Source organism: Panicum virgatum, chromosome 1N (genome assembly GCF_016808335.1).
Source record: "Panicum virgatum strain AP13 chromosome 1N, P.virgatum_v5, whole genome shotgun sequence".
Classification (NCBI taxonomy): Eukaryota; Viridiplantae; Streptophyta; class Magnoliopsida; order Poales; family Poaceae; genus Panicum; species Panicum virgatum.
In genome coordinates, this window is record NC_053145.1 from 66,406,946 (window position 1) to 66,534,911 (window position 127,966).

Here is a 127,966-nt window from a genome sequence, read left to right on the forward strand (position 1 = left end):
AGGCGCTCGAAGCTAGGCCGGTCGGTGGCGTGTGTTTATGCCCTTCCCCGCGGCTACTGTCGCGCGGAGCTCGGCTCTATCGGTGACTGGTGCCAGACGTGAGGAGGCAGGCGGCGCCGCGTCTTGGTCTCCACCGCGCTCCCTGCCACCACACCACGCTCAGTCGTAGCCATGTACGTACTACGTCTCCTACTGCCCAGCTTTGTGTATTAAGAGCACATATGCACAACAAGTGTTCGATATTTTGCTTCTATGAGATGATTGCTCAATTTGAACCTGAAACATATGTGGGGATGACTGCTATTATGTTCGTCACCAACTATTGGATATGGACCATTTGCCGCCATGGCACTTGATTGCCATCTTCGACCTTGACCAGGGAAAAATTACATTCCCAGATGACTCTTGGGAATCATGTAGGATATAGTTACCATTATCTTAAATGATAGATACAGTGTGTTCATTGTTTTGTCGACTTATAAATACTTCTAACCTCCAACTCTGGTCTCCACAACTTCGGATTGTTTATTATCTGGGTTGATCATTTTACTTTTAGAAGCATTGAGGATATGACATAGCTGAAAATTATTAACTGAACAATCATTAGTTTGATATTTTGATCTCAACTGAAAAAAGACTAATTCGATGTCCAGATTGCTTGCATCGTCGTCGAATCCGCCAAGGCAAGCTACATTAGTCTCTTCTCTGCGGGCGCTGCTGACCTGCTGCTCGCATTTGAGGTCTCTAGGAGACCGACTACCCCTCTACAGAGCTTCATGCAATCATGCTGGACGACGCTTACAACAACAAAGGTGTTTCTGGACACCCTCAACCTGCTCGGTAAAATGATAGTAAGGATAACTGCATGCAAATGGCATCCTTAAATATAAAATTGGAAAAGTATCAAGCTACTCACATCTTCTATCACGGAAGATTACATAATGTTATTACACACAAACCTGATCTTGTTTGGTTCCTCCAATATGATAATTTTAGCGGGTTATATTTGCGAGATTATTCTTCTTCTAATTCTTATCTGGTCATATCCTACCCTATTCTTAAGATAATTTATTAAAGAAGATGAACACATCAGTGCTAATCATTAAAGATATGGTTACCACAAAAGAGAAACCCCCAAGCCTTTATAGTTATGAAATTTAACTCTTGTGGTTTGAACAATGTTACACATTCACTATATCGCAAAAAAAAAAAGAAGAAGGGATCTGCATTGGCCAATGAAGTATATCAAGTAACTATGCTGTACAAAGTCTGGCGCTGCCAAGGAAGAATTTTAATGCTATTGCCTTTGCGCAAGACCCTTACGGATACATGTTTGAACTCATTCAGAGTACATTTTCTTTCCTTTTATAAGGGATGGGCAAGCTCAGAGTACAGTTTCTTAGTATCTTCAGAGAAGCAAGCTCTTATTAGTATGAAGTTCCTCAGGAAGAAGGATGTACCTGATTATCTTTGTATATGCATTTTATGAGACATGAAAAATGTTGTTACATTTCATACAAAAATGCCATGCAACTTTTATTCAATTCTTCAAGATAGATTTATGCACATCGACTTTTGTTTGCATGGCATATGATAGAGGAATATAGAAAGGAAGCCATGTAAGAAAATGTGAAATTTCTCTGCTAACAAAGTGCCCCTACATTAGGATCTAATTCTTCGAGATAGATTTATGAACATCATCTTTTGGTTGCATGGCATATGGTAGAGGAATATAGAAAGGAAACCATGTAAGGAAATGTGAAATTTCTCTGCTAACAAAGTGCCCCCATAGAGGAATATATAAAGGAAGCCATGTAAGAAAATGTGATTTTTTTCTGCTAACAAAGTGCCCCCATATTTTAGTGCTTGCAAAGCTAACCGAAGAGATAAGAGCATAAGCCCAAGGAGAGGCTTGGTAGCTGCTGCTCTGCCTCGGCTCCCTAGACCGTGATTTTGAGAACACAGCTGCCAACTTAGCAACATTATGATTCTACTCCTACGGTCCTACCTCATTTTATTTTAATTTACAAATTGTTTCTTCTTCTATCATTATTTCTCTTTTCACCGTTATTTTGAATTGCTATTTTGTTAGCATCTTCTATCTACTATTACTCTTTTGATCAATTCAGACAGCGACATCATTATTCAATAGGCTGGCCCGCTCCATGGAGGACGCGGCATGGCTGCGTCAGTGTTTCTAGTGTACTACGAGACAGCGAGCGGGAGGAGGAAGAAACAAAAGGCCGTCCTGCCGCGGCGAGGCAACCACCACCACGCCGATCTGTCGAGACTTCAATTGGCGAGGATGAAAGTGTGAGAGCAGGAGGACATATCTTTGCAGGGCCGTGCGCTCCTGCCCGCGCCGCCGCCGGGATCGGTGGCCGGAGGAGCAGAAGAGAAGCTGCCACGGCAGCGGGCGCCGGCGGCGGCAGGAACAGCGGCAAGGAGGAGGAGAGGCGCCTCAAGGATCGCGGGCAATGCCCCTGTCGCGGCACACGGTCGGTAACGAGTACGCGCTCGGCAGCCGCGACCTCTACCGCGCGGCCGACCAGCACGACCCGGAGGCCGTCCTCGATGGCGTCGCCATGGCCGGCCTCGTTTTAACTAGCTTGAGAGCAGGATGAGACTTGCATTGCCAGGGAAACCAAAGATTGGATTGGATTGGATTGGATTGGATTGGATTGGATAGATTGCCAAAAGCAGGCAGTAATAACAATCAGCTTAAGCTGATTACTATATGTATATGTGTGTGTGTAAAAAAGAACTGAAGAAGCAAGACATATATGCATAGGAGGCAAACTGACGAATTAATAATAGTATAAGTCATATGTTAACCTCCTAATTTATTTATTTCTTCGCCTAGCTAGTTCCTAATTGTGTTGCGTTGCGTTACGCTGCTACCTCAGATTCTTTGCTTTGCTTTGCTTCAGATTACATCCATCCATTAGTAGCCTCCAGGAAGGATAAGGAGAATGGTGTTTAATTTGCAGGCCGTCTGTGCGCCAGCAGCAGCAGCAGCAGCAGCGAGAAGCCCTGCAACCAATTCCGGCCCAATGCAAAATCTCTTTTCCTTTTCAGTGATGGGGAGGAGAAAAATCTCTACACGCAGGTAGCAGCCGTGGGTGGGAGCTAGCAAAAGGACAGTCAGTCCCAGTCACTCACACGCACAAGCAGACATCTATCTTTCTTTTTTCTTTCTTTTTTTTCTTTCTTGTGAGTTCATCCAGGGGCGATAGCTAAAGTTGCTGCACATATAATAATAAGTCCGCTAAAGTTGCTGCACATATAATAATAAGTCCGATTTATTTAGGTTATGTTTAGTTGGTGAAATTTTTTGGGTTTGACTACCGTGGCACATTTTGTTGTTATTTGACAATTAATGTTCAATCATGGATTAATTAGCATCATTAGATTACAACTGCATTTAATACTCCATGCGTGTGTCCAAAAAATTGATGTGATGGGTACTGCACAAATTTTTTTGGAACTAAACGCAGCCTTGTATAATAAGATAAGACGACTGATAATAATAAGTTTGTAAAAGTGGGAAGCAAATTCCAGTCCGATGGAATTAGATCGTAATCGTATCGGTGGAGACCAAAAAATATCTGCCAACTCTAGTGATTGATTCATCACTACTACTACTACTAGTGTAGTCTCCAACTTGGCAACAACCACCACTCCACTCCACTCGGTGGGTGATCCATCCATCTCACGCAACCAAGGCGATGCCGCCGCCGCCGCCGCGTTCCCTGGACGACGCCCTGGCCGCGGCGCGCCCGTTCCTGCGCGGCGAGGAGGCGCAGGTGGACCCGGCGCTGCCGGAGCTCGCCGCCGTCCTGCGCGCCGCGGGCGCCGGCGAGTGCTGGCACAAGCACGGCACCTTCCTCGCCCACCTCCTGGACGTGTACCGCATCCTCCGGCTGTGGGGCGCGCCCAACGCCGTGGCGCGCTGCGGCCTTTACCACTCCGCCTACTCCAACTCGTACGTCAACCTCGCCATCTTCCAGCCCGACACGGGCCGCGCCCACGTCGCCGCCGTCGTCGGGGCCCCCGCCGAGCGCCTCGTCCACCTCTTCTGCGTCGTCCCGCGCCAGCAGCTCATCCACGACCACCTCCTCTTCCACTACACGGACCGCGACCTCGTCGCCGACCTCCAGCGCTCGGAGGCGTCGCTCCAGGACGCGCGCCGCGGGGTGTTCCTCCACGACGAGCCCTGGCGCCGGAAGATCCAACGCCTCCTCCCGCCCGCCGGCATCACCGTCAAGCACATCAGGTGACCAATTCATTGTTAGAAAATTGCTCGCTTGCTTGCTTAATCTGATGGATGTTGCGGTGCAGGACAGGGGAGGATGTGGCCCTGTCCAGGCGCATCGCCGCATCGTTCCTCCTGATGACCATGGCAGACTTCAGCGACCAGCTCTTCGACTGGCAGGACCGGCTCTTCGACAACGCCGACGGCCGCCTTGAGTTCCGTGGCAACACCTGGACCTCCCTCTGGCCTGGCACCGGCAAGCCAGGCCTCTGGGTCACCTCCATCTCCCGCATGGGCGCTCTCTACGCCCTCATTGTCCGCGAGGAGGAGATACACATTGCTCACCGGGGGGCGCATGCCGCCACAGCCCAAGAACAAGGCAGTGACCGCGACGAGGACATCCACCTGGTGCTCCCGCCGGTGTTGGACGGCTGCACCAAGCTGCTCGACGCCCAAGACCAGAAGGTGGCGCGAGACCTCTACTGGGAGGCAGTGTGCGGCGGCGACGATGACTGGCGCAAAGTGGAGCAGCTCCTCCAGCAGAGCATTGCCAAGAACCCATTCGTAGGAGAACCACACCTGGTGCTTGCGCAGGTATACCTTAACATGGACAGGTACGGTGACGCGCAGATCCAGGCGGAAGAAGGTCTCAAGCTGTTGCTCGAGTGGGGCAGCTGCTGGGACAAGAGAATGCCATGGGAGGGCTGGGTGTCCTGGGGGAGGGCCATGCTCACCAAAGCCAGGGACAAGGATTGGCCCCATACCTCATTCGGCATCCTCAGCCTAGGCCTTGTCAAGTGATCAGCATATGGGCAGTGCAGCACCAACTGTATGAAATAATAAACCCACGTAAGGTCAGTCAAAATAAATGGATATACAGATGTTAATAATGTGCAGGTCCAAATATGTATGTATGCAGTTTACGAATCCAAGTGGTCCAAATAATGGGAACATATGCCAAGTATGATTGAAGCTACACGACAAGAAATCATTTAATCTATGACGAATTTCTAGTGACGTTTATGTAAACTGTCATAAACAGATATGATCTATGACGATTTATAAATTTTTGTCACAGATTTGCAAATAGCCCATATGGGCTCTAATTTTGGCCCAGTTTTTGTGACAAACCTCTGAAAACGTCATAAAATAGAAATAGAAATCGTCACGGATTTAATATCGTGAAACCACAATGATGATACAGAAAAATATGTTGTAGTCCACGCATCATCGTAAGATACCGAGTTCACATATACATCCAAATTGCTACATAATATTTTTCTTACAAGAATATTCTTATTGTGCGATCAAGAATAAAATACTAAAGTAATCGTGAAGTAAAAAAAAACATGTGCAAACCGGGATTTGAAATCCCCTCCTGATGCTTGGGTTGCTTGCTGCGTCACCGAGCTGAGCCAGCCGCTCTGCATGCAGGCCGCAAGCCCAAGATCTGTAGTTATAAAAAAGAAAGCCCAAGAGCTGTGAGCAAAACGTGCTGCCTCCTTGGGCCACGTGCTCTACCTTCAGCTGGGCTGGGAGCCCTCTGCAGGTGCCCTCGTGGGCCGAGCCGAGTCAAGCAAAACGAGCAGGCGCCCATGTTTTGGTCACCGGCCGCCAGCTCGTCCACAAAAACCACCAAAATATTCGTGCAGAGGGGGGGGTTCGAGTCCCGACGGTGAGAGTCAAAGCAAGCACGCCTACCACCAGGCCACCACTACATTTGCATCAAGATTCTTTAGTTAAATTTAATTACCTTGTGGGAGCGAAGACATTGCGACCAATGTATAATCATATTTTACATAGTCATTTTTTGCGTCCAGAAAAACACGTTTTTGAAGAACAATTGGTAATGTAAATTCTATTTTCTAATATTATACTAAAACATAAGGTCAATTTATGAGAAACTATATAAGAGATGTATCAATTTGTGAACAATGTATAGTGTCACTTTATTAGAATCATATGATTTTTTTTGAGATCAGGGATTTCATTCATTGATCAAGAGCAATATTACAATCAAACTCAATGTAACGCTGTACGCATGACGGGGCCTGGTGCCACTCACCCATCACACACACACTAGAAACCTGCTTGGCTAGCTCATGTGCTACCAAGTTACACTCTCTACTAGCAAAACAGAAAGAGAAACTAACTAGAGAGTTACAAAGCTCTTGAATTTCCCTGAGAATCGTCATTACTGTTGGAGCTCCCCATACGGCAGGGTGGGGCAGCTGCCCCACCTACCGCCGGAGGAGCGAGCCATGGAGGAGCGCAGAACTGGAGCCTAGAGGAGCGGCGCTGCGGCGGCGGCCGTCGTGGCGTCGTCGCGTGCAGAGTGAAAAACGGGGAGGGAGCTAGCAAAGAAGAAAAGGCCTAGTAAGCCCATTGAGCTGGCCCAAGTGCCCCATCCCCAAACCTTGCTCACGGGATCCCCCTTCAGCCCTGCTCACTGCCTCCCCCCAATCCGCGCCGCCGCCGCTTCCAGACTGCCGTGCGCCGCCGCCCGCCGCCTCTAGGCTCCGGTCCTCGCCTAGTACCGCGCCGCCGCCGCCGCCCATTGCCTCCGTGCTCCGGTAGCCGAGTCCGGCCCTCCTCTCCGCTAGGCGCTAGGCACTAGCGTGCTGCCTGCAGCCACCCCGCCTGCTGCCTCCCCTGCCGGCGGCCGCAGCCAGGCGGCCAGACTGAGACCGCCTAGCGGCAGAGCCGCAGAGGCGCCCCGAGCAAGCAGCCCCGAGGCTTGAGCTGCGCGGCCCCATGCGAGCAGACCCAAGCGCCGGCGGGCGCTGCTCAGCTCTCTTCATAATTGTTTTATTATATTACAATTCATAATTTCATATATTACACACCAAGTCACTAACTAATTTGTTGTTCAAAATTTACAGATTTCTTAGCTCTGAAATATTAGATTTTGGTCTTTAAATTGGATATTTTTTCTTGTTTGATTGGTCTTTGTTGAATTAATGGATAATTATTTTCAAATGAAATAATTATTGTTTAAATTTGATATAGATTAGCTAAATATCATTAAAAAACTATGTTTGCGGCTACGCCCCACCTAAATTTTTATCCGAGCTCCGCTCCACTGATTACTGACGAACGCTGCTCATCTTTCATCGACCACAGACGCACAAGCTCTTGACAGTCTGTTTCCAGTAGCACACTTGTGGCACCACTTTTCACCGCTAAACTCAGACCGTCCCTGCAAGCTAGCGCCTCCATAGTTAGCGCATCCATGCAAGTATCGTACCATCTGGCCGACCCTCCCTTAAAGCGGCCATGGTGGTCACGTAGAACAGCTCCTGTTGCACCGCTTCCTGCTTCCATCCGAGTAAAAGGCTCCATCAGAATTACATTTAATCCAACCTTCATCTGGTGGTTTCCATTTAGGCAGCACCCTTGGTGATTGCTCCTTTTGTGGGTGAAGCATTTGCCAAAGATCAAACGCTGTATCACACACCCACAAAACTGCTTGGCGAATCGGCAAGCCAACTTCACCATGGCGACGTTTGTTCCTCAGCGTCCACAGTGACCACATCCCACAAATGATCACAGCTCTGTCTTTCCTTGAGCACACATTGTCTTGCAGCAAATCTGTCGCCCAAGAATCTGGCCGGAGGCAAGGTAACTTCACTCCAGTGATCTTCTTTGCCTCTTCCCAGAACATCCTTGCCACAGTACAATGTAACAGGGCATGCCCAATTGATTCCTCATTTGCCCCACATGTTTCACAATGGGCAGTGGGTTCGATGTGCCTCCGATGTAATTCTTTTCTTACCGGGAGATAATCATGTAGGACACGCCACCAAAATACCTTGATTTTTGGTGGGACATCCAGTTTCCAAACCAGCTTCCACTGCCTTTCTTCTGAAACCCGTGGTTCAGACCAATCTCCTTGTTGTTCAAGCACGTCTTCCTGTAGCCGGTATGCCGACTTGACAGAGTAATTGCCGTGCCTCTCTTTCTCCCAAGCCCAGAGACCCTCTCCTCTAGCCATAATTGGTAACTTGAGGATTGCATTTGCATCAACAGAGAAAAAAATATCCGTGATAAGGCCCTCATTCCAGGCTCCACTTTCAGTGATTAGATCGGATACCTTCTCAACAATTTGACCTTGTGCCGGCGTTAGCGGTTGGCCGTTGAAGTGACCTGGTAGCCATCTATCCTGCCAGATTCTTGTTGCCGATCCATCACAAACTCTCTTGATCAGGCCTTTTCTCAATACATCACGACCTGCTAGGATGGCCCGCCAGGTGTAGCTAGCATGCTTGCGCCGAGAGTGTTGACAGCCAAAATTGGCACCAACCGGTCTGACCGAGCGGTCTGACCGGTCGAGGCACTGTGGCCTGTCCGGCAGGGACCGACCGGTCTGACCGGTCCAGGTAGAGTCCGAGTACAACTAGGGTTTTTTTTATAAATTTAGATATGTAAACAGGATTTTTTGCGGGATAAGTCTACCCCACCCTATAAATATAAAGGGTCACGGCCGATTAGGGATCCAATCGAACAAAATCAATACAAACTCTACTTTTTATCCTCTCCTCCAAACTCTAGCTTTTCCAACCCCCTCTGTTGTTCTTCCTTCGTCTCCGCGACGTTTGAAGACGTTCTAGGTGGCCTGCCGATCCTAGAACAACCTTACGTGCGCCTACCCTGACGGGGTCCCTCCCGGGTTTGCGTTCGTCGGCCGTCACCGATTCTTACCGGCGACCGGTCTGACCGCTCCACGCAGAAAGAGCTACATCGAGCTCTTTTTTGCGCCGCACGATCTAGTGTGTTTGTGTGTTGACCGAGATTTGCGTCAACAGAGAGCAAGACAGGAAGTCCCCATCATGGAAATACCTCTCCCTTTAAGAACCGTGGCACATAAGCTCTCTGGCCTTGTCATCAGCCTCCAACCTTGCTTGCCGAGCAAAGCAAGATTAAACATTTTAAGGTCGCGAAAACCCATACCTCCTTTAGCTTTAGTCTTTGTCAATCTATCCCACCGTTGCCAGTGAATATGTCGATTGTCCGCAGAGCTGCCCCACCAATAATTGGTAATGACTGATCGCATCTTCTTGCATGTTTCAACTGGCAACAAGAAGCAACTCATGGTGTACGTAGGAACTGCCTGAGCAACTGATTTAAGAAGTACCTCCCGCCCAGCACAACTAGCTTCTCGTCCACTCCATGTTCCAATTAAGCCTCTAATTCTCGCAGGCATATATTCAAAGGCTTCAGTTGAGGATCGACCCACCGCAGTAGGCAATCCTAGATACCTCTCGGCCAGTGCTTCTTTTTCAATATATAGCCCCTGGCGTATCGCTGCTTTCATCTCATCTTTGCAGTTTGAACTAAAGAAAACTGCAGACTTATCTCGGTTTATCAGCTGACCTGAACCCCTGTAGTACACATCAAGTATCTCCTGAAGGCGAGTGGCCCCTCTCTGCGACGCTTCCGAAAAAATAATGCAATCATCCGCAAAGAGAAGGTGCGATATCCATGGCGAATGGACGCCAACGCGGACGCCCCTAGATAGATGCACTGGACCAATATGTTGTTGTGTCAATTTCCAGAATTTTTTTAATCAAATTTAGTTATTATAGAAATTATTATGATGTAATTTGGAGATAGAGATTTGGATTGTCCATAGAAGACAATTGAATATTTCATCTATCTCCAACCTATGATATAGAATGGAACATTTGAGTCCAGATATAATTTTTGTGAAACTTTTTTATTATTATTGGAAGTACACGTCGTTCGACTTGGAATTACTTTCGATAAGCACACAGAAACCTCATAGATTGTGTTAATCTGTGACGTTTCGGTAATGTATGACGTATTAAGCCAAACGAGCTAATTAATCGTCCTAAGCTATGTTTGATCTGGTTTCGGAGTGCATCAGAATCAGCAGCAAACCGATGAATGTGCGTGAAACATGGATCTAATCTGTCACACTCTGAAAGATTCCTTGAGGTCGCCGGCGGTTCCGGTTCCCAACCCCCCCTGCTGCTGCTGCTCCACCTCCTCCTCGCTCCCGCCGCCCCACGCGATGATCCGTTCCTTCGCCTGCGCGGCCTGCCATGGCCATGGTGATAGATTGCTTCATCGTCGGCAATGCAAGACGGAAAGCCAGTCAGCCACTGCTTATTGGCAGCCATGGATAGAACGAATACTGAATAACCTCCATCTACATTACTGCATACCTCTGCTTCCCAATCCGTGTTCCAGATGACGGCGAGCAGGACGAGCGTCTGCAGCGCCGTGCCGCAGAGCATCCCCGCCCAGATCCCCTGCGCGCCCAGCCGGAGGAGGTACCCCAGGCAGAACCCCAGCGCGTAGTAGCACCCCAGGTTGATGTACGCCACCAGCGCCTGCCACCCGCCGCCGATCGCCACCCCGGAGATCACCGGCTGCACGCTGTTGAGCACCATCGTCACCGCCAGCCGGTAGGCCACCTTCCCCACCGCGGCCTGCATGCCCCGGTCGCAGCGCCGCGAAGCTGTTGCAGTAGGCCAGGACCACGACCATGGCCACCAGCCCCATCGCCAGCGACTGCGCCACCACCGCCTGCTTGGCGGCACGCGGACGCCCGGACCCGAGCTCGTTCGACACGCGCACGCTGATGGCGGCGTTCAGGCCGATGAACACCATGGCTTCCCACCCATTTAGGTTCATGCTGGAATCGATGATCGTATCTATCATTACAACCACCATACGGAAGAAGAAGAAGGATGACCGATCATGCATACACACCATATGGAGACGGATCCCACGGCCATCTCCGCGTCGTCCAGGCGTCCGGTGAGCACGACGAGCACCATCATGTACCACACCCAGTGGCAGGCCCAGGACCTGAAGGTTGGGTATTCAAAAATTCATAAAGCAAAACAAAATGGCTGTTTTATACCTGTTATTACTCTATTACTATATATATACACATTTGATTATACCTTTAACTACTATAGATTAGCAAAAATAATGGGTATTCAAAGAATACCCTTGCATACCAAGTGTGCCCGCCCCTGACCACACCTCGAGGCAGAGCATGACGGCGGACGCCAGCAAGAGCTTGGCGAAGGCCCAGAGCCCCCGGAGGTGGACCGCCTCCCACGACAGGCCATCCCAGCCGTGGCCCCTGCAGCGGCGCGTCACGTACAGCAGCTGCCCGACGGCGATGCCCCAGGATGTGACGTCGTACGCCGCGGCGGCCCGCGCAGCCCCAGCCGAGGACGCCGACCAAGAGCGCCAGTATGGCGATGTGCGCGGCAAGGCTGATCCAGGCCAGCGCCGCCACCCTGCCCTATGCCTGCAAGAACTTCTGCGTGGGGAAGGCGATGGCGAGCGAGAACATCTGCGGTATAGTTGGCCATTGGGCCCGAGGCCCGTGGGCCGGTTCGAGACACGATATTTTGGCCCGATACAAGGCCCGGCCCGGCACAAACTTAAATGGGACCGGGTCGGCCCGGCACAGGCGTTACCCGTGCCTAGGCCGACGGCTTGGCACGTGGGCTGGCCCGGCCCGGCCCGGCACTAATAAGGCCTACTAATCTGGCCCATTAAACAAATTTCTACCACCAGAAAGCATATATATATATATATATATACCACCAACCCTAACTCCCCACCTCTCAAATCTCCTCACCCCTCTCCCCGACTCTTGCGGCGGTGGCCGCCCGGCAGCGCCGCCCGCCCTTCCCCCAAGCGTCGCCGGCCTGCCGCCATCCCTCCCCTGCGCAGCCCCTCCAACGCGGCCGCTGGTCCCCTCTCCTCTCCAACGCCAGCCGCTGGTGCTGCCGCTGCGGTGGCGTCGACGCCGCCGCCGCCTCCACCACGGGCGACGCGGGCGCCTCGGCGCAGGGCGTGGCCGAGCCGCCGCTCCCCGCCAGTAAGTCCACCGTCGCAGTACCGCCCCTCCTCCCTCTCCCAGCAGCGGCGACTGGCGAGATCTGCGGTGGTGCAGTGGCCCCCAACTGCGGCGGCAACCGGCGACGATGAGATCTCCGGCCACAGGCCTAACGGGCCGGTCAGGCCGGACCGGCACGCCAAATTGGCCTCTGGCCGTGCTCGTGCACAGTGCCTCGGCATGTGGGCCTGCCTGGCCCGGCACGGATAAATAGTCAGGCCAATCGGGCCAGGCCTTATCGTGCCGGGCCGAGTCGTGCCCGGGCCGGGCCAGCCCATTGTCCAACTATAGCTGTCGGTGCCCTGACCCGGGGGTCCGGATCCCAACTAGTAAATGCTGCGTGTTTCCTCGTCCCAGATGTTGATGCAAGAGGCAATGCAGTAACGCACAGGTTTATCCTGGTTCCGGCCGCGGGGCCGTACGTCCAGCAAAGGGGGTGTGCGAGGGCACTGTATTATCTTGCACCCGGAGTGCTTGTAGTAGGGGGTACAAGCAAGGCAAGAGAGGGAGGGAGCCTCCCAAGTCTCTGCTAGAAAGGGAGTTGTGCGTAGCGAGTAGCGATGTCGGAGCCAGAAGCGAGTGAGCGTGCTCTGTGTACGGCGTAAGGCCTAGAGAACCGACCGACCCACCGACCCCCTTAAGGGAAGCCCGCCTCCTCCATTTATAGACACAAGGAGGGACGGGTACATGTACAGGGGATCGCGGATGTTGTCGTTTCTCCCCCAAGTAGCGGGGATAGAATAGTCTAGTATTGTGGGAAGTACACTGTGGGGTATGGCGTCGGGCATGGTGGTCGTCCTGGGCGTCGTCCTTGACCTCGCGGAGATCGCGCCGGCGTCCTGCCTACCCCAGCAAGCGGCGTGGTCGTCGCTGTAGGGTGCACAGTCCTCCAGATGTGGCGTTCCGTGGGCCCTGCAGGTCAGGGTCCTGCGTGCTCCAGCGGTGGCGGGGCACGCGGCGGTCCCAGACCCCCTGGGTAAAGTGCCGGTGTGCGCACTAGGAGGTCCGAGCGTTGCGTGGAGGTCCCGGACCCCTCGAGGGGGCAGGTCCGGGCCTCCGGCTGCTTGGCGCTGGGCTTCCCTCTTGGAGGGGCAAGTGACGTCGCCGGACCCCTTCCCGAGCAGGAGGCGGGTCCGGGGCCATACATGTGATGAGGTGGAGTCCGGACGGCCGGAGTTGGCAGAATAGTACGGGGAGCAGTGCCGAGCACGCTGTGTCCCGCGTCGTAGGTCCCACAGTGCTGCCACAGCGTCCAAGATGGCGGAGCAGTGACCGGAGTTGGCGGATGCGACTCCGGTCACAGCCACTGTGGGGAATGGCGGCCTGACGCCGTCTGTCCTGAGCACTGTTGTAACACCCCAGGTGTTTAATTAGTTTAACCAGGGTCATTAGCACCAAATCATGTACCTTAACCAAGAAACATCAAAACAAATAAATGTGTGCATATGTGTATTTGTGCATAGTTTGGAAACCTTAAATAATTTTTAATCCAATGCTAGTATGCATATGAATTTGAGTTGGCATGTCTTTAACATCACGATAAATCAAAGTCTAGTTGAAATCAAAATGAGAAAGTGAAGTTTCGCGCATGAAATGATGAATCATTTGAATCAAGGTTTTAGAGATTTAAATTGTATTCTTTTCAAGTTTTGAACAAATATTCTTAGAGAATAATTTCAAAAACATAGTTCAAACAAAATTTTGCCAAAACCAAAGTTGTAGCATTGTTGATGTGAAACAACTTTCAAGTGCAAATATTTTCGAGTTTCGATACAAAAGTCGAAGAAAATTTGAATTTAAATCGAATCGGGATTTAACGTACATTCGTCGGGTTTTCAAATTAACTTTTGATTTGAGTCTCAAACGATTTGGTGCCTGAAACAAAAAGTGTAGCATTTGAAATTCTTTACAATTTTCATATTCAAAGTTTCTCATGTTTCAAAAAGAATCTTTGAGAAAAATTCGAATTTTGGATCAAACCTCTAATTCTCTCTCTCTTCTCTCTGCTCTCTCCCCTCCCCTGTCCAGCGCCGGCCGTGTGCGAGGCCGCCGGCCACGCGCCGCCCGCCCGGCCAGGCCACCTCCCCGGCACTGGGTTCGCCCAACCCGGCCCCCTCCAACCCGTTCGACCTCGCCACGCGGCACTGCCCCTTGCGCGCACGTCGAGAATGAACGCCGATGCGCCACGGCGACGCCGTGCCGAGCCAGCCGACCGCCCTCGCTTCTTCTCGCGCCTTGACCCGCCTGGAACCATCCCGCGAGCTCCACGACGCCCTCACCCCTCTCTCCTTCCTCCCTGAGCACGAGCGCCGCGTCCCGTTTGCCCCTCTGCCCGAAAACGGCCGCCGCCGCTGCCATTAGCGCCGCCGCGCCCTAGGCTCCCGCGGAGCCCCCTCCTCCGCCCTCCCTCGTGCCCAACATCACCCGCAGCTAGCTTCCTTGCCTCTCCCCGGTGCTCCCCGACCTGCTCGACGCCGCCCCGGGCCACCGGACCGCCGCCGCCGCCGCCAACAGCCGCCGCCGCCGCCCCTGTTCCGCGGAGGAGCCTCCTCAGGCCGCCACGCGCCCAACCAAGGCCACCAATAGGTTCCTCTCGCCGCCCTTATGCTTTTCCCCATGTTCCCCATCGCCGCCGGCCGCCCCGGGCGCCGAAATCCGGCCGCCTGCCGCTCCCCTGCTTCAAACTCCGGCCAGGGGCCTATCCGCGAGAAGAAAAAGTCTTCCAGGGGCCTCTGCGCAAAAAGTTCTTTCTTTTTCTTTTTGTTTTCCAAACCAGCAAACTTGTAAATTCGATATAAATTCGTAGAAAAATCAGAAAAATGCAAATCCAAATGTTTTGGAATCCTTGCAACAATATCTACAACTTTCATTACATGAACATATTTATTTTCTGTCTGTATTTTAATCTAGGAAAAAGATTAGATTTCAAAAGCTATAATTGTTCTAGGAGTTCTACTTAGAATCTATAGGTGATTTTTGTCTGGTAGGTAATACATGGCATGCTTAGTGTTGTGTAAAAGTTTGAGCACCATTTGACCTTTGTAACTAGATGAAACCCTAGTCTTGGCTAGATCTAGTAAAACACTTTGTTTTTTATTTCTGGATGTTCTGACTGGGATATATGTATGAAACTTTTTCTGTGTATTTACAATACTAGATGAACACTACTGTCCAAATTTCATTATTTATAGAGTTGTGTAGCTATTTCTTTGTTTTAATGCTTGTTTAGTAGACTTTAATTATGATAAATAGTTTATGTTGATAATAAATCATGAAAATATTTATAAGTGTTCTTTTAGCATAGTATAGCTTGTCCATGGAGTTTGAGTCCCAGTTCATGATTAGAACAGGATCTAAAAATTCATCTTGTTAAGCTGATGTATGTTTTGTTTATTTTCTCCTATTTATTTCTGTGCGTAATAAATCCTGAAAAATTCACAGTAGCTAATTAATCCCTTTTTAGACCTACTTTTAAAGTTTGAGATTGTTTTTTTTTCTCTGGTCTAATCTGTATAATTCAATATTGTTCTAGGAGTTGTCTGATTACATGATTTGTCTGGTTAATTGGCTACAAGATTTAGGATGAGTTTTGCAGGATAGCTAGTACTGTTTACCTTCTGTTTGAAGTAACTTTTGTTGAGTTTATTACTGTATGTGTATTGAGTTACTACTCTATAAACGATTGCCCAGTAAAATATGAATGAAAGTGTTTCACTTAACTTCGGGTTTTGTTTGCATTACACCGTTATTGTGAAATAATTCATACCATCACAGCAACTCACCGATGTGCATCTCATATAGATACTACTACTCTCGCTGACGGAACTTACGAGCTGGTGCCCGAGTCCGAGAGTGAGCAGCGCGAAGCTCAAGTTAATCTAACTGAAGCTGCACAAGACCCGAACCCGATTTCGGAAGAGCCCAGATCCAGCTACGCCCAGGAAGGCAAGCCCCGGAGCATGTCCTACTATTTTAAATTTATGCACTTATTATTGTTCCTATCTACTTGTGCATTTAAGTTTACAGGAGTTGACTGGAACCTTAGTTGCATGATTCTAGGTACCTATGCTTGAACACTAGTATGTGTAGGTCGCTAGTTGGCTATGCTAAGTGTTCGGTAGAAGTCGAGTGATTTCCTGTCACTCGCGAGAATTATAGGAGTTGGTTGTTTAATACCCGCTGCAACTATAAGGCTTACGGGCGGGGCTGTGGTACTTGTGATGCCCCGTCTGTTTAGTGAAATTTGATAAGGCCGCAGTGTGTGGTAGTGGTGGTTAAGCGTTTGAACGTACTAGACACATGCCGAGAATATGGTAATCGGTAAGCTTAAGTACCTGATTGGACCGGCAAGTGGACTTTACTTTCACCTTCTTTGAACGTCGTTTCTCATGCGCGCACATGCGGGTGCAGAGTCGTCGTGCTCTGTAGTCGAGGACGGTGACCCTGATCCACAACCCGGAAAGAAAGGGGAAATGTTGCACGTGTGACTCTGGGAGTAACCACGTGACGTGTGTTTAGGTCTGCCTTGCAAGGTTAACAAATTCGATTCGAATCGTCCGCTTCTCACGGTTTGGGACTGCTTAACCCTTTTGCCACATAGAGTAAGAAGTGAAAGATGAGGATGATGAACATGGTTGATTGGAAAATAAAAGATAATTGTTTTCACCATGCATGCCTTTGGATAGATGCTCACCTAGAATGGTTAATTGAACTAGAATCTGAAAAACTATAGCCTGCAAATAAGGATCTACTCTTTATTGCTTTTCGGCAAAACAAACCCCTCAAGCCAAAAGCCTTGCATGTCTAGATAAAGGGCTAAGTATACCCTCAGACGGGTAAGCCTTGCTGAGTATTAGAATACTCAGCCTTGCTTGTGGCTATATTTTATTTCAGGTGAAACCTTTGAGGATATGATTGCCAGTTTGACCTGGCCTTGCACTCTTCCGCCTGGTTGGTCCGTGGAATGGGATGCGTCCCCGGCCAATGATGACAAGAACGAGTGATGTCTTGTATCGGGCTTTCTCGAGACATCCGTATCGTCGTTAGTTCTCGTGTTTACTTTCCGCTAAAATAAAGAACTCTGGTAAACTTCTATTACGTTGGTTTGAAAAGTACTTTGTAAATTTGGAACTTGGTTTGTAATTCTGTTTTTATGTTAAACTCTGTGGTGTAATATATTGTGAGGAGTTGTAATCTCTGGACTCGCCTTCGTGTGAGTTATGCTGCTTTGTTCGATCCAGGTGCAAGTGGTTTTATCGGGATTTTACCCGACAGCACCGCCGGATTGCTCCGTTTTAAGTGTGTGTTAACCCTGATTGTCGTTTTGATGATGGTTAGCGCACTTAAGCCGGATTATGTCGGGCGGGGCTGCCACAACTGTGGAGGAGTGGTTGGCACTTAATGCCTCCGTACGATGGGCGGGTGAGCGGCAGGGCCGTTTGTCCCTTATGCCGAGGGGTGGCCTCGAGCGAAGCGGAGATGATTTGCCCGCTCGAGGGTACGTCCGCTACCCTCGAGCGAGGCGGAGATGCGGGGCGAGGTCGAGGGGTTTCGACGGGAGCCCTCGAGCGAGGCGGAAACCGCCCCGCGGTCCGAGGGGAGCGTGGATGGGCCGCACCGTGTGCGTGGGCCGCGTGTTGGGTTTCTTTGAGTTCTTTCCTTTCTTCTAGATTGGAAAGAGGCCGTGGGCCTTCGTGGGCCCAATTGCCTTAACACATGTTTGCGTTTTTTAGAGTGATCTTAGTACCCCGATTAGGGTGTCCCTAATCGTGGTACCCGACAATAGCCATCAGGCTCAGGCAGGTACCAAACAACACTCTTTGATTCAGCAAGATACCATGATTCAGCAACAAAACTTTTCTCGTCAAAAGGAGAAAGAAATCAAAATGTACCTCTTTGATTGCCCAATGCTCTCGTCAAGGAGATATCTTTTCGTTGTAAACTTCCAAGATGCTTAAAGAAAATGCATATGCAACACACCCACTTCTCTCCTCTGACAATATGAAATTCTTTGAAAGCTCTATAATTTACACCACTGTTTTCTGGAACCCCTTACACTGTGAAAGTTTCCCCAGCTCCTGTCTGTCCATAAGCAAAGATACATATGTTGAAGCCATCCATCACCGATCTAACAACAGGCAGTCTCTGAAAATACAGCACTTACTTTCTGTCAGACCTTATTTTGTGCTCAATCAACCCTTAAATTTTGTAACGACGCACCTACGCTAAGGTAAGAAGGTAAGAATCCTCAGTCAGCTGAGGGAGTCTGACCTTCCCGTCGGTGATGCGAGCCGAACGTTGCCCTCAAGCAATGGCTTACTTGAGGTACTGCCAATATATCAACTATCGGTTGACTATATTGGGAGTAAAGTATACTCAGTCAGCTGAGGGAGACTGACCTTCCCGTCGGTGATGCGAACCGAACGCTGTGCTCAAGCAGTGGCCTACTTGAGCTGCTACCAATATACCGACCTCGGTCGATTATATTGGGAGTAAAGGAATTTGTGAATACGCCACTGAGTAGCGTATGTTAACGTTGGCCATACGGCGGAAATTGTATGGCTGCCGTTTCTATAGTGAACGGTAATGTATGGGTGAATATGTGGGCAACTGCATATGCGTTACCCATGTGGCGTAGGACACATGGGGGCCGTTCGTGAGTGCTGGCACGAAGGGTCCAGTCGTGGATATTCATATATATATGCATGCTATGCATCTGTTGCAGGTACACTAACCGCGATTACGTTAAGTTAAGAACGGTTAGAATTCGACTAGACATATATAGGGAGAGACGTAATTTTGTGCTATGCTACCGGCGCTAACCCCGTAAGTCCAAAGCTATTTGGCAGTTGTTTGTTTTGTGAGGACGAATAGGTCGTGCATGCATCATGATCTTAATCTGGAAATCAATAAAAGTACATGTGGTAATAGGAAAATACTGATGTTTACACCTGAGCACATGTTATTTTTCACGATTAAGGTCTATCTAGACTCTGCTCTGTCTGCCGTGTTTGAATATAGGAAGTTACCGAACTCAGCAAATGACTTTATTTGTCGAAGCGCTTGAGTAGAATACAAAGGTGTAGAGTGTTAAAATACCCCTCTGCTGTCAGGCGTTGTTCTTGAAATGAACAACCTCTTGTCCATGTTGTTATATAATTCATACAAGTTTCATTTATCTGCACCTATTCTTTTGTACTTTTGGGCTTTGCATCCCACTTGCTTACGAAGGAATTTTTCTTATTCCAGATGGTGGGATCAACGCGTGGTAATCCGGAGGGTTTCACGAATGCGAGTGGTAGCGGATCGCAGCAGCCGCCACCCCCACCACCAGGTATTGCGGAAGTCCTGGCCGCCCAGACTGAGTTGCTTCGCCAACTTGTCCAAGGGCAGCAGCGAGGTGGACACCACGCCCATCAACCTCAAGCTGCTGGTTATCAGGATTTCTTTGCAACCCAGCCTCCTCTGTTCCACAAGACAGAAGAACCACTGGATACGGATGCTTGGATTCGCACAATCGAGTCCAAGTTTGCACTACTTCCGGTGCCATGTTCGGAGGAAAATAAGACTCTCTTTGCCGCACAACAGCTTCGCGGTTCTGCTCGTCTTTGGTGGGACAACTACCATGGCATGCTTCCGGCCGATCACGTGGTTACTTGGAATGAATTCAAGAATGCATTTAGGGACCATCACATTCCAGAGGGTCTTATGGAAAGAAAACTGAATGAGTTCCTGGCTCTCACTCAAGGGACTCGTACGGTTATCCAATATGCCCAAGCTTTTAATGGTCTCTGTCAGTACGCGGGCTATCATGCTGACACAGATGTTAAGAAGCGTGATCGCTTTCGCAGAGGACTCAATACCAAGCTCAAGGAACGATTGAATCCCATTAGGGTCGACACATATAATGAGCTGGTTAATCTCGCAATTACACAGGAAGATTGTATTGTGGCTCATCGTGCTGAGAAGAAGCGGAAGGCTCCACCCGGACCCTCGAGTGCTCAGTCACCGAGGTATCGTTTCGTGTAGAATGTTTCTCCTACAATCCCTCAGAAGGTCCCTCAGCCAGGGCGATGGGTTGTTAGGCCGCCACAGCAACAGGGTGTGATGCGACCCCCTGTTCCTCAGCTAACTGGTCCCAGACCATTTGCCTCACCACCAGCCCGTCCAGGCGATAAAAATCGTTGCTTCAACTGTGGGAGTTCATCTCATTTCGCCCGAGAGTGTCCGCAGCCTAAGAAACAAAACCAGGGTCAAGGTTCTACTCAGAACAACCAGAACAAGGGAAGAAGGCAGACTGTTCAGGTCAGGCAAGGGCGAGTCAACTTCACCTCTCTTGCAGAACTTCCTGTGGGTGCACCAGTGATGACGGGTACCTTTTCTATCCACAACAAGCCTGCAGTTATACTATTTGATTCCGGTGCATCCCATAGTTTCATTAATGCAAAATTTGGTGCAAAAGTGGGTTTGGATTTCTGTCACACAAAAGGGTCCTATATGATATCCACACCGGGTGGGAAGATTGCTTCAAACCAAATCATTAGAAACGTTCCAATCAAACTGGGTAGTAAAGTCATCAAAACTGATCTGATCTTGTTGGCACTAGAAGGACTAGATATAATATTGGGAATGGATTGGATGACTCGGCATGGAGTGGCTTTGGACATTCTCTCCAGGGCCGTTGAAATAAATTCCCCGATCCAAGGAGCCACTACTCTTTATTTGCCCTCCCAAGAGTGCACCAATTCTTGCGCATATGCCAAGAGCGAATCCAGATTAGAAGAAATCCCAGTGGTATGCGAGTTTGCCGATGTTTTTCCGGATGACTTGCCAGGAATGCCACCGGATAGGGACATCGAGTTTATTATTGAGTTGCAGCCAGGCACTGCACCTATCTCAAAGAGGTCCTATAGAATGCCACCTAAGGAATTGGCCGAATTAAAAATTCAACTGCAAGAACTTCTTGACAAAGGTTTTATTCGTCCTAGTGCATCACCTTGGGGTTGTCCGGCCTTATTTGTGAAGAAAAAGGATGATAGTTTGAGATTGTGTGTGGACTACAGGCCCCTCAATGCGGTGACAATCAAAAATAAATATTCCCTTCCCCGCATTGATGTTTTATTTGATCAGTTGGCTGGAGCTAGGGTGTTTTCAAAGTTGGATCTTCGTTCTGGATATCATCAGATCAAAATCCGACCCTGTGATATTCCTAAAACAGCCTTCTCTACGAGATATGGACTATATGAATATTTAGTCATGTCCTTTGGCCTCACAAATGCACCTGCCTATTTCATGTACCTTATGAATTCGGTGTTCATGCCTGATCTTGACAAGTTTGTCGTGGTTTTCATTGACGACATCCTTGTTTATTCCAAGAATGAAGAGGACCATGCCCAACATTTGCGCATTGTTCTTCAACGTCTCAGAGATCATAAATTATATGCTAAGTTTTCCAAATGTGAATTCTGGTTAGACAGGGTGAAATTTTTGGGTCACACCATATCCAGTGAAGGCATAGCCGTTGATCCTAGTAAAGTACAAGAAGTGATGGACTGGAAATCTCCTGCTTCCGTTCATCAAATTCGCAGTTTTCTTGGCCTAGCTTGATATTATCGTCGTTTCATTCCGGACTTCTCAAAAATTGCTAAGCCTATGACCGAACTGTTGAAGAAAGGAATCAAATTTGTCTGGGATGAAAGATGTGAGAAAGCTTTTCACACTCTAAGGGAGTTGCTGACTAAGGCCCCAGTCCTAGCTCAACCTGATAATGCCAAGCCCTTTGACGTGTATTGTGACGCGTCGGGTACGGGTCTTGGTTGTGTGCTCATGCAAGACAATAGAGTCATTGCCTATGCTTCACGATCTCTTCGGCCACATGAGCAGAACTATCCTACTCATGACCTCGAGTTAGCAGCTGTCATTCATGCTCTGAAGATTTGGAGACACTATCTTATGGGCACTCATTGTAATATCTACACAGACCATAAGAGTCTCAAATATATCTTCACCCAAGCCGATCTGAACATGAGACAAAGAAGATGGTTGGAATTAATCAAAGACTACGATCTCGAGGTGCACTACCATCCGGGCAAGGCCAATGTAGTCGCGGATGCACTAAGCCGCAAGAGTCATTGTAATTGCCTAACTGTGGAATCTTATGACCAGACATTGTGTTCAGAAATGAGAAGACTAAATTTGGAAATGATTCCCCAAGGTACTTTAAACCATATTTCCATTGAACCAACCCTCCACGATCAAATTATCATGGCACAACTACATGATGAAGGTATTAATATCATCAAGCAGAAGCTCTCCCAAAGGGAAGAGAAATATAAATGTTTCCGCCAAGATCACAATGGAATTCTATGGTTCGAAAGCCGCATAGTCGTTCCAAAGAATCATGAGCTCCGAAAGAAAATCCTCGATGAGGCACACCTTTCCAAGTTCTCCATTCATCCAGGCAGTAACAAGATGTATCAAGATCTTAAACAAAACTTCTGGTGGACTAGGATGAAAAGGGAAATTGCTAAGTATGTTTCGGAATGTGATACCTGTCGGCGGGTAAAAGCCAGCCACTTGAAGGTAGCCGGCCCTCTTCAACCTTTGTCTATTCCATCATGGAAATGGGAAGACATAAGTATGGATTTCATTGTTGGATTGCCAAACACATCCCAGAAGCATGACTCTATTTGGGTTATCGTGGATAGGCTCACAAAGACGGCGCATTTTATTCCAGTGCACACTACCTACACTGCCAAGAAATATGCCGAGATTTATCTCGATCGCATTGTTTGCCTACATGGCGTACCCAAAACGATCATTTCTGATCGTGGTACTCAATTCACAGCACGCTTTTGGGAACAATTGCAAGCTTCTCTTGGTACCAAACTGATTCGAAGCTCTGCTTATCATCCTCAAACCGATGGACAAACAGAGAGAGTAAACCAAATCCTAGAAGACATGTTGAGGGCTTGTGTCATTCACTTTGACAAGAGTTGGGATAAGTGCCTATCTCTAGCGGAGTTCTCATACAACAATAGCTATCAAGAAAGTTTGAAAATGGCACCCTTTGAGGCCTTGTATGGTCGAAGATGTCGTACTCCTTTAAACTGGTCGCAAGTTGGAGAACGAGTGGTATTCGGACCTGATCTTGTAACCGAGGCAGAAGAAAAAGTGAAGGTAATCCAAGCAAATATTAAAGCGGCACAATCTAGGCAAAAGAGCTATTTCGACAAAAGAAGAGATCCTTTGCAATTCGAAGTTGGAAATCATGTATACCTTCGGGTTTCTCCAACCAGGGGTGTACAAAGATTTGGAGTGAAAGGAAAACTAGCTCCCCGGTATGTAGGCCCCTATGAAATCATCGAAACTTGTGGACCCGTGGCCTATAGAGTGAAACTTCCTCCGCAACTATCCACCATACACGACATCTTCCATGTTTCTCAGCTTAAGAAATGTGTCCGAGTTCCCACGGAGATTGTCGAACAAGAGGATATACGGGTAGAACCGGACCTTTCCTATGTGGAATATCCTATCAAAGTTCTAGATCGGAAAGAAAGGGTGACAAGAAGAAAAGTAGTTAAAATGTACAAAATCCAGTGGAGTCATCACACTGAAGAAGAAGCCACTTGGGAGACTGAGACCTATCTAAATGAACATTACCGTGGTTTTCTAATTTCTCTCCAAGGTACACACACCTTTCACACTTAGCCTAATTACTCGAATCTCGGGTCGAGATTCTTTTTAAGGGGGGTAGGCTGTAACACCCCAGGTGTTTAATTAGTTTAACCAGGGTCGTTAGCACCAAATCATGTACCTTAACCAAGAAACATCAAAACAAATAAATGTGTGCATATGTGTATTTGTGCATAGTTTGGAAACCTTAAATAATTTTTAATCCAATGCTAGTATGCATATGAATTTGAGTTGGCATGTCTTTAACATCACGATAAATCAAAGTCTAGTTGAAATCAAAATGAGAAAGTGAAGTTTCGCGCATGAAATGATGAATCATTTGAATCAAGGTTTTAGAGATTTAAATTGTATTCTTTTCAAGTTTTGAACAAATATTCTTAGAGAATAATTTCAAAAACATAGTTCAAACAAAATTTTGCCAAAACCAAAGTTGTAGCATTGTTGATGTGAAACAACTTTCAAGTGCAAATATTTTCGAGTTTCGATACAAAAGTCGAAGAAAATTTGAATTTAAATCGAATCGGGATTTAACGTACATTCGTCGGGTTTTCAAATTAACTTTTGATTTGAGTCTCAAACGATTTGGTGCCTGAAACAAAAAGTGTAGCATTTGAAATTCTTTACAATTTTCATATTCAAAGTTTCTCATGTTTCAAAAAGAATCTTTGAGAAAAATTCGAATTTTGGATCAAACCTCTAATTCTCTCTCTCTTCTCTCTGCTCTCTCCCCTCCCCTGTCCAGCGCCGGCCGTGTGCGAGGCCGCCGGCCACGCGCCGCCCGCCCGGCCAGGCCACCTCCCCGGCACTGGGTTCGCCCAACCCGGCCCCCTCCAACCCGTTCGACCTCGCCACGCGGCACTGCCCCTTGCGCGCACGTCGAGAATGAACGCCGATGCACCACGGCGACGCCGTGCCGAGCCAGCCGACCGCCCTCGCTTCTTCTCGCGCCTTGACCCGCCTGGAACCATCCCGCGAGCTCCACGACGCCCTCACCCCTCTCTCCTTCCTCCCTGAGCACGAGCGCCGCGTCCCGTTTGCCCCTCTGCCCGAAAACGGCCGCCGCCGCTGCCATTAGCGCCGCCGCGCCCTAGGCTCCCGCGGAGTCCCCTCCTCCGCCCTCCCTCGTGCCCAACATCACCCGCAGCTAGCTTCCTTGCCTCTCCCCGGTGCTCCCCGACCTGCTCGACGCCGCCCCGGGCCACCGGACCGCCGCCGCCGCCGCCAACAGCCGCCGCCGCCGCCCCTGTTCCGCGGAGGAGCCTCCTCAGGCCGCCACGCGCCCAACCAAGGCCACCAATAGGTTCCTCTCGCCGCCCTTATGCTTTTCCCCATGTTCCCCATCGCCGCCGGCCGCCCCGGGCGCCGAAATCCGGCCGCCTGCCGCTCCCCTGCTTCAAACTCCGGCCAGGGGCCTATCCGCGAGAAGAAAAAGTCTTCCAGGGGCCTCTGCGCAAAAAGTTCTTTCTTTTTCTTTTTGTTTTCCAAACCAGCAAACTTGTAAATTCGATATAAATTCGTAGAAAAATCAGAAAAATGCAAATCCAAATGTTTTGGAATCCTTGCAACAATATCTACAACTTTCATTACATGAACATATTTATTTTCTGTCTGTATTTTAATCTAGGAAAAAGATTAGATTTCAAAAGCTATAATTGTTCTAGGAGTTCTACTTAGAATCTATAGGTGATTTTTGTCTGGTAGGTAATACATGGCATGCTTAGTGTTGTGTAAAAGTTTGAGCACCATTTGACCTTTGTAACTAGATGAAACCCTAGTCTTGGCTAGATCTAGTAAAACACTTTGTTTTTTATTTCTGGATGTTCTGACTGGGATATATGTATGAAACTTTTTCTGTGTATTTACAATACTAGATGAACACTACTGTCCAAATTTCATTATTTATAGAGTTGTGTAGCTATTTCTTTGTTTTAATGCTTGTTTAGTAGACTTTAATTATGATAAATAGTTTATGTTGATAATAAATCATGAAAATATTTATAAGTGTTCTTTTAGCATAGTATAGCTTGTCCATGGAGTTTGAGTCCCAGTTCATGATTAGAACAGGATCTAAAAATTCATCTTGTTAAGCTGATGTATGTTTTGTTTATTTTCTCCTATTTATTTCTGTGCGTAATAAATCCTGAAAAATTCACAGTAGCTAATTAATCCCTTTTTAGACCTACTTTTAAAGTTTGAGATTGTTTTTTTTTCTCTGGTCTAATCTGTATAATTCAATATTGTTCTAGGAGTTGTCTGATTACATGATTTGTCTGGTTAATTGGCTACAAGATTTAGGATGAGTTTTGCAGGATAGCTAGTACTGTTTACCTTCTGTTTGAAGTAACTTTTGTTGAGTTTATTACTGTATGTGTATTGAGTTACTACTCTATAAACGATTGCCCAGTAAAATATGAATGAAAGTGTTTCACTTAACTTCGGGTTTTGTTTGCATTACACCGTTATTGTGAAATAATTCATACCATCACAGCAACTCACCGATGTGCATCTCATATAGATACTACTACTCTCGCTGACGGAACTTACGAGCTGGTGCCCGAGTCCGAGAGTGAGCAGCGCGAAGCTCAAGTTAATCTAACTGAAGCTGCACAAGACCCGAACCCGATTTCGGAAGAGCCCAGATCCAGCTACGCCCAGGAAGGCAAGCCCCGGAGCATGTCCTACTATTTTAAATTTATGCACTTATTATTGTTCCTATCTACTTGTGCATTTAAGTTTACAGGAGTTGACTGGAACCTTAGTTGCATGATTCTAGGTACCTATGCTTGAACACTAGTATGTGTAGGTCGCTAGTTGGCTATGCTAAGTGTTCGGTAGAAGTCGAGTGATTTCCTGTCACTCGCGAGAATTATAGGAGTTGGTTGTTTAATACCCGCTGCAACTATAAGGCTTACGGGCGGGGCTGTGGTACTTGTGATGCCCCGTCTGTTTAGTGAAATTTGATAAGGCCGCAGTGTGTGGTAGTGGTGGTTAAGCGTTTGAACGTACTAGACACATGCCGAGAATATGGTAATCGGTAAGCTTAAGTACCTGATTGGACCGGCAAGTGGACTTTACTTTCACCTTCTTTGAACGTCGTTTCTCATGCGCGCACATGCGGGTGCAGAGTCGTCGTGCTCTGTAGTCGAGGACGGTGACCCTGATCCACAACCCGGAAAGAAAGGGGAAATGTTGCACGTGTGACTCTGGGAGTAACCACGTGACGTGTGTTTAGGTCTGCCTTGCAAGGTTAACAAATTCGATTCGAATCGTCCGCTTCTCACGGTTTGGGACTGCTTAACCCTTTTGCCACATAGAGTAAGAAGTGAAAGATGAGGATGATGAACATGGTTGATTGGAAAATAAAAGATAATTGTTTTCACCATGCATGCCTTTGGATAGATGCTCACCTAGAATGGTTAATTGAACTAGAATCTGAAAAACTATAGCCTGCAAATAAGGATCTACTCTTTATTGCTTTTCGGCAAAACAAACCCCTCAAGCCAAAAGCCTTGCATGTCTAGATAAAGGGCTAAGTATACCCTCAGACGGGTAAGCCTTGCTGAGTATTAGAATACTCAGCCTTGCTTGTGGCTATATTTTATTTCAGGTGAAACCTTTGAGGATATGATTGCCAGTTTGACCTGGCCTTGCACTCTTCCGCCTGGTTGGTCCGTGGAATGGGATGCGTCCCCGGCCAATGATGACAAGAACGAGTGATGTCTTGTATCGGGCTTTCTCGAGACATCCGTATCGTCGTTAGTTCTCGTGTTTACTTTCCGCTAAAATAAAGAACTCTGGTAAACTTCTATTACGTTGGTTTGAAAAGTACTTTGTAAATTTGGAACTTGGTTTGTAATTCTGTTTTTATGTTAAACTCTGTGGTGTAATATATTGTGAGGAGTTGTAATCTCTGGACTCGCCTTCGTGTGAGTTATGCTGCTTTGTTCGATCCAGGTGCAAGTGGTTTTATCGGGATTTTACCCGACAGCACCGCCGGATTGCTCCGTTTTAAGTGTGTGTTAACCCTGATTGTCGTTTTGATGATGGTTAGCGCACTTAAGCCGGATTATGTCGGGCGGGGCTGCCACAACTGTGGAGGAGTGGTTGGCACTTAATGCCTCCGTACGATGGGCGGGTGAGCGGCAGGGCCGTTTGTCCCTTATGCCGAGGGGTGGCCTCGAGCGAAGCGGAGATGATTTGCCCGCTCGAGGGTACGTCCGCTACCCTCGAGCGAGGCGGAGATGCGGGGCGAGGTCGAGGGGTTTCGACGGGAGCCCTCGAGCGAGGCGGAAACCGCCCCGCGGTCCGAGGGGAGCGTGGATGGGCCGCACCGTGTGCGTGGGCCGCGTGTTGGGTTTCTTTGAGTTCTTTCCTTTCTTCTAGATTGGAAAGAGGCCGTGGGCCTTCGTGGGCCCAATTGCCTTAACACATGTTTGCGTTTTTTAGAGTGATCTTAGTACCCCGATTAGGGTGTCCCTAATCGTGGTACCCGACAATAGCCATCAGGCTCAGGCAGGTACCAAACAACACTCTTTGATTCAGCAAGATACCATGATTCAGCAACAAAACTTTTCTCGTCAAAAGGAGAAAGAAATCAAAATGTACCTCTTTGATTGCCCAATGCTCTCGTCAAGGAGATATCTTTTCGTTGTAAACTTCCAAGATGCTTAAAGAAAATGCATATGCAACACACCCACTTCTCTCCTCTGACAATATGAAATTCTTTGAAAGCTCTATAATTTACACCACTGTTTTCTGGAACCCCTTACACTGTGAAAGTTTCCCCAGCTCCTGTCTGTCCATAAGCAAAGATACATATGTTGAAGCCATCCATCACCGATCTAACAACAGGCAGTCTCTGAAAATACAGCACTTACTTTCTGTCAGACCTTATTTTGTGCTCAATCAACCCTTAAATTTTGTAACGACGCACCTACGCTAAGGTAAGAAGGTAAGAATCCTCAGTCAGCTGAGGGAGTCTGACCTTCCCGTCGGTGATGCGAGCCGAACGTTGCCCTCAAGCAATGGCTTACTTGAGGTACTGCCAATATATCAACTATCGGTTGACTATATTGGGAGTAAAGTATACTCAGTCAGCTGAGGGAGACTGACCTTCCCGTCGGTGATGCGAACCGAACGCTGTGCTCAAGCAGTGGCCTACTTGAGCTGCTACCAATATACCGACCTCGGTCGATTATATTGGGAGTAAAGGAATTTGTGAATACGCCACTGAGTAGCGTATGTTAACGTTGGCCATACGGCGGAAATTGTATGGCTGCCGTTTCTATAGTGAACGGTAATGTATGGGTGAATATGTGGGCAACTGCATATGCGTTACCCATGTGGCGTAGGACACATGGGGGCCGTTCGTGAGTGCTGGCACGAAGGGTCCAGTCGTGGATATTCATATATATATGCATGCTATGCATCTGTTGCAGGTACACTAACCGCGATTACGTTAAGTTAAGAACGGTTAGAATTCGACTAGACATATATAGGGAGAGACGTAATTTTGTGCTATGCTACCGGCGCTAACCCCGTAAGTCCAAAGCTATTTGGCAGTTGTTTGTTTTGTGAGGACGAATAGGTCGTGCATGCATCATGATCTTAATCTGGAAATCAATAAAAGTACATGTGGTAATAGGAAAATACTGATGTTTACACCTGAGCACATGTTATTTTTCACGATTAAGGTCTATCTAGACTCTGCTCTGTCTGCCGTGTTTGAATATAGGAAGTTACCGAACTCAGCAAATGACTTTATTTGTCGAAGCGCTTGAGTAGAATACAAAGGTGTAGAGTGTTAAAATACCCCTCTGCTGTCAGGCGTTGTTCTTGAAATGAACAACCTCTTGTCCATGTTGTTATATAATTCATACAAGTTTCATTTATCTGCACCTATTCTTTTGTACTTTTGGGCTTTGCATCCCACTTGCTTACGAAGGAATTTTTCTTATTCCAGATGGTGGGATCAACGCGTGGTAATCCGGAGGGTTTCACGAATGCGAGTGGTAGCGGATCGCAGCAGCCGCCACCCCCACCACCAGGTATTGCGGAAGTCCTGGCCGCCCAGACTGAGTTGCTTCGCCAACTTGTCCAAGGGCAGCAGCGAGGTGGACACCACGCCCATCAACCTCAAGCTGCTGGTTATCAGGATTTCTTTGCAACCCAGCCTCCTCTGTTCCACAAGACAGAAGAACCACTGGATACGGATGCTTGGATTCGCACAATCGAGTCCAAGTTTGCACTACTTCCGGTGCCATGTTCGGAGGAAAATAAGACTCTCTTTGCCGCACAACAGCTTCGCGGTTCTGCTCGTCTTTGGTGGGACAACTACCATGGCATGCTTCCGGCCGATCACGTGGTTACTTGGAATGAATTCAAGAATGCATTTAGGGACCATCACATTCCAGAGGGTCTTATGGAAAGAAAACTGAATGAGTTCCTGGCTCTCACTCAAGGGACTCGTACGGTTATCCAATATGCCCAAGCTTTTAATGGTCTCTGTCAGTACGCGGGCTATCATGCTGACACAGATGTTAAGAAGCGTGATCGCTTTCGCAGAGGACTCAATACCAAGCTCAAGGAACGATTGAATCCCATTAGGGTCGACACATATAATGAGCTGGTTAATCTCGCAATTACACAGGAAGATTGTATTGTGGCTCATCGTGCTGAGAAGAAGCGGAAGGCTCCACCCGGACCCTCGAGTGCTCAGTCACCGAGGTATCGTTTCGTGCAGAATGTTTCTCCTACAATCCCTCAGAAGGTCCCTCAGCCAGGGCGATGGGTTGTTAGGCCGCCACAGCAACAGGGTGTGATGCGACCCCCTGTTCCTCAGCTAACTGGTCCCAGACCATTTGCCTCACCACCAGCCCGTCCAGGCGATAAAAATCGTTGCTTCAACTGTGGGAGTTCATCTCATTTCGCCCGAGAGTGTCCGCAGCCTAAGAAACAAAACCAGGGTCAAGGTTCTACTCAGAACAACCAGAACAAGGGAAGAAGGCAGACTGTTCAGGTCAGGCAAGGGCGAGTCAACTTCACCTCTCTTGCAGAACTTCCTGTGGGTGCACCAGTGATGACGGGTACCTTTTCTATCCACAACAAGCCTGCAGTTATACTATTTGATTCCGGTGCATCCCATAGTTTCATTAATGCAAAATTTGGTGCAAAAGTGGGTTTGGATTTCTGTCACACAAAAGGGTCCTATATGATATCCACACCGGGTGGGAAGATTGCTTCAAACCAAATCATTAGAAACGTTCCAATCAAACTGGGTAGTAAAGTCATCAAAACTGATCTGATCTTGTTGGCACTAGAAGGACTAGATATAATATTGGGAATGGATTGGATGACTCGGCATGGAGTGGCTTTGGACATTCTCTCCAGGGCCGTTGAAATAAATTCCCCGATCCAAGGAGCCACTACTCTTTATTTGCCCTCCCAAGAGTGCACCAATTCTTGCGCATATGCCAAGAGCGAATCCAGATTAGAAGAAATCCCAGTGGTATGCGAGTTTGCCGATGTTTTTCCGGATGACTTGCCAGGAATGCCACCGGATAGGGACATCGAGTTTATTATTGAGTTGCAGCCAGGCACTGCACCTATCTCAAAGAGGTCCTATAGAATGCCACCTAAGGAATTGGCCGAATTAAAAATTCAACTGCAAGAACTTCTTGACAAAGGTTTTATTCGTCCTAGTGCATCACCTTGGGGTTGTCCGGCCTTATTTGTGAAGAAAAAGGATGATAGTTTGAGATTGTGTGTGGACTACAGGCCCCTCAATGCGGTGACAATCAAAAATAAATATTCCCTTCCCCGCATTGATGTTTTATTTGATCAGTTGGCTGGAGCTAGGGTGTTTTCAAAGTTGGATCTTCGTTCTGGATATCATCAGATCAAAATCCGACCCTGTGATATTCCTAAAACAGCCTTCTCTACGAGATATGGACTATATGAATATTTAGTCATGTCCTTTGGCCTCACAAATGCACCTGCCTATTTCATGTACCTTATGAATTCGGTGTTCATGCCTGATCTTGACAAGTTTGTCGTGGTTTTCATTGACGACATCCTTGTTTATTCCAAGAATGAAGAGGACCATGCCCAACATTTGCGCATTGTTCTTCAACGTCTCAGAGATCATAAATTATATGCTAAGTTTTCCAAATGTGAATTCTGGTTAGACAGGGTGAAATTTTTGGGTCACACCATATCCAGTGAAGGCATAGCCGTTGATCCTAGTAAAGTACAAGAAGTGATGGACTGGAAATCTCCTGCTTCCGTTCATCAAATTCGCAGTTTTCTTGGCCTAGCTGGATATTATCGTCGTTTCATTCCGGACTTCTCAAAAATTGCTAAGCCTATGACCGAACTGTTGAAGAAAGGAATCAAATTTGTCTGGGATGAAAGATGTGAGAAAGCTTTTCACACTCTAAGGGAGTTGCTGACTAAGGCCCCAGTCCTAGCTCAACCTGATAATGCCAAGCCCTTTGACGTGTATTGTGACGCGTCGGGTACGGGTCTTGGTTGTGTGCTCATGCAAGACAATAGAGTCATTGCCTATGCTTCACGATCTCTTCGGCCACATGAGCAGAACTATCCTACTCATGACCTCGAGTTAGCAGCTGTCATTCATGCTCTGAAGATTTGGAGACACTATCTTATGGGCACTCATTGTAATATCTACACAGACCATAAGAGTCTCAAATATATCTTCACCCAAGCCGATCTGAACATGAGACAAAGAAGATGGTTGGAATTAATCAAAGACTACGATCTCGAGGTGCACTACCATCCGGGCAAGGCCAATGTAGTCGCGGATGCACTAAGCCGCAAGAGTCATTGTAATTGCCTAACTGTGGAATCTTATGACCAGACATTGTGTTCAGAAATGAGAAGACTAAATTTGGAAATGATTCCCCAAGGTACTTTAAACCATATTTCCATTGAACCAACCCTCCACGATCAAATTATCATGGCACAACTACATGATGAAGGTATTAATATCATCAAGCAGAAGCTCTCCCAAAGGGAAGAGAAATATAAATGTTTCCGCCAAGATCACAATGGAATTCTATGGTTCGAAAGCCGCATAGTCGTTCCAAAGAATCATGAGCTCCGAAAGAAAATCCTCGATGAGGCACACCTTTCCAAGTTCTCCATTCATCCAGGCAGTAACAAGATGTATCAAGATCTTAAACAAAACTTCTGGTGGACTAGGATGAAAAGGGAAATTGCTAAGTATGTTTCGGAATGTGATACCTGTCGGCGGGTAAAAGCCAGCCACTTGAAGGTAGCCGGCCCTCTTCAACCTTTGTCTATTCCATCATGGAAATGGGAAGACATAAGTATGGATTTCATTGTTGGATTGCCAAACACATCCCAGAAGCATGACTCTATTTGGGTTATCGTGGATAGGCTCACAAAGACGGCGCATTTTATTCCAGTGCACACTACCTACACTGCCAAGAAATATGCCGAGATTTATCTCGATCGCATTGTTTGCGTTTTTTAGAGTGATCTTAGTACCCCGATTAGGGTGTCCCTAATCGTGGTACCCGACAATAGCCATCAGGCTCAGGCAGGTACCAAACAACACTCTTTGATTCAGCAAGATACCATGATTCAGCAACAAAACTTTTCTCGTCAAAAGGAGAAAGAAATCAAAATGTACCTCTTTGATTGCCCAATGCTCTCGTCAAGGAGATATCTTTTCGTTGTAAACTTCCAAGATGCTTAAAGAAAATGCATATGCAACACACCCACTTCTCTCCTCTGACAATATGAAATTCTTTGAAAGCTCTATAATTTACACCACTGTTTTCTGGAACCCCTTACACTGTGAAAGTTTCCCCAGCTCCTGTCTGTCCATAAGCAAAGATACATATGTTGAAGCCATCCATCACCGATCTAACAACAGGCAGTCTCTGAAAATACAGCCTCTGAAGAAAAAGATTGGAATGCGAGCAGTTAAGTTCATCATCCTTCAACATGTGTATACTACTAAGAATACTAGATAAATCAGCTAGGTACAGTTTTTTTAGCTATTCAGAAATCTACCTTGGTCATCCTGTAGGCCAAAAACATGATCAAACTCCTTTCTTTTTTAGTGGACACGAACTGCAGCTGAGTCTCTTGTGCTGGGTTAATCTCAACCACAGATGGGCATCCACATGCGATCAAATATGAGCCCATAGGCCTGCACCTACAAAACACCCTAATGTTCCCCCTCAGCTCAATGAGCTCATTGTACAGGCTCCGCCTCTCTGCGCGATCATCGTTGTACTTCTTCAGGCGCCCACCAGGTGATGGATCTAGGGTTCCAAGTGAGGGAGGGAGGATAGAGGAAGAGCTCGGGATTTTTTTTGAGAGGAGACTGATGAAGGCATTTGGGGGTATTTTGGTCTTTTCACGGTGGATCAACGTCCAGACTTACAGTAGAGACTGATGGAAGTGCTAGATAGGGAATAGAATTTTTAGAGCGAGGTGCATTCACAGGAAAGTTTTCAAGTTTGAGTGCTATAGAAGGAAGAGCAAATTTTTTGGACGCTAGAAAGGGAATTTTCTCTTAAAAATGAAGTGAAATGCGGTGCAGATGTAGAAATAGAAATAGAGCCTAGGGTGAGGGAATCAGCTGCTCCCGTTGGTGGCTCCGCGTCTTGTGCGGCGGCCGGGGGCGGCGTCTCGGTCGAGACCTGTGATTTGGCCCATCTTCTTATTAAGTGTAGACCTAGCTCTGACTGATGATTGATGACGAAAAAGACAAGAGAAGGAGAAGGCCCGCCCAAGGATGAAAGGAAACTTTGGATCCGTCGGCAAGCAGCGGATATCATCCATCTTGGCAGCATGCATGCATGCTGCTCTGCTCTCACTCTCATGTTAGCTAGGGTGGTAGTGTTACGTACATACTAGTAGCTAGTGTACTACGGTGACAATCTATTCATTCATCGCTGTTGGGTGGCTGGCACGGCCATCAGGCTCAGGCAGGCAGGTACCAAACAACACTCCAACCACCGAAGGAGATCAGCATGCACGCAACAGGTTGACACACTCACATGGACGCTAGCTTGCATTGCATCGATCAGATCACCAACTGAACGTACGTACTAGCTAGGTAGCTACTAGCTAGGATGGATGATCGATCACCAACGCTCAACTACGCACCATTACCATGCATTTACCATCATCACCAACCAAACCTGGAGGCCCGGCTCTCCGATCCCGCCCGCGCCTCGGCCTAGCTATATATACGTACGTACACACCATGAGCTCTAGTCATCGATCATGGCGGCCATCACCACCACCAACAACGACGACGAGGTGCTGCTGGCCTCCGCCCGGCCGTTCCTCCGCGGCGAGCTCGAGGCGGTTGACCCGGCGCTGCCGGGGCTCGCCGCCGTGCTGCGCGCGGCGGGCGCCGGCGAGTGCTACCACAAGCACGGCACGTTCCTGGCGCACCTCCTGGACGTGTACCGCATCCTCCGGCTGTGGGGCGCGCCCGACGCCGTGGCGCGCTGCGGCCTCTTCCACTCCTCCTACTCCAACTCGTACGTCAACCTCGCCATCTTCCACCCCGACACGGGCCGCGCCCACGTCCGCGCCATCATCGGCGCCCCCGCCGAGCGCCTCGTCCACCTCTTCTGCGTCGTCCCGCGCCACCGCATCATCCACGACGACCTGCTCTTCCACTACACGGACCAGGAGCTCAGGGACCACCTCAGGGAATCATCGTCTTCCTTGGATCCCAGCTCAGCAGAGCCGGATGATGAGCTGCCGGCATGGCGGCGCAAGCTGCGGTCCCTTGTCCCGGCGGAGGGCGTGGTGGCGAGGCACATCCGCACGGGGGAGCCGGTGGCGCTGCCGCGGCGGGTGCTGGCGGCCTTCCTCCTCATGACCGTGGCGGACTTCAGCGACCAGTACACGGACTACCAGGACGACCTGTTCGGGAATGAGGACGGCCGCCTCGAGTTCGCCGGCGACAACTGGGGAGCGCTGTGGCCCGGCACCGGCAAGCCGGGGCTCTGGGTCAGCGCCATGTCGAGGATGGCGGCGCTCTACAACCTCATCGCCAGGGACGACAAGCTGCTGCGTCGTCGTCGTCGTACTGCTGGTGGTGCCGGTGCCGGTGCCGGTGCCGGTGCGGGTAATAATAATGATAATAATAATAATAATAAACACCACCACCACGACGACGACGAGCTGGTGATCCCACCGGTGTTCGAGGGGTGCACCCGCGTGCTGGACCCGGAGGAGCAGAAGGCGGCGAGGGACCTCTACTGGGAGGCCATCACTGCTGGGAAGCAGCAGCAGAGATCAGCGGCAGCAGAAGGGTTGCTGCGGGAGAGCATCCGGAAGAACCCCTTCGTGGGGGAGCCGCACCTGGTGCTGGCGCAGGTGCTCCTCAACGGCGGCCGGTACGAGGCGGCGGCGGCGGCGGCGGCGCGCGGGGTGCGGCTGCTGCTCGAGTGGGGGAGCAGCTGGGACAAGCGCATGTCCTGGGAGGGATGGGTGTCGTGGGGAAGGCTGATGAGGGACAAGGCACGCCGCAGGGAGTGGCCGCGCACCGCTTGGGGAATCATCAACCTCGGCCTCGTCGAGGGAGTCGCCGCAAATGCCAACTAGCTAGTAGCTCATCATCCATCTCATGCAGCAGGATCATCATCAAGGATCCATCCATCTATAGCTACTGCTACTACTACTATTTAAAACAAACTATCCATCCAGAATTAATTAAATAAAATAATAATCCCATCAAATGAAATCCTAGTATGTATGTATGTATGCATGCATGTACTTTGAGTACTAGTAGTAATCGTCAACAAATTCAAGGGAATAATGAATAATGAATTTGAATAGCAGCACCAGCAGCAGCACCAATGTATGGTACTCTGTGTCGTCGTTAATATAATGGACGTTGATATGGCAGATTAGATTATATTTGGGGCTTTTTTTGGTTCCTCCATGACGATCCTGTTGCTAGTATTTTTTTTTGAGAAAATCCTGTTGCTAGTAGAAACCACCAGAAAGGCAGAAACCACCAAGCAACTAGCAGGCCACAATATACAACATGGGCCGCCTCTCTTCTTAGTTCCTACCCACCCCAAATATTAGTCTCCACATGACTTGCTGTACTTGTCCAAATAATAATGCGAAACTATTACTAACTTTTATTTTCGAGCAATAAACTGTTACTAACTCAGAAAAGAAATAAGTGTTTTTAACATGACAAGAGCAAGTGCAGCACTAGAACACCCACAGCTGTTTACAGTATTATACTGTTACATAAGCAAGAGGGGATTATATACAGTTTGTTTTCGAGGGTGTCATTGTAGCATCTGTCAGTTATTTAGTAGGAGTGCTACCTCATCTCATGCAAATGAGTGGATAACAAAGAAGAAACGAGAGCCAAGGCAGCAGCACTTCCCAGGACAAAGGGAGCACATGGGATGGGCGTACAAATACTGCCAGTCACTGCAAGAGACAAAGGACTGGTAGTCTGACTGAGAAGAAGAGAGTTGACCATCGTCACCCCCGTGTGATTAGATTAGTGAAATTCTTTTCTTATCCAAAAGACAAGAAGATGTCCTTAAGAAAAGGAGGAGCAGCAGAAGCCTTTTACAAAAGGGGTGCAGATAAGAAAGGACGGAGAGATCCCCCACTCAAACGCGCGCGCCATCACAGCAAACAGCAGAGGAGCAGGAAGAAAATGAAGGAAAAGATGATGATGATGATTAAAGGAAAGGAGGTGACACCAACCAAACCAAAGCAAGAAACAATCCTCCTCATCACAAGTTGGTTTGCCACCCAGGGCAGATGCATGACCCACAATGCAATGCAAGATTATTATTATTCGAATTCCAGCACAGCGCACATGCACACCAGAATTCCAATTGCAGTTGCATATCTGATCGAGATCGATCGATCCATGACAAATCCAGTCCAATCCAATAGGTACGGCAACTGAGCCCTCCTCCTGCCTCTCCCTCCTCAAAAGGGCTAAAGGTGGTGATGCCAAGGTGTATCATCATACTTAGTATAGTACTTGCGACCAAGACAGCGACGCAGCAACCAACAACAAACCATTTTATTAGACCATAATGAACAGAAAATATGCCATGGGACGAGGAACGAAGACGGATGCATTCATGATTTTTCTTCATCTTCCGTCCTTATTTTCATCCATTAATTCTTGACCTGATCAACAAGCAATCCGTACATATATAGATACAGATACATACATAAGAGCTGAACTGAGCTACCAACAATTGAGGACTAGCACACTAGTTATTGCTCTCAATCTCCCTCAACATTCAGGTGCAGAAGCAGTATGACTAATGGAATCAAGATAAGAGCACAGAAGGCAACAATCAAAATGACAGCAAGCAGACAGAGCGGATGAGCAGACCAAGTGGACAACTTACAGCCAGGCCCAGCATCCTTTGTTTGTTTGTTTGTTTGTGGTAAGAAAAGGTCTTTTTCCTTCCTTCCTCTTCTTCCCCCTCTCTGCTTGGGAGGGAGGGAGCTGAGCTGAACTGATGCACCAGCTGCCTGCTGCAGAGATGGACGACAATTTGACGCCATTTCCCTTGCTTGTCCAACAAAGAGGAAGTTTTCTTCTCTTCTTCTTGGAACAGCCCACCCCGGAGAGGAGGAGATTAGTAGTACATTTGAGTTTTGACAGCAACAGCACACACGCGCACACCTCCCAATCTCTATGACTACCAGGACAACATTTGCTGCTTGCTAAGCAACCAGGGGTGTAGTGACACAAAACAAACAAGAGATCTACTACTACTGACGAGGAATGGGGTAACTCATGGGGCGGGTGAGCTGAGCAGTGGACACGAGTGAGTGGAGCAATTTTGCAGGTGCGAGCAATTTTTTACCCAATTCGATCGGCAACCAAGCTAGCCTGTTAGAGACTAGAGAGGAAGGAAACCAGAAGCGAGTTGAGCTGAGCTGAGCTGAGTAGAGAGTAGAGACACGCAGGCAGAGTTGAGCAGCAAGGAAAGCAAACCGAGCAACAAGTCTCAAGCTAAGGATTCAAGGAAGAAAACCTAGAGTAATAAATAAATAAATAAAACCCTAGATGTGGAGATGCATAAAACGCCGATGGGGGTATGAATGTTCAGCGTGCGCTCTCCTCCTCGGCCCGTCCGGCTGTGGCCGTTGGAGCTGACCCGCCGGAGAAGGAGGCGAGCAGGTTGAGGTTGCCCTGCGCCATGGGCAGGTAGTTTCCGACCCGGGCTGCGGACGCCTCCCCTGCCATGGCGGGAGCCGCGGCGGCGGCGGCGGCCACCATCATCTCCGGCGCTGCCGCGAAGCTCCAGAGCTGGCCGAAGTCTGCCCGCGCCGGCAGCGCCCAGAATCCAGGGGCGGGGGCGGCGACTGTGGGCTCGGCGTCGGCGTCGTTGCGGACGCGCTTGCCGAGGACGAAGGGCGTGGTCTGCGAGGAGGTGGAGCGGAGGGAGGATGGCGAGGAGGTGGAGAAGGAGGCCGGGGTGGTGCCGGTGCCGGTGGCGGCGATGATGGAGGGCTCGGCCTGGCGGAGCAGCCACTCGATGGTCTGGCCGTCGGACTTGTGGCCGAGCTCGCGGGTGAGCTGGAAGACGCGGGCGGCGCAGATGATGGGCATGCGGATGCGGCGGCCCCGGCCGTCAACCTTGCTGTGGCGGTCCTTGGAGGGGGCCTTGCGGACGGCGAGAGCGTTGCCGTTGGAGGCGGGGACGAGCTGCTTGTCGGCAGCGGCGGCGGCGGCGGCGGCGCCCCCGTCTGCAGGCCTGGTGGTCATCCGGCCCCTAATTTGGTGCTGGGTGGGGGGTGGGTGCCAGTGGTGTGGCGGGACTGGCTGGCTGGCTGGTGGTGGTAGAGGTGGAAGAAGAGCTCCCTCCGCTTCCGTGTTCTCTCTCTGGGCAATGATTGAGGAGGAGGGAGAGGAGAGGAGGCCCCAGCCCAGGCCAGCGTTTGTGCATGACGGATGGGCCCCGCGGAAAGGATGGCCCGGATGTCAGGTAGATGGTTTCACTCGTGTTGGTATGTATTTTCGAGGTAGGAAATGGATTGGATTGGAAGACGGAGGGAGGAATACCGAATTCAGGGAGGCAGAATTTACCTACCGAATAAATATAAATAAATAAATAAATAGTACTACCTGGTGTTGTTTTTCCTGGTGACGTGTAAAGAAAGAAAGCTTCTCCTCCTGATTTCAATTCAATTCGATTCAGTTCAAACGACGCTGCCGCTGATGTTTTCCCGTTTTCCATAGGATATTTGCACACGGCATGGGAAATTGCCAATTCAGCGGTCAAATTAACATCAACTACCAATTACTAGTCAGCCAAATATATTTTTCTCACAACAAATTAGCACCAACCACCAACTACTACCAGACCGTTGACTCTATTCACTATTCCCTGCCTGCCAAGTCGCTCTGTTCGTTTGGCTTGTCAGACAACCAGCCACCAGTACTGTTCTCTCATACTAAATCAGACAATCAGCACTAGCCACTAGCTACCAGCTAGTCAGCAATATTGTTCTCTCATAATAAATTAGCACCAGCCACCAACTACAGCCAAACGAATACAACGATAATCCTGCTGCTGCTCTGGATGAGCTTGCTTTGAAGGGCGACTCCAGCCTTTCCAGGATTCAGTGCTGCTGTCTTCTCTAGCTTGGTTTGGTTTGCTTTTCTAAGGCATAAATAAATTAATAAACTAGACCACAAAAGGAAAAAAACAACTGGTTGGTTGGTGATACTAGCTGCCAAGCAGAGAAACTGGAAAGTTTCCCCTGCCTTGCTAGCAGGAGAGAGATGGATAATTGAGGTGCTTTCATTTCCTTTCCTTTGCTCCAGCTAGCTGACCTCGGTTCGTTGGGCTGGAGCTGGAGTTGGTGGCTAAAGTGGTGTGAGAGAAAAATACTATTGACTGGCTGGTGGCTGGAAGCTGATGCTGGAGCGGTGTGAGAGAAAAACACTGTTGGCCTGGAGGCTGCTGGAGCTGCCGAACAGAGTGATTGTTGAGAGGGAGGCAAGGTCGCATTGCCACGTCGGCTTGAAGCGAGGAGCGGGTGGGACACGTGGCGATCGCTGATTGCACCAGCACTAGGAGGCAGCGAGTCGCTCCTTCTCAAACCACCCGCACCGCGAATTGGATGGATCATGACTGCCATAAGTTTTCCTTCCTTCCTTCCTTCCGTGAGGAAAAAAAGAAGAAACGATCTGCTGTGTGTGTGTGTATAACCAACCAATGCAGACACACAACACAGCAACGAGAAACTGGACTTACAATGGGATTATTAGAGGAGATGGAGGAAGGTTTTACGATTTGATTGATCCTCTTGAAGAGAACCATCTCCTTCCTTCCTCCCTCCTGGAGGGATAGCAGCTAGCTGGCCCCAACTCGATGCGAAGGTGGGTGAGGCATCTCCATCCAGCCCGTACGATGTGTCCCTCGCAGCGCACAGTGGCAGCAAGCCAGCAAGGCAGTGCAGGCCTCCCAAGCAAGCCACACCCACAAGCACCAACCAAGCAACTGCATGCGTTTTACCGCCCTTCCTATCCGTCATTCGAGCCGTTATCCTCTCTCACTCACACAAACACATACACGTGACCCCGTCGATCTCTGTTGATATCCGCATAGCAGTGGCAGTAGCAGCTTCACCTTTTCACAAAAAAAAAAAGTAGCAGCTTCACCTCCCCTAAAACCACTGGCTCCGTTTGGTTTTCTACAATTATAGAAAATCAACGCTTTGACAGATAATTACGATGTTAAAACTAAATCAGTTTGCACTAGGAAAACTAAAGAATCTAATGAAGCATTTGATAACATAATTAGAGAATGGTTACTGTAGCATCACTGTAGCCAATTATCGATAAATTACAGTTATTAGATTTGTCGCGAAAAGTTATGCTCATCCCTAAACATGTTTTGCAAATAGACTTCATATATTACTCTATGCATGCGAAATTCTCTTCTCGGGAGACGTGTTCTAAAAATTTAGAACGGAACCAAACAAGCCCAGCAGCGTCAATCAATACATGATCATGATCATGGCGCCGATAAGTCAACAAAGCTCCCTAGACACGACATCAAGGAACATGATCATCAATTGGGTTGGGCCCCATTCCAGATTCACATACAGATTTTTACATATAATATATATGCAACCTAATTCATCTACGGGCTGCTAATCCTTAATCCAGCCTACTAGCATATATTGCTTGCTGGAATTGAGATTGGATTTTATCAAGTATTCTTGCACATTCAAAAGGACTATGGACTATGGAAGGCAAGGAACAGCTAAAAATATCAACAGTTTTTTTTTCTTAAAAAAGAGAACTGCACAAATCATCAGACGTGAACCATTAGATTATCTGTCAATATTGTACTATACTACCAGTTGCGACTGCCCTGCCGGAGACAGATTGAGATGTCAGTGGGCCAAGGAAAACAAAATGCCAAGGATAATATATAGGATTTCTATCTATCGCTCACCTGTTCTGTGCCTGGAGACAACGATTAAGATCCTCCAGAACTTGGTTCAAATATTTAAATTTCATTTCTCTACAGGCCAGGGAGAATAATCAGAGCCTAATCTACGAATGTCGCACACGAGCTGTTGGTGAGTTAATGGTAACGACAGATGAAAAGCAGACCATCAGTGCGGAATCTGGAAAAAGGATGACAAGTCGCGGGCGCTAGGGGGGCTTGGTGGGCGGCGGATCCTGTCGCTGTTGGTGGTCTGACTCTGCTCCGAGCTTGCGGCGGATGAAGGCCTCGAGGACGCGGCGCTGCGGTTCGATGAGGGCGGCGCCGGTGAGGAAGAGGCAGGCGGTTCTTCTCTCCGCTGCGGGTCGGGCAATGGGCCCACCCACCCTTGACCCAGGCGCCCAACTGACGTGTGGGGCCACTGAGGCACAGAGAAGTAGGCCGGCGGCGCAAAACCCCTCAAGCTACTTGCGATATCCTCCTCCTCTAAAAACGTCGGCGGGGTGGCGGCGGGCCCTAGGGTGCTCAGGGACAGAAGGCCGGCGGCCAACGCATTCTACGAGCGCGACACCGATACCGAGGTGTGCAGATTCTCTTCCCCTTTTTTCACTTGGGGCTGCATCGCCTTGAGCGATTCTCCCACTCCATTTCCGTCTCTTATATAGTATATGTATCGGACTAGTGCCTTCTCTTGCGGCTTTGCTCATTTGTTTTGCGATCTAGTTCGCCCGTCTCCATTGCCGCACGGCCAACTTCAAGGGGTAAACACAAGCTTTACACTATCATCCTGTGCGATTTCATTATTATATTTCACTATAATTTCACAATGCCGATGAGGAACGATGCAGTTTTCTGGGGCGGCCAGTCTATCACTTAAGGTATTTCTATTTTTGTTCTCTCTCTTTCTGATGTACTATGGGGGTGTTTAGTTCATTTTGCAAAATTGTGTAAAGATGTAAAGAGGGCATTTGAAGTACTAAATGAAGTCTATTTGCAAAACTTTTTGCATAGATGGGTTGTAAATCGCGAGACGAATCTAATGATGCTAGTTAATCCATGTTTAATCAATAATTAGCGGATGGTTACTGTAGCATCACTGTTGCAAATCATGGATTAAGTAGGCTCATTAGAATCGTCTCGCGATTTACAGCCCATCCATGCAAAAAGTTTTGTAAATAGACTTCATTTAATACTTCAAATTAGCAAGATTCCGTTTCACTTTAATGCGTTTATGGCTTTTTTGCAAAAACCTGTAAAGATCTAAACAGGGCCTATGATGGAAGAAGAAGCTTAAGTTTTCGACATACTGTCGTCCTTCCCCATTGCCATTTCGCGGATTCTTTACCAGAAGCCTCGATTTACTACAGATATATGCAACTTTTATTAGCCCCATTTTGGGCCACATTCTCTGAAAATTCCCCGCACATTTTTGTTGGATTGGTTCGTTCTGGGGCTGAACTTGAATTGATTAATTGCAATTTTGCCAGCAGGATGAGGAAACTGCGAATGATCAAGTCATCCACGAGAGGCCTAAAAGCAATGATTCTGGGAAGAAGAGAGGAAGACCAAGAAAGACAAAAGTGGGCGAACTGGACAGCGAGGCCCAGTCCTCAAATGGCAAAAACAACGGCCAAATTAATGGGGTATATTTACATAACATCCTCAGCAATAGTTGATATCTGAATGATTTTTTATCCACGTATAAAGGAAGGAAAACCTTACTTTTTGACGCAACTCCTCCTTTGTCCTCTGCAACAGTTAATTAACCCTAAGTTTCTACTATAATTTATTGTTTTTAACTCATAAATTATGTACCTAGCTACAAGATGAAACCTTTAAGTTTCCTACCCACAAAATGGTGAAATTTGTCCTGAAAAAAGTTGGAATGTGCAGTGTGCATTGGTAAGTCCTCAAAGGTTGTATTGTGCTATGTGCACCTATTATACTTATCATTGTGCCTGCAGACATTTAAGAGAACTCTGGTATGACCTAGCGACCCTGAAAGATGTGCAGTTTATTATCTAATCTTTGGGGATGCTAGTGCTTGTCATGTGTGTTAAGATGTCAGCAAATTCAGTCTGACCTTCTCTTACATATTTGAATGTTGTCAAGCTTACCATTTGTTTTACTTAGCAGGGTGATGCTGGGGCAGCAAGGGGCAAGGAGTCAAGGACTGGCGAGTTTTCGCAGATTGCAAAGAAGCGGAAAAGAAGAGATGTTGGGAAAGAGTCTATCACAAAAAAGTTGAAAAATATGGATAGACAGGAAAAGAAGCTCCCATCTGCCAAGGATAAAAAATACGATGCAAATGTTATGGTGAGCTACTCATTTTGTGATGTTAAGTTGTTTGTCGACTCGTTTCACATCTATTTTTACGAATGCAAATCTGTTTAAATTATCTAGGTAGGGAGGACGATTTTGACAGGGGAAAATGCCCTCATGTGCCACCAATGCCAGAGGAAAGACAAAGGAAGGGTGGTCTGGTGTCAGTCATGCAAGAAAAAGAGATTCTGTGTGCCATGCATAGAACTATGGTGTGTCATCTCAACCATGTTTCCCACTGATTGCATTGCTCACCATATACTTTTTTTTTCTTGCAATATGACAGTTACATATATAACTTGCACACAATAATGTCATAATTGACCGATGTTTTCTATGGGCATTAACTTTTTGTGCTTTACTGGCCTCCTTTAGTTTAACATGCTACCTTTATTGGAAGCACTTTGTTTCTAATACTTTGGTTTCACCAGCTATTGATAAATGACATGCCATGTTGCTTCATCTTGTATGTTGCACAGCATTCACTGACTCAAAACTGTTCTTGTAAATAGGTATCCTAATTTGCCAGAAGAGGAATTTGCTGTGAAATGCCCATATTGTCGCAAGAACTGTAATTGCAAGGCATGCCTACGGATGAGGGGAGTTGAAGAGGTACATGCTTAGCATCTCATTGCCAAATTAAAATATTTGCATTTCTTCTGCTATGGATTCAAATTATCTTCCGTTGTTAATGATTTATCCCATTCCATGTGACTAGCCTCCTAAAAAGGAGATTTCTCAAGAAAATCAAATTCGTTATGCATATCATATTGTAAGCTTGCTGCTTCCTTGGATGAGAGAATTGCGACAGGAGCAGATGGAGGAGAAGGAAGTAGAGGCTCAAATACAAGGTATGGTACTGTGGTTTTATGGGACACAGACTGATGGTTGTGGTTGCCTAAATGCCCATCTGGTTTTGTGGGCAGGAGTTTCAGTGAATGAAATCAAGGTGGAACAAGCTGAGTGCGACCTAGATGACCGTGTCTATTGGTTGGTCTATTTTCCTGTTTATTTATACTTTGTGTGATAAATCTAATGGCTGGCATCTAATCTGTCCTTTGCTCTACTGCAGCAATAAGTGTAGAACTTCTATAGTCGATTTTCATAGAAGTTGCAAGCATTGTTTCTATGATCTTTGCCTTAACTGCAAGGAGCTTCGCAAAGGTGAGATCCCAGGAGGAGAAGAGGTGGAGGCTTTGTATTGTGAAAGTAGAGATAGGAGTTATGCTTTTGGCAAGATTCTTCAGTCAAAGGATGCTAATAAAAGCGTCCCTTCGAGGAGGCATAACAACTCCTCGAATGGCGAGCCTCACAATGGAATGGCTGCTGTTGAGAAGCTCAATAACCATCTGCACCTATGGAAAGCAAAGATTGATGGTAGCATACCTTGTCCACCAAAGGAAATAGGAGGATGTGGCGGTACACTAATGGACCTCAAGTGTTTGTTTCCAGAGAAGATGCTTGCTGAGCTTGACAATAGAGCTGACAAAGTTCTCAGAAGTGAAATGTTTGCTAAAGCAATTGTCAGGAGAAGTGATCGGTGCCCTTGCTATGATCATTCAGGCAAGATAAGAACTGACTGCAAGTCAGTACGAGAGGCTGCTAACAGGAAGGACTCAAGTGATAACTTCCTATATTGTCCGGTTGCTACTGATATCCAGGATGATGATCTAGTGCACTTTCAGATGCATTGGGCAAAGGGTGAGCCAGTTGTTGTATCTGATGTTCTTCAGTTAACTTCTGGTCTGAGTTGGGAACCAATGGTAATGTGGCGGGCATTGCGGGAAAGAACCGAAGGCAAAGCAGAAGCTGAGCAATTTGTTGTTGTCGCATTAGATTGCCTTGATTGGTGTGAGGTGTGGTAACTCTATTCCTGAATGCTTTTAAGTTGAGGAAACCTTTTTTGGGCAATATATTCATTTTTCTAATATCATGCTGGTCATATTTATCTGGCTTGGATATAATAGCTTCAAATTTTGAAAGAAATATTTAAGATGGTACTGAGTAATGATCATTCTACCTAAAGGTGTGAGTGGGTTTCTGTCCCGAAGAAGAGAACATGTATTATAGTAGTATTTGCAAACTTCATTGCTTAAATTGAAGTTCTCTTTTTAAATAGGGATATTATGAGTCTCTGCTTGAATTTAGATGTGCCTTGTTTCCTTCTTTTGCAGCTTTATATGCAGGTGCTTACTATGCATACATGTTGCAGGTGGAAATTAATATACATATGTTCTTTTTGGGATATACAACTGGCAGAGCTCATACTAGGACTCACTGGCCTGAGATGCTTAAGCTAAAAGACTGGCCTCCTAGTTCCTTTGACCAGCGATTGCCTCGTCATGGTGCTGAATTTATTAGCGCATTACCGTTTCCTGAGTATACTGATCCACGATATGGTCCACTTAATCTCGCAGTTAAGCTTCCTACCGGTGTCTTGAAGCCAGATCTTGGACCCAAAACTTACATTGCTTATGGGTTCCACAAAGAGCTAGGCAGGGGTGATTCTGTGACCAAGCTTCACTGTGACATATCTGATGCGGTATGTTATGTTTATTTGTGATTATGTTCTTCTCGTTTTGTTCTACATGAGGTTTTAGTGCTGAGCGAAATTGACTTCAGCCAGGTCCCTGGGTACTGTCCACTTACTAGATCTTGCTCTCCCAGCAGATGTTTTCCGTTGCTGGGTACCTAGCTCATTTGTTGACCTTTTAATGGTTTTTATTTCTTATCTATCAGTTTATTGGATCTTGTTAGCTAACAAGGTCAATATTGATTGTGGAAGTTGTGTGATTTAACCAGGTAAATATCTTAACACACACAGCTGAAGCGACTTGTCAGACTAGTCTTTGCCAAATTGAAAAAATCCAACAAGACATGCGGGCGCAAGATCTTCAGGAATTATATGGGGGTCTAGAATTCAGCACTGATCTCAGGTCACAATCTCCAATTAAAAAGAGGGATAAAGCTGATTATGAAGCACCAAATACCTCATATAGTAGGGAAGACAATCATGCCAATAAATCCAGTTTTAATGGTTTGTAACACAAATTTACTTTTGGTAATGATTGGGCTATTCTGTTTGTTTTAATGCCTTGTGGCATTTCTTGCATGCCTCATGCAGGTTTGGACATCAATGCTTTACCACCTGACGATTCTGAAAGCCATACGGTGGATAAAGAGTCATCTCATGAATCTGTTTCACGAAGTGAACTAGGGCAGTGCCCAGATCAAAGTAATGAGGTCAATGCATCTCATAAGATGCATAATGGATCTCATTGCATTTCAGATGGTATTGACATGGGACAGAATGGAAAGAGATCTAGAGGTGGAACTCTCAAGGAAGATGGCACCGAATCTCAAGAAGAGAAACCTACAAAGGTTGATTGCAATGGCACTGATGCAAAACTAATTTCCAAAGACATTCAGGAAAAGCCTGCTGCGGGGGAAGGCTCAGAGAACACAGGCGGTGCTTTATGGGATATCTTCCGTAGAGAGGATTCCGAGAAATTACAAGATGTAGAATAATAGGATTGGTGTAATTGATGGATGTATTGCATTGAGGTCTCGGTCGGTATATATTGGGGTACATGACTTGGAGGGCAAGCCTCCTACTGTATGGTAGAGTCCGGATACAATTTTAACTACCTATTATAGAGATATCCCAAATATACTCTAATATCCCTCCGCAGTCACAGCGGGAGCACCGCAGACGGTGATACTGGAGAAGAAGCCGAAAGCAAGAGCCAATGAACTAACATCCCCCCGCAGTCATAACGTCGGTGTGGTGCGGATGCTGCGACTGGAGAGAAAACCGGCGAGTAACTCATGCGGATGGTAGCCCTTTGTGCCGATGTCGAGATAGCCGAGCTGAAGGAGCCATGGTTGAAGATGCCGTGCGTAGAGTAGTCGTGGTCGACGTAGAGCTGTTGAAGGCGCCGAAGACGAGGTAGCCGTACATGAAGCCGCGGGCGCACGAGGAGGCGCCATGGTGGTGGCGTAATGGAGAAGACGCCGGAGACGAAGACGGCGACGCGTCGAGGCAGTCGAAGAGAGAGTCGATGCCGCAATCGACGCAGACACGCCATCGAGCGACACATCCCCGGGTTTGCCAGACCCGTGAATGCATCGGGGACGATGGCACGCACTGGTGTTGCCAAGACTGGACGTGCGAGGGAGAGTGCACCACCAAGACGCCGTTGTCTGAGGGACCAGCAGAGAAGGCCTCCACGACGGTCGCAGGCGCAGAAGAACGGCGAGGAAGATGCCGATGCAGCCCGCAGTTGCTGGAGTAGACGAAGGGGTAGAAGTGGACGGCGACGAGGTGGTGCTGGACGAAGCGACGAGGTAACCCTGGACGATCTGGCGCAAGGCCTGATGAACCGGAGGACGGGGCGGCGGAGCTCGAAGAAGGCGACGAAGAACTCGAACAGCTCGGTGAAGACCATGTGCGCGCAAGGCGCGCATTGACGTAGTCGTAGACGATGTCGAATATGCGGTCGAAGTGGCCGGCGTGGACGAAGTCAAGGACGTAGTCGGTGGCGGTGAAGATGCAACGACGAGGAACACCACGGACGGTACCGCTACTGCCCGAAGAGGCGAAGCAGCAACCACCCTCCATACTCGGGGAAGAGGCATGCAATACGATGACGGAGTCACAGGAGCCAGGTGGATCGCGCACGTCGGCTGATCAGACCGAGTATGTGCGAGGCGAGACGACGATGGGCGAAGTCGGTGGAGGCGTCCCGATCGGTGGAGGCGATGACGAGCCGACGAAGATCGACGTGCGGACGAGGCGACGAGGTGGGCGGCACAGATGGGCGTCCCCTAGGGCACTGTTCATGTCGCTATGCCGCACAGTCGAAGACGAAGAAGAGGCCGGTGAAGGCGATGCTGATGTTGAAGTAGAGGCGTACGGTCGACGGGCAGTGGGCGACTCAATCTCGAGCAGTGATCGAGTAAAAAATCAGAGAAACTAACCAAAAAATCAGCAGCAATATCTCGTGTGAACCTCCAGGGTGCGCGTAGCACAAGCCCTCATCCTCATCTTATCTCTTCACTCTCACCAGACGCGGTCAAACCAGCGAGTGAGGGAGAAACAGAGAGGCTCGAGCGGCCTAGGTGACGGCGATGAAGAAGTGACGAGGGATCCTGCTCGGTCGGCGGCGGCGGAGGGGTCCCGCCGGCGGATCTCGCCGGGCAACAGGTGATGCCTAGAGTACGGAGAAGATCCCGCCAGGGAAGGGGGTGACGGCTCCGGCGGGATGGCCCGTCGGCTTGTAGGAGCGGCGGCGGATCCCACCGGGGTGTACGGATTGCCGTCGGGAGCGGCGCCGGCGGATCCCGCAGGGATGGCGGCTCCCCGCCAGGGCGGCGGCAAGTCCCGCAGGGGCGGCGACAAGTCCCGCAGGAGGAACGGCGGATCCCGCAGGAGGAACGTTGGATCCAGGGGCGCCGGCGGATCCCGTCGGTGCGGGTGGAAGCGGAGGTGCTGCCGTGGAGTCCGTCGGCGATGAGATGGACACGCCGCGCAAGGACCCCTGTTGCCACCACGGCAGCAAGGGGATGAGCATGGGCATCGTGGGTAGGCCGCGGTTGCCACCACGGCAGCACGGGGTGGCGATGTCGTCGACGGCTCCCATGACAGATGACGAGGTACATCGGGATCTGCTGCTGCTAGACGCAAGGACGCCGGCGGATTAACTCGATCCGCCGCGACGGAGGGCGTTGCCCCCGGCGGAGGTCATGAGCGACCTCCCCGGGGGCGCGCTGGCTGCGCGCCGTGGGGAACAGGTGGGGCGGCGGCGGCGCGAGAGGAGGGGCACCGGCAGCCCTAGGGTTAGGGCAGCGGAAAAAAAAATCGAGTTTTGGCTCTATACCATGTAGGAGAATAGAGATGCGTATAATGTTGTGGATTATTGCATTGAGGCCTCAGCCGGTATATATTGGGGTACATGACTTGGAGGGCAAGCCTCCTACTGTATGGTAGAGTCCGGATACAATTCTAACTAACTATTATAGAGATATCCCAAATATACTCTAATACAAGATTATCTTAGGAAACATTCCTCAGAATTCAGGCATATTCACTGCAATTCTGTTAAGCAGGTCATATTCTTGTTGCAGTCATTAAAGAACTATTTTCCTTCTTACTTTTCTATGCTGACCAACAATCACTGTTCATGTTAAATGAACAGGTTATTCACCCAATTCACGACCAGAGTTTCTACTTAACTGCAGAGCATAAGAGAAAGCTCAAGAAAGAATATGGTCAGAAAAAAATGCCACCCCCCGTGCCTTGAAATCTCTTGAATGATGTGTATCTGAAAATGACGTGCCCTTCTCGTCTGTTGGCTTCCCTGCTTTAGGTATTGAACCCTGGACATTTGAACAGAAGCTTGGCGAAGCAGTTTTCATTCCCGCTGGATGTCCTCATCAAGTGAGAAATCCAGTTCAATTTTTACTCTCGTTTTGGTGTGGGATCAAATATATTTTTTTTTCAAAAGACGATGTGGGATCAAATATCATCGTTCTGACTGATGGAACCATGTCCATCTGTGCAGTCTTGCATCAAAGTTGCACTGGACTTTGTTTCCCCTGAAAATGTTGGTGAGTGTATCAAGTTGACTGGGGAGTTTAGACGACTTCCTTCTTCCCACAGAGCTAATGAAGATAAACTAGAGGTTAGCATTAATTGTGTATTGCCAGTGATCTGGTTTGCGGTATGGTATTGGTGTGTAGTAGTATGATGTGATGACTAACCTGTAGTCGTACATGTTGTCATCAGATCAAGAAGGTGGCTCTTCATGCTCTGAACGAAGTGGTAAACTTTTTGGATTCTTGTTCTTCAGAAGGGTAAGGAACACTGAGCAGTCATATTTTTCTGCCGTGAAAATCGACGTATAGCTGTCGGAGACATTTTGATGACTGATCATGCTGTGACTGATTTGGCAGGTTGGAGAGCGGGGCTGGTGAACCCAGCAATGTAGCTAAATCATCTGTAGAGGAGAAGCCGGTGCCACCGAAAGGGCAGGGCAGTCGCCGAAGAGGTGTAGTGCCGCAAGGAGACGATCCAAAGAGTGAAGGAGACAGCGGCAAGCAGAGTGAAGAAGTTACTGTCGAGAACCCAAGAGGCGTGGTCGCCCAGCAAGCTCCCGCAAGCGTGGACATTGATTCCTTATGTTTGGACTGGGGATGATGATGATGCATTTTGGAAGGAGCAGAGGTTGTTGGCAGAGTAGTGATGAAGTCATGCATCAGTCACCGCAGACCCCATTAGCGGTGTCTGGGTTTTGTTTGGCCGGCTAGTCATGGCAGACGCCATTATGGTGTCTGAATTTTGTTGAAGTACGGTGATGGCCGGCCGACACCGATCGATGGAGAATCATTGGTCAAGTAGACTGACCATCTCCTGTAGATGTAGCAAGCAGCTGGCGGTAGCAGCGCATTTGTAGTTTTGTACTGGGCTGGAGTATGATGCTATGCTGATGTTTGGGCAATTGATATGGACTCGAGTAGTATTGCTGTGGCTGTCTGGAGGTTAAGTGCAATGCGATGGTGGTGCTGCCTGTGACCTGTAGACCCTAGTCCTGCCTGGTATCAGGTGGCATCATGCTGCCAGTATTCTGTGGGCCGACATAACCAGTTCACTCACAGCCCAAAGGCCTCTCTCTGCATAGCAGCTAAGCCACTCACTCAGCCAGGGCGCTTCCACCAGCGGCTAGCAAGAGGTCTAGCAGGCAGGGTAGGATAATACCACACTGCTCGGACAGCGAGCACCATCTCAGTATATTAAAACAGACTTGTGGTCTAGAAGCACGAGCAGTGAGGAAATGCACCAGTGCTGGTGGGTCCAGTACGATATCCTGATTATCCTAGGATGATAGGCGCGACTCTGAGCTTGATTTTTTTTTGGCATCCATCGCCATGGGCCAAGAGAAAAGAAAAAAAAATATAAACAAGAAAGGGAAAAATCAATAACTCTAATTTCAATCTGGTAGCTTCTTTTACCAAACTACACAGCAACAGATGAAGCTGTCATGCCACACAAACACTGAAACCAGGCATGCCATTTAAGATAGTTGATTCCAGATTACCAGGTAAATCTCAACGCGATCAACATTCCTGCCGGACAATTCTTAAGGCGTCACCGTACACAACCCCCTTCAATATGCGGTTTCAGACTGCACACAATTTGTCAGCCAACTTTGTCAATGGTGATGTACCGGACCATCGCAGGATACCCACCCCATCATGGACCAAAACATCACACAGAATTTACCACTCCAAAGAGTGGTCTTCGCAACTTTGCCAAAACATAAATGAATAATCAATTGACAATGTCTGATAAGCACCCAATTTTCTCCAAAACATAAGTGCGTAGTCAACTGGACCGTGTTTCTGATTTCATACAATAAATTCTTTTGCACAGCTGTTTCCACCTAGATTCTAGAGGCGCTAAACAATCCAAAAAAAGGCCGCTCTAACTGATGTTTTCACATATAATAGCACATATGGATACAAAAAAAAATGTATTGTACATCAACGTATTTTCCTGCCCCTTGTCTTGTAACTGTTTACAGGAGGTGGAGAGCACCACAATGACGTGCTCAGAAAATAGCCTGCTTCAGAAGCAAAGGTTATGTCAAAATAGCAATTTAGCAAGGATGTAAGCACCAGCCATGCGAAGATGGAGCTTACAAAGTCCATTCCGCACCAACCTGCAATTGCTAGTCCACATAGTGAAGGGTTTGGTATGTTCTTCCCGCACTCAACCACAAAATTGTTTTGGTTTCTACATTGAACCCATCAATATATGATACAAAAAGGATAAATAGCATGCTGATAAATTCACCATGATACAAGACGCCCAAATAAAATCCCACTAAATACCAAAGCTCCAAACCACTTATTGGACACAAACCTGCACAGAATCGATTCAACGAATTCAAACTCTCATAGGATTGCAACAAACACATTCTTAAATGACAATGATGACTGGATACTGGAAGAAAGGAAAACATACTTCCTGTTGCAATCAGAGCGGTTAGAAAGTTCCACAGTTGAAATCTGCCATGCTAACTGCACGGCTGCAGCACACAGAAAAGGATAGTAGGGCCATCCTGTCCAAAATGATTTGAGGCCTGCAGTCAATATTAAGTAAACATAATATTATTATTCACTAAGGCATTACAGTTTACACCAACCAAGGTCAGCGTTGTAGCCGCTGAGTGCTAAGCTGCCAATGCATGCGGCACCAAAACCACCGATCCAGTACTTGGTCAAATCTCCAAATCTTAATGCTGTGGACTTAACTCCTACTTTGAGGTCGTCTTCTTTGTCCTGAGATGTAAATAGATGGATATATGCATATAAGACATCACATCAACCTAAAACGGACACTTCATCAAGGATAAATATGAAAGGATGCGAATAGGGAAGCACCTGATGTGCATATATGGTATCATATACCAGTGTCCAGCATATACCAGCTGTATACAATGGAAGGACAACTGCAGGGTCTAAGCTTTCCTTAATAGCAGCCCATCCTAATAAAGCTCCCCAATTGAAGGTCAGGCCAAAATAGCAATTTAGCAAGGATGTAAGCACCAGCCATGCGAAGATGGAGCTTACAAAGTCCATTCCGCACCAACCTGCAATTGCTAGTCCACAAAGTGAAGGGTTTGGTACGTTCTTCCCGCACTCAACCACAAAATTGTTTTGGTTTCTACATTGAACGCATCAATATATGATACAAAAAGGATAAATAGCATGCTGATAAATTCATCATGATACAAGACGCCCAAATAAAATCCCACTAAATACCAAAGCTCCAAACCACTTATTGGACACAAACCTGCACAGAATCGATTCAACGAATTCAAACTCTCATAGGATTGCAACAAACACATTCTTAAATGCCAATGATGACTGGATACTGGAAGAAAGGAAAACATACTTCCTGTTGCAATCAGAGCGGTTTGAAAGTTCCACAGTTGAAATCTGCCATGCTAACTGCACGGCTGCAGCACACAGAAAAGGATAGTAGGGCCATCCTGTCCAAAATGATTTGAGGCCTGCAGTCAATATTAAGTAAACATAATATTATTATTCACTAAGGCATTACAGTTTACACCAACCAAGGTCAGCGTTGTAGCCGCTGAGTGCTAAGCTGCCAATGCATGCGGCACCAAAACCACCGATCCAGTACTTGGTCAAATCTCCAAATCTTAATGCTGTGGACTTAACTCCTACTTTGAGGTCGTCTTCTTTGTCCTGAGATGTAAATAGATGGATATATGCATATAAGACATCACATCAACCTAAAACGGGCACTTCATCAAGGATAAATATGAAAGGATGTGAATAGGGAAGCACCTGATGTGCATATATGGTATCATATACCAGTGTCCAGCATATACCAGCTGTATACAATGGAAGGACAACTGCAGGGTCTAAGCTTTCCTTAATAGCAGCCCATCCTAATAAAGCTCCCCAATTGAAGGTCAGGCCAAGATAAGCCTGAGGCTGTTATCAATGAATTGAAAAAGCATAGCTATTACACTCTGTAAGCATGAATATTGTAGTCTCAACCTCCATATGTACAATACACACCCAAAATGTGAATCTCTTCATCAGAGGATATGAGAAGACCAGAAGAAGTGAAGACGCCCCCAGAATACGGCTACATACAGAAAAATGACATAAAGTTATTGTAATAAGCTGTGCTTATAATGCAAGCATTAACAGGCACATATTATGCTTCTATATGTATATTCTTTTCTGTATTGGCAAGTATATAACAGGTAGGATGGCTGGCAATTTTCCTGGTTATCAATCAAGAAAATGCAACTGTACTGTATGTGCCATAACCGATGGATACAAACCCAGAACACGTCCACTAATGCTGCAGTTACAGGATCATCTTGGCCACAGCCTCAGGCATAGTGAGTTTATCAAAGAAACAAGATACAAAGTACAAACAGCAAGGACAGTAAGTTGACTAATTGAGCTGCAGGGTATCTTTGCTTATCCTAGAGAAAAGAGTTGAAATAAATAAACAGTTTCTAAACGATCCAGCATTTGCTCATAATGTTCTGCCGTCGAAAATCACTGATAAGTGTTTGCAGGGGCATGGATAGGCTAAACACATTCAATACTGTCAAGCTACATCAATCTATCTATCTAATACTGTAAAAATATAATAGCCAAAGAAGCATTGAGTTCAAATAAATACCTATAAATCACTGATAAGTGTTTGCAGGAGCATGGATAGGCTAAACGCATCCAATACTGTCAAACTACATCAATCTATCTATCTAATACTGTAAAAATATAATAGCCAAAGAAGCATTGAGTTCAAATAAATACCTATAGTTATTCAATTGGAGAAGAATGCCCAGTCCCAGCAGAAAGCTGAAATCCGAGGAAGCCCACTCCCTGTAAAGGAGTAAGAACACCTGATGCAAAAGGCCTGCTTTTGGTGCGCTCAACCTGTGGAGTAAGAAAATCACTGATCATTTAATTCTGTGCTTATTTCAGTGAAAAGTACAAGGGATCATATGCAAACAGAGAGAAAAAAAAGAAGAAACAGAATCACCTTGTTATCAATGTCGCGGTCAAGAAGATCATTTACTGTGCAACCAGCACCCCTGAGGAGGACGGCTCCACATCCGAAGAGTGCCAGCATTTTGAAATCAGGCAACTGCCCTGGCATCGCCGCTATGGTGATCGACCTGCAAAGAAAAGGTCGGAGTCTGTCTTCAACACAGATGATATAACATGCTATGGATTTAGTAGTGTACAAGAAAGAAAGCAACGCATGCACAGCAGATTGCCACAAGATCATTGGACCAACTTATCATTTAGATAAAATGTGTACTAATGGTTGACTACATTGTGTTAGCTAAGGACGGTACTTGAGTCTGTACGGTGGCAATGTATGATTTCGAGTTGCCCTTGTATCCAGAAGTCCAGAAGAAGCTGCGTCCATGTGTTGTATTTTTTTCTAAACATGTTGGATCAGTAACCACCTCAAACTGCAGCAAGGAAATCCAAGAGAGAAGGTAAGGTACCACATGCAGGGCCACGCGAGGAGCCAGGTGCCGATGGGCTTGTCGAGGCGTGCGAGCATGGCGTACGGCCGCGCGGCCTCCGGGATCCAGTTATCCACCCACGTCAGCGGTGGTGGCTTGCCCGCGGGTTGGGAAGAGGAGGAGGAGGTGGAGGTGGAGAGCGGTGAGGCGGGCGGGAAGTGGCTCGGTAGCAGAATCCTGTGGTAAAGCGAGTCGGGGGAGAAGGGGGACGCTGATGCTGGGTGCGGGCACCGGCGGAGGCTTATGAGGCGGCGGCAGTGGGCGGGAGGGCTAGGATCGGAGGGTGGGCTCGAGAGGAGAGATGAGAGAGGCGGGAGGGGGAGAGGGGAGCGGCGGGCGCGGCGGCGGAGCTCGGCTGCGGCGGCGCGGAGCAGAGCGGGCGGCGCCATGGGGGTGTGTTGTGTGTGTTCCGGGCGAGGCAAAGGGGAACGGCGGAGTCGTCGACTGGGACGGGGGCCAGAGAGGATCCGGCCCACGGGCCTGGGAGGGCCCTGTGTGTAGTATTATTATATGGGCCTCTGCTCTGCTCTGTCCCATTCGACTCCCTCCGGTCCGCTTCGGCCCCTTCCGCCACCACGCCCCCACCTGGTCCCTAGCGGCGTGAAATTTCAGAATGACACCTAATTCGCGCGCCTCATAATTTGATATCCAATTTGCAAACCTTTCAGAATTTGATACCGGGACTACAAATTGTTTCAGTTTAGGTGTTTCTCATCTATTTTCTCCAATTTCTCTCTTTTACATTTCCTTTCACTCTCTAGACCAGATGAAAAGACCAAAATGCCCCTGCCTTATCCGCGTGCTCGCCATTCTACGGGGACGAGCCGAGCCCAGCGCAGATCCGGCCTCCACCCTGCTCCTCCGCCGCATGGCTTGCTCCGCCATGGCCGCCACCCTTCCCCAGAACCCCCGCCGTGTGCCGCCCTTCCCTAGCCCTCCGCCCTGCTCCTCCACCGCAGGTCGCGCCGGAGCAGGGGCGCACCTGCCTCGCCCTGCAGGCTGGGAAGAGGGAGGCCGGGCCGCCACCACCGCCCGCCAGGGAGGGAGATCGGAGGAGGCCTGCCACCAGTTTGGGGAGAGAGAAGGGAGGAGAGAGACAGAGGGGGGATGCGACGGGTGGGTGGGTGGGCGATGATAAAATATTAGGCAACTTATGACATATGGGTTCCACGTGCTGGTAGTTAGTATAGAGGATGAGGTATAAAGTACGACGGGTGCAGAGAAATTGGATATAGAGAAAAGAATCTTGATGAGCAGACAGTAATATTCTTTTTAAAGAATGAATATAGAGTAACATGAGTATGGACAGCCTGAGGAGGTGAGAGAAAAGTAAACAGTAGGACAATGCATTTTTTTTACTCAAATGTACTTTACAAGTATCGTGCCCATGCGTTGCTATGGGCAGCAAAAACACTTCCATCGCAATACATAATGCATGGGTAACACCTTATTGAAATATACAATAATCAAGAAAATTAATCTCATGATGCCACAGGGGTGGAAATAGTTCTCATTAATTATCGCTTAGACAAACAGAGAGTGGATTCAGGAATCATATCTTACAAGTTGATGGTAACACAACAAAGATTGTCTAAGTGAACACACGTATTATCCATATACAAACATGGAATCATTCATGTATAAGAAGGGCATCCATCAGCATCATATACACATCAGATTCTGAATGAAGATACGGTTGTAATTTTCCACTATACATATATCCACTTGTTAAAACATCATCTCTAGGGTGTCCAAAACAAATCAAAGAAGGGCATCCATCAGCACATTGATGAGTCGACAATCCTGATACCGAACACCCGATGAGTTGCTGGAAATCAAAATTGGTATGCAATCAACAACTGACGAGTTCACACATCGGAGAAAAATAAATCGCATTTCTCCAATAATGAGTATACTGACCAGAATGTGAAGCATTTTACTGTTGCTACCAGAAAATGCAGAGTACAAATTTACCCATTCTCTGCCTCTTGCTTTGGAATATTGAACATATAGCTCAAGCCTATGAAAACTGAATACATGTAACAAGATAAATTAGCAGATAACTGGTCCTCCGCTCCTATGACATCCCAATAATTGCTTCCTAGCTGTTTAACAGAAGTTCCATATGCAGTTTATCTACTAAAATTCAGGACCAGAAGTAGGATATTATGGTCAAATTCGAAACCACAAGCAGGACAGTGTGTCTTGAATAATGGAAGAGATAAGGCATTACTTCCTAGCTGATTAATCTCCTGTATGCCTACTCTAATCTACAACAGATCAATGTTACAGATCAATAGGTAAAGAAACTACACTTGATCTGTAAGACTGTAATGTGAGTTTCAGATGATGCACCATTCATACAGTTTGCATGCTTGTTGTACCTTCTTGCAAAGGTCTCCACTTATAATTTCTAACTCTCTAAGTGGCCAAAAAATAAAACTCTAGCCAAGAATCGCTAAGAACAAAATAGAAACATGCCATGATGGTGACAGGAGATAGCAAAAGATTATCACAGTTAGTACCTATATATAGTTATAGATCTTTCATTGTAACACAAAAAAATGGTTCTGGACTGTGTATGTACCTGGATGAATCTCCCCTTAAACTTCTTGTCTCAATCCTTGTGGTACAGAAATAATTTCTGAAGTGATTTAACCTTTTAATTCTTGTCTCTCTACCAGTAGTACAGAATTAGTTGCTGAAGTGATCTTCCCTTCAGAGCTGTGTTGCATAAGACATCAATTTAGAGCTCTGTCAATTGCTGTCGAATAATTGATGTTGGATGAAAATGCACATTAAGGACCCAATCAACACGATATGAGTATATGACTAACTTGATAGTGAGACATAGATAGACACAAGTAATCTTCTTCCTCCAGATTAGACATACAGCTAAAAATCTTACAACAGTAACTAATAGCAAACAAAATCTCTGATTATTGAGATATTCAAATCACATGGTCTGGCTCTAACAGATCACTGAATCCACCTTACCAGACAATTGAGTTCGCTTGTTTGATTATGCAACAATGCAGACATGGATATGTATGTATGGTTCAAACAGTGCAAATATAATTCAAGCTGACTTGTTTGAATGATTGGTTTTTAGCAATTTTAATTTTGAGTTCTAGTACTGTCATGAGTTATTGATTTGACAAAACCAAACACTTACCCAATTACCATTCAATGTATCTGTCTACTTTTCCTTTCAGCTGTCATGTAGCAAAGACATAACCAGTTCACATTAATGCATGAACCTACTATCTCAGGACAGGAGATTCTAAATTGATATAATACTATTTCTTCGCCTAGCCTTGAGATACTAAGTTCATATCATACTGAGCCGTAAAGAACAATTGTAGTTTAATAGCACATACACATTCTTTATAAGAAAAGAACTTAGAAACATGGGATCAGTTTGTTTACTTCAGAGTTGATACAAGGCAACGGGCTGCAAAATACTGAAAATAGCAAAACAACCTGCAACCTACAGTTAGGTGCACGGAAAAACTATGATTATGTATGAATAAAAACACATGTCACAGGATTCAGAGTGGCAATCTAGACCTTGTCGAAAAAGTTAAAAAAAATGATGCCATCAAGAATTGGCAAGCAGGAAAAGAAGAATCAATAACTGTAATGCAAATTCAACTGAAGAAGTACCCATGATTTACTCGCTACAGGAGAGAAGCAGGAATGATTCACTCGCTTGGTGATGGGCAGCACGGTGGGACGGCAGGACTGATGCACATAAAGGAAGAACTTGCACGAATGGAGCCAATTTTTGCCTCTCTGCAAGCAACTCAGCCAGATATCTGCCAAACTGAGTAGCCACTACTGAGTTTATTATTGCCTGATATATTAAAAAACATAATTTGAAGGATTTCAAATAACTATAAGCCCACAGAATGAAATGTAATAGCAAGAACTTTATATGATATATACAGCAAGATCCATCAAATCAAAATGGACATGTGGTAAGTAATTGCACTGCTGGATCATTAAATGTTAATGGCTTGAGGATCTAGCGTCCATGGCAGATAGATCCACGGAAGGCTTTCGTTGTTCGTGCGCGCCCGGGCATGGCGAGGTGGGGAAAAAGAGAGAGGGGGAGAAGGGGGACTCGTTTGAGGGCTCACCGACGGTGGAGGACCACGTGAACGGCAGATCTGCTGTTCGTGGCGCTCGACGGCCGGAGCTTCAGCGACTTGAGGAGGTGGTGGAGGTGCAGCTCACCGCAGTGGTGCTCGTTGATTTGCTCCGGCAAACGTCAGGCTTGACGACGAGCGGAGGGGGAGGCGAGAGCGGAGCGCGAAGGGGAGGGCGGAGTGGGACCGGGCGCGTGAGGGTGGGGGCACAGAGAGGGGGCGGTTTAGGGTAGCGATGCAGGGGGGAGATCGCGGCGAGCGCGGGCGTCGGCGGCGTGCGCGATGGGGAGGAGGGCGGAGTGGAGCGCGAGGTGGGAGGGCGGAGCGGTGAGGGTGGGGGAGCGGAGAGGGGGAGGGTGAGGCCGGAGCGGCGAGCGAGGGGGAGGTGAGAGCTCACGGCGGCGGCGAGGGCGGGGTTGGGGCGACGGCAGCAGGCGGGGTTGGGGGCCAACTATTTAGTAGTAGAGATAGATAGAGAGAGATTAGCAATAAAGGATATACTATAGTATATGATGTGCAATACAGACATATGGAAAATAAAAGGTAGGTGTCCCAACTATTTGCCGCCGGCGCGCGGCCACCACTGGAAGCCCGTCACTGCTATCCCCAAATCAAACGAATTGAGAAAAGCCGCCCGCCGCCATGGATGAGTTGAAGCCATTGCTGGTAGTCAAGCGCCCGGGGTGCACCGCAAGCTTCGTTCACCTCGGATACAGGCGCGCCGTCGATGAACGATGCCACCGCGGGCAAGATCGAACTGCACAAATCCGAAACTGCCTTCTCATCCCCAAAAGAAAAGACCAACTATATCCCTTTCGGGACGACGGGTCGCCGGCCGGCCGGTGATGACTCGAGGACAAAGCTTGACCCAACTTCGGGGGCCGGAGGAGGATGCATTTGATTTGACGCTGATCAACAGAGGGAGCAAGCAGAGCAGAAACAACTGCTTGCTTGCTGCTTTATTTTATTATTGCAACATTCAGTTGAGCTGCAGTTGGGTGGGAAACAAACAACGGAACGGACACACATCATTCATCTGGATGCATGCATGCATGCATACTGGCAGCCTACTACAATTCATTCATTAAACTAAACTAAAAGCATGCTATGCGTTATTGGACTGGACTGCAGTTGGAGCTGGATCATTCGGCGGCGTCTGCCTCGGCAGCAGCAGCTTCGACGATGGCCTCCGCCTCCGCCTCCCTGACCTCCTTGTCCGTCTTCCTCCCCTTCTTGGACTTGTAGTAGTTGCTCATGAAGGTGCCCACGGCGCCGTACTTGCGGCGGCAGTGGTCGTAGTGGGAGGGGTCGAACATCCTCCAGAAGTCCTTCTCGCTGAGCTCCGACACGGCGTACTGCGCCTGGTACCCGTGGTTGCTGATGAGCCACTGCTCCAGCTTCCGCACCGCCTCGGCGCCGTCGAACTCCTCGCCGCGCAGCACGGCGCCGGGGGCGTAGTAGAAGCCCACGTCGGTGTACATCTGGGCGTAGCTGCTGTCGCCCTGCCGGGGATGCTGCTCGAACCCTGGTTCCGGCTGCACCATCGCCTTCACGGGGGCCTTGAACAGGCGATGAGGGCAGAGCCAAACAGGGTAGACCTAGGTGACCACAATGGATAATTACTAGTTATTACTAGCTAAGTTCACATGCATACAATAATTAACATGCATTAACAACAACAAGAATACCTCCAGTTCTCGGTGCCCAAATTCGAGCACTTCTCCGACTTTGTGCAGCGGCACCAGCACGTCCTGGATGACATGGTTGTCATGGTAGTAGTTCCTGATGGCCTCCCCCTGGGTGATCTTGAGCAAGGTGATCTTGGGCGGCATGAGCCAGCCGAGCAGGAACCTGAACCAGAACTGGTCGGCGAAAGGGATGATGAGCTTGGCCTCCCAGTAGAGGGACCTGGTGTGCCGGTGGTAGTACTCCCTCGTGGGGATGTACTCCACGAACTCGCCCCGCTTCAGAGCCGTCTGGGCGTACTGGTAGAACCAGGGCTTGAACCACCAGCCCACGCGGTTGATCCGGTTGCCCTTCTTCTTGGCCTCCTCCGCCGTGGCGTACACGCCGGTCATCATCACGCCTTCGGAGGGGGAGTACACCATGCCTTCCACGAAGTCAGGGACCTGCTGCTGCTTTTTGGAATCACCACCAGCATCGTCTCTGCTGCTGCTGCTGAACGAGAAGGAGAAGGAGTCTGCGTAGGCCTGCGCTATCTCCTTGAGCGTCCCCCTCACCGGAGTGTAGGTCAGCCTCATGTACTCCTTGATGCGAATGAGCTTGATCTCCGCCGCGACCACGAAGCCGATGGTGCCCTGCGACCATGGCATGCCGTAGAAGAGGTCCGAGTGCTCGTTGTCCTTGGTGGCCCTCACGACCCGGCCATCCGCCAGGACCACCTCCATGGCCACGACCGTGTCGGAGAAGAGGCCGTAGATGTGCGAGCTCCCCGAGATGCCGTAGCTGTTGATGAGGCCGCCGACGGTGAGGTCGTCGAACTCGGGGGCCACGGCGAGGGAGAGGTTCATGGGGCAGGTGACCTTGGTGAGCTGGCCCATGCTGACGAGGGGCTCCACCCTGGCGACCATCCTCTCGGTGTCGATCTCCAGGATGTTGTGGAACGCGGAGAGGTCGACCTCGAAGCGGCGGGCGCGCTTGTAGTCGACGTTGCGCATCCCCACCACCACCCATGGCTTCCTGGCCGTGCAGACGAGGCCGTCCCTCTTGGGATCCCTCTGCTTGAGGCGCCTCACGACCTTGGCGACGTTCTCCTCGTGCTCCCTGCGCCGGCGCTCCTCGGACTTGATGGAGGCCAGCACGCCGCCGATGTAGATGCAGAGGTGGATGAGAGCGGAGAGGGGAAGGGCCACGAAGATGGCGGGGATCCATCGGAATGTCACCAGGTAGTCCACCAGAACCTTCTTCCTCTTGGGTCGCACCACAGGCCGGGGCATCGTCGTCGTTGCTGCTGCCGACGAATCCATATGCCTGCTGCTGCTGCTAGCTGCAGATGAATTAATTAATTAGTATATTGCTTGCTATTAATGTAATTGCCAACGCAAACCAGTACGTACGTACTCATCACTTAGTACTAATAATACACACGATATATAGATGCATACTCATACTACTACGAGGTTAATTAGAGGTTAGGTTAATTATAGTACTGCTAGTATTACTGTGCGGTGAGACTGAAACTAATAAAACTACTCCATATATACGAGAGAAAGAGAAGAAGACGACGAGCTGAGGACGCGCGCGGCCCCCGTCCCCGTGAATGGATGGTGGATGGCGACCCACGCTGTGTTTAGATTTTTAAAATGGTAGTAAAAAAAGTCACATCGAACATTGATGGTAGTATTTTTCATTTGTTTGTGGTAATTATTGTCATATCGTGACCTAACTAGGCTCAAAAGATTCGTCTCGTCGTGTACATCAAAACTATATAATTATTTTTTTTATTTATCTACATTTAATGCTCGATGCATGAGGCAAAAGATTTAATGTGATAGGTGAATAGTGAAGTTTGGAGAGAGAAATTTTGAATCTAAAACACGGCCCCACTAGCTAGCATGCGTTACACGAGGATGGATGCGCGTTACACGAGGATGGATGCCTGTACTGACTGACAAGCTAGCCTAGCTTGCAATGGCGATCCACCTCAGCATCACCATGGCCATCACCAATCAAAGCGGTGTCGGGAGGAGGACACGGCCCAGCCCGTTTGTTTGCACATGCATGCACGCCATAATCACTTAATGAGTCCACATGGCTATGTCGTCTAGGTTGTTGTTCTCTTCCTCTACCTGTCACAACAATTTCTGCACCAGCAGCAGCAACCAGCAACGCTGCTCCATGCAATGCAATGCAACTATATACTCCCTCCTTCCCTGTTTATAAGGCATACACGTATATCAAGATTCAAACCTTGTTATCTTTGACCAATAATTTGACTATTAAATTTTTATTTTTATAATGCAAATTTCATATGATTGGATTCATAATCAAATATATTTTACAATGATTATAAGTTTATAATCAAAAGTGATATAATATATGATAAATAAATGGTCAAAGTGTTGTTTAGAAGACCGTGTCATGTTCCACCATGCCTTATAAACGGGGAAGGAGGGAGTATAATAAATAATTAATACTATCGATGACGGAGTAATAATAAATAATACAAGCAAGTAGTAGGTGAGTGCTCAGATTAGATCCGGACGAATAATAAATAATATACCCCGACGGGTTGGCTGCTGAGCGAGATATGCTGACCTAATAGATAGATAGATGGAGTGCCTACCTGCCTGCCTTATTTCTACCTCACAAATTAACACCAATCAGCACCGCCGGTTACACTAAATCACAGACAAGCTACTAGCAGCTACTCTCTCTGATACAAACTGTATGCAAATCTAAATACATATATTTTGCTGTGCATTTTTGGTAAATATTATATCTACATATATATAGTAAAATTATACATCAAAATTTGTCAAAACGATCACAATTTTGAAACGGAACAAATAGCTAGCAGCCTAATCAGCTGAGCACCCCAGTCAATCAGCTAGGTGCCTGATCTGATATGATTTCAGTCAGGCATTGGTGTGGTGCTGGTTCCCATGCATCCATCAAGTCATCAGCGATGCAATTCCTCTCTATCAGTATGAATGTGCATGTAATAAATATCTTCCTACTCCGCGCATCGTCCACAGCCACTAATCCGAACGACGACAGTGCTACGCTAGGAGCCAAGCCGACCAGTGATGTGTGGTTTCTTTCTCTTCTAAAAATCAACAAGAACAAGTAGTAGTATCTAACACTAGCTACCATGACGGGAGCTAATTAAGCTAATCTCCTCCATGTCCTGACCTTATTACAGAGGAGACCAATAAAGAAAAGATGTGATTGTTGATGGCATGTATGTAACAGTACTTACTACTAGTAGTAGAACATACAGGGATGAACAATAACACTTACTATCTATATATGTACTAGCTAGAAAGGGACGCATGAATGAACTCAATGAAGAGGCCGGGGCTGGGCCGGGGAACGAATGAAGAAGGCGCACCTACCTCACCTGTGCCGGCGGCAGAGAGGAAGGAAGGACTGAGGTCGGAGGAGAGGATAGATGCCAGGCTAAGCTGCTAAGCTAGGTGAAGGCGGACACAGAGAGCTGGGCGTCGTCCTCTTCTCTTATAGTAGTGGTGGCTAAAGCCGCCCCGGCGTCGGCATCTGCGTCTCTGCATCTGCAGGAGATTAAAGAAATGTGGGCGAGGAAAATGTGGAGGACGATGCATAGTATCAGGGCAAGTACAATAATTGAGTTTATAGCTAAGCGAGTCCTGACGTGGAGGAAAAAAAAGAAGAAGAAGAGAGAGGAGAGCTGGGCTCTCATGCAAGCATCAAGCTAGACACCGAAACATATACGGTGATAGACCATACGTCCATACATTAAATGAATATAAGAGACTTAGAAAAGAGAAAATGGAACATAAAATTAAAAAAATAAAGATAAATAAAAAACCAGTATTGTATAGTTTGGCTTTTACAACTTGACTAATAGCTAAATACTTATCTCTACTATTAAACTTAAGTACGTCGGGTGGGGAGCTCCTCCTCATCATTACTCGGTGCTTGATTGTCTTGTAGTAGTAGTAGTATAGTATGCTCTGCTCTGCTCTGCTCCGTTGACGTACACCATCCACTATCCAGCTCTAACTGTGATGCGGACGAGCAAATCACTAAGCTGCTTCCTTCTTGAGATCTCAACTAAGACTAGTAAAGTATTAATTAATTAATGGAATCTACAACCATCGCAATCTAATCAGGCTAGCTAGTCTCCAACACCAAAGAGAGCGATTGCAATCTCGCTCTCTCACTCATACCCACTTACCTACTCACAATTGATTATTACTATATATATATGGGGGAAAAAGAATCATCAGCTAAAAAATAGTTATACGGACAGCGGTGTCAGCGGCAGGGCAGCAAGCGAACTCGGTCACCAGCGGCCTATGCGTCACTCAGACCAGTATCAATGCAGAGTTTGTTTCGTAGCACTATCAATATTAAAAACTAGATAACTGTACTAATTAGGTTTCATAGTGAAGAAATTTCTCTGACCTTCCATGAAACTCTCCATCTCTTCTCGTAATGGAGCTACTATATCAGAAATTTGCTGATGTTGCATAACATTTAATGCCAACAAAACTCCTTACGAAGCCCCACCAAGATTAATAACCTCATTGCTACTCGTGCCGCCTTTAAAAATAATCGAATCTCAAAACCACAATCAAAAGACCTTTAATCAAAATGAATACTACCAAACAATTGCAATCGCTATGGCACTCACAATTATTATTATTTTTATTAACAATCAGCTAAATCAGTCTATCACCATTACCAAACAAATTTTCGCAAACTGTATTATTTCATTAAGAGGAAGCAAACGATTTCTTTTAAACAAAACCAATACCAAACAATTGCAATCACTCACAGTTATTATTAAGAATAAAAAACACTTGCACTCCGAACAACAAGTTGAATTATCACACGCAACGCAAGAAACAAAAGAAATATAAAACACTCGTAAGTAAAGTAGGAATAGGTAATAAGGACTCCAACCCGGGTCCATAGGCTAGGATCACCCGACTACTACTGCTACTAGTTCCTGTTCAGACAATTGATCAGGCATCTCAACACAAGGTGGGTGGAAATGGTATGCATCCATCATCAGGCCTCCTCAGCATACCCAGGCTCCAGGATGGCAGCTTCAGCCTCCTGCACCTCCTTCTCTGTCTTGTTCCCCTTCTTCGACTTGTAGTAGACGCTCATCAAGGTCCCCACCGCACCGTATTTGCGGCGGCAGTGCTCGTAGTGCGACGCATCGAACATCCTCCAAAAGTCCCTCTCGCTCAGCTCCGACACAGCGTACTGCGGCTGGTAGCTATGGTTCTCGATCAGCCATTGCTCCAGCCAGCGGCGGAGCCAGGATCCAGAGCTAGGGGGGGCTCTCCTTTCCTTCTTCCTCCTCCCTCCTCTCATTCCTTCTTCTTCCTCCTCAAAATTTTCTCCTTCCTTCTTCTTCCTCCACAAAATTTGTAGGGGGGGCTTCCATGGAAGCCAAGGTGGTAGGGGGGGCTTGAGCACCCCCTGGCTCCGCCACTGGCTCCAGCCTATGCACAGCCTCCGCGCCATTGAACTCCTCGCCCCTCAGGACAGCAGCAGGGGCGTAGTACACGCCGATGTCGGTGAACATCTGTGCGTAGCTCGTGTCGCCTTGCCTCTGATGGAGCTCGAACCCGGGATCTGGGTACACCATCGTCTTCACCGGAAGCTTGTACAGCCACAACCACAGGGGATAAACCTACCAAACCAGCAAAAACCAATGTCAGGTCCAACAAAGTGCAATCGCAACAAATCTAGTAACTGAGGCATGCAAAGGGCATTCAAAACACACCTCCATTTCACGGTGGACAAACTCGAGAGCCTCCCCTACTTTGTACAGCGGCACCAGCATATCTTGAATCACATGGCTGTCGTGGTAGTAGTTCCTGATAGCTTCTCCCTGGGTCAACTTGAGCAAGGAGACCTTTGGTGGCATCAGCCACCCAAGCAGGAACCTGAACCAGAACTGATCACCGAATGGCAAGATCAGCTTCCCTTCCCAGTATAGGGACCTGGTGTGCCGGTGGTAGTACTCCCTTGTAGGAATGTACTCCATGAACTCGCCCTTCTTCAGAGCTGCCTGCGCATACTGGTAGAACCAGGGCTTAAACCACCACCCGACACGGTTGATCTTGTTGCCCTTCTTCGCCTCCTCTTCCGTGGCATACACACCGGTCATTATCACACCCTCCGAGGATGAGTAAACCATCCCTTCTACAAAGTCAGGTATCTTTGCAGGGTTGCCATCTCTTGGAGCGAAAGAATCGGCATAAGCCTGTGCAATTTCCTTCAAGGTCCCCTTAACAGGAGTGTACGTCAGCCTCATGTATTCCTTGGTGGGAATGAGTTTGATTTCAGCAGAAACTAGGAACCCGAGTGTGCCCTGGGACCATGGCATGCCATAGAACAGGTCAGAGTACTCGTTGTCCTTGGTAGCTCTGACAACTCGGCCATCTGCTAGAACAACCTCCATGGCAATGACCGTGTCAGAGAACAGGCCATAAATGTGAGAGCTCCCTTCGATTCCATAACAGTTGATCAAACCACCAACAGTAAGGTCATCAAGCTCAGCAACCACAGCGAGGGCAAGATTCATCGGGCAGGTGGCTCTAGTTATCTGTCCCATGTTAACCAGAGGCTCGACCTTGGCGATCATCCTCTCTTTATCAATCTCAAGAATGTTCCTGAATGCAGAAAGGTCGACCTCAAAATGCCTTGCGCGCTTGTAGTCCACGTTGCGCATACCAACAGCAATCCACGGCTTCCTAGCGGTGCAAACAAGGCCATCCTTCTTTGGATTCCTCTGCTTAAGCCGCTTCACAACTTTGTCTACATTTTCCTCATGCTCCTTCTGCCGGCGTTTCTCTGACTTCATAGCAGACCACATATCTCCCAGATAGATGTTGAGGTAGATCAGCGCAGAGAATGGAAGGACCACAAAGATAACAAGAATCCATCGGAACTGAACCAAGTAGTCCACGAGAACCTTCTTCCTCTTACGCCGCACCAGAGGGGTCTGCAGATCTGCCATGTCACAAGGCTGCCTCTGCCTCTGCAGGAGGAAGGAGTAACTATATCCTCTCCAAGTGAAAAGGAAGATACATGCATGATGCTTGCATTTTGTCAAAATAATGTCGCATCAACCAAAATAAAAATGCCAGCAACTGCTGCAGTTGAAAGCAAGAGCAAGAAGACGTACGATGCGACACACATCTTACACCAGAAGCAAACAGCAGTTAGTGACATACAAGGACCGCGTTTTTCATTTGTATGTGTCCATTTGGTTCTGTAAAAGGACTAAGCAAACATGTTACGCTGTTGTGGCAAACTGAAATCTCAGTCAACAACACTTGAACAGATGTGAGCATAAGCATCCTCACAGGAAGTTTTTACCCCCTAGACCCGTTTATGGTGGGGAAAGACCGCCCCACCGGTATTAAGCTAAGAAGAAGCCTCGGCTTCCCCGACCGAGAAAATCCCCGAACACCAGCCCCGCCCTGACACTGGGAACCGTAACCCCTGGGAATTGCCTGGGCCATACACGGTCCTCAGGCCGACCTGGGCCGGCTCTTAACCAGTGCTTTGGCACACGGGACCGGCGAGAGGATTTTTTTAACCACAGCCTGAAATTCGCTCCCACGGGGATTCGAACTCAGGACATGTGGAGTGAGATGTGAACACCAGCAATTAAAGGTCATCACCAGGAGGCAAAGGTATAAACTTAGCATAAAATAGGGAGATGGTAGCATAAAAGAGGTACCAGTGCTCAACACTAGGAGCTGTCTTCTGTATGAGCAAAGAACAAGGAGGTAGACATGAAGATGTTAACAAGTGCCGGTATGAATCTAATGTCAGAGCAGTGCGGGTCCCCACAGTATTAGTATTAGTTACGAGACGCTTGAATGCTAATCAGAAGCGGCATGGATCTTTAACAGCTTACTACTGATAAATAATAGGGGAAATAATAATACAGCATCAATCAAGAAAGGCAATACTTCAGTCAAGAGGGGAAGGCGCACCTGACAGCAGCTGTGGAGCGGTGCAGAGAGGCTGGCGCCGCCGCGCCGGATCCTTGCTTGTTGAGACCGGAAGTAGGCGGCCACAGCACAGCTGCGGCTCCTCCTCCTCCTTATGGTGCGGTGCTGGTGCTTGCGGAGGAGGCGACTGCGGCAGCGTCGGCATCTGCATTCGAGGATTAAAGAAAGCAGGCGAGCAAAATGCGGAGGAGAAAACAACAAATAAAATAAGATAAATACCCCCGTGTCCTGGCTGGCTGGGCAGGCGCAGCTGAGTGTGGTTACCTAGACGAGAGAAGCTCGCCCCCCCATCTCGGGACAAAAGACGAACATGGGGGTTCAGTTTCAGTGTTTGCCTGCCTTATGCTTTGCGTTGATTCCATCCCCATCCAGATCTCCCTGCAAACTCATTTCGAAGAACTTTTGCAACAAGCCAGCCACAGAAAGTTGTGGGAAGTCCTGCTTTTAGACATGTCTTCTTTTTTTTTCATTCTTCTCTTGGCGCAGGCCAATTTGGCAATCAAAACAGCACAGAAAAAACTTTACGACGACAAAGAACAAGAGGGAGCCGCCAACAACCCATTGGGTCCGGTCCATTGCATTCCTCTGCTATATGGGATGAATATACACTTGCCGGAAGGATGTGGGGGAAAAGAGAGAGAAGAAACATGATTTCTCATGGCCATGTACAACCACTCAGCTCAACTCAGCTCATAATGGAACGCTAAATTACAACCAAGCAGAGCAGTAGTGTTAGAAAATTGAAGCCGGATGGATGGATTGCTTTGCTAAGCTAATCTAAGCTGCTCCAACGACCATTAATCATGATGGCTGGCTTCAAGGGTTGAAGTAGCCTGAAGCACCAAAGTTGGAGGACACGAGCACCATCACACTTGTTATGGCCGCGAGCCACACTAGAGCCGTATTATCTGAAATAAAGCAACAGCATGAGAAACCCGACAAGCAAAGCCTACATAATCAGAGCTAAGACAGGCCTTCACCTGTGGAGCTATTAGATACAGTCTCAGCATCAGCTGCCGCAGGAGAGACTATGCTGTTAGTGCTTCCAGATCCACTGCCCGCCTGCTCAGGATCTCTTGAGCTTCCCGTTTCCGAAGACACTATACCTTGGAATTCCTCACTGACAAGCAGTGCAGCAAGCAGATCCATGAATGTTTCTCTTTCTTTACCCAAAAAGTCGCTGCCCTTACTCATGTCACCTTGGACATAATCCAGCACATCCTCGTCTGAGACGTAACCGCCAGCAAACTCGCTTCGCACCGCCTCATCTTCCTCGTCCTCGACGTATGCCTTGTATGTCAGCCGAAGTAGCACTTCCCCAGCTGTTCGTTTCCCGAACAAGCCCCACCCGCCATATAAAGTTACAATTTTGTCAGTCGGAACTGTATCTTTAAGTGACCCCAACTCAACCTGCCAAAAATATTATGCAGTTTTCAGAAACTCATCCCAGTGTAACAAAAGATAAAAGATGCCCAGAATCACATGGAAATCCATTGATCTATGCATCTTCAACTCTGGCAGCAGTGTACAAGGAAATACTACATTAAACAGCATACTTTTATGCACAGACACATTTATTAGTACTATCAATGGAGAATAGAGGGAACTTTCTGTTGAAGAAAAACTCTACCTCCCCAGTGCCAATAGTGATGTCAGTTAGACCAATTGAATCCTTCACTTGAATGGTCAACTTCTGTTTGCGAGGATTTCCTACAAGCAGATGAAAATCCTGTTTTGACATGAAGTGTTTATGAGCATGATGGCATAGATGAAGGAAGATTTCAGCAAACATCTATGAGTTCAAGTGTTGAAACCTTACTTGATTCCAAATTGGTTCTCCTGGTAGCCCAATCACAGTTGTTTGACTGTTCTTCTTGCTCTTTATGACTTGGTCACCAAGAATCATGACAACATAAGGGTCTGTCTTGCCTGCAAATGTAATATAATGTGAAGTTCCACACAACAGATGAGATTAAGTATAGCACCACTCAGCTATGTGATTCTATCCGTCCAGATATTAATAATTCAACACGTTCCTTAGCACAAATCAGTCAGCTGCAAAACTCGGGTGCTACTTTGGACAGGATCAAAACTAGTCTAGCATAGCGCTAAGATGCGGGAGCCATTTAAGGCCTGCCCAAAAAAATTTCTCAGGTCTGCCGGATTGTACTTTCGGACTTTATTTACCAAAGAAAACTTCTCAATCTCAGCATTTCTTGCTTAATACAGCAAGGGACAAGATAGCACTGCCACTGATAAACTGGATCCATGCTCTTAACTAATGAGCAGATGCTAGATTTCTTCAATAATATATAGATTCTATTTGCATAGCAAAGTTCTCTTACCAAATAGGACGAAACTAAGCTTTCTAGCATCAACTAGCGTCACTGATAGTTCTCCAACAAAGTCCTTGTTTCCATCTTGAATTATGTCACTTGCAACACTTCCTGAAACAGGTCCCATAGCTCTTCCCTGCTGAAAATCTAGGACTATCTTCTTGGGCCGCACAAAGAGACGTGGCAAATCTTCTGTCAGAAGTTTTGTGAGAAACCTGGTGATGGTAATTATTATGTTACCATCTAGCAATGAACAAGACCTTTCTAAGAAAAATGGATAAAAAAAATGTTTGATAGCCAAATTCATTGAATTCGGGAATGATTAAAGACTTTCCCTGAAATATGACACAAACAAAATATTTGGAAACTATCAACATTGTATATGCATCAAATAAATATATTAAAACATCAATGGGAGACACAATTTTATATTTTTTCAGATATTTTGATCATAAATCCTAAGAGAATTTTTTAAGAATCCATGAGTTAGTCACTAAAGAATCTAGGTGTGATAGAAAGTTAACCAATGAAGCATGGTCAAGAAAAACAATGTTAGAGTAAAAGTTATTGCGAAAATGATAAGGAAACAGGAGCTAGCAAATATGAATAGCCTTTTAATCTTTTATTAGCAATCTAAAACTAGACAAAACTAGGAGAGGTGGGAATGGCACCACAACAATAATTTTATCATTACAAAATTACCTAAATGGCTACATACCAATTACAAGGAGAATAAATGCGCCAATAGTAATTGCTGTGCTGGTAGTAGGAAAAAATGGATTAACAAGAAGGATTGATTGCGATAAAATGAACCCATAGAACCATAAAGCTGCGTAATATATGAGGTGAACATGCTTACATTGACAGAACAGGAATAGCTGGCAGAGACAGGCACCAGGTCCATGCAAAAGATGTGAGCATATTGTTAGCCATGCATTAGATTGTTAATGCATAATGTGATAGCAACATCATGAAAAGAAGGAACATAAAAGGCTCAGAATAAAAAAAAATGAACAACAAATTGTATGTAGGCTATAAAAAGAAAGAACTTCTCCTATCTTAATTTGGATTCTAATGGTGTTTTACCAAAGTGCTGATTCTGTTGAGAGTATCTTGCCGATTTATACAATTAAATTCATTTATAAAGGTTTCCGACTTCTGCCGGAGTCAGCAAACCACCCAGCACTAGAGAGTGGAATATATCGATATTATCCTATTTAAATAAAAGAACCCCTCTCTTGCTATAATACCATTCTATCTGTGAAAATATATGTAATACTAATAAAATGTAGATAAGAAAAATAGAAAAATGCAATAGTTCCATAACAAATTGCTCATAAGCATGTGCGTGTTTTTTTTTAAAAGATAGCTTAAACTTCAACTATCAGGCTCCGGCTGTGCTACAGCATAACAAGATGTGGTAATTAGGACACATATAGAAACCACTCTTTCGTCTTGACATGTTTTAGCAGCACATACCTTGAGAAAACCAATACTCCTAATTCCCTAAGTACATTTTTTTTCTTTCTGTAAGGTCATTCAAATTTGAAGGTGCCAAACATGCTCAATTGCTCATGTTTCAAGAACACAACCTAATGACATCTAGATGGAGAAATGAAGTTGCAAAGGGAAACGTTGAGTTTGGAGAAGCGAGAGCATACCCATAAGATTGAATAGGCGGAACAGTGACAGCTCAAACTTAATCTTTGGAAGGGATACAAAAGCCCAAGATACAGCTCCCACCCATGGTTCTGTTGGTATGAGCCTTAGCTTAACCCACAACTCCCCATCAATGTCGAAATCTCGAACCCAAACTGGCACGACGACTGGTACTTTTGTAAACTTTAGGGAGAGCGCCAGAGCCATGCGTGCTCCACCGGCATAGCGAATGCCTATTTGGTACCTGAACGAAACACAGAGTCAGCTTGGTTGTTTGATATGCCAGCAGCAGGTAATAATCCAGAAAAGAAAAGAAAAAGTCATGAATGAAGTGAGGGACAAGACACAAGAGAACTGACTGCAGGTCGTTGGCCCGCCTTGAGGTCCGGCGCTCGACATTCCTGACGGAGAGCGGTTCCTCGCCGAGGTAGAACTGCCTGATCTCGACCCTGTTGACGTAATCGGGCTTGTGGAGGTTGTCGATGACTGGCTGGAGCAGGCCGACGATCCAGTTCTCGATTCCTGTGCGGTAGACCTTCCATAGCTTGCCGAGGACCATGTTGACCCACTCGACGGACTCCTTGCGCTGGAGGTCCTTGTCCTCGAGGAAGAGGGAGAAGCTGGAGGTGGGGACCTGCGGCCATGAGCCGTTGATCTTGAGCTCGCGCTCGGCGCGGCGGCGCTTGCGCAGCGTCCAGAGCTTGTCGAAGGCGGCGCCGACGAAGAAGAAGAGGGCGACGACGGAGCGGCTGACGGGGGGCGCGGGGAGCGGGTGGATGACGCCGAGGGTGCGGAGCTTGGAGACGAGGGGGTCTTCCGCTGCTTCCGGGTAGGGCGTGAAGGGGCGGGTGAGTTGGGAGGTCTCGGGCGGGAGGCTGGTGGTAGGTAGCGGCGTGGAGCGCTTGGAGGGGGAGGGGGAGGGGGAGGCGGCGGCTCTGGGGACGGGCAGGCATCTAGCAGCGGAGGGGGAGGGAGGCGACGGCAGGATGCCGGCGGAGGGGGTCAGCATCGGGGTTCACCGATATCCGGCGAGGACGAGCGGTGGCCGCCTCGCCGGAGGAGGAGAGATGAGGTCGGGGGAGGCCAAGGGAAGGAGACGACACGACACAAAGCAAGAGTCCTTGGGCCCATGTGGCAATTTGGGCTTCGGTTTGGGTTTGGGCCCAAAGAAAGAAGAGAAGCCCAATCAATCTCTCTAACCCAACCAACCAACCGCATCGCATCTGGGGGAAGCAAGGGAACGTCGCCGGCGATGGACCGCCAGCTCTCGCCGCAGGAGTGGGAGCAGCTCCTCGACGACTTCTCCTCCTCCCCCTCCCGCCGCCACCGATGGCTCCACCTCCCGCTCCTCGACCTCGCCGTCTCCTCGCTCCCCCGCCGCGACCTCCCCTCCCACCTCAAGCCCCTCCTCCTCTCCCTCATCGACGACCACCTGCTCCCGCCCTCCCCCCGCAGCCTCCCCCTCCTCCTCACCTCCTTCCTCTCCTTCCCTCCCGACCACCCTCTCCGCGACCACCTCCTCGTCACCGTCGTCTCCGCCTTCGCCTCCGCCCTCGCCGCGCCCCTCTCCAAGGACCACCACGCACCGCCCCTCGCCGCTCTCGTCGACGCGCTGCTCGCCGCCGCCAACCGCCCCAACCACGCCCCCGACCGCGCGCTCGCCTGCGACGCCCTGCGCGCCCTCGACGCCGCGCTCCCGGGCCTCCTCGCCGACGCCCTCGGCCACCTCTACGCGCTCGCCGCCGCGGACCGCTCCCCGGCAGCCCAGTCCTACCTCCTCCTGCTCGCCTCCGCCGCGCGCCACGCCGTACGCCTCGGGAGGCTCGGCGCCACCACCTCCATCCTGGCGCTCGCCGGTCCGCCCACCCCCTTCTCCGTGCCCGCCCACCTGCTCTCGCCTCCCGCCGCCTCTATGGCGGTGCCGCCGCCCTCCGAGGTCAACGTACGGGACATAAGGAAGGTGCTCGCTCTGCTCATGGACAGGCCGCAGGTGCTCACGCCCGCAGCCGCCACGGAGATGACGGCCATCCTTGCTGAGATCGCATCGGCTGTGCTCAGGTGGGCGCCGGCCATCGCAGCGCACATAAAGGTGCACTTCGGGGGAATGCTCTACTCCTCCAACCCCATGCTGCTGCACTCGCTGCTCACACTCTTTCTCCAGTTCCCGGATGCCTTTGGGGCTGAGGATGAGCGCACAATGGCACGCCGCCTAGCTTTGGCTGCTCGTGAGGCGCACCGCCCACTCGCAGCACGATTGCTGGCCTTGCATTGGCTACTCGGTTCTACCATGTTCAGGAATCTTGTGCCTGGGCTTGCCCGGTGGTTTTACCCTAACTTATTCGATCCCCTTGCGCTCAAGGCCAAGAAGCTGGATTGTCTCGCTTATGTTGCTGCTCAACTTGATGGGGATAAGGTTGCAGGAGGCAGAGCTAGTGAGCAAGCGACTGGGCTCCTTGATGATGGCTTGGTTTGCGTCTCCGCCTTCAGGTGGCTCCCTGCATGGAGTACTGAAACGGGTGTGGCGTTCCGAGCACTGCACAGGGTCTTGATTATTGCTGCTCCTCACAGCACCGAGGACACGCGCTGCTCCGGGGCTGGTGAGCTCCTGAATTCTACTGTCTTCCACCATTTACAGGTAGAAATTATCGAGATAGTTAATAATAGGTGCTGTCATCAAGTCTGCAAGAGCAAACAATTCAATCGTACTGCAAACGAACTTAACGACTCTTTCTGCAATCACTATGTATGCAGGCTATCTTGGTTGATATGGCATCAGAGCATCGGGGTTTAGTCCCAGTGATTGCTGAGTTCACCAACCGTCTGCTAGCATGCAACTCACATCAGTGGGCTGGGGAGCAGTTGCTCCGGACACTTGATGAGTGCCTACTTCCAAGGCTTGAGCCAGGCTACCAGCTTGCGTCATACCACCCTCTTTTTGAGGAAATTGCGCAGAATGAGATGGTGCCTCAGCTCCGCCTAATAGAATTGCTAACCAAACAGATGGTTTCTCTCACCAAGAAGCATGGCCCAGACACAGAACTAAGGTCGTGGTCTCATGGAAGCAAGGTTGTGGGCATTTGCCGTGTCATGCTGAAGCATCACCACAGCTCTCATATTTTTCTTCCCCTTTCGCATCTTCTTGTGCTCACTATTGAGTCCTTCCCTGATCTGGAGGTCCGGGACCATGCAAGGTAGGATTTCATGTATCACTTGGTTTGTGTTATCTGTTGCTTGATTGTCTTCTCATTGTTTTTAAAATGATTCATCCAGGATTTGTTTGCGGATGTTATCTTGTGTTCCTGGGAATAAACTGAGGCATCTCATGGGAGTTGGCGAGCAACCTTCTGGTGTCACTCCTTCTCATCCAGGTTCCTTGTTCGACATCCCATCACCACGCCCTGCTCAATATCTTACGAGCATGGCCGATCTGGTGTCTTACATTCATCTTGAAAGGATTGTGCCTCTAGTTGTAAAGCAATCGTGGGCCCTCACATTGCCTAATTTCAGTGTCCACAGCAGACCATCTGGTCACATTCTTAGTATACAGGACGTGAGCTCTAGTCCCTCAGAGCAAGAAAAGCCAGCAGGACCGACAATCGAGAGAATTGGATATACACAAGAAACACTTCGTGTGATGGATTCTAAAGGTGCGGAAACATTGAAAATTCTCAGAAGGTACTTTGCGTGCATTCCTGAGTACCTGCACTCATCTGGTCTCAAGATAAGAATACCCTGCACGTTTAGATTTGACTCAGAGCCATTTAACCATGCGTGGAGATCAGATTCACCAGTTTCAGGTTCTGATGAGGCTGATGAGTTGCCAGCCCTTTATGCAGTAATGATCACATTTTCGTCAAGTGCACAGTTTGGAAAAATCCCCTCATGCCATGTACCTTTCATTCTAGGGGAACCTCCAGGTTCTGGTATGGACATTGTCCCCATAAATAATCAGAAAAGGGAAGAATCCAGTTACTGCGCTTCAGTGGTGATAGAACTGGAACCTCGAGAGCCTTCACCTGGCCTTATTGATATCTCAATTGCAGCAAATACAGAGAACTGCCAAGTCTTATCAGGGTCCCTTAAACCTGTTACAGTTGGCATTGAGGACATGTTTATGATGGCCAGCATACCACCTGATACTCCGAAAGAGAGTGTGGCTGTGTATTACCAGGATCTGTTTCATGCTTTATGGGAGGCCTGCGATAGTTCTTCTAACACAGGTCGAGAGACTTTCCCTTTGAGTGGAGGGAAAGGATCAGCTGCCATTAACGGAACTCGGTCTGTTAAGCTTATGGAGGTAACTCCGAAGGTTTTGATTGGAGCTGTTGAAAGATATCTCGCTTCCTTTGTTGTCAGTGTTGCTGGAGATTCACTTGTAACCATTCTGAGAGGAAATGGAATCATTAAGAACATTGTGTGGGAAGAAGGTGTCTCAGTTGCCGGTGTAGGTGCTGATGCACTGGTTCCATACTCACCGGACAGCAATATCCAGCTTCAGCTCATAGATGACGACGATATTGGGGTTGGTTCTGAGAGGTATGGCCATGAAAGCAAGAGGGATATGGGAGTCATACGGGCCATGATATTCCTACCACCCAGGTATCACCTCCTCTTCTTGATGGAAGTTGGATGTGCCTCCACATTGGTTAGGATAAGGACCGATCATTGGCCTTGCCTTGCATATGTGGATGAATACCTGGAAGCGTTGATTTCATAGAGGACTTCTCTGGCCAGTTGTGTTCAGTTTTGTACCTTATGTAACACTAAAAGAGTGAATAGTGGGAGTTTGGGGGCTTATGTTTTTTGGGGGCCTTTTGTTTGTCATTACCATTGATGTTGGAGCGGCATTGTTTTTTGTGGATTCTGAGTTGGGAGCTGAGGCTTCCAGGAGAGAGCAGTTTTGTTCACTTCTATCATCAAGAATACATAGTTATATGCTGAAATCAAGTCCCCAATTTATTCTTTTTTCAGCTGTACCGATGAGCTGATGTTAAGTTGGGGCTTTGTTTGCGCTGCATTTGTAAAATGTATCCTCAGATGGCAAATTATACGCTTTTTGCATAAATTTCTGGAATAAAAAAACATTCGGCAGGTACAACTGCTTGATGTATTAACTTTATTGTGTGCAGCAAAAGGTACGGTCCGCAGCTGTATTACAAACACTCTATTATCTGGAAACAGCAGCAGCAACGTCCAGCCTCTAGGCGTCCTTATTTGTGAGCAGTGACTAAAGTAAAACGTTCCTAGCTTGTGTAGTTAGCTAGGAGGGACTCCATGGCTGCATTCTTGGCTTGTACATCTTTGTACTTGATTCGATAGCCATGTCCTGGGAACAACTCAATTCCAGTACACAAGTTAACAAAAGACAGACACTCAAATAGCTCACCAGCATGACATAGATAAAAGTAAAACAAAGTAGGCGTGGGTTAGAAATCGAATTGAATATGCCATCGCTGATATCTGAAGGAGTACGCTGCTTACCAGGTAAAAGCCACTCAAATTGTACTAATAGCTTCCTTATGCTGTCCAGTTGAAGGCTCACTGCAAGTTTGGTGTACAACAGACAGACATAATAATCAGAGCTCCAACCTAATGGTATAACTCATCAGAGATCTTTGGCTGCATATGAAGACTAGCGGAAATGGAATGACACTTCTACCTGATTGCTTGCTGTAAATCAGAAAGAGATTTAGATCATCAGATTCTTCTGACTTCGCAACATGATCTCCAGTGAACAACACCTTTAGCGGCTTGTAATACAAGCAAACTGAGCCCTAGAAATATGTTTTATGTAATGATCAAACTAAAAGCGTTGAAGATGATGAACAAGATGTTAAATCTGCGATGCTGAAAAATGATGGTTACTGGCTGCATCTGGATTCAAGTCCGTTAGGTTGAATTTCTTACTTGGGTATGACCTGGTGTATGTATAAGTTCAAAATCTGTTCCAATGTTCCATGGTCCATTTCCATCAAGTTTCCACTCAACATCTGCAGTACCCTCCTCTACCTGCATCATAATGATTATTGTGGTAAAAAAAATATCTAGCCATCTCCAAAGAGCCACATTTGCTTGGAAGAAGAATGCTCAACCCCTTGATGCTTACAAGTCTAAAACATTGATGACATTGATGTTAATTCCTATTCGAACGCTGTAAGTTTTCTTTCTTTTGGAAGTCCCCTCCAGTTGAAGCATTATAGATTATCTAAACCACTAATCAGTTGGTTAACAAGTATACAAATATCAAATATGCTAATGGTGCCCAAACTGGGGTTATTGCTAGTTGTTGAAGTGGAAGCATAATTTCTAGGCAGTGGCAGCACAGTAGCTCATGCTTTTGTCGCTCTTCATGAGAGGCCTTGCCAGTATCTGAGAGTGGATTTTGAAATAGGATATGAATGTTCATGGTGTAAGCATTGAAGATTGATCAAGAATTTCGACAGTACATCATGTCAGGTCTCAGATAGAAGGATATATAGAGGTGTAATCCTTACATCTCCTGAATGAATGATTCTTTCACATTAAAGCCGCTCAGCCCACTTCCTGTGATCGGCCACATCATCACTGTATGGTGGTAACTGGTGAGACTAGCTTTGCCGCCCATCCATCCAATATATAAAGATGGTAATAACAACATGAAGAAACAGAAAAAAAAATGTGTATGGTTGAGGAACAACACATACATGTGGGTCAAAAACATGTAGCGTGCTCCACCAAGCCTTTCGATGTTGTCTGCCAAACTCGGAGTATACCTTGGGCTAAAAGAATACAAATATTAGAGCATCTATATGATATAGTTCTGTTTTGGAAGTGTGTAGCTGCCATAATCATCAAAGGGAAATTTACCTGTCAACCAGTATGTTTCCTTGTGGATGAGTTACCAAATAAGATGTTGCCCCAAAAGAGTGTTGAGAATGGTAACCACAAAGATAAACACCCTGGAAATGGTTGGCGATGTGAGTGAATGCACATTATAGCAGACTGATGATTTCATATGGGCAGGGCAGGCAATTAAATATTGGCAAATAGTAGTAGTCTAACTGTAAAGGGCAAATTGCCATAGCTATATATCTGGTGCAATGAATGAGAAAGGCCATCAGAAGAAAGAAACTGGAATAGCATGCATGCGTACTGGAAGAAGATTCTGGTCAACAGGAAGAGGAAACATGCTGTGCACTTGAAGAATGTCTTTTGGAGGTTTGTCGGTGTGGATTGAGGACGTTGGGCAGGAGAGCAAAGCCTGCAAATCACATGAGCAAAGCCTTCATCATACTTCATAGGTGGCGCTGCAGTTACAAGCTAGAGCTAGGAGGGGATGGAGGAGCCGTCAGAGACAGAGACAGACCTGCAGGGCCTTTGTCCTCTCCTCCTGGGAGCTGGGCTGCGCCGCAACGGCGGCCTGGCCATCCACCCTCTTGAACACCTCCGGCGCCATCCATCGGCAGGTCTGGCAGTCGATGCAGCGGTGATCTGCGCAAAAGCACGAGTGTGAGTCAGATATGAGAGAGAGAGAGAGAGAGAGAGAGAGAGAGAGAGAGAGGGAGAGAGAGAGAGAGAGACCCACGAAGAACTCCCCGGGCACGTACTGTGGCCGCCGCCGGCGATCCAGCGCCGCAGGGGAGGCGGTGGCGCGAAACGGCACGACGCGTCGACGGGGAGGCGGCGGCAAGGACGTGGCGGCGCCGAGGACAAGGAGTGCCATGAGGGCCGGCAGGCAGACAGGCAGTGCGGTGCTCAGTCAGTCACAGCTAGGTAGCTCAATCGAAGTCGAGGACTAGGAGGCTCTGCAGTCTTAAATTACACAGCACGACACTACACACACAGGGAGTCGATCCAATCCAATCCAATCCAATCAACAATACATAGCTCAATCATCCATCCAAACATTGTATTGCAGTGACTTGGTCAGCAAATCTGAATTTGTGGGATGGGATGGAACCCAAAACAAACAAAGGAACATGACATACAAGACTGAATAATCTACACTACATTCATTCTCATTTTTCCTTTGAATTGGACGGAACATGGAGCAAAGGCTCAACTCTACTTCGTCGCTGGGTCATGTCATTGTTTTTTCTGCAGGAATGCCAGGGCCTGCTGCGATCTCATCTCTGGCTGCGCTTGCGCTTGCGCTTGCATCTGCGGCTCCCCCGCTTTCTTCAGCGACCTGTACTGCAGCCGTACGCTTTCTCCACTATCAACTGCCTTCACTAGGTACCTGCACACCTTAGCTCCTGCCACTAAGCAAAACTTACAATCCCAATTCCAAAAAAAGAATATATATTTTTAAGACTGCCTACCAGCCATTCAGGCACTGTGATGTGACCACTGCCTCCTTCCCAACAAATTTATCAGGCGTCCTTTTGTTTCCCTGCACCATCAAAGAGTCCGCCTCTCAGCAAATAGGTTCAGCATTAGGTCACTTCTTCATGCTAACTGTCACCAACAATGCATTTCCGATGTACCATGATCAGGACTCTCTCCCCCCACGACAAATGGGTACTGCACCCCCTTCAATGCTCTGGAGCTTTCAGCATCTAGTCTCACCTCACCATTCTCCTGTTAAATGCTCAAAGGATAAAGTATCTCAAAATCATACTACTTACACGAGGCATGCTCAAAGAATAGCGCACCTCGCTGCTTCCCGTTCGCCTTTGTGCGTCCAAATTCTCAGTCACTTCTTTCCTGCGCTTTCGAAGGGCGGCATTATGAAACAGCCTCATATCGTCTTCCATCTTCACCACTGTAGCTACTGCTCTTAGAGCTATATTACACCCAATACTGTCGACTGTGAGTGAGCAAACAGCATATGTCCAATGCCAGATTCATGTTACAAAATAAGGATGGAGACATACCAAGGTTAGGAAATAAGGAGGCTGTATCAACTTCTCCATAGCAAATACTGCACCTTGCCTGATTAGATAAAAGTTAAAGAAAAAAAAAGTACGCTGATTGGTGCAATTCCAATCTACTTGAGTAACAACTAACAAGAGAGGAAAAAATGAACTGAGATGTTTACTCCTACCGAAAATACTTCAGGGGTCATAAAATCATATTCAGTTCCTTATGATAAACGTCACTTCAGATCATAATGACTGCTCGAGGTGTAATAAAAAAATTATGCCAGTGCAGAGAAATTTACTTATAAGGATTGCTGTACTAACTACTAAGCTGCAGTGCACAGCAGATTGATTTAAGTTCCTTCAGATAAAACAATAATTAAACAAATTCAGATTCAGGATAACTATTGATTTCCATGGTATCTAAAGCATTGCAGAGAACTTTATTCTTGATGCTGCAGACTTACAGTAACAAAAAAAAAACAGAATATGATGTTTCAGAATATACCATTTCAAGAACTTTCTTCAGCATGAGGCCACCAAAAGAGTGCCCACACGAGAGAACCATAGCATCTTCAAGAAAAGCCCCACTGGGGAAAAAAAAGGAGATTATTCTATCATATATTCATCATTTATAAATCAAGCGATTAGATGATATGTCACAATTTGATCCAGCATGTCTAAAGCGGTACACTTTCTTTACTTTGTATGTCAAGATAAAAACATAGACAACAGAAGTAGAAAGATCCATGCAGAAAAACAGACTGTATGCAGGCTATTTATCTTGGCATGAAGTGTAACATTCAACAAGGAAGAACTTACGACAAAGGGTCTGAGAGTACACTTCTGAGAGATGGTTCATTAACAATGTTTCCGTGGGATTCCTGCATCCCAAGTTGGAAAAAATATGAGTAACTTTGGAGTTTTTAGGCTACTGATGAATAGGCTCTAAAACACACACGTCACCCATGTATTTTCTAATGAAGCACTTTACTACTCTTAAAGAGAGTCAAGAGGTGTGCTGGCTCTCATCTCTCATGTATCATTGTAAATGAATGCACAGCAAGATCACATGCATGTGATGGAATTTATGCAGGTTTAGAAGTTTAGATGTATATATACTCACAGAAGGTGCTTCCAAGTGAAGGGAAACAGTATGCTCTTCAGCCTGCAAATCATCCATAAATTGGCTTGCAGATATGGGCTGGTACATCTGTGGTATGCAATGCCCAGCAGCTGAAATTGGAGAGCAGTCCAATATAGCATTGGCACGAGGCATTAGCCTAAAGATGAGTGATGCCCTGGAAAATAATAGAGAGAGAAAATATATGAGATGCCAGTGGAAAATTTTAATCCTTCTAGCAGTCTACAATTCTCACCTGTTTCCATTATTAGTGGTCCTGTACTGAGAATTTAGCTGTAGACCACCAGTAACATGACTCAAGGCTCTTCCAGTCAAAAGCAATAGGTCATTAGGGCCCGAGGCCCCATCTGCTAGGTACCAATGACCATTTGGATCGCAAACCTGCAAAAGAAGATAAACAATAGGAATTGACAGATGAAAAGCAGTAATGGCAAAGCATAACAATAAATTAAATCAAATAAAAACCATGAAAAAACATTAACTAAATTAAACAGGAGGAGAATACAGAACAGTAGGTGTAGGTGCAATTCACTAAAAACTAAAACTAGCACAGGGGAAGGAACCTGAGGCGCAAACATTGCTTTTTTGTGCATTCAAAATAAAGTTTGCAAAAGAGTAACAGGATGAGCAGCTTGACACCTCAATTCCTGGATGGTCGGAGGCAACCAGTGTCACAAAACCCCTATCAACTTCAGCCACTGATGACCTGTGGCTTAGTACGTGAGATTGACCACTTTGGAGGTGTCTATGCGAAAATGACACCAGCAATTCTGAGGCTGAAACCTCATTAAGAGGCAATGGATTGTCATCGAGCAAATGGCTGAAAGCACTGGAAGGCAAAGAAGAACTATTAGTTAGTAGGAAAAAGAAATGTGAACATGATGTCATTACATAAAGAAAATAAATTAAGAAGAAAGGGCAAGTGCATTACTCTGAACGTAAGCGAAGATTCCGTGCTATTGCAGAGAGAGCAGCACGGGCTGCCTTACCCAAACATCTGAAAGCGTCAACCATGCAAGCAGGTGACAACTCTCCATCATCCAGAGCCCTATTGTGGAGTATTGGGTGCATCATATTCCAACAGACATCTCAGTGTGCCAGTAGTATATTTGATTATGATTAAAGATAAAAGGTACTGGAGCCTTTCCACATTGTATTATTGCGCTACTTATACAGCAACTAGAAATCCTAGAGTGGTCAGGGTAAGAAAGAACACTGACAGGATGAAGAGAAGTTTATGGACATACATACATACCTCCCGGCGCGGTAGACATAGAAACCAGGGCGGGCGCGGAAGAAGGCGCGTGCGGACTCGAGGCCGCAGCGGACGATAGCGGCATCAGCTGCGGGGAGCTCGACGGCGGCGGCGCTGTGGCGCGTGAGGGATTCGGCGATGGCGTCGACGGCGCTCGCGTAGGCTGGGGTGGAGGCGCCGTCGAACGGTGCCAAGTCGTCGAGGCGCACCCTGGCGAGGGGGGTCCTAGCGGGGGGTGGAGGAGGGAAGGTCGACATGGGTCATGGTGAGGCACCGAGGGAGGGAGTGTGTGCGTGTGCCCGACTGCCCGTGCTTGATCACATTTTTTTACTGGCTAATACTATTAGCTTACTAATTTTAACTCTAGTATATATTTAGATCCATCAGCTAATTGCTAGTTTGATTAGCATAATTGATTGTCCTACTTTTTAATTGCACAATACTTCCTGGTACCAAACACCAAGGGGCCGTTTGGATCCTCTCGTTTTAGAGGAACGGAAATCTACCTGATAAACTAGACTATTTGGTATAGAATTTCATATCCACCATTTTCTAAAGTTTAGACATAAGCATATCCTAAATTCATAGGTCAGAGACAGAAATTGATTATATACACCACCAAACTATATTTCTATTCCGCAACTTATAGCACGCTCTTTGGACCACTCCTTTATAGTAGAAATATAACATATAAGTATCTCCCTCGTATGACCAACAATTATATACAAATATTCCGTATATAATCATATTAGCTTAATAGACTTGTATTTAAAGTATAATTATTAGAATTGAATTCAATTCCAACATTCCAAACGGGGCCTAAGAATGAAATGGTAGTGGATAATGAAATGGTAGTGGATAATTTGGTTCAACATTAGACATATTTGGATATCTGGACTATATTTGGTGGGATTAATTGGATTGAACTAGCTACCTGGAATCCATTAGCTATCCTGTTCCAAACCAGCTAAAATTAGCATGCTATTATTTAGCTGGTGGATCCAAATGTTGTAGTATAAGTCAGCTCAAACTTCTAGGTTGAATTTTTCGGTGCATGCAACTCAATATCAAACACACCTTTAATAAAATAATTAAGAAAATATTGTTTCTCTACAAGAGTTGATCTCCAAAATAAATGATTATGAGGTCAAAAAGTTCCAAAGTTCTAGGATTCGAAATGTGGAAAATTTCAGTCCTAAGCGAGATGAGTGAATTTCATATTTCGTACCGAGATTTGGTTGTTTGACCGGTCAATAAATTAACTCTTATATAAAATTTGGCTACGGTTATATGGAGATTTAGAAAATGAGTACTCCTAGGGAAGATAGTGGGATAGAACTAAGTTGATATTGTGAGGAGCTTAGGAGAAAGATGGCGAAAATACGATGTTTATGCGTTCATTAGCTGTTACAATGTTGAAGAGACTAAAAGAAATATGTGATTAAAATCTATTCATATCTTTATAGCCAGAAGGGTATATGAGGTGGTACAGATCTTAATGATGGTAGAAAAATTCTACTTTGGTCGAATTGTTTGATCATTTCCGTTTCATTTTGGTCCTAACCGAAATGGGTGGATTCCGGTGAAATTCGGTCATTTCGAGCCGAATACTAGAACCACAAAAAGTTCTTTATAAAAAAAACTTTATGGATGAATTGATTTCATGCGAGAAGTAAATTAAAAGAGGTTAGTTTTTCCAGATTCGTTCAATTTAGTTTATTTTAGAAAATCACTATAGAGATTAACAGAATCAACATGGAATTACATTCTGAAAAATTGTTTGGCTGGATTCTCTTGAATTCTGTATAGAAGCTACTGTTTGCGGGCGCTGGACCTAGACTAGTTGTCCATCGCAGGGCGAATAAGGTCAAGCAGTCTATATATGATTCTATGATAATATGGGAGAATACCTCCTGGTCAGCTGCGTCCATGACTACCCCAAGGTGTGTCTCTTGTTGATCGTGGAAGGAACCCCGCCTGTGGGCGGCAGACCACAAGCGACTTGTTCTCAATGCCTCCAACATTATCCTATTATATTTGGTCTCCAGATGGACTTGTTCTCAATGCGTCCAATATTATCCTATTATATTTGGTCTCCAGATGACATGGTTCGGCTTGAGCCTATGTCCGGATGGCAGCTTATTCCCTGAGTCTGAGTGGAAATTGTCACTCAAACTCTTTGGTTTCCCTAAATCCTTCTGTTCAAACCCTGTGTTTGGTTTTGCAAAAAGTTGGAGTTGCAAGGCAAGTGCATTATCTCCTGATCTGACTACAGAGTAGCAAGTGCATACTATAGACTGCAGCTTGGCATCTCATAAAGATACTAAGCTCAACCGGTTGATCGATCAATAGCAAGATCATCTTTTCACATCTTGGCAGGGAGCCAAAAAGAAAACATAGTGAATTCTGGGCAAGAACTTCATTCAGCTCATCAAATCAAATCAAACCAAACCAAAGGTAACATAGGTCAAGTTGCACAATAGCACTTGAAAACTGGCAGTGAAAACTAACTGCATATAGCAGCATATCAGGAAGAACATAACGCGGGGCACACCATGAAACAGAACATAGCATTGCTAGGGCAGTTGGATCATGCTCAACACAAATAAAATCAACAAGAATATGGGGTCATTATTAAGTATGCATGATTAAAGTCTAGACCATTGAAAGTCACCCATCCGATTAATTCCTAATGCAAATCTCATCTAAAACAAAAAAAAGAAACAATTTCGTTCCGGGCGTTTAGGCTTTCTTGTCAGCAAGCAGCAATGAGAGCTGAGCCTCAACCTTCGTCCACTCCTCTTTGGCGTCACCCTTGACAACCTTCCTCATGGCCATGAGAAGCTCCTTTGCCTGTTTGGCCTTCCTGCTCCTGAGCAAGCCCTGAACCAAACCTTTGACAGCTTGGAATGGTGGTGCCCACTTGTTGCGCAGGCACTCCTTGCAGACCTCCGTTGCAGGATCAAACACACCCTTGCTGACGAGGGCCTCAAGCAGCATGATGTAGGTCTCAAAGTTGGGGGAGACCCCTTTGCCATTCTGCCTGGGCACCTCTGGCATGTTTCTGAAGAGCGCCATGGCAGCACCCACCTCCCCCTCGTTGCAGAGCCCCTTGATGACCGTGTTGAAGCATGCGCGGTTGGGCGGGACGCCCCTTGCCCCCATGGCGTCCAGCAGCTCTTGGGCTTCAAAGCTCCTCCCTCTTGCGCACAGCAGGGTCATCCGGAGGTTGTAGGTCCCGACGTTGGGCTTGAGGTGCCGCTCAGGACCGGCGATCTCCTTAAGCAGTTGGTGGAAGGCAGCATCGTCGCCGGTGTTGAGGTAGCCCTTGAGGATCTCGTTGCAGGAGACGATGTCCGGCTGGACACCAGCCCTTTGGGGCATTTCGTCGAACACCGCGCGGGCGGCGGCGAGGTCCCCGCTGGCCACGAGGGTTTTGAGGAGGACGTTGTGGGAGACGAGCCCTGGCTTGATGTGGACCTCGGCGGGGAGGGTGTTGAAGGCCTGGACGACGCGGTCGTAGAGGCGGTTGTCGTGGTAGGCCGAGAGGAGGGCGGAGAGGGCGCGTTCGGAGGGGGGCTTGACGAGGCGGAAGGCGGTGAGGGAGTGGTCGGGCATGGCGGCGGCGGAGTAGAGGGAGATGAGGCGGATGAGAAAGCCCTCGGAGGGGTGGGGGCTGGGGAGGGCGGTGAGGGAGGAGGAGAGGATGGAGGCGACGAGGTCGCGGCGGCCTGCGGATGCGAGGCGGCGGACGGAGAGTGCGAAGAGGGGGCGGTCGGCGAGGAAGGCGGGGTGGGGGAGGGCCGAGAGGAAGAGAGCGGCGAGGGCGTCCGGGGTGGTGGCGGCGTCGCGGATGGAGGACTTGAGGCGGGAGAGGTCGGCGGGGGTGGTGGGTGGGGGTGGGGGGGTCTGGAGCTGGGTGTGGGTGGAGAGGAGGCGGATGAGGAGGTGGCGGCGGCAGAGCAAGGAGGGGCTCCGGCAGAGGGCGGCGGCCATGGTGCTTTGCTTGCTTAGCAGCTGCTTAGGGAAGGGAGGGGGGAGCCGGGGAGGGAAGGAAGACGCGGAGGAAGGCCAAACCAAAGCCCACCCAAAGAAGAGCACATGGGCTTGGGCTTGGGCTTGGGCTGGGCAGGCCAGAAATTTGATCAAACAAACCCTTTTAGTGCTCGAAAAAAATTCTTCGGGCCTCCCTCAACTATTGGTTACCTCCTTCAACCAGGAATCCGAATGTTTATGCTCCTCGAACTATTGAACCCAGCTGATTTATCTCCCTAAGCGGTTTTCAAAGTGGTTTTGGCTGATGTAGTGCCGCGCTAGCTATACTACGTGGCACCACATCAGCTATGAGGGAGGTAAATTGAACTTTCACAACAGCTCACGAAGGTCCATTAGACTTTAACGAAAATTATGAAAAAAATATTTATAAAAATCTAAATATTTTTTCTAGAATGTATATTAAAAATACTAAATGTTATTCAATATTATAAAATTATAGAAATATTATTTTAATTTAAAAATGGTCATGAATATTTCTTTCCTCGGTCCCTGTGCATCGGTACTATGCACTACTATTTACATAAGTTTTGTATTAGAACCCTATAAATGATTCCATTCTTTTCTTCCTTCTCTGTACGTAGAGCTGAGCAGGGCGCATGCTAGGATACATGATTCCGGCGGTCGGAGCTCTCACCGGCGCTTGCATGGTGGTGCTCGGGCATGCCTGGGTCAGCGCGCATGCGTACAGTGGCGTGGCGTGGACATTAGCTGCCCGTGGTCTGCTGGCCGCTAGAGTTGACGGTAGGGCGACTGAGACTCGACAGCCATGGCGCGGAAACGATAGGGACGGCCGGTGATGGCGAGGGGAGGGGCACTGGAACTCGCCCATTTAGTGCAAAGATTTGTGGACATAAATTAATCGACGATGGATGGCCATCAAAACAACCATAGATTAATTAGATAGGAATTGATTTAATTAATCATCTTTTAAATTTGCACGGTGATTCGTATTTTTTTCTGACTTAAAGCGAACTTTCTATGATTTTTATAATATTAAATAATATTTTAGTATTTTTAAATGTATATTTGTTTTAGAAAAATATTTGGATTTCTTTTTTGAAAAATACAATTTTTTGTAGAGTCTAAGGGACCTCCTGAACTAGCGAGAAAGTTTAATTTATCTCTATTATGGCTGACGTAGTGCCACGTAGGATAGCTGACGCAGCATCATGTTAGCTAAAACAGCTTTGAAAACTGTCTATGGAGGTAAATCAAACAGTTTTGATAGTTCGAGGAGCATAAACATCCGGTTTTCTGGTTGAAAGAGATAAATTGAATAATGACAATACTTGAGGAAGGTCGGAAGGACTTTTTTCCTTTAGTGCTTTTCTTAAGATAGAGGATAAAAATCCGGTCTCAACATACAAGGTTTTATAGGCTTACAACCGAGAGAAAAGGTTAAATCAAAAAGCACAGCACATAGGCTGTAGACACACAAGTTCAAAAGGATCTGAAATCCATCACTGAGACAAGGAAATGCCCTGAGATACTGGACAAACAAACAGAAAAAGAACTAATTCTTGATCCGCTTCAAGATATTCCAACCCGCATTCTTGTAAAAAAAATCCATAGCATTGACTTCCAAACTTTGACAGCCCCATTTTAGAGCTTCTTACTCTTCTTCTTTAGAGAGGATGGCCCAACTTTTGATCTAGTGCGTTGCTCTGAAGATTACCTGTAAACATGAGTTAGGTTTTGATTTCTGCAACACCACTTCATTTCGGCTTAACCACGAAGCCCAGCTGACAGCTGCTGCCCCAATCAAAATTTGATTCCTTAGTCTAAAAGGGAAGCTTTTTAACCAAGAACCAAAAAGAGAATTAGTGTTTGCTGGTGGGGGGAAACCAAAGGTAATGCTCACAGCATTCCACACCATTCTTGCCATATGGCAATCGAAAAACAGGTGTTGAATGGTCTCACTTGTATCACAAAAACTGCAGCTAGTGTTTCCCTTCCACCGCCTCTTGACAAGGTTATCCTTGGTTAAGATGACACCTTTGTTTAGGTACCAGAGAAAGATTTTAATCTTTAGTGGAAGTTTCACTTTCCAAGTGATGCATTGTTGGGGAACTCCCTCAGAACTCATTATGTCCTTATACATAGATTGCACATAGAAAGTTTTATTACTAAGGGACCAGCTAAAACAATCATTTTGATCATCTAACTGCACCTGCAGTATAGAACCGACTAACCTCAGCCATTTATCCGTATTATCCCCCACTAATGCCCTTCTAAAAGTTACATTGAGAGGAGAGGTGCTCAAAACATGAGCCACCGTTGCTCCTTTATTTCTGACCAGGCTATAAAGTGATGGAAACATCAACTTAAAAGGTTTGTCGCGGATCCATAAATCTTCCCAAAAGGAAACCTGATGGCCACTATGGACCACGAATCGACCCCTGGCAAGAAAATGATCCTTAACTTCCATTAAACCATTCCAGAATTGTGAATCTCCCCTCTTCTTCTCAACCTGAGATAGAGTCTTGTTTTGTAGGTATTTCTTCCTGAGTATGTCTTGCCACAAGCCCTTCTCATTTAAGAGCTTAAATAACCACTTGCTTAACAAACATCTATTCTGCACCCCCAAATCTAAAATCCCCAAACCTCCAATACTTTTTGGAGTACTTAGTATACTCCATTTAGTAAGTCTATACTTCTTCTTGTGACCATCACATTGCAAGAAAAACCTTGATCGATAGTAGTCCAATTTTTTCAATACACCTTTAGGTAATTTAAAAAAGGACATCAGACACATTGGTAGGCTTGAGAGGACTGAATTAATCAGCACCAATCTGCCCCCAAAGGATAAGACCTTGCCCTTCCAGCTACTTAACTTTTTCTGAAATCTCTCCTCAATATCACCCCAATTGTTCCTAGAAATTTTCCTATGACTCATAGGAATACCCAAGTATTTAAAAGGCATCGTTCCTTCCTTACACCCAAACAAACTCACATAGTCATTTGCCTTTTCTTTAGTCTTGCCAAAACAGAATAGCTCACTTTTGTGGAAATTGATTTTAAGGCCTGAAAGATTTTCAAAAGCCCAAAGTACTTGTTTCAAATTATTGGCCTTCACCAAATCATCTTCCAAAAAAAGGATTGTATCATCTGCATATTGCAAAATCGACAGTCCCCCTTCAACTAGGTGGGGGACTAAACCCCCAAAATGTTCTAGTGATTTGGACCTCTCAATCAAAACTGCCAGCATATCTGCAATTATATTGAATAACACCGGTGAGAGGGGATCGCCTTGTCTTAAACCCTTCCTTGTCTGAAAAAGTATCCCAATTCATCATTCACCTTAACACTCACACTTCCTCCTGTCACAATCTGTTCTATCCATTTGCACCATTTATGTGCTTGATTGTTAGAATATATCTCTACGACTCTACCTGGCTGAGGCATTTAAAATACTAATTTATATCTGCTTCAAAGATAGATATATAACCTCTTTTCAGGGAGTAAGAATAGGAATGCACATAATTATATTTATTTCCTGACTAGCCATTATTGTATGCTTATATTAGCTGACTAATGAAGGCTATGGTACATTGCATATCTGCTTGCATTGTGTTATATATTCCTCCTCTACCGTCAATATTATATTGGCACACTAGCTCGATCATATCATTTGCCAGAAAAACATGGGAGCATGCATGACATTGCTTTATTTACAATGGATTATTATTATATTGGTCCTAGCATTATATTCGATCCTGAAGCTAGCCATATGCCCATATTGAAAGGATCTTAGATGTCGCCTAGAGGGGGGGTGAATAGGTGTTCTAAAATTTCTGCAAAATTCAACACTTAAAGGCACTGTCAGCACACAAACCAGTCAGACCGGTCAAAGACTTAACCGCAGAAATCAAAAGGCAACTGGTCAGACCGGTTGTGTAGACCGGTCCTATGCAGAACCTGCCCGAAATCAGAGTTTCTCCCCTCTTTTGCTCTAGCTCAAATGTAACTTGGTGTAGTGTCTTTGTAGATGATTTCAAGTATATTTCTAGTCCCTGCATGTAGAGAATTGGGAAGAGAGATGGGAAACACCGCACACCCTAATCGGGGGGGGGGTGACCTTTCATTATATAGGCCGGATGGCTTGGAGTACAAGTTGTACATGCCCAATATGGGCCAAGTGTATACATACACAATATACAAGCCTATACATGCCTAATACCCGCCCGCAATCGAAGCGTCAGGAGAGCGAACGGAAAGACTGGATCTGAAATCCTGAAACAGCTGAATAGGTAACCCCTTCGTCATGATATCAGCAAATTGATACTGTGACGGCACATGAAGAACACGGACTTCGCCCAAGGCCACCTTCTCGTGGACGAAGTGGATGTCGTGTCAGTGTTTACCGCCAAGTCTGCTCAGGGATACCCTTAGCAGTAGGGTTTGTAGGTAGAGATCAACTGCTCTAGAACTCGATGGTACAAGGAACACAAAGATTTAGACAGGTTCGGGCCTCGAGTTTGCGTAATACCCTATGTCCTGTGTGGTTTGTATTGCCTTAGGTGTTGATTATCGTTTGGAGGGGGTCCTTGCCCGCCCTTATATATCCGGGGGGACAGGGTTACATGGAAAGTCCTAGCCGAGTACAGTTGGAGTCCTACTACAACACAATCGGGTAGCTTCCTTTGTACTGCAGCTAGTTCTACGCCTAATCGGGTAGTTACAAAAGAGATAAGGTACATCTATGAGTTATCCCTTACTCTAGAACATTCTATGCCTATAAGTAGTCCCACTGCCCCGGGTCTGACAAGCCCCCGAGCTCTTCATAGTCGAGTCCTGCAAACGTCGAGTACTTGGCTGGGCGTCTTCGAGTACTTCAAGTAGTCAGAACATCCTTCTGGTTGCTTTTGGTCCTTCCTTCATATACGTCGAGTAGTCCTTCAAATACTTCAATTTGCTTTGAGGCTGTGAGGTGCTCAAGCCCCGAAATCTTGATCATATATGGTGCGCGAAGTACTCGCGCTCCATATGGAGTAGCCCCTGAGCCTTAGGTTGAATCGCAGAATCAGGCTGAGGATCACTTCGGTCTTTTTGCTTCTTTATTTTCCAAAAATTTAAAAAATAAATCTCTTATGCCTGTATCCCGCAGCCCCCGAGCCTTAAATCAAAATCCCTTTTACTGCGAGTTGCCCCCGAGCATAGATTTGGAATTAAGGATTTAAGACGTGGCATCAGATTTTTTTCTTCATATTACTTGCAGGATTCATCAGATCCGGTATTCGAAAAGACCTCTTTTTCGGGTAAAATCCCAGAAAAATGATGCAATTGGATACGCCACACTGATTGCGCCCGAAATAACTTCAGGAATAAAACCCAGGATGTACGACTTTTTATTCTGTGCTCACGAGAGACGTTACTGTTTGGAGAATCTGCATTGTTGCGTCTTTGATTGCATCTATGAATGCTGCCATAATCACTGCCATGAATGCGTCCGTGAAATGTGTATTGTTGAGTCACGGGTTCTCCTTTAGTAAGCCTCCTTGTGGCTATAAAAGGCAGGGGGGCCTTTGCCAGAAGCACCAAAGTATAGCGACCATGGCTTTTCTTTGGTGTTCTTGCTCTCGCCCTCCTGAGATTTGTGTAGTTCTTTCCAACAAGAGATGCTAGAAGAGAACTTGCGAGTGACAAGAGAAGTCTCTACTGCCTCCTCCTGCATCTCTACAGCTCTCATCGGATCCATTTTGGAAATCATGTCCTTGCATATTCCAATGAGGCAGGGTTTCAGGGGATGATGGAGTCTTGTTGTGTCACATCCTAGGGATTCCCAGTTTGTGAGCACCCAAGAACTGCATCTCTGGTAAGGAGACTTAATCTTGTCACAATCATATTCTGGGAGAAGGAGAAGTTTCTCCAGAAGATGCTACAAGAGGACTTGCGAGGTGATTACTGTAATCTGCCTCCATACTCTTGAAAATTTTCTCCTAGAGTACACGTATCATTATTCCCTTAATGGGAATAACAAGTTTGTACTTTATCACGACCTCGGGCCGATCTAGCTGCAGCAGGCGTCGACTAGAAGCTCCAAGAGATCCAAGCGATATGCATGCAGGCCCGAGTCGTTTGTAAAGTTAGGTAGAAAGAAGTACTCGAGTTGTTATATCGAGTAGTTGTACTTTAGCGAGTACTTTTTCTTTGTTCTGGAATGTAATCCCAGTTAAGGAAAGGAGAGTCGAGTAGTTGACTAGGGATGTGTGTGTTTTCTTTTTCCAGAATGTAATCCTAGAAAAAGGAATGTCTCTTAAAATCCCATTTTTCCTGCAGTTTGCAACAGACTGTTGGCCTGTTGGATGTTTTTACCCTGCTGCCACCGCCATTATAAAATGAAACGGTAACTTAGGTTTTACCCCACCGGCTGCCAGAAGGGGGAAGGTAAAAAGCTTCCTGAGGGAGGCACTGATGAACAGCCCGAGAAGACCCCTACAGGTAAGCTTGTAACACCTTGTAGGGAAGGCATCTTTTTATTGCTCTTAATGTGATTAAGTAGCATGTTCTTTCTTTAGACTCCCAAACCATAGGGAAGGCTGCAGGGAGAGCTGAAGATGTGCCCAAAAGGGCCGTAGCTGAGGTGCTGACGAGTATTTCCCAGGTCACATCGGGAAGTGTCTTGCCACGAGAGAAGGTGGAGCTTTCTGTCAAGCTGCTGGAGGTAAGTAGTCGAATACTTCGAGTACTTTTTGTAGTAGATCGAGTAGTATACTGATCTTTTTGTTTTTGCAGGAAGCGCTGGGATGGAAGGGTAGCCAGTCCCAGGATGAGGTAGAGCTGAATGCCCTGAAAGAGAGGGTTAAGACACTCTCGTCTGAGAAGACTGCTCTTGAGGGAAAGCTGAAGAAGCTCTCCCAGTCTAAGAAAGGTTAGTCTTTAGCATTTGATATTCATTCGATTAGTAGATCTGCTTAGTGTTTATAAGATTTTCTTTCTATCGAGTACACAGCTTGTGCAAAATGTTTAAAGATTCTTATGTACCGCAACGCAGATGAAATAGAGAAGCTCAAGAAGATCAAGGAGGACTCTGATCGGGAGGCGGCGTCGACTCTCCAGTAGCTCAAGACCTTGTTGGAGTCACGAGACTCGATGCACCGAGAACTCGTGGAGCTGAGAGAAGTCAAGGATGCCGCCCTGGAGGTAGCCGAGGCCATGGATATCCCAGTTAGGGATGGAGATGAACCGCTCACGCTGGCAGTGAGGCTTCGCAAAGTTCCCGGAGTCTTTGAGAGGTTTGTTTCCACCATCACCCGCCAGTACGTGGGTCACGTACTGGGGTTGGTGAAGTCCTATTGGCCAACCACTCGTCTGGACGCCCTTGGACTAGGAGCCAAAGCTGATTGTACAGAAGACAAATTTCGTCAGTATTTGACAGAGACTTCTAGAGCGGCCGATCAAATTGTAGAGTCCTTGAGCAAGGCAGAGTCTCCTTGAACATTTTATTGTAATTGAATTGGTGTGTGGGCCAGGAGTACTTTTGAACAAATACTGAATATTTGTGAAATGTTAAGTACCCGTTTTGTATTTGGATTGTGGAATCCTTTGGTATGACGAGTAGTTGTACTCGAAAGTCCTGAGTGTAGGCAGCATCGGGTCCACTCAGTCATAACAGTAGATACAATGGATTGAATCCGTGGGTGCCTTGGGAGACTGTGTATTCTCGAATAGGATCGAGTTTGTATGGTTCTGGACTGAAACCATGGTGCTGACCGATTAGGATTGAATCCCTCGGGATTATCCAAGTGGGAATAGCACTGTAAGAGTGAAAAAAGCCGTAGCTTTAGTGAAGATTTCCTTTTTGAGGGAAATTTTTTATTAGCGCGCATCTATTATGGACTTTGTTGCCCAATCGGGGGGAGAACTCTTATCGAGTATTTAGGAGGTATAAGAAGTTTTTTGATAGATAAGAAGATAGGTAACTCTCGACAACTACTCAGAGTACTAAGGGAAAATATGAGTTCTTTTTGTATCTCGAGCAAGCGAGTAGTACCCGTCAAGTACTCGAGGCAAAAAGATTCTGTAACGGAGATTCCCATAGTAAACTAAGCAAGCGGGAAACTTGTGTCAACTTATTTTAGAGTATCAAGAATTTATCTGTACTCCATGAGGGATTTTAGTAGTTGACCAGTTAGGATAGACCTTGTATGGTCACCCAGATAGTGTACAACTGTTGCGAAAATGTCCCCAAACTACTCGATCGGATCGAGTAGTGTGTCCTATACACGGACTGGATTGATTTCTAGAATAGGACTGTTAGGATTGAACTTTGTCGAGTTAACCAAGACGTAAATATTCTAGAAGTGTCCTTTAACCAAGGACTGGAGTAATCCTTAAGACAGAACTGTTAGGTATGAACTCCGTCGGGTTGCCCAAGACGTAAATGTCGAAGGGATATCCAAAACTCACTCGAGCAAGGCGAGTAAGGTGTCCCTTTAATAAAGGACTGGAGTAATCCTTAAGACAGAATTGTTAGATACGAACCCCGTCGGGTTGCCCAAGAAATAAATGTCAGAAAGATATCCAAAACTTACTCGAGCGAGGCGAGTAAGGTGTCCCTTTAATCAAGGACTGGAGTAATCCTTAAGACAGAACTATTAGGTAAGAACCCCATCGGGTTGCCCAAGACGTAACTATCAGAAAGCTATCCAAAACTTACTCGAGCGAGGCGAGTAAGGTGTCCCTTTAATCAAGGACTGGAGTAATCCTTAAGACAGAACTGTTAGGTACGAACCCCGTTGGGTTGCCCAAGACGTAAATGTCAGAAAGATATCCAAAACTTACTCGAGCGAGGCGAGTAAGGTGTCCTTTTGACCAAGGACTGGAGTAACTCTTGGGCAAGTCTGTTAGGTACTAACCCCGTCGGGTTGCCCAAGATGAAGGTGCCAAAAGAGTATCCAAGACCTACTCGGGCGGGGCGAGTAGGGTGCCCTACCTGAGGACTAGAGTGCCTTTTAAGACAGAACTGTTAGGTACGAACCCCGTCGGGTTGCCCAAGATGTAAATATCGAAGAAGCACTCGGGAAAAAACCATAAAACTACTCGCTAGTTGCTCCAATGCTGAGCGTAGCTTTCGATGTGGGGTATTTGTTTGAGTGAGCGAGAGCCAAGTAGTCGATATAGGAAAATCAACTTTATTTGGATTTGTCGAAGTTACAATAACTGTAAAGTGACAGACTCTGACTCTTAAGACCTACCCCTTGCTCGTTGGACGTGAGCAATTGTTTATATGACTGAATTAAACTTATTCGAAGATGGTACTAGTCGGTATAGGGGTCGACTAGATTTGTGAAGGGTATCCTTCAGGGGAGGTGCCCCAAGGGCCTTGCGGAGTGAGTCACACTGAAAGATCATTTGAGAGCTCTTTGGGTGGATAAAGCACTTGCGTAGCAGTACTTTGTTGATCCTGTTGCCACCCTGAGATGATTCACCCTGGTGCGGGGTGCGTAGTTTACCCTGAGGACGGGTACTGGTGGTTGTCGGCTTGTGCTTCTTGAAGGATGCGGAAGCCTTTGGCGGGATGTGGTAGTTGGAAGAAGGGTTGTACGCCTCGACTTCCCCCCATTCCTTTCTCCTTGAGATGATGATGTTGCGCACATCGCGCCCAACGTTGATCACGCTGCGGAGGTCGCAGTTGGAGTAGTCATAGTTGTCGCCTTGTTGTTCTTGTAGGGTGTTAGCGAGGCGCTGACACCTGAACGCCCTCTTCTGGTTGAGCTGGCGACGACGTTCGAAGAGATCTTCTGCTGGATACTGCTCATCCAGTTGGACGGTGACGGTCATCGCTGGAGGGGGAGAAGTGGGTAGATCTTCCTTGGTAGTAGCTTGGGCTTCAATGATTGTGGGAGGAGTAGTTTTCATGTTGTCGGAAAGGTACTCATCGAAGTCCTCAAAATTGTAGTCGTCGAGGTTGAGACGCTCTGTGGAATCGCCCTCAGGTTCTTCGGAGATACGGACCATGAGGATTTCACAGCAGAGGTCTTGAACTTCTTGGTTTCGTTTGCTTGAGGACGGGTTTAAAGGAGTGCTCTGTTGGTAGGGCAGATCCGCTGGCTGTGATGCGGAAGCGTTGGGATCTTGTTCCTTCCTAAGATGCACTGTCTGTCCTTGCGGTGTTGCATATATAACCAAGTTAGGGAGGGAGTCCTGATCGGACTTGAGATTCTTAGCCGAGTTGGACTCGACTTGTTTACTGTACTGGATTAGGTCATCCAGCTGGTCCTCTGGATCGGAAGAGTATTCGGATTCGGAGTCGGTTAGCCTACCGATTTTAGAGTATGTGTGCTTTGGGTGAGCGAGAAGCGAGACACCCATCTCTACACGAAGGGGGTTCTCGTTCATCCAGTGTAGCCATGATTGAGTAGGAGTCAGCCCCTCAGGCTCCTTGATCCAGGGTTTGTCATAGATTGAATCGCTGGATTGTTCTGGAGCATTGGCTTTTTCCTTTTTAAGCTTGGCCAGTTCCCAAAGAGCATCAGCATGCTCGGTTGGTTTGGCCATAACATCCATGAACAGCTCAACATTGTGTGACCAATCTTTGAGATCGTCGAATGGTTCAAAGTTCTCGAGACCGTTCATGAAACGATCGAAGTCCTGATCGAACTATCGAATTCGCTGGTGAACTCGCCTAATCCCCTACCTGGCGCGCCAGCTGTCAGTGTTTACCGCCAAGCCTGCTCAGGGATACCCTTAGCAGTAGGGTTTGTAGGTTGGGATCGACTGCTCTAGAACTCGATGGTACAAGGAACACAAAGATTTAGACAGGTTCGGGCCACAAGTTTGCGTAACACCCTACGTCCTGTGTGGTTTGTATTGCCTTAGGTGTTGATTATCGTTTGGAGGGGGTCCCTGCCCGCCCTTATATATCCGGGGGGACAGGGTTACATGGAAAGTCGTAGCCTAGTATAGTTGGAGTCCTACTACAACACAATCGGGTAGTTTCCTTTGTACTGCAGCTAGTTCTATGCCTAATCGGGTAGTTACAAAAGAGATAAGGTACATCTATGAGTTATCCCTTACTCTAGAACATTTTATGCCTGTACGCAGTCCCGCTACCCCGGGTCTGACATGTCAATCTCAATGTGCTTGGTACGGCGGTGATGGACCGGGTTGGCTGTCATATAGACAGCGCTGACGTTGTCGCAATAGACGACAGTGGCGACCCGCAGAGGAACATGCAGTTCCTGTAGAAGTTGACGAAGCCAACAACACTCAGCAACAACGTGAGCAACAGCCCGATACTCGGCCTCCGCACTGGACCGGGAAACTGTGGTCTGCCGTTTGGACGACCAGGACACCAGGTTGTCTCCCATGAAGACACAGAAACCTGATGTGGAGCGGAGGGAGTCTGGACAACCAGCCAGTCTGTGTCAGAGAAGACAATCAGCTTGTCGATAGGCCCAGTGCCGATGTGGAGACCGGCCGACAGAGAGCCCTTCATGTAATAAAGGATGCGCTTGATCAGCGCAAGGTGAGGCTCCCGAGGGTCGTGCATGAACAAGCAGACCTGCTGCACCGCGTACGCCAAGTCTGGGCGGGTCAGGGTGAGGTACTGGAGAGCTCCTACGAGACTCCGGTACTCGGTAGGATCGGCGACAGGAGTCCCCTCCGAAGCGGACAGCTTGGCACGAGCGTCAACAGGTGCCGACGTCGAGTGACACTTGGCCATGCCAGCACGCTGTAGAAGATCCAGTGCGTACTGGCGCTGGGAAAGGAACAACCCCTCAGACGAACGCGTGACGGAGATGCTGAGGAAGTGATAAAGATAGCCCAAATCCGTCATGGTGAACTCGGAGTTTAGTCGCTCCGTGATACGGTGAAGTAGTGCTGGAGTCGACGCTGTTAGGACGATGTCGTCGACATAGAGGAGCAGATACGCCGTGCGCCCCTCTCTTGTAGGACAAAGAGGGAGGTGTCGGAGGACGAAGCAGAGAAGCCGAGCTGATGGAGGTAGGTGGCGAACTGCTGGTACCAAGCCCGTGGAGCCTGCTTGAGGCCGTACAGGGAGCACTGCAGGAGACAAATGTAGTCAGGGTGAGTAGGGTCGACGAAGCCGGGCGGCTGCTGACAGTAGACGGTCTCCTCCAGGTGGCCGTGAAGAAACACATTCTTCACGTCAAGCTGATGAATGGACTAGCTGCGGGAGGCGGTGAAGCTGAGGACGACACGAATGGTGGCCGGTTTGACAACCGGACTGAACGTCTCGTCGTAGCCGATGCCGTGACGCTGAGTGAAGCCGCGGACCACCCAGCGGGCCTTGTGACGGGCGAGGGTGCCATCGGAGTGGAATTTATGCTTATAAATCCACTTGCCCATCACAACGTTGGCACCTGGAGGTCGGGGTACAAGGCGCCATGTGTCGTTGTCAATCAGGGCTTGGTACTCGTCTGCCATGGCCGCCTGCCACTGTGGGTCAGCAAGGGCACTCCTGTAATTCCCCGGGATCGGGGAGATCGTCGAAGTAGCCGCGACGTGAGCCGGAGGAGCAGGGAAGCCGAGGCGATAGACCGGCTTCATGGTGCTGGTCTGGGACCGCGTCACAGGCCGGCTAGGAGCCGGCGGTGGCGCTGGAGGAGGCGGTGCCGCAGCAACGGGCGGCAGAAGCAGCCCGGGAGGGTCCACGCGGGCCCTCCTGCTGTAGACGCAACCGAAGGCGGTAGGTGGTCGCGTCGGAAGGGAGGTGTCCTCTGGTCGTACCGCGGCAGGCACAACCACAGTGGGGGCAGCCATGGAAGGTGAAGACGCCGGAGCAGATGCTGAGCCGGGCGACGGGCAGGCGAGATGATGACAGGGCCGCACATCAGGATGGCGGGGTCATCAGGGAGCTCTAAAGATGGCAACAGGTAAAATCCGCGCGAATACTAATCTCTGAGACCCGCACCCGCAAACTAAAACCCGTGCCCGCACCCGCGCCCGCAATCCGCGACGGGTAGAAATCCAGACCCATACCCGTTGTCCGCGGATACCCGTGTACCCGCGGGCACACCTGAGGAAGCGAGGATTGAGGACAAAGATGCTGTCGGGGGCGTGGCTGCCGGCCGCTTGCGCGCTTCCCCTAGGACTGGGAGGGAATCTGGGGCCCGGCCGCCTCCGCGCGTTGCCTTTGGCCCAAGGAGGGAGGGCGTCGCGGGGCTGGCGGCTGGCTGCCTGCCGGCCTGCGCTCGCTTGGGCGCGCTCCCTCGCCTCGGTCCGAGCTCCAAGGAGGGAGGGAGCAGCGGCCGGTAGCCCGAGGAGGGTGCAGCAAGGGGCGAGGCCGCCGGGCCGGGGCGACGTGCCGACGCGAGATCTGAGGGGCGCGGTGCTGGGGCTGGGGGCGCCGCCTGCTGCTGCGAGCCGCGACAGGAGGTGGGGGCGGCTGCTGGGAGTGGAGAGTGGGGAGGAAATTGAGAGAAACCCTAGAGATGAGATATATATATATGGGGTATTAGGGCCCGCATGTCATCGGGTTTGCGGGTTTTCGAGTTCGGGTATTAAATTTTGAAACCCGTTATAAATTATCCGTCGGGTGTAGAATTGTACCTGCGCCCGCGCCCGCGGGTACAAACCCAGACCCAAATCCGCGCCTAGCGGGTCGGGTATCCGCGGATTCGCGGGTATTTCATACCCGTTGCCATCAGTAGGGAGCTCCTCCAGATGAGCTCAGGAAGGACGCGGCTGCTCAACACCAAGAGAACGTGGAGCGACCGCTGTAGGAGCCGCGGCTGCAGTGCAGTGCACCGGCGCGACAGAACCTACAAGAAGAAAGTCCAGGTCGCTCGAAGGCATCTGTCAGACCCGGGGCAGTGGGACTGCTTACAGACATAGAATGTTCTAGAGTAAGGGATAGCTCATAGATGTACCTTACCTCTTTTGTAACTACCAGAATAGGTGTAGAACTAGCTGCAGTACAAAGGAAACTACCCGATTGTGTTGTAGTTGGACTCCAACTGCACTCGGCTAGAACTTTCCATGTAACCCTGTCCCCCCGGATATATAAGGGCGGGCAGGTACCCCCTCCAAACTATCATCAACACCTAAGGCAATACAAACCACACAGGACGTAGGGTATTACGCAAACTCGCGGCCCGAACCTGTCTAAATCTTTGTGTTCCTTGTACCATTGAGTTCTAGAGCAGTCTATCCCTACCTACAAACCCTACTGCTAAGGGTATCCCTGAGTAGACATGGCGGTAAACACCGACAGCTGGCGCGCCAGGTAGGGAATTCGGCGAGTTCACCAACGAATTCGATGGCCGGATCAAGCAACGCCAACAGCGTGCCAGAAGGCACGACCCTCGTTTTCGGTTCCTGGGCTTGCACGACTGACGGAACAGGAGGCTTTTCCAGCCACCTTGTGATGCCTAACTCGCCTAGATCAAAAACCCGCTCCCAACTCACTGGCATCCGCAAATTTGCGGATCTCGACGAAAAGAGAGTTCTACCCGAACTCGACTCGGACAACCCGAAAAATGTGACAACTCAAAACCTAACTCTTGGTTCGGTTGAGTTTGACACAAATTCTGATTCCGAAAAGCCTTACTTTTCCAAAACTCTCAGAAAATACCTGGCTCATCTCAAGACGACCAAACGCCCAAAGATCAAAAACTCAGAACTACTTGCAGGATTGGATCAAGTTTCACGATCGATAGAGGGCTGCATCAAACTTGCAGAAACTGCTCTCAGCCCATCTGCGCCACAGCAGAACCCTAAAGCACTAAACCCACCGCAGAAGAGGTCAGGCGATATGCTCTCAGGGATCGATTGGGTAAATTCAAAGCTTGCCGACTGCATTAAGGTGGCTGAAAGCACTCTGCAAAATAAAGAGCAGAAATCTGGGGGAGGAATCTGTGGGGGAGCTGGTGAGACAAACCCCCAGCTTGTTCGGATGAGGCCGTCTATCTCCAGGATACCTCAGAGCCCTTCACCGAAACCTGCTCACACTCGGACTCCGAAACCAGTCGAGTCCAAGTTCTATCAGGACTTCGATCGCTTCATGAACGGTCTCGAGAACTTTGAATCGTTCGACGATCTTGAAGAGTGGCCAGACAATGTCGAGCTGTTCGTGGACGCTATGGCCAAACCATCCGAGCATGCTGACGCTCTTTGGGAACTGGCCAAGCTTAAAAAAGGAAAAGCCAAGGCTCCAGAACAACCCAGTGATTCAATCTATGATAAACCTTGGATCAAGAAGCCTGAGGGGATGACTCCTGCCCAATCATGGCTACACTGGATGAACGAGAATGCCCTCCGTGTTGAGATGGGCATCCCGCTTCGCACTCACCCAAAGCATACATACTCTAAAATCGGTGGGCAAACCGACTCCGAATCCGAGTACACTTCCGATCCGGAGGACTAGCTGGATGACCTAATCCAATACAGTAAACAAGTCGAGTCCAACTCGGCTAAAAACCTCAAGTTCGATCAAGACTTCCTCCCTAACTTGGTCATATATGCAACACCGCAAGGACAGACAGTGCACCTGAGGAAAGCACAAGATCCCAATGCTTCTGCCTCGCAGCCAGTGGATCTGCCCTACCAATAGAGCACTCCTTAGATCCGTCCTCGAGCAAACGAGACGAAGAAGTTCAAGACCTTTGCTGAGAAATCCTCATGCTTCGTATCGCTGAAGAACCTGAGGGCGATCCCACAGAGCGTCTCAACCTCGACGACTATAATTTCGATGATTTCGACGAGTACCTTTCCGACAACATGGAAACCACTCCTCCTACAGTCACAGAAGCCCAAGCTACTACCATGGAGAATGTACCTGCTCCTCCTCCTCCTCCAGCTGTGACCGTCACCGTCCAACTGGACGAGCAGCATCCAGCAGAAGATCTCTATGAACGTCGACGCCAGCTCAACCAGAAGAGGGCGTTCAGACGTCAACGCCTCGCTAACAGCCTACAGGAACAGCAAGATGACAACTACGACTACTCCAACTGCGACCTCCACAATGTGATCAACGTTGGGCGCGATGCACGCAACATCATCATCGCAAGGAGAAAGGAACGAGAGGAAGTCGAGGCGTACAACCCTTCTTCCAACTACCGCATCTCGCCAAAGGCTTCCGCATCCTTCAAGAAGCACAAGCCGGCAACCATCAGTACCCGTCCTCAGGGTAAACCACGCACCCCGCATCAAGGTGAATCATCTCAGGGTGGCAACAGAATCAACAAAGTACTGCTACGTATGTGCTTTATCCACCCAAAGAGCTCTCACATGATCTTCCAGTGTGACTCACTCCGCAAGGCCCTTGGGGCACCTCTCCCGAAGGAGACCCTACCAATAAATCTAGTCGACCTCTGCATCGACTAGTTCTACCTCGAATTTAGTTGACCATCACATCGACTAAGTTCTTTTCTTTGAAAATGTTTTATTCAGTCATGTAAACCATTGCTCACGTCCAACGAGCAAGGGGTAGGTCTAGTCAGAGTCTGTCATTTTACAGTTATCGTAATTTGGACAAATCCAAATAAAGTTGATTCCTCATATATCGACTACTTGGCTCTCGCTCACACAACCAATACCCCATCTCGAAAGTCTTGCTCAGCTTTAGAGCAGCTATCGAGTGGTTTTATGGTTCATACTCGAGCGCTTTTTGGGCATTTACGTCTTGGGCAACCTGACAAGGTTCGTACCTAACAGTTCTGTCCTAAAAGGCACTCAAGTCCTCCGGAAGGACAACCTACTCGCCCTACTCGATTAGATCTTGGATACTCTTTTGGCACCTTCATCTTGGGCAACCCGACGGGGTTAGTACCTAACAGACTTGCCCTAAGAGTTACTCCAGTCCTTGGTTAAAAGGACACCTTACTCGCCTCGCTCGGGTAAGTTTTGGATATCTTTCTGACATTTACGTCTTGGGCAACCCGACGGGGTTCGTACCTAACAGTTCTGTCTTAAGGATTACTCCAGTCCCTGGTTAAAGGGACAACTTACTCGCCTTGCTCAAGTAAGTTTTGGATATCCCTTTGACATTTACGTCTTGGACAACCCGACGGGGTTTGTACTTAACAGTTCTGTCTTACGGATTACTCCAGTCCTTGGTTAAAGGACACCCTACTCGCTGGCTCGAGTAAGTCTTGGATACTCTTTCGTCACCTTCATCTTGGACAACTCGACAAGGTTAGTACCTAACAGACTTGCCTTAGAGTTACTCCAGTCCTCAAGAAGGACACCTTACTCGCTCTGCTCGAGTAAGTTTGGGATGTTTCTAGAATATTCATGTCTTGGTTAACTCGACGAAGTTCAATCCCAACAGTCCTATTCTAGAAATCAATCCAGTCCATTAATAGGACATACTACTCGATACGATCGTGTAGTTTTGGATATTCTTGCAAACAGTTGCATACTATCTGGGTAACCAAGCAAGGTTTATCCTAACTGGTCAACTATAAAAATCCTTCAAAGAGTACAGATAAGTTCTTGATACTCTAAAATAAGTTGACACAAGCTTCCCGCTTGCTTAGTTTACTATGGGAATCTCCGATACATAATCTTTTGCCTCGGGTACTACCCGCTTGCTTGAGAAACAAAAGGAACTCCTGTCTTCCCTCAGTACTCTAAGTACTTGTCGAGAGCTGCCTGTCTTCTTATCTATCGAGAAACTTCTTAAAACTCGTAAATACTCAATAAGAGTTCTTCCCCCATTTGGATAACAAAATCCGCATTAGCTGCGTGCTAATTGAAAATTTTCCTCCAAAAAAGGAAATCTACTCTAAGCTACGGCTTCTTTCATCTTCTAAGTGCTATTCCCACTTGGTCAATCCCGAGGGATACAATCCTAACCGGTTAGCACCACAGATTCAGTCCAGAATCATAAAAACTCGACCCTAATCGAGAATGCCTTGCCTATTAAGGCACCCACGAATACAATTCATCGTATCTACTATTATGACTGAGTGGGCCCGATGCTGCCCACACTCAGAACCCTCGAGTACAACTACTCGACACATCAAAGGATTCCATAATCCAAATACTAAACGAGTACTTAACATTACAACAAATATCTAGTATTTGGTTCACAGTACTACCGGCCCACACGCCATTTCAATTACAAGAAAAGATCAAGGAGACTCAGCCTTGCTCAGGGACTCTACTATCTGATCAGCCACCCTGGAAGTTTCCGCCAAATACTGACGGAACTGATCCTCCGTACAGCCAGCTTTGGCTCCTTGTCCAAGGGCATCCAGACGAGTGGTTGGCCAATAAGACTTCACCAGCCCAAGCACGTGACCTACTGTAACACCCTAATTCAAATTTCAGTATTTAATAATAAATTTAATTGGCTTTATTTAATTTTCTAGGATTTAATTTGCTTAGCCTTGCATTTATAATTTATTCTTGCTTCATAAAGTAATTAAAATTTATTTTAGGGCTAACACGCTTGTGCATTCATGCTGGTGCATGGTTTTACTTGTTTGAGTGTTGAAGGGTTTGAATTCTAATTTGAGTTTGAATTCAAATAATTGAGTTTGAAAAGGAATAGAAATAGAATAGAAAAGGAGAAAGAAAATAGAAAGGAAATCCAAACCCTTTAGCAATCCAGCCCAACCCAGAAATCAGCCCAGCCCTCCTCCCTTCCTTTCCTGCGCTCGGGCCGACCCAGCCCTTCCCCGCGGCCCATCCCTCTCGCCTCTCCCCGCAGCCCACGCTGCGCGTCGCTTCTCCCCTACTGGCCCAACCAGCGCGCTCTCCCGCCTCAGCCCAGCAAACCACCCGAGGCCCAGCTCGCGCCGCAGCCCAGCTCCCGCTCGCCCAACGCGCTCGCCCGCCCACGCCCCACTCCTCTCGCTGCGCTCCCGGACCCACACGTCAGCTTCGCCCTCCTCCTCCCGCGTCTTCCGCTCGCGCAACAGAAATCGGCCGGGGATCTCGCCGTGACTTGTTCCCTGGGCACGCACGCCCAGGATCGCCTGAGCCGCCCTATATATAGCGCCCCGCACCTCTGGAACCCCAACCCCCACCTCGCAGCGCCGCCCCAAACCCTAGCTCGAGATCCGCCTTGTTCCGCCCTGCCGAGCTCTTTGGGCCGCCGCGTTCCCAGCACTCCAGGGCACCTCAACCACCGCGAGCTGCAGGAGGAGCTCCGCCCAGAGGCCACGAGCTTCTCCGGGCCACAGCCGCCGACCCCGACCCCGGCACGTCGGGAATCGGTGTGGAGGAGCGTCGTCTTCCACCTCTGCGCCGCTGCAATTCCGCCCCTACACCGCCGCTCATCGACGTCTGTAAGGATCACCGGGGTGTCCGACCCTAGAGGGGGAGGGGGTGAATAGGGTCGCTAATCGCTTTTCTATCCTAGGGCTCAATCTAATTGCATAAGATAAACCTAACACGTCCTACACATGCTAGTTATGACTAAGGTTTATCTATGCTACCCTCTACTTACCCCAAAAGACTTGCAACCTATAGTCAATCCTAATCAAACTAACTAGGAAAGTAAAGGTAAGCAAGAAAGAGTAAATGCGGAAACGTAATGCGGTAAGTAAAGCGGTAAGGGAGAGGATATGCAAACTCCCGTGAAGACACCAAGACACACGATTTAACGTGGTTCGGTTAGGACACCAAAGTCCCTCCCTACGTCCACGGCCACTTGCTCACAAAGAACAAGTGTGATACCGAGTCTCTTCGCTTGATCACCGTCTTGCCACGCCTCCAAGGCTCCCGACAAGCAAAGGCTAAGTGACACCAAGTCACAAAGACGAGGTCACCGCCACCGTCTATCTCGAAGCGTCACCACGGCACCGTCTTCACTATCTTGGAGCTTTAACACCAAGTAGGGGCCTCCTTCCCCGGACAAAGTGTCGTTGCCACTCCACACCAAGTCGGAGGGTCACACGACGAGTACAAGTGTTTGCTTGCCGCAGCAAGACTTCTCTCAAGGGAGCTCTCGCAAGAACTAATCCCTAATTAAGCACTAAGCACTCTAACAAGTGTGCTTAAGCCTATATGATGTACAATGAAGCTCTATGATGGTTGGAGATGATCTTTAGCTCTAGTATACTTCTTTGAACTCCAGCACACTCAAATGGTGCGGCCTTGGGGGTATATATAGGCAGCACAAGCAAATATAGCCGTTGGAGAAAAGCTGCCAGAAATGTGCTTAACACCGGTTAATCCGATGCTCCCCAAATCGCCATCGTCGGTTTAACCGGTGATACTAAACTGCCCACTGAAAACTAGCCGTTACGTGTACGGGCAATCAACCGACGCAATCGACCGGTGTATGTAATGTTAGCGTCGGTTTAACCGGTGAGTGCAACTGTCCTTTGATCCTTGAAAAACAAACTCTCTGGACAACTGCACCGACGCCATTAACCGGTGCATCATCGGTTCATCCGATGTATGCATTTTCCTTGGTCTGCTTCTGCCATTGCACCGACGTATTCAAACTTCCTATCGTCGGTTCATCCGGTGCCAAACCCTAGCCCGCAGGCCATCTCTGTCATTGCACCGATGAGTACATTTTGCCTTACGTCGGTTCATCCGGTGATACTAAAACTCCCAGACGTGCTCAAGTCAATGCACCGACGTGTGTAATTTGCTTGGCGGAACCCCCGTAGGGGCGGCCCTTCGGGCCTAGCTTCGCCTCTCTTCTCTTTGTCATCACTTGAACCTAAAAGCCTGAGTATATCATCTAAGCAAACACATTAGTTCAAGTGTTGCGTGTGTCATCAATCGCCAAAACATTATATTGAAATATGGCATGAGAGGCCATTTTCGCTACAACGTCTGCACTCAGCCACGGCTTCTAGCGGGGGTGAGGAACGCGCCGTGCCTTTTTTTTCCTCTTTTCCCCCCTCGGTTATGCATGGTTCTCCTCGCCGTAGATCAGCTGCACCGCTGCGCCATGGCAGGGGCTCCGCCTCTCGGGTTGAAGTCTCAATCTGAGCCCCAGTTAGTTTCTTTGTGCCGTGTAGATACTGCTAGACCCCAAAATCCGACCTAATCGGGGCCGAAACCGCATTATCGCGGCACGCCGGCGACCCAGGGCCGCCACTCATCATGGCGAGCCACAACCGAGCCTCGAACAGCCATCCAGTGCGCTCCAGTGGTTTGCGCATGCCGTGCTCGTGCTGCAAGGCCAAACCGCAGCCCAAAATACCCGTTGTAGCCCCAGACCGCCTGCTCCGACGAGTTCCCGGTGAAGCGCCGCCGCGGGGACTCATCTCCGGCGACCCAGCGCCGCCGCCATCACCGCGAGCGAATCCTGGCCGCCCGATCTGGAAACGGCGGTCCTGATTAGAAGCGGCGTACCCCTTCGCGCTGCGCCACCGGATCTTGATCCAATGGCCGTTTTTGCGCGCTAGCCCTTAGAACTAAGGTTTAATTACGTTTGGGCCCTAGGGTTTTGCAGAAAACCCCCTGGAACCCAGTTTTTCTCACAGATAAGCCCCTAGAACTTGTTTTTGCTCTAGTTTTCGCGTTCTAGCTCCGTTTTAGGCGTTCTTTATGTCCACGCGATCGTTGTAACGCGTAGAATAGTTTTAGACTAGTTTAGTGTGTTGTTTTTATGTATTGATGTACTATTTCTTAGCTTTTGTTAGCGTTTGCTTGTATGTTTACTGTGGTGTATTGTTTTTGGCCATGTGTTCGTGAGTAGATGTTGATCCATCTGAGGAGCCCCAGTACCAGTACCAGTAGCCATCTTCTGAGCAGTTTGAGCAGCAGGAACAGTTTGAGGAAGGCAAGTATAACATGAACAACACCTATCACTTTAAATACATTTTCATACTGCATTTTAATATTATATGACTATAAGGACTTTCCTAGCCACTTTATATCCTTTATATATATCCTTTGGGTTGCATTTTTGTTAGTTGTGCTAGGTGCCGCGCTATAACACACTTGGTCTTTTTAATTAATTTGATTAATGGTATATGCAACTTAATTCCGAGAGTGGCCCGTTTGAGGGGCTCACGTCTCGTTAAAATTGGTTTTGTTAGAAACATGGTTTAGGGGGCCAGCACGGTGCTTACTGCCTGGTTGGTCACTCTCCATAAGGACCGGTTCATAGAGCGACAACCTGCTGGGACAACAGCGCTACCACAAGACTGGAATGGGACGGTCTTGGCTTACTAATTAGGTCATTTTGGTTCGGGAGTAACTTACCGACGGGGCACGAGGGGGGTCGAGCTTCAATGGTCCCCATGCTACGAGGCTGGGTCTGTGTACCCCCTCGAGGTGGGTACCATCGTTGCATTGACTGAATCCTTAGCGGTTACACCTTACCAACGTGTCCTTTGTAACGGCCTCGTAGTGAGTTTGCTAGTCATCTCACCTAAGGAAGTGTGATGAACAACTGGCGTAGCTCACGACTTGTGGGTAAAGATGTGCAACCTCTGCAGAGTGTAAAACTGGTATACTAGCCGTGCTCACGGTCATGAGCGGCCCAGATCCTCCTTTTGATTAGTGGGGTTATCTTCCTTTGACGAGGCAGGTTTCCCCGGGTGGCTTGGTTCGGTTTGGTTTATGATAATTCACCAACTTGTAGTAAATAGCTTTAATAAAATTTTGCCAAGATTAAAAGCTAATGCAGTTGAGTCAGCCAACCTTAGAACCTCATAGTTTGTGTTATACTTTTGAGTACAAGTTGTGTACTCACTCTTGCCTACTCTACTCTTTTTCCTCTTGGGGATACTCTACTGCTGCTCAGTTCCTGCCGACGCGAGGGAGTTCACCCGGAGCTACCAGGAGTACGAGGACTTCTAGGTGTTTCGTCTCCCAGCCGACGTCCCTGTGGCGCCCTGCTTCCGAGAGCTTCTCGTATATGTTTTTACGCTTCCGCATACTCTGTATCAGACTTTTGTCATTAATGTAATAAATAACATTCGTATTCGCTTTATTATATCTTTTTACGTGATATGTGCTGTGATATAGTGTTCATTTTGTTGTATATATGTGTAACTTGATCCTGGCACATATATGATTGCTCGGTTTATGTCATTTTATAAACCGGGTGTTACACCTACGTACTGACGGGTGAAGTGGGAAACAAACCTCTCAAAGGCTCCAGGAACTCTGTGGAGCCTCCCTACCAGTGTGAGCGGTTCATCTCCGTCCCTTTCCGGGATATCCACGGCCTCGACCACTTCTCGAGCAGCATCTTTCAACTCCATGAATCCCGCTGCATTGAGTCTCGAGACTCCGACAAAGTCTTGAGTTTCTGCAGCATTGACGCTGCTTCTCGGTCAGAGTCATCCTTGATCTTCTTAAGCTTCTCTATCTCATCTGCGTTTCGGTACATAAGAATCTTTAAATCCAGTACCAAGCTTTCTTGAATCTCTAAAGATTTGGCACAAGCTGTGTACTAGATAGAAAGAAAATCTTATAAACACTAAGCAGATCTACTAGTTGATTGCATATCAAATGCCAAAGACTAACTTTTTTTAGACTGGGAAAGCTTCTTCAGCCTTCCCTCAAGAGCAGTCTTCTCAGACGAGAGTGTTTTAACCCTCTCCTTGAGAGCATTTAGCTCTATTTCATCCTGGGACTGGCCACCCTTCCGTCCCAGCGCTTCCTGCAAAAACAAAAAGATCAGTATACTACTCGATCTACTACAAAAAGTACTCGAGGTATTCGACTACTTACTTCCAGCAGCTTGAAAGCATGCTCCACTTTCTCTCGCGGCAAGTCACTTCCCGATGTGACTTGGGAAGTACTTGCCACAACCACAGCCCTCTTAGGCACTTCTTCAATTCTTCCTACAGTATTCCCTGTGACTTGGGAATCTAAAGGAAGAACATGCTACTTAATCACACTACGGGCAAATAAAAGGATACCTTTCCTACAAGGCACTACAAGCTTACTAGCAGGGGTCTCCGCAGGCTGTTAATCATCGCCTCCCTCAGGAAGCTTCTCGCCTTCTCCTCCTTCTAGAAGCTTGCTGCTTCCACCATCCTCCGGGATCTCCTCATTGGCCCTCTCAGAATTGGGCAAAGGAGAATCCCGAACATGAAACTGACCATAGCCTCCGCATCCTGAGCACTCATATCTGGAGTACTCAGGAGCTTCTCCACCCCGGATTGAGAAGCTGAATTGCCTTCAGCCTCCATGCTCTCATCTAGGATTACATTCTTGCATAGACAAATTATTTAAAAACTACTAGACCCAAAAGCAGATCCTATACATGCAAGTTTTAAGGAACTTACGTAGGAGCTCTTATCAGAGCAAGCCCCTTGATGCCAAACCTGCGGGCAGGCTTCATAACAAAGGCCTGCTCACTAGCTTCGCAGGCGGTATTTACATCAGAACTACTCACTGAAAGAGTAGTCTCGGTCCCACTTGACGGGTGCATTGTGGTGGACGGGACAGTCTGTCCCACCGCAGTATCATCCCCAGATGATGATATCCGCGGCATTTTAGCCGCCGGACTTTGAAAAAGTAAAGCACAATTAGCAAATCGATATCAAAAGTACTCGATCCTAAAGACAACCAGCTACTTACCTATCGGCAGTAGTTTGGGAGGAACCGCGACGCTTCCTTGCCGCAGTTCGAGTACTCCTAGGCTGTACAGATTGGGTATTAGTGCTTGGAGTAGGGCTGAGATCCCTATAACTCCTCCCTTCAGCTTCCTCCTCATCTGCATAATCAAAATTATACATAAGTATTGTTCGTATGAAACTTCATATGGACATATTTATACTTGATTAATAGATTGAGAAATTCGGAAGAACAAAAGGGCGAATAAATGCTTGGTAGTAAAGGACTACTTTTAAAGTGCTCCACGTCCTCCTACAGAAACCAAAATCCTATCAGGTTCACACTAAGGTAAAGTACTCGATTTCTACGCATCGACTACTTTTATCAAGTACCTGCTTTGGAGGATTCACAACAGAAAATGCACCAGGAACAACTGGTATCTTCTTTACATTCCTTAGCAGTTGTTGTACTCGACTGAATGCTATATCATCCGAGATCTCTTCCTTCGAGTATCTTGACGGATCAGTTGTTCTTTGGTACTAAAATCCAGGCGATTCTCGAGCCTGTAATGGCTGGATTCTTCGCTTCATCCAGTCAAACATGACTGCTTCCCCGGTCAACATATTTTGCCTCAGAATGGCAATTCGCTCGAGAAGTTAGGGGATTTGACTCTCGTCGATTGGTTTTTTATTCCATTCAGGCCACTGAATTGGAGCGCCTGGAGTAATTGATGGAAAGCTTCCTAATCGGTTCTCGATAAAGAACCACTTGGGCTTCCACTCGATTACTTTATTGCTAAGTTTATAAGAAATATACTCTGTATCTTTCCATTGCCTAAGTTGGAGACCCGCACCTCCTATTACATCTAAAGCAAAGGAGTCGGGCTGTGGCTTCAAATGGAAAAGGTAGCGGAAAAGTTCAAAATGGGGCTCGATGCCCAGAAAAGCTTCGCACATATGCACGAAAATAGAAATATGAACAAAGGAATTGGGGTCAGATGATGCAACTGGATCCTGTAGTAGCGCAGGAGCCCAGAAAAGAAAGAAGAGCAAGAAAACCCCAATCCCCGTTCTAAGTACGAAGTAACAGCAATAATTTCCCCTGTATTTTCATACGGTTGATCTGAACCCAAGGCAGGACGCCATTGGATAACAGATCTGGGAACTAAAAGACCCTGCGACACCAGAGATTCGAAGTCACCTTGGGAACACTTACTTGTGTTCCACTCTTCATCGCGGGTTGGCTCCGAAGCCGCACCCTTCCCCTTGGTTGCCTTCTTGGTGCCATCCGGAAATCCACAGATCACTTCACGTGCATAAACTGGCGGAAACTCTAAGAGGAGGATGGGGAACGACAAGGAGCAAGAACTCTAGATTTGGGTTCTTGAGAGCGAAAACATATCAAAGGCAGTAAAAATAAATGGCGGCCGGTGGGGTAAAACCTAAGTTATCGTTTCGTTTTATAATAGCGGTGGCAGCATGGTAAAAACTTTCAGTAGGCCAACAGTCCGTTGCAAATCGCGGAAACAACAGGATTTTAAAGAGACATTCCTTTTTCTGAGATTACATTCTAGAAAAAGAAAACACTCACATTCCTAGTCGACTACTCGACTCTTCTTTTCTTAGCTGGGATTACATTCCAGAACAAGGAAAAGTACTCGACATAGTACAACTACTCGATATTACAATTCGAGTACTTTTTACATAACTTTACAAACGACTCGGGTCTGCACGCACACTTCTTGGCTTCCTGAGAAGCCTGCTGCAGCTAGATCGGCCCAAGGCCGTGACAAAGTACAAACTTGTTATTCCCATCAAGAGAATAATGATACTCGTATTTTGGGAGAAAAGTTTCAAGAGTATGGAGGCAGATTACAGTAATCAACTCGCAAGTCCACTTGTAGCATCTTCTGGAGAAACTTCTCCTTCTCCCAGAATACGTTGTGGCAAGATTAAGCTTCCCCGCCAGAGATGTCAGTTCTTGGGCACCCAAAAACAGGCAACCCCAAGGATGTGACACAACAAGACTCAACCCAGCGACCCCAAATCTGCCTCATTGGACGATACAAGGACATGATGTCCAAAATGGATCCGATGAGAGCATTGGGATGCAGGATGAGGTAGCAGAGACTTTTCTTGTCACTCGCAAGTTCTCTTCTAGCATATTTTGCTGGAACGAACTATACAAATATCAGGAGGGCAAGAGCAAGAGCACCAAGGATAACCCATGGCTGCTACACTTTGGTGCTTCTGGCAAAGGTCTCTTCCCTGCCTTTTATAGCCACAAAGGGGCTTACTGAGGAGACCCTGTGAATCAATAGTGTACGTTTCACGGAAGCATTCACGGACGCAGTCAAAAGTTGCAATAATGCAGATTCTCCAAACAGTAATGTCCCATGTGAGCACTGAATAAAGAGCCGTACATCCTGTGTTTTATTCCTGAAGTTATTTCGGGTGCAATCAGTGTGGCGTATCCAATTGCATCATTTTTTTGGGATTTTACCCGAAAAAGAGGTCTTTTCGGATTCCGGATCTGATGAATCCTGCAAATAATTTGAAGGATAAAATCTGATGCCACGTTTTAAATCCTTAATTCCAAATCTATGCTCGGGGGCTACTCGCAGCAAAAGGGATTTTGATTTAAGGCTGGGGGGCTACGGGATATAGGCATCAAAGATTTATTTTTCAATTTTTTAGAAAATAATGAAGCAAAAAGACTGAAGTGACCCTCAGCCTGATTCTGCGATTCAACCTAAGGCTCGAGGGCTGCTCCATATGGAGCGCGAGTACTTCGCGCACCATATATGATCAAGATTTCGGGGCTTGAGCACCTCACAGCCTCGAAGCAAACGGAAGTACTTGAAGGACTGCTCGACGTATCTGAAGGAAGGACCAGAAGCAACCAGAAGGATGTTCTGACTGCTTGAAGTACTCGAAGATGCCCAACCAAGTACTCGACGCCTGCAGGACTCGGCTACGAAGAGCTCAGGGGCTTGTCAAACCCTGGGCAGCGGGACTTCTTACAGACATAGAATGTTCTAGAGTAAGGGATAGCTCATGGATGTACCTTACCTCTTTTGTAACTACCCAAATAGGTGCAGAACTAGTTACATTACAAAGGAAACTACCCGATTGTGTTGTAGTAGGACTCCAACTGTACTCGGCTAGGACTTTCCATGTAACACTGTCCCCCCGGATATATAAGGGCGGGCAGGGACCCCCTCCAAACGATCATCAACACAATCTTAGTTAGGAAGAACTTTATTCAATAAAGAATATGAGGAGACTCATTTATAAATTTGGTCAAAGCACACAAATAATTTACAAGTATTGAAATTGTGTTTGCAATACTTACTGTCACTTTTATGTATCCAAACTTGTGCTTCAAGTGAGAGAGTTCTTCAAATAAAAAACCATAGCATCATTTCTTACTTCAAAATGCTCAGGTGAACAGCTCTGGGCCCGACCAGTCAGACCGGTCCTCTAGACCGGTCTGGGTCCAGATCATCCGGTTTATGACCAGATCATCCGGACTTGCTCAGTCTTGAAAATCACTGTTTGCTCGGATCATCCGGGGTAACTCAGGATGATCCGACCCTGAGCAGAGATTTAGTGCCAGTGCTGAAAATCACTGTTTGCTCGGATCATCCGGGGTAACTCAGGATGATCCGACCCTGTGCAGAGAGATAGTGCTAACGGAGTGTCTCTCACATATGTCGTCTCAAACGGAGCATTGCTTCTGAGATATTGTTTTGTTGAACGCAAATGATATGTCCTTTGTTTTCTGCATTTCATCATAAAACAAGCTCTCTACTAGAGAGACGTTAAAAGCATCATACGTCTCAAAGTAAAGGATAGCTAGGAATTGAAACAAGATTACTTCCAAGTGTTTCACAATTACAATAATTGTGACACATTTTTGTTCACTAAGAACTGAAAGTAACAGGGATGTGACAGTTTACTCTTATTGATGAAGTGAAAGTTCCTCCAATGTTAACTTGCACTTGGTTGCATCTTGAGATATAAAATTTTTCTAGCAAACCAAGCCTCCAATGCATCTCCATGGTCCTACAAGCTCAGCAAGTACCTTTTGGTACCCAAATCTTGCTGGGTCCATACAAGTTAGATACAAGATGCTTAGGAACCCAAATGGCCCTTATGCTAGTTTGAGGAAAGTTAATTACTCTAATAGCACAAGTACCATCTTTGTCTTTCCTAAGCCTAGTAAAATCATAATGAACAAGGTTTGAGTTTGGTGATTTACCTTTGGGACAATCCTTACCCAAATGTCCCTTTTCTCTATATGTGTAGCAAGTACGATGTTTGGCTTTGCTTGACCCAGAATTATCCTTGACATTATGCACTTACTTCACTTTAAGCTTCACCCATGAGTTACAATCTTGATTGCGCTTGTAGGAGTGTGATTGGGCTTTCTAGGCCCCAACCGGTCTGACCGGTCGGGTCAGACCTGACACTTTGTTGAATGGGGCATGCTGCAATGAGGTGACCCTTTTCTTTGCATCTAAAGCACACTCTAGTTCTTGCACATTGCTTTTCTTTTCTTGAAAGCTTTGTCTTGTTCTTGGATTCCATATTTGACCTTTTGAATTGAACAAGACTTTCTTCTTTTGCTTGATCTTGTTGAGGAGCAAAGTTAGTGGAATTTGAGCCCTTCTCAAGCTTCTTCACCATGTTATCACGGTTATCTTGAGAAGGTTGCACTTGACCCTTGCTCTTCAACTTGATCATTTCAATTTTGAGCTCTTCGACCTCTCGCTTGAGTTCATCATTTTCTTTCACGATGAGGTCATCACATGACTCTGCAACAACATGCTCAACACAAGAATTTGTTGCTTGGGAGCAACACAGTTTATCACAAGATAACATAATTTGAATTTGTGAGCATGTGCATGTGTGTGTGAGAGGTTGATAGGATGTTACCGATGTCATTACAATCTCATTAGCAACTTGTAGTGACACATGTGAATCCACAAGCATCTCATAGGACTTTTCAAGTTCCAAATGAGTTCCTGGTAGAGCCACATGCTCACTAGTGAGCTTTTCAACTTGAGCTTTGAGCATTTGAATTTTTTTCTCCAATGATGCTACATAGGCAATTGAGTTAGTAGCATTAGCATAATCATTGGACAATTCATGATACCTCTAAGCCAAAGAAGTTTGTTCTTGTTTAATCATTTCAAGTTCTTGAGTTAAAGCCTTGATAACTTTAACTTGAAATTCATCTTCTTTAGTCATTTCATTGATTCTTGCCATGAAGCACTTGTTATCAACATCACTGGAAGATGCTGACGTTTCAGAAGCTTGAGCTTGTCTTGATCGTCTTCGGGAGCATTTCTTGCTCTTCTTCTTCTGGTTCTTAGTCAGACAGGTCTGACCAGTCACACGAACCGATCTGATCGGTTCCAAGTGGGAACCAGCAGAATCTGTTGATTCTGCTCCTTGTTCTTCGGAAGGAGTCACAAAAGGATGAGAGTGTATTGTTGTTGTAGTACACTCCTCTAGTGACTCCTTTTCTTCTTCTTGATCGTCTTCGTCATCATCTTCTTCACATATTGACTCAATGAACTTCCAAAGATGATGGGCATCAAATCGTATCTCTTTCAACTTATCATCCTTGTGTATAAGATCTGATAATTCTCTGTCCATGTTCTTAAACAAGAGGTTAACGACACGACGATTATTGATTAAGCATTTCATCTCCTCATTTGATAATTTGAACAAATTGTCAAAGTCATTAGGGAGAATGCTTTCATCAACAATCTGCTCAAAGGAAGGACCCATGGTCCTTAAAACATTAAGTATGTGAACTGACCAAGAAGAGTAGTTTGAGCCATCTAGAGATAGCGGCTCAAACGGTATCTCACAAGAAGTCGACATCGCGATACTCCAAGCGGTGAAGCTTCAATCCGGAGACCAAAGCTCTGATACTAATTAAAAGGATCTTGGATGTCGCCTAGAGGGGGGTGAATAGGCGTTCTGAAATTCCTACAAAATTCAACACTTAAAGGCACTGTAAGCACACAAACCTATCAGACTGGTCAGACCGGTCAAAGACTTAACCGCAGAAATCAAAGGGCAACCAGTCAGACCGGTTGTGTAGACCGGTCTGACTGGTCCTATGCAGAACCTGCCCGAAATCAGAGTTTCTACCCTCTTTTGCTCTAGCTCAAATGTAACTTGATGTAGTGTCTTTGTAGATGATTTCAAGTATATTTCTAGTCCCTGCACACACAAAAACAACACCACCAAGTAGATCGAAGCGGAAGCACAAAGTAATAGCTAGAGAAATGAGTAGTGAGGCAAACCACAAAGGAGACACAAGAATTTGTTTCCCGAAGATCATATTCACCAACGTGAATCCTACGTCTCCGTTGAGGAACTCGTTGGGCTTGAGTCTCTTGCAACTCGATCCCTTGAGTTGGGTATTTTTCAACCACTCCTCCTTTCCACTATCTTGATCCTTTTCACCAAGGGGGCAAGATCACACCCTCACAAACTTGCCGCTGCTCACCACACCATCGGGAGCTAGCCGGCGACACCTAGCCGTCTAGGAGGATCACCTCCAAGAGTAACAAATGCAAATCGAATCTTTGACGGAACAAAGAGTGCTCAAGCTATGGATGCTCTCAGCTGCTCGAAATGCAGCTCTCACAAAGATCACTTTGCTCACACACACACTCAATCTCTCAACCCAATCCAAAGATATGTGACGGGGGTATAAACTCGGGATCCCTAGCGGGCCAGACTCGTACGATCGGAAGCCCAGCAGGCTCGCCGGGCCATGAAATGTGATGGCCCACTAACCGGCGCGGGAAGCTGCCTTCGCTTCTAAGGCAACGAGTCTGGGAGCCCGGCCCCCTGGGACACGTGGCAGCCCCCCGACCTAACGCCCTGGGTCAGAGCCATGCCGATGACCCAGGACGTGCGCTACAAGAACGCCGCGCATCCTGACAGGCGTGCCGACCAAGATAGGATTGCCAGGATCATCCCTTGCCCAGAATATCACCAGGATCAAGCCTGCCCACTCCCGACCGACTGAGTGGGCCCCGACGACTGACAAGGACGAATCGCACCCCGACGGTGCGAAGACACAATGCTAGATAAATGCAAATGGGGGGCCCACCTTGGACTATAAAAGGGAAAGCCCCCCACGTAGGAAAGGGTTGGACTCCCACGAGTTCGACACTGCTTGACCAGTTTGTAAGCTCCCCTCCGAACTTTGAGCACCTGGGCTCGAGAGCAAAAGAGCGAGAACACCACCCCCCATACTGGACGTAGGGCATTTCAGGCCCGAACCAGTCTAAATCCTCGAGTCTTTACGTGCTAGACCATATCCGATCAAGCGCACAACAAACGAGCAATCGAGTAGTTTTGTAGTCACCCATTTGCCGTAATGATAGTTTTGGCGCCGTCCGCGGGGAGCGCTTTGTGCGTTCACTGCTTCGGCGATCGGATGGTTTCGATCACCCCATTCACCGCTCCGGCGGCGAGCCACAGCGAGACGATCCGTTTTGGCTCCCTGGAGTTTCCCACGATCCCTCGCGACGGATTGTGGGCGCCTCCACCGTTCGCGCCTTCCCAGACCTTCCAGTTCAGAAGCCTGCAGTTCGTCACCGACCAGCTCGGTGCACTGCACCTACATGAGGAGGAAGCCGCTCCGGCGGACACAGAGGAGCCCTCTGCTCCCACCAAGCCTTGCGACCTGAGGAGTCGGTGATCAGTTCGCTGGCGCATCAAGAAGCGCAGGCCATCACAGCCAACCCGTTCAGTGCTCCGCCGCATCGCGCTCATGATGGCCTCCAACCCCGCCGTCGAGGATGTCAACTTGGTCCTCTTTTCTCTGCCCAACGTCTCTCGACAGCTCGCAGGCGGGCCTCCACTCCCGACGCCCCGCTCGTTCTCAGAGCGACTCCCGTTCGGCCTACGCAACGCTGCGAGCGTCTACGCTCGGGAGGTGCGCAAGGCCACCCAAGGGTTCCAGCCCGCATCGCAGTTCGTGGGCATGACGGAGAGCTACCCTGACTCTGTCCACAACCTCCTGTGCTTCGAGGATCCCCTGAGTGATTCCTCTAGCACGGGGGACAGCCGCCTGGAGGGGACATCCGAGCCGCCGCGCATGTGCGCCATGGCCGACGGCGACCCGCCACTGTAACACCTCTAGAGTTTAGCACTGTTTTAAACATGCAATTAACGTTTAATGACCAAGTTAATTAAATCAGTCTTTTCATATACGTATATGTATATGAGATTATGTGTAAGAGTATGCGTGCAGTGACCTATAAATCACTGTAAATTTCAAATCAATCCATTTCTGCCTGTGAAATTGAGTAGGCACCTTTTCCTTGTCTTAATAAACAAATGACTAGTTGGAGTCTAGGGGAGAAAACAAAATTTTTTCACATGAAATGATAAGTCATTCGAATCACGGTTTTTGGAAATTCCAAATAATTTTTAAACCATAACTCGAATGAAATTTTTCCCAACACGAAAGTTGTAAATCTTTGAGTTTCCTACAACTTTGATGTTCACCGTTTTTTGAGTTTCAATACAAAAATTTGAATCAAGTTGAGTCAAACCTCGGTTGACTCTCTCTCCTCTCTCTCTTTCTTCCTTCTCTCTCCCTCTGTTTCACTGCCATGACAGGCAGGACAGCGCCACCTGAGACCTGGGCAGGCAAGCTGCTGCTCCCGCCATCACCGAGCGCCTGCTGATGCCGCACGCTTGGCTGCTGCGCCCCGACGGACGCTCGTTGACAACCGCGCGCAGCCGAGCTCCCGCACGCACACCGTTGACAAAGGGGTGGAGGAGAGTAGCCTGCCGCCGCCGCTCATCAATGCCGCCAACTCTCCTCGCTGTGCTTCCACTCATGGCTTCCTGCCGGGCACGCCAACTCGCCCCGTCCCGTCGCTGCTGCGGCGCCCCAACCCTCCTCGCTGCGCCCCTGAACCGGCCATTACTGCCGCTCGGCAACGCGACGTGCCCAACGCCGACGCCGCTCGCCGCACGCGCCTGCCCCTGCCGCTCCCCTGCCGAGCGCCGCACACGTGCCCAAGCTCCTAGTACTGCGCCCCGCACTCCCTCCCCTCTCCCTGGCCGCTATAAAAGCCAAGCCGAGCCCCTGCTCGCGCACCCAGGGAGCCGCCGCCCCACCATTGCCGCCACTGCCCGAGCTCCACCGTGGATCCCAGCTCTCCGCCCTTCCTGGGTCCCAACTGAACCCCGAAACGGGTCCTCCTCGCCGCGGTGAAGCTCTGCGGCCAGACCTCGCCCTCTCTCCCTCGCCGGAGCGGCACCGCCGCTGTCCGCCACCGCCGCCTCCGCTACTGCACGTCGGCGAGCCCCTTCCGGCCGCCCCCAGCCCCAATCGAGCCCACCTAGAGGTAGAGCGTGGCCTCCTCATGCTGTTCCCCCTCTCCTCCCTCGCCGCCGGCAGCCGGACTCGCCGGGATTCGGCCGGCGCCGCCTCCTCTGTTCCTGGCTCCGGCCAGGGGCAAATTTGCAAGCCCCCAAATCATTCCAGGGGCCTAGATGCAAGATTTCGTTTTATTTTTTCTTTTGTTTTCAAAAACAGAAAACTTGTAAAATCTATATAAATTCGTAGAAAAATCGGAAAAATGCAAACTCAATTGATCTGAGTTCCTTGTTACTAGATATACAACTTTAATTACATGCACTTTTTCATTTGCTCACTGGTTTTTGTTCTTGATTAAATACAAATTTATTAGTCCTTTATTTAGATCTCAAGTTCTAGCCATGATCTGTTGGCGATTTTTGGATTGTTGTATACTGCAAGTGTTGGACTATGTAAAAATTTGAGGTCCATTTGACACCCCTAGATATAGGTTTTATTTAGGACTTGATGTATACCTAGGATAAATAGTTTTATTTAAACAAGTTGTTTTGATTTGATTCATGGGTTCAAACTTTTACAGTACGTTTAGTTTGGTTCCCAGGTTCTACAAAAAAAGTTTGAGAATTTTTAGTTAAAACCAACTGGACCAAATGATTTTTGGTAAGGAGAAATACATTAAATCAAGGAAAATAGTTCCTATGCCTGGAAAAACATGATATTTTGATCATAGGTCTATTATGTTCACCTAATAACTCTGTAAAAATTTGAGGCTCAGTATCTCAGTATAATGGTCTATATAAATTAATCTTGATCTATGCCACTATATATTGCTTTATTTTTCATGCCTTGCATGTTTCTCTTGTAAAGCTTAAAAATTTATAGTAGGTTCATCATCAGATCCTCAACACTTAGTTAAAGTTTCGTTACTAGTACTTGCATAGTTTGACCTGTACAATTTATTTTTGTTTCTAGGAGTATCTGCTTACTTTATTTTTTTCATGTTTATTATGCTACATGAAATTAGCTCAAAATTTCACAGTAGGCAAGTTACTCCGATATGTACCTTGCATAAAAATTTCAGTACCAGAAAGTATATGTAACCCTAGTTATGGCTTTTTCATGTTGTTATAGTGTTAATTACGGAAAATACCAGTTCTACGTGTCAAGAAAATGAAAAACAGCAAACTCCTAGTCCTTTTATGAATAAAATCATGTTAGATAGTACTCTATAAATGATTGCCCAATAAATAGAAAATATTCTCTAACTTAACTTGAGTTGTGTTGGATTACAACTCTATAGTGAATTAAATTATGTTTGTTACCATCACCACAACTCATGCATATGCATTTCATATAGATTTGACTACTCTCGCTGACAGTACGTACGAGCTGGTGCCGGAGTCCGAGAGTGAGCAGCGTGAAGCTCAAGTTAATCTAACTGAAATTACTGAAGACCTGAACCAAAGTTCAGAAGAGCCCAAGGCTAGCTCCGCTCAGGAAGGCAAGCCCCGGAGCATGTCCTATCCATTTTAAATTTATGCAACTGCTTATATTCCTATCTACTTGTGCATTTAAGTTTGTAGGAATTGTTTGGAACCCTAGTTGCATAATCTTAAGTACCTATGTTTGAATAATAACATGTATAGGTCGCTAGTTGGCTATGCTAATGGTTCGGTAAAAGTCGAGTGATTTCCTGTCACTCGCGAACTCAGAGGAGTTGAATGTTTACCACATGCTGCAATCATAAGGTTTACGGGCGGGGTTGTTGTACTTGTGATACCCCGTCTGTTTAGTGAAAATGGATAAGGCCGCGGTGTGTGGTAGTGGTGGTTAAGCGTTTGAACGTACTAACCACATGTCGAGAAATATGGTAATCGGTAAGCTTAAGTACCTGATCGGCCCGGGGAGTGGACTTTTCTCTCACCCTCTTTGAACGTTGTTTCTCATGCGGCCACATGCGGGTGCAAGCGTGGTCACGACCCGGCATCGACCGTGGTGTGGGGCTCTTGTAGTCGAAGGGGGTGACCCTGATCCACGAGCCGGAAAGAAAGGAGAAATGTTGCGTGGGGACTCGGTTCCCATGCGTGTGTTTAGGTCTGCCGGGCCAGGTTAACAAATTCGATTCGAATCGTCCGCCTCTCACGGATGATGAATATGAATATGATTGAATGATGAAAAATAATTGTTTTTCAACATGTATGCTATTGGATAGATGCTCACTTAGAATGGTCAATTGAAATAGAATTTTGAAGCTAAAATTTGAAATTAAGGATTTACTCTTAGTTGCTTTTCGGCGAAACAAACCTCTCCAGCCAAAAGCCTTACATGTCTAGGTAGTGGGCTAAGTATACCCATAGTCGGGTAAGCCTTGCTGAGAATTAGTATACTCAGCCTTGCTTGAGGCTCAATTTTGTTTTCAGGTGATACGTTTGAAGATCAAATAGCTACCTTGACTTGGCCATGTACTTTACCTCCTGGTTGGTCGGTGGAGTGGGATACGACTCTGGCCAACGATGACAATGCCGAGTGATGTCATGTATGGGCTTCATCATGACATCTTGTATCGTTGTTTAGAACTCGCTTTATTTCCGCTGCAGTTAAACTCTGAACTACTTTCAATTTGAATTTCAAGTACCTTTCTGAGATTTCGAATTTGGTTTGTAATAATTATGTTAAGACTCGGTAATGTAATATACTTGTGAAATGTTGTACTCTCTGGACTCACCTTTGCGTGAGTTGCATGTAAGCTTTGGGTTCGATCGACGCTCAGGTGGATTCTTCGGGACTTTACCCGACAGCACTGCCGGATTACTCCGTTTGAAGTGCGTGTTAGCCGGGATTACGTTTAGGGTGATGGTTAGCGCACTTGAGCCGGATTAATTTGGGCGGTTCTACCACAGCCGCCGGAGGTGGTGCCGTCCGAGCAGATGCACACCCCAACGGACCACCACGAGCGCGCGCTCGCCAATGCGCAGGCCCACGGTGAAGGTCTCCTCCATTGCCAACAGACACCTCCGCCCGTGGAACAGCCCTCACGGGCCCCCTTCGGGTCAAAGGAGATAAACCACGCGGGTTTCGCGAGTCGGCGCACTCAGGGTCAACCACGACATCATCAACGACGCCCGCATTCAACTCCCGCAAGGGTTCCGTGCGGGCCAGAACATCATAGCAGTCGCGATCCTCCTGCAGACGCTGCCAGAGCCGGAGGATCCGGCCCAAAGGGACCTTCACCACCAGGTGAGGAACCTGGTGGAACTCGCCGCCGTCCAGCAGGCGGAGAGCTCCTCGCTACACCACCGGCAGGCCGCTGCCTCGTGCCCCGCTGGCGACGTGAGCCACGGTGGGCGGGAGCCATCCAAAGTGCAGCGCACCCCACCTTCACGGCAGGCCGACGTGGGCGACGCACCAGCCCCAGCGGCGGCATCCGCTCCTCTCCCGCCAAGGCCACCGATTCACGACCGCGTCGGTCCCAACTATGATGCGCGCAGCATGATCTGAGGCCGGCAGTAGGCGAGGCACCATGCCGACGTCGACCGCGCGGCCGCTCGAGCAGAAGATGCACGGGCATACTCGCCCCACCCAGAGCACTCACCGCTCTGGCGTAGGGGAAACCCCTGCGACCCCGACGTGGATCGTGACCGGTGTCCGAGCCCGGACCCCACCGAGCCAAACGCCTTCTCCAGAGCGATCCGGGGGGCGCCTTTCCCTCAACACTTCCGACCGCCGGCGAACATCATGAAGTATACTGGGGACGCCCCTGCGAACCCCGGCGTGTGGTTGGAAGACTACCGGCTTGCATGCCGGGCCGGAGGAGCAAGCGACGACCACTTCGTCATCCAGTACCTCCCTATATGCTTGGGAGAGAATGTCCATGCCTGGCTGGATTTCTTGCCCGCCGATTCCATCGGTAGCTGGGCAGATCTCCGGAAAGTGTTCATCGGCAACTTTCAAGGCTCGTACGTATGTCCTGGCAACTCTTGGGACCTGAAGAACTGCAAACAGGAGACCGGCGAGTCCCTGCACGACTACATCCGGTGCTTCTCCAAGCAGTGCAACTCACTGCCGGGCGTCGTCGACGCCGATATCATCGGTGTGTTCCTCAGCGGGACGCACTGCAAGACCCTGGTCCACAAACTGGGGTGCCAGAAGCTGCACACTACGCACGAGCTCCTGGAGATCGCCACCAACCATGCCTCCAGCGAGGAGGCGGTCGGGGCCATCTTCGAACGCGACCAGCACGCAGCGAAGGAGAAGCGGCGTGACCGCGACGGGCCCTCCTCGAGCCGCGAGGACAGGAAG

The 127,966-nt window shown here is 47.6% G+C and overlaps 9 protein-coding genes and 4 pseudogenes across 19 annotated transcripts; 4 read left to right on the plus strand and 9 right to left on the minus strand.

Moving 5' to 3' along the window:
* Positions 1-3,611: 3,611 nt before the first annotated feature.
* LOC120657700 lies at positions 3,612-5,321 on the plus strand. Its single transcript, XM_039936106.1, has 2 exons — positions 3,612-4,276; positions 4,342-5,321. Exons 1-2 carry the CDS (start codon positions 3,729-3,731, stop codon positions 5,054-5,056), a joined length of 1,263 nt encoding a protein of 420 aa, XP_039792040.1. The 5' UTR covers positions 3,612-3,728; the 3' UTR covers positions 5,057-5,321.
* A 4,760-nt stretch (positions 5,322-10,081) lies between these two features.
* On the minus strand, positions 10,082-12,325 carry LOC120653787 (annotated as a pseudogene).
* Positions 12,326-35,087: 22,762 nt separating this feature from the next.
* LOC120657703 lies at positions 35,088-37,009 on the plus strand. The gene has a single exon (XM_039936114.1). It carries the CDS (start codon positions 35,124-35,126, stop codon positions 36,459-36,461), a length of 1,338 nt encoding a protein of 445 aa, XP_039792048.1. The 5' UTR covers positions 35,088-35,123; the 3' UTR covers positions 36,462-37,009.
* An 894-nt stretch (positions 37,010-37,903) lies between these two features.
* Positions 37,904-39,747, minus strand: LOC120657704 (transcription factor TCP7-like). 2 transcript variants are annotated; one of them, XM_039936116.1, is made up of 2 exons: positions 39,139-39,747; positions 37,904-39,105 (listed from the first exon to the last, which is right to left on the minus strand). In XM_039936116.1, exons 1-2 carry the CDS (start codon positions 39,628-39,630, stop codon positions 38,968-38,970), a joined length of 630 nt encoding a protein of 209 aa, XP_039792050.1. In that variant the 5' UTR covers positions 39,631-39,747; the 3' UTR covers positions 37,904-38,967. The 2 variants fall into 2 exon arrangements, with proteins under 2 accessions (XP_039792050.1, XP_039792049.1); XM_039936115.1 differs by having other exon boundaries at positions 37,904-39,744.
* Positions 39,748-41,104: 1,357 nt separating this feature from the next.
* LOC120657702 (lysine-specific demethylase JMJ25-like) lies at positions 41,105-52,155 on the plus strand. Of its 3 annotated transcripts, none has more exons than XM_039936112.1 (17): positions 41,109-42,909; positions 43,819-43,971; positions 44,465-44,644; positions 44,732-44,862; positions 45,163-45,262; positions 45,369-45,501; positions 45,577-45,640; positions 45,723-46,506; positions 46,863-47,192; positions 47,453-47,687; positions 47,775-48,167; positions 50,700-50,758; positions 50,848-50,920; positions 51,019-51,089; positions 51,214-51,333; positions 51,438-51,505; positions 51,605-52,155. In XM_039936112.1, the coding sequence occupies exons 3-17, from the start codon at positions 44,582-44,584 to the stop codon at positions 51,846-51,848; spliced, it is 2,868 nt and encodes a 955-aa protein (XP_039792046.1). In that variant the 5' UTR covers positions 41,109-42,909; positions 43,819-43,971; positions 44,465-44,581; the 3' UTR covers positions 51,849-52,155. The 3 variants fall into 3 exon arrangements, 2 of the variants coding, with proteins under 2 accessions (XP_039792046.1, XP_039792045.1); XM_039936111.1 differs by lacking the exon at positions 41,109-42,909 and adding an exon at positions 42,950-43,206 and having other exon boundaries at positions 44,462-44,644; XR_005668271.1 differs by lacking the exons at positions 47,775-48,167; positions 50,700-50,758; positions 51,438-51,505; positions 51,605-52,155 and adding an exon at positions 43,011-43,089 and having other exon boundaries at positions 41,105-42,909; positions 44,462-44,644; positions 51,214-51,276.
* An 837-nt stretch (positions 52,156-52,992) lies between these two features.
* LOC120657705 lies at positions 52,993-57,195 on the minus strand (annotated as a pseudogene). Its single transcript, XR_005668272.1, has 11 exons — positions 56,725-57,195; positions 56,250-56,385; positions 56,021-56,143; positions 55,265-55,334; positions 55,028-55,177; positions 54,790-54,925; positions 54,609-54,705; positions 54,095-54,506; positions 53,857-53,992; positions 53,676-53,772; positions 52,993-53,573 (listed from the first exon to the last, which is right to left on the minus strand). The product of XR_005668272.1 is annotated as a 4-hydroxybenzoate polyprenyltransferase, mitochondrial-like (transcript).
* Positions 57,196-61,797: 4,602 nt separating this feature from the next.
* LOC120657707 (delta(24)-sterol reductase-like) lies at positions 61,798-66,292 on the minus strand. Of its 5 annotated transcripts, none has more exons than XM_039936121.1 (3): positions 65,975-66,292; positions 62,585-63,903; positions 61,798-62,494 (listed from the first exon to the last, which is right to left on the minus strand). In XM_039936121.1, exons 2-3 carry the CDS (start codon positions 63,881-63,883, stop codon positions 62,039-62,041), a joined length of 1,755 nt encoding a protein of 584 aa, XP_039792055.1. In that variant the 5' UTR covers positions 63,884-63,903; positions 65,975-66,292; the 3' UTR covers positions 61,798-62,038. The 5 variants fall into 5 exon arrangements, with proteins under 5 accessions (XP_039792055.1, XP_039792056.1, XP_039792054.1 ...); XM_039936122.1 differs by having other exon boundaries at positions 65,980-66,152; XM_039936120.1 differs by having other exon boundaries at positions 62,585-63,896; positions 65,971-66,152.
* Positions 66,293-67,374: 1,082 nt separating this feature from the next.
* Positions 67,375-70,903, minus strand: LOC120657708 (delta(24)-sterol reductase-like). Of its 3 annotated transcripts, none has more exons than XM_039936123.1 (3): positions 70,589-70,903; positions 68,362-69,621; positions 67,375-68,268 (listed from the first exon to the last, which is right to left on the minus strand). In XM_039936123.1, the coding sequence occupies exons 2-3, from the start codon at positions 69,598-69,600 to the stop codon at positions 67,963-67,965; spliced, it is 1,545 nt and encodes a 514-aa protein (XP_039792057.1). In that variant the 5' UTR covers positions 69,601-69,621; positions 70,589-70,903; the 3' UTR covers positions 67,375-67,962. The 3 variants fall into 3 exon arrangements, with proteins under 3 accessions (XP_039792057.1, XP_039792058.1, XP_039792059.1); XM_039936124.1 differs by having other exon boundaries at positions 68,362-68,709; positions 68,815-70,903; XM_039936125.1 differs by having other exon boundaries at positions 67,375-67,871; positions 68,068-68,268; positions 68,362-70,903.
* A 245-nt stretch (positions 70,904-71,148) lies between these two features.
* LOC120653788 (synaptotagmin-2-like) lies at positions 71,149-75,610 on the minus strand. The gene is made up of 9 exons (XM_039931458.1): positions 74,961-75,610; positions 74,604-74,845; positions 73,802-73,820; positions 73,661-73,696; positions 72,952-73,157; positions 72,426-72,535; positions 72,237-72,335; positions 71,587-72,016; positions 71,149-71,514 (listed from the first exon to the last, which is right to left on the minus strand). The coding sequence occupies exons 1-9, from the start codon at positions 75,608-75,610 to the stop codon at positions 71,423-71,425; spliced, it is 1,884 nt and encodes a 627-aa protein (XP_039787392.1). The 3' UTR covers positions 71,149-71,422.
* On the plus strand, positions 74,861-79,566 carry LOC120657706. The gene is made up of 4 exons (XM_039936117.1): positions 74,861-74,984; positions 75,567-77,236; positions 77,353-77,792; positions 77,872-79,566. Exons 2-4 carry the CDS (start codon positions 75,731-75,733, stop codon positions 79,316-79,318), a joined length of 3,393 nt encoding a protein of 1,130 aa, XP_039792051.1. The 5' UTR covers positions 74,861-74,984; positions 75,567-75,730; the 3' UTR covers positions 79,319-79,566.
* A 109-nt stretch (positions 79,567-79,675) lies between these two features.
* LOC120657711 lies at positions 79,676-82,371 on the minus strand (annotated as a pseudogene).
* Positions 82,372-82,443: 72 nt separating this feature from the next.
* On the minus strand, positions 82,444-86,117 carry LOC120657710 (annotated as a pseudogene).
* Positions 86,118-88,367: 2,250 nt separating this feature from the next.
* On the minus strand, positions 88,368-113,928 carry LOC120653789 (pentatricopeptide repeat-containing protein At1g61870, mitochondrial-like). Its single transcript, XM_039931459.1, has 3 exons — positions 113,839-113,928; positions 113,258-113,393; positions 88,368-89,964 (listed from the first exon to the last, which is right to left on the minus strand). Exons 1-3 carry the CDS (start codon positions 113,926-113,928, stop codon positions 88,583-88,585), a joined length of 1,608 nt encoding a protein of 535 aa, XP_039787393.1. The 3' UTR covers positions 88,368-88,582.
* Between the last annotated feature and the right edge of the window lie 14,038 nt (positions 113,929-127,966).

What these genes read in the sequence shown, in the direction of transcription:
- LOC120657702 (XM_039936111.1), top strand. Translation starts at nt 43,171, where the DNA reads ATGCAGTTTTCTGGGGCGGCCAGTCTATCACTTAAG. An exon ending in GGATGAGGGGAGTTGAAGAG is followed by an intron (nt 45,263 to 45,368) that starts GTACATGCTTAG and finishes CCATGTGACTAG; the next exon opens with CCTCCTAAAAAGGAGATTTC. An exon ending in GGATTCCGAGAAATTACAAG is followed by an intron (nt 48,168 to 50,699) that starts ATGTAGAATAAT and finishes CTCTAATACAAG; the next exon opens with ATTATCTTAGGAAACATTCC.
- LOC120657703 (XM_039936114.1), top strand. Translation starts at nt 35,124, where the DNA reads ATGGCGGCCATCACCACCACCAACAACGACGACGAGGTGCTGCTGGCC.
- LOC120657708 (XM_039936125.1), bottom strand. Translation starts at nt 69,600, where the DNA reads ATGGCAGATCTGCAGACCCCTCTGGTGCGGCGTAAGAGGAAGAAGGTT. An exon ending in TTGTCCACCGTGAAATGGAG is followed by an intron (nt 68,269 to 68,361) that starts GTGTGTTTTGAA and finishes CTGGTTTGGTAG; the next exon opens with GTTTATCCCCTGTGGTTGTG. An exon ending in CTGTGCATAGGCTGGAGCCA is followed by an intron (nt 67,872 to 68,067) that starts GTGGCGGAGCCA and finishes CGCTGGCTGGAG; the next exon opens with CAATGGCTGATCGAGAACCA.
- LOC120657706 (XM_039936117.1), top strand. Translation starts at nt 75,731, where the DNA reads ATGTGGCAATTTGGGCTTCGGTTTGGGTTTGGGCCCAAAGAAAGAAGA. An exon ending in CTGTCTTCCACCATTTACAG is followed by an intron (nt 77,237 to 77,352) that starts GTAGAAATTATC and finishes CTATGTATGCAG; the next exon opens with GCTATCTTGGTTGATATGGC. An exon ending in GAGGTCCGGGACCATGCAAG is followed by an intron (nt 77,793 to 77,871) that starts GTAGGATTTCAT and finishes TGATTCATCCAG; the next exon opens with GATTTGTTTGCGGATGTTAT.
- LOC120657704 (XM_039936115.1), bottom strand. Translation starts at nt 39,630, where the DNA reads ATGACCACCAGGCCTGCAGACGGGGGCGCCGCCGCCGCCGCCGCCGCT.
- LOC120657700 (XM_039936106.1), top strand. Translation starts at nt 3,729, where the DNA reads ATGCCGCCGCCGCCGCCGCGTTCCCTGGACGACGCCCTGGCCGCGGCG. An exon ending in ATCACCGTCAAGCACATCAG is followed by an intron (nt 4,277 to 4,341) that starts GTGACCAATTCA and finishes GTTGCGGTGCAG; the next exon opens with GACAGGGGAGGATGTGGCCC.
- LOC120653789 (XM_039931459.1), bottom strand. Translation starts at nt 113,928, where the DNA reads ATGGAGGCTGAAGGCAATTCAGCTTCTCAATCCGGGGTGGAGAAGCTC. An exon ending in CTCAGGATGCGGAGGCTATG is followed by an intron (nt 113,394 to 113,838) that starts GTCAGTTTCATG and finishes TTGTTTTTGCAG; the next exon opens with GAAGCGCTGGGACGGAAGGG. An exon ending in GCTTTCCCAGTCTAAAAAAA is followed by an intron (nt 89,965 to 113,257) that starts GTTAGTCTTTGG and finishes TGGCCTGCCCAG; the next exon opens with CCCAAGCCCAAGCCCAAGCC.
- LOC120657707 (XM_039936118.1), bottom strand. An exon ending in TTGGGCACCGAGAACTGGAG is followed by an intron (nt 62,495 to 62,584) that starts GTATTCTTGTTG and finishes GTGGTCACCTAG; the next exon opens with GTCTACCCTGTTTGGCTCTG.
- LOC120653788 (XM_039931458.1), bottom strand. Translation starts at nt 75,610, where the DNA reads ATGCTGACCCCCTCCGCCGGCATCCTGCCGTCGCCTCCCTCCCCCTCC. An exon ending in ATTTATTCTCCTTGTAATTG is followed by an intron (nt 73,158 to 73,660) that starts GTATGTAGCCAT and finishes TACCATCACCAG; the next exon opens with GTTTCTCACAAAACTTCTGA. An exon ending in TGTATCTAATAGCTCCACAG is followed by an intron (nt 71,515 to 71,586) that starts GTGAAGGCCTGT and finishes GCTTTATTTCAG; the next exon opens with ATAATACGGCTCTAGTGTGG.